Below are 144179 nucleotides of genomic sequence, written 5' to 3'. Positions count from 1 at the left end.
AAAAATTGTGAGAAACTAGGGAGGGGGAGGTTGCTTGTGGGCTGCAGAGATGGCACTGGCTGCTTTCCCAGAGGACCCATGTTCAATTCCCAGTATCCACATGGCAGCTCACAACTGTCTGTTCCAGAGATACAACACCCCCACACAGACATATTATGTAGGTAAAACACCAATGCACATAAAATTTTAAAAAATCATCATAAAAAAAAGGTTGCTTGTGCTCACATCAATCTTATTTGATGGAAACAAGAACCTTCGGGGCTAATCACAGCTTCACATAAGGGTACAAGCCACTTAAATAATATTCATTAAATAAAACGACCACAGGGAAAAGAGAAGCCACTAAATGTTAAGTTCTTATGCTCAATAAACAGGATTGAAAATGATCACACTCCTTCTAAATTCCCCATACTTATGTCCTTTCAGAACTAAACATGTCTCCAAATTAGAACTACACTTTTAAGAGAGAAGACGATAAACTATCTTTAAAGACTTAGTACTAAAAACTCCAAAGGCCAAGACGAAACCAAACTAGTCCAGCGAAACCAAGAGTCAGAAAGCCATCCAGAGCGCAGAGCACCGAAACGGACGCTTACCTTCAGACGTTTGATCATCTCGTCGGTGGTGATCTTGTCGGTGATTTCCTTTACTCCCGGAGGGTAAGCGATCTTCCCGTCTGCACTCACGACGCCACAGAGGGCAGCGGCAGGCTTCGGCTGCGTGAAGTCCATCCTGGGGGATAACTTTTCTTTCACAGTCCTCTACCGGCCTCTATCGGTCAGAAAATCAAAGTTCAGCGGGAAAGGGGAGACTTTGTAACCTCTTTTTCATTTCAAACATCTCTAATCTGGTAAGAGTCCTTTCTTCCCCCGAGGCCGGGGGTACCCCCGCCGCTCGCTCCTTCTCTGGGACTCGGATCCCGCTAGACGTCCGCCGCCCCCACCCGCTCCAGCCCCGGAACCACAGGGCTCTGAGCTGCAGCCGCGGCGGCCGCGGGAGGTGCCGAACGGCGCCCGGAGTTTCCTAGCCCTCTTTTCACAATGAAATGCAGCCCCGAGCACCTAGGTCGGAAGTTTGGTGGCCTCGGGGGACCAACGAGGAACCAAAAGGCCCCAGGCCGGCCCAGGAGAAGCGGCCGGGTCCCCGCCTGGCCGGTCCCCTCCGGGAAAGGAGACGCGAGGCCTAGAGGGTTCAGCTTAGGCCGCAAAACTAGGTCCCCAGGAGGACCCACGCGCGGCGCCGGCGCCCGGGAGCAGAATGCCGTGGCCGCGCCGAGCCCCGGGCCCCCGGCGTCCCCGCCGCGCGGCCGCCCCTCCCCAGCGAGCCCGCCACCCCCGCCAGCCGCCCGCGGCCCGAGCCCCGCGCCAGGAAGCGGAGGACGCGGCTCCGCACTTCACATTTTGTTCCGTAACTTCAGCAACCGAGCCCGGCGGCGTCTCCCACCCCTCGGCCGCCCGGCGCCACCCCGGCACCGCCGAGGCCTGAGCGGCCGCTCCGGACAACCCGCCGGGCCTCGGCGCGCGCCCTCCCCTGCGGTCTCCCCTTCCGTCCCTCCCTCGCCGCCGCCGCTGCCGCCGAGGGCGCGAGCCCGGCCGCCGCTTTACCTCCTCCTCATGCGGGCGGACGGTGCAGCGAGCGCCGGGCCTCTGTCAGGTGGTTGTGCCGCCGCCGCCGCCGCCCCTCGTCGGCCTGCACACAAAGCGGCTCCGCGGGTCCCGCCGCCGCCGCCCGCCCGCCCCGGAGCGGCGCTGGGGCTGGCGGTGCCGAGGAGCAGCCGCCGCGGGGGGAGACGCGGGCCGAGCGTGCGCCGGCCGGGGCGACACTGCCGCTCTCCGTCGGGCAGAGGAAGCGCAGCCTCGGCCGCGACTCCTCCGAGAGCCCGCGCGCGGGTGCACGCCCGCGCGCCCCCCGCGCCCGCCCGCTCGCTCTCCCTCCCGCCCGCACCTCGCGCCCACCCGCACCCGACGCCCTCTCGCCGCGGCGCGCTCCCGGCTGCCCGTGCCCCGCGGAGCCGGAGCCGGAGCCTCGCGCACACCCAGAGCCCGTCACGCGAGCGGTGCGAGAGCACGCGAGAGCAACGCGCGCCTCGCTCCCGCCCCTTCTTCCGCCGCCCGAGCCCCCGCCTCCCTCGGGCCCGACGCGGCCGCGCGCCGGGCTGGACAGCGCCGCCACCCGTTTGGCGCCAAGACCTGCCCGCGCGGGCACCTCCGTCCGGGAGGCCGGCAGCCGAGCGGGCGCGCGGAGGAGGAGGAGGAGAAGGAGGAGCCCCGGTGGCGGGAAGTGGAGCCCGGGAGGCGCTGGCCTGGGACGGGACGCTCGCCACCCGCGCGGAGTTCGGAAGCTTGGAGGCGTGTCTGGTGGGGACGTGGGAAGCGGACGGGTTGAAAAATGGTTAATCCCTCGGAGAGATTGTTGATTTCCCCTCCGAACGTAGCTCTGGAAGCCGAGGCAAAGTTTTGCAGCAGGGCACAACGTGGACTGATCATGCTTGTGTCTTCGCCAGAGGTGGCACCCTACGACCTTAGACTCCTAACACTAAGATTATTTTTTTTTTTTTTCAAAGCTGTAAAATGGGAAGTTAGCGTCGGGAGTGCTGGGATTCAAGGCATGCACCACCACTGCCAGGCTGGCTTGCTTACAGTTTCAGAGACTTAGTCCATTATCACAATGTCGAGAAACATGGAGGCAGAAGAGAGATAGTGGGCCTGGCATGGACTTTTGAAACCTAAAACCTGCCCCCGGAGATACTTATTCCAACAAGGCCCCATCTCCTAATCCTTCTAACCCTTTCTAATAGTGCCATTCCATCAAATATGTCAACCTATAGGGGCCATTCTCTGCCTCCCACCTTCACAACTCAGGGTTTCTCTGTATCCCTGCCTATACTGGAATTCACTCTGTTGACCAGGCTGAATTCAGAGATCTGCCTCTCAAGTGCTGGGATTAAAGGCATCATGGCTGAGCATAGGGGGCCATTCTCCATTCTTATTCAAACATCGTACTATTGTATAATTTTGTAAGAATTCAAAAGATCATAAACTCTGGAATTTATAAAAACAAACTTTGCTACTCTTTAGAATGTCTTTTGGCCCAGTAGGGGCAGGCCTGTTACCCTAGCTGCTCAGGAGCCCAAGGCAGATGGAACAATGACTTCGGAGATCCTGTCGAAAAAATGAAAACAGCAACCTCCCACTGAAAGTTGTTTTTTGTTTTGTTTTTGTTTGTTTGAGACAGGGTTTCTCTATAGCTTTGTAGCCTGTCCTGGAACTCGATCTATAGACCTGGCTGGCCTCAAACTGGAAAGATCTGCCTGCCTCTGCCTCTCAATGCTGAGTTCTGGGATTAAAGGTGTGTGCCACCACTGCGGGGGGTGGGGGTGAGGGGAGGCTTGTTTATTGTTTTGTTGTTGCTGCTGCTGTTGTTTTTTTGAGACACTGTCTCATTTATGTAGCCCAGGCCAACCTCCAGCTCTCCATCCTCTTCCCTCAGCCTCCCAACTTCTGGAATAACATACCCATGAACACCTGCCTAAAGTTTTTCTTTCTTCCTCTCTTTATTTTTCAACACAGGGTTTCTCTTTGTATCTTTGGCTGTCCTAGAATTCATTCTGTAGACAAGGCTAACCTCGAACTCACATTAGATCTGCCTGCCTCTTCCTCTGAGACTAAAAGCATACACTACCATGCCCGGCAATTTTTTGTGTCTTTTTACATTTTTTTTTAACATTTATTTATTTTGGGTAGTGGATTTAAGCACACCACAGCAATCAATCCTATGGATGTCAGAGGACAATTTGTAGAAATGAGTTCTTTCTACTATGTGGGCTATGAGGGATTAAACTCAGGTTGTCAGTCTTGGCACCGAGTGCTGTTTACCTACCAAGCTGTCTGACCATCCTGACAAATTTTGCTTGGTTAATTTGTGTTAGTTTTCTAGAGATAGGGTCTCACTATGTAGCCCTGGCTGACAGGAAATTTTAGGACAAGGTTGTCCTTTAACTCACAGATCCTCACCTCTCTTTGCCTCCTGAGTGCTGGGATTAAAGATGTAGCTTGCTTTTGATTTTTTGAGACAGGATCTCACTCTAGCTCAGACTGGTCTGAAATTCACTATGTATTCTGAGTTATTGTCAGACCCCCTGCAGCCTTGCCTCCATCCTGAGTGCTGGAATCAAAGGTGTGATTACCTCCTTCCCCCTGGAGATAATCTATGGTGATTAGGCTGGCCTGGAACCACTCGCTCAAATCATCCTGTTTCAGGGAGAGGTGTTCACAAAGTCCCACTTTTCCCTAAACTCTGTGTGGTAGCTAATATTCTCTAGGGGAAAGAGATATTTGCTGCAGTAGCAGAGCCACAAATAAACTGTGAGTTTGAGGCCAGCCTGATCTACAGAGCTAGTTCCAGGACAGCCAATGCTACATAAAGAGGCTCAAACTCACAGATATCTACATGCCTTTGCTTCCCTAGCACTGGGATTATAGGTGTGCACCAGCACCACCAGGCAAATTTTTTAAAATTAAACTAAAGGTCATTTTTTCACCTGGCAATGATGGTTCATGCTTTTAATGAGGTAGAAGAAGATGGATGTTGTGGAATATTGATTTACACAGTGTGAAGATGTGTCATTGTGATTGGTTTAAAACAGCCAATAGCTAGGTAGGAGGTATGGGTGGGACTTCTGGACAGAGAGAACTGTGGGAAGAAGGAAGGTGGATTCTCCAGTCAGACCTGGAAGAAGCAGGATGGGCAAAAGGGAGATGAGGTAATGGACACATGGAAGAACATAGATTAAAATATGGGTTAATTTAAGTTAGAAGAGTTAGTCAGAAACAAGCCTACGCTAAGGTTGTGCTTTCATAATCAATGCCTCTCTTTTCTGTTGTGTGTGTGCTGACTTCCCAAAGAAAAACTGTCTACACTTGGCACCCACAGTCCAGCCACATATATCCACAGACCTAAGTTCAAAACACAAACTCAAACACAGCTTCCTTCCTGGTGGCTAAGGTCTGTTGGGTAGGCTTGGTGTACAGAGATTATCTGTGGGCTGGAGGCAGCCACCAGCACCATGCACCAGTGCCACATGCTAAGCTGAGCTGTGCAGGTGGCCGATATAGATTTGTCCCACTCAATAAGAGAATATTGATGGGGGGGGGGGGACCTGAACAGGTTACAGTACGTTTAAACAAATATTTGTAGGCTTAAAAAAGAAAATAGATATAGACCATCATAGAAAAAGTAGTTTATAAATAATAAGTTCCTTAAAGGGAAAATAATATAAAAAAGATTAAGCCACATGAACATAGAAAATGGAGAGAGTCTGGATCCTGTATGATGTTGTGATAATTTAAATTTTTTTGAATGCTAACAAACAGAAAATAACGGCTGCTGAGAGACATTGGATTGTGGAAGGGACTGCTGAACTAAAACAGACTATATATTTTAGACATATCTTGGCTTCAGAAATACAGGTTAGTAGTCATCTATACTATCAAACTCATAGTCATGTTAGGTATGTTTTCAGGGATATATATTAGATAGTTGATCTTTAGACATTTCAAAGACCTACAGAATATGGCATTTTAGATGTTTTAATAATCCTAGGTTTTCAGGACAGTGAGATACGTCTACTGGTAATACCAATTAATTTCAAAAAAGGATAATGGGCATCAAAGAACCTCCATATGGAGTTTGCTTTCTTTGTGGCAAAAGTTATCCACTTGGGCAAGAAACTGTTGACAGTATGCTGTCCAAACTGAACAAACAGGACACAAAAGTAAATGGCTGCCAAATTTTGCCAAGACAAAATGGGGTAGTACTTCATGATTTCTGTTTCACAGAAAAGTCTGTCAGATATTCTAGGCCTGTAGGCTGAAGATGGATGCCCCGTTGTTGCAGAGGATTGTTGCAGAGGAACCTGGGGTGACTGTCCAGGCAGCTATCTCTGTCATTTTTATAGTTTTGGAAGTTGCTTGCTCTGCACTTCCTGTTTACTCAGGTCTCTGATGGAGATTAAAGAGTACATATTTTTTACAGTTTTCCTTGTTGTCAAAAAAGAAGCTTACATAAGAGATGTAAAGTTTATAAGGTTCGCTGGGCATCAGTGGCTAACACCTTTAGTCCCAGTACTTGGAAGACAGAGGCAGGCGGCCTCTGGTCAAGGCCAGCCTGGTCTGCAGAGCTAGTTTCAGGACAGGCTCCAAAGCAATACAGAGAAACCCTGTCTCAAAAACCAAAAAAAAAAGTTCATAAGGTTGAATAACATAAAAGCTTAAGCTGTTTATCTAAAAAGATGTTTTTAGATTTAAAAAGATTTAGGTATAAAACTTTGGACTGGGCTGGAGCATTGGCTCAGTGGTTAAGAGCACTGGATGCTCTTATAGAAGACCTGAGTTCAATTCCCAGCAAAACACATGGTGGCTCACAACTGTCTGTAATGAGATCTGGTGACCTCTTCTGGCCTGAAGACACACATGCAGACAGAACACTGTATATGTAATACATAAATAAATCTTAAAAAAAAAAAAAAAAACCCTTTGGACTATGATATGTAGTGAGATATTCACTCTGTCCGCACCTGTTGCACTGACCATTGGGGGTGAGAACAGGTGTAGATATGACCTGGGGAAACTAGGTTTGAGGTAGAGGACTCCAGATGCTGTCTCTCTCTGTCTCACCATCGAGAATGCACTCCTTCAGGAACCTGCTGGTGTTCATCTGTCTCTGTTGCTCTGTTGTAAGTTATTTCTCCCTGAATAAACATCCATTCAGCCTGTTTTTCCCAATACTTATCATTCCACGATAACAATATGATAGATAATGGAGTATTTTCTCTAACTGTTAAATGCAAATGGACTGGACATTGTAAATGTAATTCATACCTTTTAATTTTTTATTATATATAGTTTTACTTTGTTAGAGTTAAAACCTTTTTTTAGACAAAAAATGAGAAATGTGGAATGTGTTCCTTCACACTGTGTGAAAATGTGTCACTGTGATTGGCTTAATAAAAAGCTAAACGGCCAATAGCTAGGCAGGAGGTGGAACTTCTGGACAGAGAGCTCTGGGAAGAAGAAAAGCAGAGTTCCCAGCCAGACCTGGAGGAAGCAGGATGGGCAAAATGGAGATGAGGTAATGGACACATGGAAAAACATAGATTAAAATATGGGTTAATTTAAGTTATAAGAGCTAGTCAGAAACAAGCCTAACCTAAGGTGGAGCTTTAATAATATAAGTCTCCATGTCATTTTTGTGAGCTAGTGGCCCAAAGGAAAATAAGGATCAGGATAAACAAATAGGCCGAATAGATGTTTATTCAGGGAGAAATAACTTACAACCTAGACAGATGAACACCAGGAAATTCAACCCGATCCTCTCCTATCCGAGTGGCGCCAGCAAGAGAGCTTTTTCCAGCTCTCCCTCTCTTCCTTCCACAGGTCACTTCCGCCCATGGCTCCACCCCCAATGGGCGTGGTCAGTGCCACAGAAGGACTATCTCACTACAATTCCCCTTTTAGTCTAAAGAAAAGATTTAGGCTTAATACAAAACTATATACAAAACAGTGAATAACAAGTGTGCTCTAAGAAAAGGAAAATCGAGAACAAAATGACCTACATATCTAGTCCTAGGGTGAAGGCATAATGGAGTTTACAATAGAGTTGTCCTAAGCTGGAAAACGTACGTTTAGTACCTAATATATCTAACTAGGAAGAGAGAATAATAGTTGTGATAGTTTAATCTTCAACCTCATCAAGACCTGAGAAGGAAAATAACAATACTAGAGTAGACAGGAAGTGCGGATAGACAACTTCCAAAAGGTGCAGCAAGGACAGAAACAGCAAGCCACCTCAACAGTCACCCTAGGTCTTACAGCAATGTTGGTACACCCAGTTTTGGCTAAGGCCAAGAGAACTTGACAGACCACAGCAACAGCAGGGAGGTAGAAAGGCTGTCTTACCCTGACTTGGCAAGGTCAAGTAGTCTTTTATATTTGTCTCCTGCAAGCACATAGGACTGCATGTCCAAATCAATGATCAAGGTGGGGGCAATTCTTTGCCCAACAGGCCATTAGCTGAGGCGAGATTGAACTCCAGCAGGAGCAACAACAGTGTCCAACAAATTTTTGGGAAAGTGCACGGTGCTGTCAGGAGCAACAGTGTCTCATGTCAATGGAGTTTAAATGCCATGTTCTGCGTGTCTATGAAGTGATTGAAGATTAAGCATCTATATCTGACTAATCTCATAGGTACAGGAAATATGAGTGAAGATAATCTGTAATACTCAGGAACTTAGCTAAAAGACTGATTAAAACTTCCCTGAATAAAGCAGGAACAAATACTTAAACAATATAACTATATACATATACATACATATAAATCCCTAAAATAGAGGTAGAGTAGAAATGTCAAGACAAGAGGTAGAACTATAAAGGGCAGTAAGATAAATATCCAAAATTATATCAATATACAAATGTCTTGAATACAAGAAAAGTATACATACATAGAATATGGTAAAAATAATGTGCATAAAACATAAGTGGAAAGATTTAACACAATATAACAAAATATAAACTTAATTTTACATAGCTTACCACATAAGAATACATAACAATGTAAGCTGTAAAATACTATCTCATTCTTACTCAAATTCTCAAGAAAATAGGCTAATCTACCTATATCCCATCTAAACCATACCTTTCCCAACCATTCCCTATTCCTGTCTAAAAGATAAACCCGAGTGTAAGCATTGCCTTCCATACCCAACCCTAAATAACTAAAACCAACCCAAAGACGATGACTATTATCCCAAAATTCCAAGGGTAGGGAAAGGGGGCGTCGTTATCTTAAGGTTACTTCCTGCTGAAATGGGATGATGATTGTTCCAATGGATCCTGTAGGAAGAAAATTTTTAGCAACCAAATTTCTCAACAGAACTGGCTGTGACATATGTAGCTAGTCACTGTGTGGCAGAAAATTCTTGACTGCAGTTCTATTTGAAACTCTGGCTAGGGTGTAATAAAAAGGTGCACCATTACAGCTAGCTAGTCATGAGTTGTCTCGAGCAAAACAGTCTCAAACCAGTTTTAGGGTGATGTTTGTAGTTCAGATGCATCAGGTTGAGTCAAGTGGAAACGATGATGTGGGGCCCCATCTTCTTTCCGGAGAGTTCAAAGACTGCTGTTTGGAATCGTTATTATTCCTTGTGGAAAAGTTACACATCAATATTAAAGTAAAATTTCCAAGTTTTAAGGTATGCATTAGGGAAAGACAACAATAAACATTAAAAAGTATGTGAGAAAATTAGGATTTTAGAGAGAAAATTGTGTATAAGAAATGAGTCCCCAGATTTTGTTTTCTTCTGCCTTACACTAATTGGCTTCTTGATTTAAGGCAGAAACCATGAATTTAATATTAACAACATGCTTGAATGTAGAGAAGGAAAGCCAAATCCAACTCCAGTCTGTATATCTAGAAATCTTAACTAACTTAACTATAAGATTTGACTATCATAGGTACTATCTATAATCTGTATTTAAGTATACATTACATTTCTAAACAATACTTAAACAAGAGGAGAAATATACATATCACAAAATTGACCTTAAATTGTAGCAATGAATGAAAATCCATTCCAAAACAAAGTTGCCTGGGCAACTTTGTGAGATCCTGTCTCAAAAGTAAAAGGTAAATTTGGCACAGTACTTGAAAGGCTAATGCAGGAGTGTTGCTGCAAATTGGAAGGCCATCTTGGGCCACACAGTGAGTTCAAGGCTAACTGGAGTTTCATGAGACCTAGCCACAAAAAAAAAAAAAAAAAAAAAAAGCAGGAATGAGAGAGACATCTCAGCAGTTAGTAGTGTTTGTTGTTCTTACAGAAAGCCTGAGTTTGGTTCCCAGCACCCACGTGGTGGCTCACAACTGCCTGTATCTAATGCTCACTTAGGTCCCTGATAGCATTAGGCATGCATATGGTGCACATACATACATGCAGTCATTTAACACATACATAAATAAGAATCTTTAAAATAAAGCAACCCCCCAAGGAGGGGGCAAATAAACGAAGAGAGTGTAGAGGACAGAGAAAGAGAGGAAAGGAGAATGGGGAAAGGATACCAGAGCAATAAAGTCACACTGAGATAAGGACAACCTTGCTTAGAGCACAGTCAGACAACCAAGTAGGTTTGTAATGTGTGGGAATTAAGATTCACTGGATTCAGTATAGGGTGAGGTTTATTCAAGGAGTATTCACTTACACATAAAACAGATGACCACTGAAGGTTCCCACTCCATGGATGCCACCCTGGCACCTGGATGCTCTCCAAAACCTGACCAGAAAGCAAGCAAGCAAGCTGGGGTCAGAGCCCCCCAGACATAGCCTTCCCCCACCAGGTCCACACCTGTGATCACATCCAAACGGGTGTGGTCAGTGCAACAGGTGCAGGCCAGGTGGATATCTCACTACTGGTTTGGTTTGGTATTTTGGTATTTGGTCTCTCTGTGTAGTGCTGGCTGTCCTGGAATTCACTCTGTAGTTCAGGTTGGCCTCAAACTCACAGAGATCCATCTGCCTCTGCCTCTGCCTCTGCCTCTGCCTCTGCCTCTGCCTCTGCCTCTGCCTCTGCCTCTGCCAAGTGTTGGCATTAACAGCCTGTGCCATATCTAAGGTATTTAGAAGTTAATTTAACAGTTATGAGCTCCTGGAATGGGCAGGACATCTACTGGGCACCAGGGGAATTGATTTGTGTATTTGTTTTAAGACAGAGTCTCTATGTAGTCCTGATTCTGCATGTTGGCCTTAAACTAGGGAGATCTGCCTGCCTGTGCCTCTGCCTCTGCCTCCTAAGTATGGGACTTAAAAGCACACAACACCATACCCAGTACTTGTTCTTTAGCCTCTCAAGTACTATGTCCAATAATGGGAGATGTCATTCTTTATATATGTTTCTCTTATCGGTTAATGAATAAAGCCTTTTGGCCAATAGGGAAGCAAGATAGGTGGACCTAAGAGACAAGGAGGATTCTAGGATATGTAGTAGAGAGGAGTCAAGATGTAGAACTTGAGAGAAAAGGTCCATACCTTTCTCTGGTAAGATAAGACCATGTAGAAACACTTAGATTGATAGAAATGGGCAAATATTTAAGACAGAGCTAGCCAATAAAATGCTCTAGCCATTGGCCAACAGCTTTATAACTAACAGAGTCTCTCTGTGTGTTATTTTGTGACTCACAGGGCTCTGGCAACAGGCTGGCAAGAAAGTACTCATAACAAAATAGCACTTACAATGTGAGTACTAAGAACTTCCACTTAAAACTTGACAAAAGTTTAAAAAGGGATTTTAGAAACAAAAGAACAGAGACAAGCAAGTCTTCTTGGTAGCAGCATATTTTTCAGGTGGGCTCTATTTTGCTAGAGACAGAGACTTGAGAGTTTCCTTTAAGGAAGTCTTCCTGACTCGGGATAAGCAGCAAAAAAAAAAAAAAAAAAAAAAAAAAAACCAAAGGGCTCTTTTAAGAGGTCCCACTACCAAACAAGAATGGTGTGTACAAACAGCTGGCAGTGGCAGTGACCACATCTCCACGCCGGCAGCATACTGCTTGATAGCAGCATCGACCAAGACAGTAAGCAAAGCTCTCAGTGGTGGTAAATGTACCCCTACCATATTGGAAAGCAATGTTGTTTGTTTAGCATATGAAAGACCAGAGAAAGATAAAGACAGTAAATACAGATTAAGGTAAAGGGAAACCTCTATAGGTTTACAGTGTTTTTTAAATATCCATAAGCTAGGAGAGGAAAAAAAAACAGGATAAAGTTTTTTTGTGTGGTGGCACAGGCCTTTAATTCAAGCACTCAGGAGGCAGAGGCAAGCAAATCTCTGTGATTTCAAAGTGAATCTCGTATACAGAGTGAATTTCAGCACAGACAAAAATTCAGAGAAACCCTGTCTCAAAACATGAAAAAATAGGCTGGGTACTGGTGGCACATGCCTTTAGTCAATCCTAGCACTTAGGAGGCAGAGGCAGGAAGATCTTTGTGAGTTTGAGGCCAGCCTGGTCTATAAGAGCTAGGTCCAGGACAGCTTCCAAAGCCACAGAGAAACCCCATCTTGAAAAATTAGAAAAAGAAAAAGAAAAAGAAAAAAAGAAAGGAAAAAGAAAAAAGAAAAATAAATTAGAAGTAAAAGAGAGAAAGCAATAAAAAAGCCATCTAATGATGGGATACTGTATGCTATTGTGTTGTCTTTGAATTGCTCAATCGCTAAGGAAGGAACAACAACTGCTACAATACACTTGATTGTCAATGCTGCTGAATTAATCCAATTTGTATATTTTAAAAATGCTTTGACTTCAAAATTTAAGTCTAAGAACAGGTTATTGGGGAAAATAATTTCTATTTTTGTTTCCACAGAAAACGAACAGCTGTGGATTCCTTCCAGACTAACATGGCTTGATCAAGCAAGACCCCCTGAAATAGGGTCCCAGGTGATCTAACATTCAAAACACCTGGGACAAGGCAAGATTTCTGCGTCTTCTTAGGATTCCCAAGGTATTACAGCATCTCCAACCAGCAGGAAGCTTTTTGGAAAGAACAATATGCAAATTTCCAAATATTGTATACAAATGTTTGTTTTCATTTAAATGGGGTTGGTTATAAATGATTAATGATCACAACCAATTTCTTTTCAAAGGTAAAAAGGGGATTGTGGTATAGAAACTAATACTTTTTTTTGGAATGGATTTTTATTTATTGATACAAATTTAAGGTCAATGTTATGATATATATATTTCTCCTCTTAAATATGTAATGTATAATTTAGTATAGATTATAGATAGTTACCTATAATAGTCAAAACTTAAGTTAGTTAGGTTTTCTAGATATAAAGAGATATATTTCAAATGGATAGGCATTCTCCAAACCTTTCAAAGACCTACAGAATATGGCATTTAAAATGGTTTGGAGTTTTTCTTGACATTGAGACAAAACTGCTTCTGGCAATGCCACCTGCATCAGAGAGGAAGATGGACATTGAAGAAACTCATTATGGAGTTTGCTTCCAATATGACAAAACTATCCATTTGGGCAAGATACTGGTCTTGTCTAGACCATTTAACTATATGCTTTACAAAGTAGACATGCAGGCACCATAGGAAAGTGACTGCTAAAACAAGATGGACAGTGCTACAGGGTTCCTGCTTTATAGAAGAGTCTGCCAGACATTCTACAGGACACAGAGAAAAGTGACTGACAAACTTCTAGTACAGGTGGACAGTTTAAAGTTTCCTGCTTTGCTTAGGAATCTGCTTAGGGATATGGCCTATAGGCTGAAGATGGAACATTACAGAAGAACTTTGGGTGACTGACCAGGCAAGTTATCTCTGTCAATTTTAGAGTTTATATATTATCCTTCAGTGGTCTTTGATGGAGTTGAAGACAGTCATGGTTATAGCTTCCCTTAGTTAGGATTAAAGATGTTACATATAAGACTTTAGACTCACAAAGTAGAATAGATGATGGAATATTTTCTTTAAATCTTGCTAAATGTTAATGAACTAAATATTGTTAACTATAGTTCTTATTTGATAACTGTTTTGTTATATATTTTACTATGTTAAAGCTCTTCTTTTTATTTAAACAGAAAATAGGAAATTATAGGAGATGTCATTCTGTATATATGTTTCTCTTATTGGTTAATGAATAAAGCCCTGTTGGCCAATAGGGAAGCAAGATAGGTGGGACTAGCAGAAAAGGATGATTCTGGGAGATGTAGTAGAGAGGAGTGAAGATGTAGGACTTGAGAGAAGAGGTCCAGACCCTTTCTCTGGTAAGATAAGACCATGTGAAAACACTTTGATAGAAATGGGTTAATATTAAGACAGAGCTAGCCAATAAGAAGCTCTAGCCATTGGCCAACAGCTTTATAACTAATTGAGTCTCTTTGTGTTATTTTGTGACTGACAGCAGCTCTGGGAACAGGCTGGTGGAAAAATGCTCATAACAGTCCAATCTACCTTTTACTTTTTATTTCAAGACTGAGTCTCACAAAGTTGCCCAGGCTAGCTTTGAACTCACTCTGTAGTCTAGTATGTTCTTGAATTTTTCCTCTTTTCTTTTCTCCCTCTCCCTCTTTTATCTACCCCTCTCTCTCATGTTTGTGTGTATTCAGTATATGTATATGCACATGCTTATATGGGTGTGTGTAAATACACATGGGATTTGGTGGACACATGTGTAAGTCAGAGGTCAGCCTCTAACCTCTCTTCATTTACATTTCTGAGATAAGATCTCTCACTAAATCTAGATGTTCTTCTTTTTATTTTAGTTTTTGTTTTTCAAGACCGAGTTTCTCTGTGTAGCTCTGGCTGTCCTGGAACTTTCTATGTAGGCCAGGCTGGTTTTGAACTAAGAGAGATCCACCTACCTCTGCCTACCGAGTGCTGAGATCAAAGGCGTGCACCAACACCACCCAGAGTTTTACCTTTTTTTTCTTCCCCTTCACTCCTCTTCTCTCTTCTCTTTTTTTCCTTTTTTTCTCTTCTTTGCTTTTGGAGAGCTTGTTTTGTTTTAAAGGTTTATTTTCATTTTGCATGTATATGTGAATAACTGCATGTATGAATGTGTACCAGTTATATGTCTGATGCCTTCAGAAGCCAAAAGCAAGGCAGCCTACCACTGAAGCTGGCTAGCCAGCAAGCATAAAGAGGCAGCTGCATAGCTGCTCAAGGCTGATGCAACAGCAGAGTTGTCTTACAGCAGGACATCAGCTAACTACTCAAACATGCAAAACAAGCTCTTGCCAAAACCAGCTGGCACCAACATGGCAGTCAACTACTAACTGTTATTTCCTTCATTATAACAGTGTTCCTATATTTTGGTAGCATAACAGTTTTGGATGTGTCCATCACATATCTGACTCCATGAAACATCTGAAAACTATTAAGTTGACCTATGAAAAATGCTGCCCCAACCCAGGTGTGGTGACACAAGCCTGTGATTCTAGCACTCGCAGGACGCTGAGGCAGAAGGAACAACATAAGTTTGAAGCTAGCCTGGTCTACATAACAATTTCTTGGTGTGCCATTTCTTTAATCCCAGCACTTGTAACACAGAGGCAGGTGGATCTTTCTGGTCTATATAATGAGTTCCAGGCCAGCCAGAGCTATAAAGTAAGACCAAAAGGGAAAAAAATCAGAAACAAAAACAAAACCCAAATTTGCCTCAAACTCTGTAGAGTGTGACACACACAGAATGCCTACACTCACCTCTTGAATATGCATCTTTGCTTGGTAATAAACTTTACCAACTTATTATTTTGAATTGTATCTGAATTCTTTCTCTGACAAATTACAAGAACCTAGGAGTACTGGTTGGAGGTCTCTCCACCATTCCCCAATACTTTGCTACACACTATCACAATGAGAGGATAAGTTGAACCCAGAATGGAATAGTGCTGCCCAGCCTCAAGAAAATGTCTGGAAAACAGAACAAAAAAGCTAGGCATTGGTAGTGCATGTCTTTAATTCCAGCACTCCTGAGCCAAGGCTACTCAGAGAAACCCTGTCTCTGAAGACCAACACCAAAACAAGTGTGTTTAAAGGAGAGACGGTTCCAGGATATATATATATATATATGTATGTATGTATGTATGTATGTATGTATGTATGTAGGTAAAGAGAGAGAGAGAGAGAGAGAGAGAGAGAGAGAGAGAGAGAGAGAGAGAGATATGTTTCAATGGTTAAGAGACTGTCTGCTCTTATAGAAGACCTGGGTCAATTTCTACATGGTGGCTCACAATTGCAACACCCATTCCATGAACTATGATGCCCTCTTCTGGCCTTTGTAGGCACCACTCAGAGCATGGACATAGGTGCAGGCAAAACACCTAGACACATAAAATAAGTGTATGTCAGGGCCAGTGACGAATGCATTTCAATTGGTAGGGTGAGTGCTCACCTAGAATGCAAGAAACTCTGAGTTCGATCCCAGCACCATGTAAACCCAACATAGTGACATAGGCTTGTAATCCTAGCACTCTGGAGATAGGAGGAGAAGGATCAGAAGTTCAAGGGAAAGAGTACTTGCTTTTCTTCTGGAGGACTTAGATTTAGTTCCTAGCACATACTTTGGGCAATTAACAACCACGTCTAACTCCAGCACCAGATGATACAACTCCCTCTTCTGGCCCTGGAGGACACCCTCACACATATTGTGCACTCGTGCTCCTGTGTGTGCTTGTGTGTGCACACACACTCATACACACATGCACACATGAACACTTGTGTGTTAGGTTCTCTGGTCATGCAGCTTTTTCAGAGATTTTCATTCTGAGTATAGGCATTGAAAATTCTTTGTGTGCCCTATTCCTTAATGGACTCTATCCAATCTGAACTTAGTAGTAATCCTTACAGAAGCTACCTTGCTGTGGTGGCACACACCCTTAATCCCAGCACCCGGGAGGCAGAGGCATACAGAACTGTGTGAGTTTGAGGCCAGCCTGGTTTACAGAGTGAGTTCTAGGATAGCCAGGATCACTTTTGTTTTGTCCTGTCTTAAAAAATAAAAAGAAACAAGTCAAATTGGAAAGTCACATAGCTAACTAAATGAGTTTCCAAAATCTGTCATCATAGCTGGCCTCTTTAAATAGACTTTTGAATTGTTTCTGAAGCTATCCATTTTTACTTCCTTTGTAAAATTTGTAGTGATTTCTGCTGTCTTTGTGTTCATTTTGAACTCTGTCTTGTGGCTGGACTGACTGACACATAAATTGAAATTTCCTCCTACTGGAAACACTCCTAGAGTGTGGCTGTCATAATAGGAATAAGTCAGTGCAGGCTACCCCACAAAGGTGTAAACAGATGTCCTGTGAGAGGAGACTGGTTATGGGTTTAGGCTTTAGGCTGACCATATAGTAGTCATAAATGAAGAAGTGTTCTTCCAAAGACCATTATAAACATGTACGAAATTCTTGGATTTACATCAAGGCAGGGCTTGAGTTCAGAGCCCCTCCCCAGAGAGAAACTCAAGGAAATAAGGAAAAATCCCCCTATTCAGTTTGAGTGGAAATGGATGTTTTGTATACCAGATGATCTTTGAGCCACTTAGATGGAGGAGTTAGTGCCAACACCTGTGTCAAATTGACCTCTGGTAGCAGGTAAGGTGCCCTAGGTGCTTTAATAGAGAGGATAAGTTCCTTCTCTGGACCTCTGAGCTGTAGATGCTCCACCCCAGAGTCATCCCTTTGGAGGCACAAATTTAGACTTGTTTAACTAAGAATGCCTTAGGGAAATGAATGGCTGATTGGAAGGTTGATACTTGAAGGTGAAGAGAAACTACTTAGAAAGCAGTAAATGAAGAATCTTAACCAATGCTGTCAGAGCTATTTGTTTTGGTACGTCTACATATGTATTACATAGATGATATTTTTCTACCTTAATGATGAAAAACTGTATCTTATTGGATTTAAATTTAATGTACACAGGTTCAGTAAGTGGCTCAGTGGTAGAAGTCCTGCCTAGCATCCGGAGCCTCTGGGTTTGATCCTGGGTAATGCTAAACAAAATACCTCTTTAAAGAAGAAATAAAAGCATGGAGATCCCAGCACTTAGGAGGTAGAGTCTAGACTACATGAGCCCCTGTAATACTGCTTCTACTCCCACTACAAAAAAATTAAATGGGGGAATAGAGTTGAAGAAAAATAGTGATATAATTATCCCAGAACAATAGAAATGGACTGAATTATAAAATAATTTCTAGGACTTGGGTAAGTCTTTGATAAATAAACTATAATCACACGTCACTTGTTAATGAGGATAAATTCTGAGAAATACATTGTTAAATGTTTATCCAAACAGCATATATTTGCACAAACCCAGATGATATAAGTCACTCATTTGACATGGACTTTCTTTTTTTATTGTCTGACTGTGTATGTGTGAGAAGTCAGAGGACAACCTTTGGGAAAAAGTTCTTCCCTCACAGGTGTGGGTTCCAAGGATTAAACTCTGGTCCACAGGCTTGGCAGCAAACACCTTTACCTGCTAAGCCAACTCTACAGTTGACTTCTTTTAGTTACAACTCTGGGTAAATGTGAGATCTATGAGACTACAGCCAGTGTAACGTGATATACACTTCAAACTTTTGTTAATCAGAAGATGAGTGTAGGGGCTAGAGATATGGCTCAGAGGTTAAGTAAGAGCACTGGCTACTCTTCCAGAGGTCCTGAGTCCAATTACCAGCAACCACATGGTGGCTCACCACCTGTAACGAGAGATCTGGTGCCCTCTTCTGGTGTGCAGGCAGAACACAGTATACATAATAAATAAAAAGATGAGTGCAGATATGTGGGTGCACTCCTATAATCCTAGAACTTTGAGGTGGTAGCTGGAGTCCAAGAGCAGCCTAGATGAAATGAGACCCTGTCTCAAAAAACAAAACCCCAAAACAAACAAACAAAAAACCAAGAAAGTAAAATAAAATGGAATACATTGTAAGATAATGATAAAACCAATAACATGGTCACTAATTATCAAGTATTATGCACTGTACATAATTGTGTGTTCAAAATGTTGAGGTGAGTTAGTGCAGCAACTTTATATGAGCGAGTTTCACCACAAACATGAAATGTGATAGGCTGCAGTATCATGAGTGACAGCTTTGCTGTCACTGGGTGATAGAACATTTCAGTTCCATTGTTAATCTTTTTTGTCTTTTGGTTAGATTTCATTTTTTTTTTATGTATTTGAATGTTTTGTGTGCATGAATCTTATGCCATATGTGTGCACTGCACACAGAGGCCAGAAGCAGGTGGATCCTTTGGAGCTGGAGTTACAGATGCTTGTGAGCTGCCATGTGGGTGCAGGGAACTGAACCTGGGTCCTCTGAAAGAGCAACAACTGCTCACAATTGCTGAGCCATCTCCCCAGCCCCTTTGTCCTGTTTTCTGAGACAAGTTTTCTCTGTGTATCCCTGGCTGTCCTGGGCCACAGTATAGCCCTGGTGTGTCATTTGCAGTAGTCATCCTTGCACAGCTCCTCGCCCTGTCTGCACAGCCCTCTTTCTCAATGGTCCCTGAGCCTTGGATGGGAACTGCTTGTTGGTGTTTTGTTTTGGTTTTGGTTTTTTTCTTCAAGACATGGTTTCTCTGTAGCTTTTTTGGAGCCTGTCCTGGAACTCACTCTTTAGACCAGGGTGGCCTTGAACTCACAGAGATCCACCTGCCTCTGCCTCTCAAATGCTAGAATTAAAGGCATGTGCCACCACCACCTTTAATAAATTAGCTGGGCATGATGGCACATATCTGTAATCCTAGCACTTGGGAGGTAGAGGCAGAAGATTCAGGAATTCAGAGCCATCCTTGGCTACAAAAGGACTTATTTTATTTGTTTGTTTAGATTTGGTTTTTCAAAACAGGGTTACTCTATGTAACAGAGCCCAGGCTGTCCTGGAACTCAATTTGTAGACCAAGCTACCCTGAACTCACAGAGATCTACCTGCCTCTGCCTCCTGAATGCTGGTAGCAAAGGCACCGCCAGGACTGGCTACACAGTGATTTATAAACCAGCCTGGGTTACACAAGACCCTGTTTCAAAAGAAAGCAAGTAAATAAATAAGTGTATGATTAAAAGATATATTCCAAAGAAAATTAATTTTTAAAAAGTTTAATGAAATATTATCAGTAAATGTCTTATTTTAATACTTATTTTATAGTTAGATACTTCAGTCATTTCAAAACTTTTGGAATGAGCTGGGTATGGTGAGACACACCTTAATTCCAGCACTCAGGAGGCAGAGGCAGGTAGATCTCTAGGAGTTCACAGCTATCTGGTCTACCTAGCCAGGACAGTTAGGGCAACATAAAGAGACCCTACCTCAAAATTAATTAATTTATTCAATGAAAAAAGATCATGAGTGGAAAACGTTTAAGAAGCCACGCCTACCCCACACCCTCAAATCACCATGTAGCCCAGACTAGCCTCAAACTGTGATCTTCCTGCTTTAGCCTGATGAATGCTGAGGTGACACATGTGCCACTGCTCCTGGCTGCATACTTGGACTGCATCCCAAGACCCTGCCTCAAAAAATGGGCATTAGTTCATATGTTGTTGATATAAACAGGTCTCACAGAATGACTGATTTATAAAGAAAAAACCTGCTGGGTATGATGGTCCATGCTTGTAATCCAGCATCAGGAGACTGAGGTACTGAAGATTTAAGACTTGGGCCAGGCAGTGGAGGCTCACACCTTTAATCCCAGCACTCAGGAGGCAGAGGCAGAGGCAGGCAGATCTCTGTGAGTTTGAAGCCAGCCTGGTCTACAAAGTGAGTTCCAGGATAGCTAGGGCTACACAGATAATCCCTGTCTCAAAAAACCAAACCAAACCAAAAAAAAAAAAAAAAAAGGAATTGGAAACTACATCTGGTCTTTGCTTCTTTCTTTTCTTTTTTATTAATTTGTTTTTTTTTACATTCCAATCCCAGTTCCCCATCCCTCCTCTCCTCCCAGTCCCCCATTTGCCCTTCCTCCCATCTGCTTCCCAGAGAGGGTAATGCCTCTCCTAAGTCTTCTAAGTCTATCCCATCATCTTGTTGAGGCAGGACCAAGGCCCCCCCCCCCACCCTGTGCTTAGGCTGAACAAGGCATCTCTCCATATAGAATGGGCCCCACAAAGTCAGTTTGTGCATTAGAGTTAGACCTTGGACCCACTGCCAGTGGCCTCATATATTGTCCCAGCCGTACCATTGTCATCCGTATTTAGGGAATCTAGAGGCATGGTGGAACGAAAGTTTTTGAGGAAGCCCAGAGAGCCAGTGAATGCATGCCTGATGTTGGCCAACACTGGAAAGAAAAAGAGAAAGAGAAAATGTAGTTAATAAGCATAGCTGAGAAATAGCATACTAGTGAGATAAGCTTTGAATTAAGATTCCTCCACAATGGAACTTTTAGCCAGGCCTATTGGTGCCAACCTATACCTGCAGCTACTGAGAAACTGAGGCAGATAGATCAGAAGTTTAAGCACTGCCTGAGCTACCAAGTGAGTTCTAAGCCAGTTTAGGCAATTTAGTGAAACTCTACCTCAAAATAAACAGTGAAAAGAGTAAACCAGACCTTGTATTGTTATGCCTCCATCATAACAACCCCATAGACCACCAGGAGTCCAAGTTCATATGCAAAAGCAAAGAGCCTTTATTGCAAGCTCGAAATTCAGCCCTCTGTCTGCTCTGACACAGTGGTTGGATCAGGGAGAGCATTGAGCTCAGTTATGATAGAGTATTTAAGGAGTAAAGGCAGTGGGGTGGGGAAGAGGAGGGAAATTATGGATTCAGTTGGGGGCTGAACTCCTGATTGGGCAGGAATGGGATAACAGAAGTCTTGTCAAACAGGGATTGGTACTGGTATTGCTGAAAAGAAATTGGCAATCTATATACAAGTTAGGTAAGCTATTCTTTGTTTGTCCCAATTCTAATTGGTTCCCTGCAGGGTACAGTTTGTGGTTTTTCCTGGTAAGGGCCCAGTCTCAGTATTGTTAGTCTTCAGCCCGTCATGTCTGCACTAATGTTGTTAAGCCTCTTTAGTGTGGCACATGCCTACAATCCTAGAACCTGGGAGGTAAAGGTAAAAGGATCAGAGTTCAAGTTCAGTCTCAGCTCCATAGGAAGTTAGAAGCCAAGGGACTAAATGAGACACTGTCTCAAAAAATTGGTCACAGTAACAAGGAGAGTAACTTACACTAAGTAACTTACCATATGCCTGCTTGCCATGTGCCTTTCTGTTGGAAGTTTTCATCAGTATTATCACGCATCTGCCATCCAATGACAACATCTAAAATATAAGCCAAATACATTTTACATGACTAAAAACAATGGAGAAACAAAGTAAAAAGAATACAGGTGATGCAGCTCAGTAGTAGAGGTGTTGGCTGGCCTGGAAAGCACATGGCACTAGATTCAACCCCCAAGCAAAAAAAGGCAGAGGAGCTGAATCACAGCAGTCTCCCCAGCTCTCTTTGTATGTTTTCCAAGGAAGCCTGAGCTCCTTAATGTGTGTTTGTTCAGTTAGATTCAGTCCTCACATTGAGTAGGAGATGTTTCCTTTTATTTGCTTATTTAATTATTTAGATAAGGTTGCAATGTGTTGCCACAGGGGGCCTCAAACTCCTAATCTGGTGTTTTTTTCCTTTCAGCTCCTGAGTAGCAGGGACTGCAGTGAGCCCAACTTGAGCTAACTTATGTAGATTCTGATTTGTTTCTGTTCTCTTTCTTTTTGATCATTCGTGTATCTATAGTTCTCCCCCTTCCTTCCTTTTTTGAAGATTAATTTATTTACTTAAGATTTGTTTATTTTTTTGTGTATAAATGTTTTGTCTGCGCATGTGTATGTGCACAGCTCTCATATCTGGTACACACAGAAGCCTGAAGAATGCTCCCTGGAACTGGAATGTTGGTCAGTTGAAAGCCACACAGGCAGGAGAACAAGGAGATCAGAACTCACCTTCCTCAGCAAGAGCAGGAAGTGTTCCTAACCACCAAGTCATCTCTCTAGCCTCCTGTGGTTTTGTTGTTGTTTTTGTCTTTACAGAACAGTTTCTTTTGACTACTGAAAGTTTCTCACCCGCACTTAAATCACTGTTTCAAGGCCAGCCTGGTCTACAAAGCAAGTTCCAGGATAGCCAGAGTTGTTATACAGAGAAACCCTGTCTCGAAAACCAAGCCAAACAAAACAAAACAAAAAATCACTGTCTCAGGAAACAGAGCAATACAAAACAAAAAATTCAAAAAAGTGTACTCATAAACAATAGTTTACCATTAATGAATTGTACAAATAGCATAAAGACACTGCAGAAACAGAACTATTGGTTGATGGACAGTCTCCACCAATGCTTGGTTCAAAGGACTTGTTAACTGATGAACAAAAGTCCAAAGTAGGATTTTAAAGCATTTACAACATCCTGGGCTTTTTAAGAATCCATGTCCATTTAAGAACACCACCACTTGGCCAGACAGTGGTGGCACACGCCTTTAATCCCAGCACTCCAGAGGCAGGCAGAATCTCTATGAGTTCAAGGCCACTCTGATCTACAGAGTGAGTTCCTTGATAACCAGGGCTACACAGAGAAACCCTGTCTCAGAAAAAAAATAAAAAACAGAATACCACTATCAGTAGCAACAAAGTGGTTGAAATATATAGTATACTAACAGAGGTTAGATAAAATTGTGGAACATAATAAAGTAATAATTTACAAGCATTTATTTATTCATTTATTTGAGATAGTGGCAGCCTGGAATTTGCTGTGAAGCTGGGCAACCTCCAATTCCAGTGATTTTCTTGCCTTAAGTTCCTAAGTGTTGCCAGGTGGTGGTGGCGCACACCTTTAGTCCCAGCATTTGGGAAGCAGAGGCAGGCAGATCTCTGTGAGTTCGAGATCAGCCTGGTCTTCAAGAGCTAGTTCCAGGATATCCTCCAAAGCCACAGAGAAACCCTCCTTGGGAAAAAAAAAAATTAACTAGAGCAGGAAACCTAACAAGGATTATTGGGTCTGCTGGGGGTAGTTGGGGCTTGTAATTCTTTACTTTCCCCTTTTTATTTTGATATATTGGGTGCAGTGCTCTATAAATATTAACTAAAGCACGTTTGGATTTTTTTGTTTTGTTTTTTATTTTAAGACAGGATTTCTTTTCTTTTTATATTTTCTTTCTTCTTGAGACAGGGTTTCTCTGTGTAACCCTGGCTGCTCTGGAACTCAATCTGTGGACAAGACTGATCTCACACTTGGAGATCTGCTTGCCTCTGCCTCTGCCTCTGCCTTTCTGCCCTCTCTGCTCTGCCCCTTCCTCTGCAAGTGCTGGGATTAAACATGTTCACCACCACCTATCAGTATTACTTGCTTCTTTAACATTCTGTTTCTTGATTTTTTAAATTATATTTAGTGATTGGTTGATTGATCGGTCAGGGTGGGACTCTTACCACAGCAGGAATGTGAAGGACAGAGGATGACTTTTGGGAGCCAGTTCTATCTTTCCACAACATGGGTCCCACAGATCGAACTCAGGTGTCAGCCTTAACAGCAATGGCTTTTGCCTTCCAGTCTGTCTTGCTAGCTGTGCAATGAATTCTAGAATAAATAAAAGTTCTCTCTCATTCTCTCTGTCTCTGTCTCTCTCTGACAAATCTCCTGTATCATAGATGGCCTTGAATTCACTAAGTAGTGGAGGGTGGTCTTGAACTTCTGGCCCTTGAATCTCTACCTCTCATGTGCTTGCTGTACTGGAGATCAGACCCAGGGCTTATGCATACTAGCCAAGCAGTAGCACCCTGCCAGCTGAGCTACATCCCAACTCTTACTTTTTGTTTTTGGTAAAAGATTTTGCTATGCAGCTGTCGCTAGTCTGAAATGCACTATGTTGATCAGGCTGACTCCCAGCTTAAGACAGCCCCTTATCCACCTCAGCAGCAAAGGGCTTAGAGGTATGTATGTGCATGCTACCAGGGCCAAGAGTGGCAGACAAGCCAGGTGCACACCTTTGATCCCAGAACTCAGGAGGTAGATCTCAGGCAGATCTCTATGAATTTGAAGCCAGCCTGGTCTGGAGTTCTAGGACATCCAGTGGTAGAGAGACCCTGTCTCTAAAAAGAAAAAAGAAAGAAGAGAAAAGATTGACAGATAAGCTGGCTGTGGTTGATGAGGCTGGTGGTCCCAGTGTTAGGAAGGCCCAGGCAGCAGGACTGGTGCAAGTTCATGGCGACCCTGGTTTTCACAGAGTATTTTCAGTCCTGCCTGAAAAAAAGAGAGCCCGTCTTAATACAAATAAATTTAAAAAAAAAAAATAAAGTTAAAATAAGGGGCTGGAGAAATGGCTCAGCAATTAAGAGAACTAACAGGTTCTGCTCTTCTACAGGTTCAATTTCCAGCACCCACACATCAGCTCAAAACTGTCTGTAACTCCAGTTCCAGGAGATATGAAATCCTCACACAGGCACACATGCAGACAAAACACAAATGCATAAAAAAATTAAAAAAAATTATATAAAAATAAAAACAAACACAAAAACAGCTAAAAAATAAAATAATCAAAATAATATAATAGCTAGGTGTCACAAGTCATGTCTATAGAGGTAGGAGGATGGCAAATTTGAGGCCATCCTGGACTACATAGTGAAATAAAGACTAGCCTGAGCTACATAACAAAAGCCCTTAAAAAAAAAAAAAAAAAAAACAGGCTGAGTGGAGGTGGTTCAGGCCTCTAATCCCTACACTTGGGAGGCAGAGGCAGGTGGATCTCTGAGTTTGAGGCCAGCCTGGTCTACATATCAAGTTCCAGGACAGCCAGAGTTACACACAGAAACACTGTCTCAAAAAGAAAAAAAAAAAAAAAAAGTGACAAACAGTGGGCTGAGGATGTGGCTCTGTGGCAGACCATGTGGCAGGTCCTGAGTTAAATTCCAAGCACCACCACAACAAACCAAAGAGAATTGTTAGACATCTAGTGAGATAAAGTATCTAAAGTACTGAGACACAATGCCTGCACCTACTATGTGTTTAGTGTATATTAACCTTCTGTAAGTAGTACCACCATCACTGCTGTTAGTTCACTTCCTAAGAAACAAAGGAAAAGTACCTAGTGTGAGCTGGCAGCTGAGATAAGCAGGTGAACAGCAAAAGAGGGAGATAGTGACAGACCCCTCTGTTGCCTCAGAGACCCCCTGGGGTGTGAAATTACAGCTCTACAGTGAACGGAGGAAGAACTCAAAGACTAGCAGGAAGGCAGTCCAGCTCTTTTCAGAAGAAAATAGGGACAGGATCAGGCAGGAAGCCCGTGGTGCAGGTGGTGCAGATAAGGACTTTGGGTTTCTTGATACTGGTGAATCTTCTTTAGCAGGGAGAGATCTCCCCATTCCCAGTGGAATTGCCCCCACCATCACCACACATAGCCAGCACACACACACACACACACACACACACACACACACACACACACACACACAATCACCACACACACACAGCCACCCTCCTGGTTTGGGCTTTGAGTTTAACCCTGAGTTGCCTGAGGAAATGGTATCCCTAACCAGAAGCAATAGCCAGGCAAGGTCTCAAGACCTACCTCTACCACCACTGTTTGCTTCTAGAGCTGTAGCCAGATTCAAGTCCCAGCAGGCCCCTAAAAGTGAGGTACCAAGTGAAACCCATGAGGAGGTATACTGGGCTTGGAAAGAGTCACTAAAATAAACAGGGAACATGTGAGAGATGGCTGTTAAAGGTGTTGGATAATGGTGAAAAGAACACAAAACTGCACCCGGCTAGTTTACTGATGCAAACCCACTAAGAGATTCTACATTTAATGTTGTCACCATGGGAGTGCCTCTAATTCTAGTCCTCAGAAGAACTCTTCCTGAGAATTTGAGGCCAGACTGGGTACTGTGTATTTGCTCTGTCAGACATAGCTGTAGAAGAAATGCGTATGGTAGGAAGATTTAGGGATGACAAATTAGCAGGTCACTTTGCAGTGGAGACTGGAGCTACGATGGTGAGTGAGACCAGCCAGACCTTGAGCAGCACAGCTAAATCACTCTTCTTGCCCTCCATTAAAACCTAGACCTGGGCTAGAGAAAGAACTCAGTGGGTAAGGGCACTTGTGAAGTCTGACAACCTGAGACCATCATAAATGGTAGATGGGGTAAACCAACCCTCAAAAGTTGTACTCTGCTGTTGTACTCCACATGCATGCTGTGGCACATGTGCTCCTTCTCACAAATAAGCAAATTCATAATAATAATAATAATAAGCTTGTTATGATTGGATTAGGGATGTAACTAAGTAGGCAGATATCTTGCCTCGGGTTCCAATCCTAGCACTGCATTAATGTGTAAGATGGCACATGTCTCTAATCCAACACTGGGAAGGTAGAGGGTCAGAAGTTCAAGGTTATCTATGGCTATATATCCAGTTGAGAACAGCCTATGTGCTACATGAGACTCTGCCTCAAAAACAAATAGATGGAAATAAACAAAATAATAAACCTAAACCTCCTGTCAGGACCCCAAAGATGGACTTGTAGTGTTCTCTGAATAAATCCCCTTTCTCTGCTTTTCACTAATTTTTGTCCATTTAATTGGCCTATTCAGGATGGGTGGTTAGTCTAGGATTTCTATTGATATGGTAAAAACACAAGAGCCAAACCCAGGTGTGGCAGTGCGCACCTTTAATCCTAGCATATTGGAGGCAGAGACAGACGGATCTCTGTGAGTTTGATGACAGCCTGATCTATACAGAGTCCTAGCCAGAGCTACAAAAGACCCTGTCTTAAAAAACAAACAAACAGGGGGGTGGGGTGGAGAGATGGCTCAGAGGTTAAGAGCACTGGCTCTTCTTCCAGAGGTCCTGAGTTCAATTCCCAGCAACTACATGGTGGCTCACAACCATCTGTAATGAGATGTGGTGCCCCTTCTGGCCTGCAGGGATACATGTGGGTAGAACATAACAAATAAATATATTAAAAAACAAAAACAAAATAAAATAAAACAGCATGCCCAAAATCAACTTAGGAGGAAAGGGTTAATTTTGTTTTACATCTTGTAATCCACCATTCAGGAAAGTTAAGGCAGAAACTCAAGCCAGAAACTGAAACAGATCCATGGAGGAAGGCTACTTACAGGCTTTTCCTCAGGGCTTGCTTTGTTTGCCTTCTTATACACCCTAGTACAACCTGGCCAGGGGTGGCACCATCCACAATGGGCTGGGTCTTCCTACATCAATAACTTATTTTAAAAATGCACTACAGGCCAATTTTGTAGAGACATTTTGTTAACCCAGTTTCCCTCTTCCCAAATGAATCTAGCTATGTCAAGTGACCATAAAAGTAGCCAGCACAGTGGCCATGGCTTGCTAGCTCTGACATTAACTACAGTAACATTATTCCTTTTTTACTGGGAGAGTCAAGAAGCCATACTGAAAGGACCAGGCATATAGCTACAAGTTCAAAAATGGCTTTACCCTCAGCTTTTAAACTGCCTTTCTTTGAGTTTTAGCTGAGTGGAAAAGTACTGTGTTCACCCTGAGACATCTGTCTGTTAGCCAGATAAGAGACAAAGGAGGGAAATCCTACCACCCTGCAGGCAGCTTCTTGGAACCAGCCCAGCAACTGCACTGCAGATGACTACTAGAAGCAGCTGCTAGCTTTGTCCAGCTGTGTACAAACTCTAGCCTCTAGCAATAGAGGGCCAATATCCTTTGTGCCTTGGCCTCTCTGTTTGGGAGAGTGGACATATGTCTTTGCTTATGATATCTTGGTGCAAATCTTTGCTCCATGTGATCACAGCCTAAGTTTCCACCTAATACATACTTTTTTGAGAAACTAAATTCTTGGAAAATTACGTTTTTGTGGGAGGAGCCTCAGCATCTCTGAAGAGCTCTGTGATCACTCTTCTTGCAGGCCAGACCTTATTTCAGGAACTGTAATCACACAATTTAATTAGAAAAACTAAGTGCAGTGGGAATGATTAGCTATCAGAGTGTCAGGGGCCAAGCAGTGGTACTGGATCACCAAAGGAGAGGTATGTTGAGCCACTATATATAAACAGCAGACTCAAATCAGCAATGAAAACAACCTATTGCCAGCAGGAATGGCTATTATCAGACAGAAGACATTGACAACTGGTGAGGATGTGGATGTGTAAGAGCACCACTGGTGGGACTGTAAATTAAATCAGTACAGCCATGTGGAAAACAGTATGGGAGTTCTTCAAAACATTAAAAATAGAACTACCATTTAATCCAACAATCCCACTACTGGATGTTCATCCAAAGGAAATGAAGTCACTATGCTGAGCATCTACACCCCAGTGCTCAATGCAACACTACCCAGGACAGCAGAGAGCTGCAAGCAACTGAAGTGCCCACCAGCTAGCTGATGAATGGAGAGAGAGAAATGCAGTACACAGAATAGATTATTGTGTAGCTATAGAAAGGCTGCAGTCTAGTTATTTGCAACAAGGTAGGTATGTTACCAGCAGTTTTCTCACAAGCCTGGTCCCAGAGCCTCTTCAGCCAAAATAACACACAGAGACACTGTATTAGCTATAAAGCTGTTAACCTGTAACTATCGTTTCTTATAGGCTAGCTCTGTCTTAAATATTAACCCCTTTCTATTAATCTAAGTGTTTCCACGTGGTCTTATTTTACTGGAGAGAGGGTCCGAACCTCTTCTCTCAAGTCTCTACATCTTGACTCTCCCTACTATATCTCCCAGAATCCTCTTTGTCTCCTAGTCCTACCTATCTTTTCTTCCTATTTGCCAACAGTACTTTACTCATTAACCGATAAGAGAGACATATTTATAGAATGACATCTCCCATCATATATACTGTTCTTCATTTTTTTAATGTATAAAATTTTTGACATTTCCCATTTATTTTATTTTTTCAGTCAGGGTCTCATTGTGTAACTCAGTCTGCTCCCAAGTGTTGATCCTCCTGCTTCAGCCTTCCAAGGGATTACAGGTGTGTGCCACCGCTACTGATAACTTCATATTTTTACCAAAAGAAATGACAGCTGGGCCCATTTATTAAGTGGCTTAAACAGCTATAAACTTACAACAGCCTCCTCCAACCCCAAAGACTCTTAAGCATTGTCCTTGTGATGGGCAACACTACAAAGAAAGCCCTTAGATATTTGGGGATTTAGCTGTGGAATTTAGGATACATTTATTTGGGAGTTAACGGAATATATCTTTGTAGTGTTCCTTGTGGCACTATAATTTATCCCAGCATAGGAGGAGTGGTTTCCAGGAACTATACCATAGCAACTCACTAATGAACATTAATAGGACAGCACTAGCTTAGCATACAATACATAGTATTTAAGCTTTATTACTACCCAAGAGATTTTGAAACATACACATTTTCCTGTATTATTATTATTTTGAGACAGGGTCTCTTGTAGCCCTGCCTGTCCTGAAACTCTGTATGTAGACCAAGGTGGCCTCAAACTCACAGAGATCTACCTGTCTCTGCCTCTGAAGTGCTGGGGTTAAAGGTGTGTACCACTATGCCCGGCTGGCACTTTTATTTTAATTTTAAAAGTATTTTATCTTTGTGTGTGTGTGTGTGTGTGTGTGTGTGTGTGTGCGCGCGCGTCTACAGGTACACGCCCACAGAGGTCAGAACCTAGCATCAGAGCATTTATGAGCTTCCCAGTGTGAGTGCTCAGATCCGAACTTTGGTCCTCTGATAGAGCAGCAAGAGCTCTTAACTACTGAGCCATCTTTGTAGCCCCTGTGTAGCTGTGTAGGGCTTCTTTTCCTCAAGATAACATTTTCATGTTTCACTTACTGTTGTCAAAGCAAGCACTGAAAATTTGTATCTTATACATGAAGGAATCTTTTTCTTTTTCTTTTTTTTTTTTTTTTTTTTTTTTTTTTGGTTTTTTGAGACAAGGTTTCTCTGTGGTTTGGAGCCTGTCCTGGAAATAGCTCTGTAGACCAGGCTGGCCTCGAACTCACAGAGATCTGCCTGCCTCTGCCTCCCGAGTACTGGGACTAAAGGCGTGCACCACCACTGCCCGGCACATGAAAGAATCTTGATGGGGGAGGTCCCAACTTTGACAACTATCTAAAAGTTTATCTGATGTTATTAAAACAATTGAAGTGTCATTATACATTTTGAGAAGCTAGCAATAAGGGGAGAAAACCCACCAAAAACATAAAGACTAGAGACCAAAACTGGATGGCTGCAGCAAGTCTGAGACCAGCTTGGGTTACATAGCTAGACTCTGTCAAAACACAACACAGAAACAAAAACAGATGAAGAGGATTATGGATAGAGTGATATAAAGTAAAATGAATGTGGATAAGTTAGTGTAGTCATTTATGAACGATATGGGAAAATGAGGTTGATTCATATTTTTTGTTGTATTTGTTTTGTCTTTTAGAGACAAGGTTGTTAGTATTCAGGCATTTGCGCTGGTCTGCCCTTGGAGTTCTGACAGGATACACCCTCAGCTGGCCTGCCCTTGGAGTTCTGACAGGATACACCCTCAGCTGCAGCCACTAAGAGCACCACCTGTGCACATTCACTATATTCCCTTTTAAAGGGGCCCTGCCCACGTCCCATCCTCTTTCTCTCCCTCTTTCTGTCTGTTTCTCTCTCTCTCTCTCTCTCTCTCTCTCTCTCTCTCTCTCTCTGTCTCTCTCTGTCTCTCTCTCCTTCTTGTTTCCCGATGCTACTGTCCCTGGAGTCTGCCCCCCCTCCCTGTTTTATGATCCCTTTCCCACAATAACAACTCTCCTTGAACTCTGTTGAATGTGTTTTCTCTCTCTGGACATCTTTAACAATTTACAACAAAGTTCTTCCTATATAGCCACGACTGGCCTCTAATTTACAGAGAGCCTATCTGCTTCCCCCTCCTGTGTGCTGGGATTAAGGGCTTATGCTGCCGTGGTTGACAGTTGAAGTGCTAGCAGTAGAAATAGTAAGTAGATAGATTATAGATTTAGTTAGAAAATAGGATTTAGGTTAGGTGAGTTGGCACAGCAGTTAGTTATAGGCACTTGCTTCCCAACCCTAATGGCCTGAGTTTAATTCCCAGACGTACATAAAGGTGGGAGGAGAGATCTGACACCACAAAATTGTCTAATAACACACACACTACTAATAAGTTAAAAACAGAAAAGGAAGTTTAGGGCTAAAGATGTAGCTTAGTGGGATGTAGCACACATTAAAATCTGGGTGGGATCCTAGCACCGTATCAACCAAACATGATGGCATAAACCTATAATACCAGCATTTAAGAAGTACAGGCAGAAGGGTCAGAAGTTTGAAGTCATTGTCTGCCACATAGCCACTCTATGACCAAAGGTAGAACATAAAACTCCCATGTCATTAAAGTAAAAAGTGAATAACTAAATAAAGCAAGACTTAGAAGAAAGCATTATGAAGTAGAATCTCAGATTCTGGCATGAATAGTTGATGTTTTTGAGGTTGTTGGCCAAGGAATGGGACACAGAAGGCAACCTATGTTTGCAGGGCTTATCAGAACTACATGTTTCATGATATTAAGTTTTGAGAAGTCTAAGTGTGTGGCCTTGAAGTGGAGGTATTGAGATTAGAGTTAATGATAAAGGTCTGGAAAGCCGAAGATAAATCTTCTGTGTAGAGATAAAATTTGACATCGGAAGCTATGCAAATGAATAAAACTACCTGGGAGGAATATAAAACTAGGCATGTTGGCATACACCTGCAATTCAAGCCCAGCACTCAGGAGGCAGAAGCAGGACGATCAGGAGTTAAAGACCATTATTACTTCTATAGCAAGTTCAAGGCCAGCCTAGGTTGTATGAGACCCTGTTACAAAAACCTAAAATAAATAAACCATTGTGGAGTTCACAGCCATTCACTCTAGGAAAAGTTTGATGGTTTTTTTTTTTTTTTTTTTTTTTGTTAAAATTCAAGCACTTAGCCGGGCATGGTGGCTCACACCTTTAATCCCAGCATTTGGGAAGTAGAAACAAGCAAATCCCTGAGTCAAGGCCAGCCTGGTTTACAAAGCAAGTTCCAGGAACAGCAAGGCTACACAGAGAAACCCTGTCTCAAAAAAACAAAACAAAAAACAAAAATCCAAGCACTTAGAAGGTAGAGACAGTTGAATTAGTTCACATCATCCTTGGCTCCATAGAGAATCTGAAGCTAGTATGGGCTACATGAGGATCTGTCTAAAAAAAAGGAAGAAAGGAAGAAATGGAAGAAAGAAAATTTATGTGCACATACTAGCAACAAATAAATGTTTGTGATGATTTTATTTGAAATAGCTCTAATCAGGAAATCATCAAAAATGTGCCTAATAGGTGACAAAGAAGACCATGGATTCCCAGTATTAAAAAGAACTCTTTTCTTTTTCCAGGGTTAAGGCTGGCTGTGAGCTAACTGTAACCTAGGCTAACCTAAACTCACAGCAATCTTCCTCCTTCAGTTTCCTGGACATGAGCTACTACTCCTGGATGGGTCAATTATTATTACTTACTATTATTAGTATGTATGTCTATTAATGCACGTGTGTGTGGACACATGTGCCACAGTGCACATGTGGCAGTAGGAAAACAGATCTGTGGAGTGGGTTCTTCCACCTTTATTTGACTTCCAGGGATCAAGCTCAGGTCACCAGGGTTGCTCTGCAAATCCATCTTACCTGCAGAGCTGTTTTGCCTGCCCTGGACAGTTATAGACACAAGCAACAACTTGGGGAAAATCTCAAGATATTGTATGGAATAAAAGCCACATTCAAAAGGTATCCACTGAGTTTTTTAATTTCTAAAATTTTCTCAAAATGATAGGTTTTTAATTATATTTTGTGTGCTGAGGGAATGTGTGTGGGTTAGAGGACAGCACGCAGAGTTTGCTTCTCTCCTTTCGCAGTATTGGTCCTGGGGATGGAGCCCTTCTATTCAGGATTGGTGGCAAGTGCCTTTATAGGCTGAGTTGTCTCTGTGTCTCTTCAAATGACAAATTTTAGAGATGGAAAAATGAATGTATTGTTTAATGGCTATTATATTCACGTTAAATTGAACTAAATGAGCGTGTTTCTAATTCCAGGTACCTAAATAGTAAAACACTGTATAGCTAAATATACTGATAAGCTGAAATCCATTTGAGGATGGGATAGCATGTAGGCAGAGTTTTCCATCTAGACAGCTGATCAGCTCTGTACAGCCAGCCACTCCCCAAATAACCACACAGAAACTTAATATTATTATAAATGCTTGGTTGATAGCTCAGGCTTGTTTTTACCTAGCTCTTATAACTTAAACTAACCCATATGTATTAACCTATATGCTGCCCCTAGGCTCCTTTACCTCATCTCATCTCATCTCATCTCATCTCTGTACTTCCCATCCTACTTGCTCTGCATCTAAAGGTGTCTCCCCCAATTCTGCCCTTCTGCCAGCATTCTCTCTGCCCTGAAAATCCTGCCTAGCCATCGGCCAATCAGCTTTTTATTAACAGTGAGAGCAACACATCTTCACAGTGTACAGAAGAATTATTCCACAGCAGTAGCAGTTGCTTTTCCCCTGGCTGTGATCTAATACCTGACCAAAGGCAACTTGAGGGAGACAGGATTTGTTTTGACTCATGGTAGACTGACGCATAGTGGCAAGAACAAGAGGCGGCTGCTCACGTTGTATCCACAAACACAAAACAGAAACAAACGAAAGCTGGTACTCAGTTTGCTTGCTTTTCATACACACAGTGTAGGACCTCAGCTCATGAGATGGTACCATCCACACAGTAAAAGATAAATACATCAGTGTTTAGAATAGTGACTACCCCAAAGGAGAGAGAAGAAAGTAATTAGATTTCTGGTAGATCCACAACTGAAAACATGTATAGACAAAGTAAGATTTATGAGAAAGACTACAACCTATTTGCACACCGAGGAGGAAATCTAATAAAGAAAAAGGTGAGGCCAGGTATAGAAGATCTAATAACGAGAAGGTAAGGCTGGGCATGGAGAAGTAGGAAAATCATCAAAAGAGGCAGGGATTAGTCCAAAGGCAAGAAGTTATTCAGTGTGAGTAACTGCACAAGCAGCAAAAGTGCAAAAACTCACAATGGCCAATAAATAGTAAAACACTGAATATGCAAATAAGCATTAACCAAACCAAATACAACAATAGAACCACCAAATGACCTCTGCAGCAATTGGTCAAGAGGATTAAGATTTCTGTCAGTAATCTCTAGTCATACTCTCTCTTCATTCAAATTCAAGACAAGACCCACCACGTAGGATGTCTCACTTCTAGTCACCCCAACTCCATCTTCCTCATGTCCTCTGAATCTGATGTTTATTCTGACTACACCTGATGCCTTCTCTGTTCTCACTAGATAACTTCCTGTTCATCGCTCAGCCTCTGCCAAAAGCAAGTGGTGACAGCCAGCTCATGGCAGGTGCTGTGTGCAGTAAATGGCTTCTGTTCTCATTCAAACAAGCTTCATTTACTTCCATATGAGAATGGCTGAATTCATGGTTTGGAAGGTAGACCTAGGGATGATCCTCTGAGGAGATGCAGAGGTGGACTAGGCAGTCCATTTGAAGATGGATAGGTCAAGAACCTGGAATCAGAAGTGGTGGGGTAGGGGGTAAATAGAATCAGAAGATTATGAAGGAAAGTATCTTTAAAAAGATTTCTGGGTATTAATTTTGACAAGAGACTGTTGTGGGATATTTGGACACTGTGTGAAGGTGTATTGCTGTGATTGGTGTAATATAAAGCTGAATGGCCAATAGCTAGGCAGGAGATACAGGCAGGATTTCCAGGAAGAGAAAGGAAAAGGAGGAGGAATCTAGATGCACAGGAGACACCAGGAGACATGGAGAGGAAATAGGGGGTGCAAGGTGGAGAAAGATAATGCCAGATAATGTAGATTAATATAAATGGGTTAATTTAAGTTATAAGAGCTAGTTAGGAATAGGAACAAGCCTGAGATATAGGCCAAGCTTTCATAATTAATAAGAAGTATCTATGTCATTATTTGGGAGCTGGCTGGCAGGATAGAAAAAGACTCCTTAAAAGAGACTCCTAAAATCCCAGTGTGCATAAAGGCCACCACTCCAACCTTACACAGAGCGTACTTCTACAGGGACATCTGCCTAGCAACTGTTTGTTCTCCCTGGACTAACTACCACTCCTAAGAATCATTGTGAAGCTGGGTCTTTGTGGCACACACCTATTATCAAGTGCTCAGGAGGGTGAAGGGAAGGATTCCCTTTGTGAAGTCAGCCTTATATACATATTGAATTCCAGGTCAGCATGGGTACATGTGGATCCGATTTAAAAACAAAAGTAAAGGGGTGGGGAAGGATGGCTCAGCAGTTAAGCACACATTTTTACAGAGGACCCTAGTTTGGTTTCCATTATTCACATGGTGGCTCATGATAGTTTAACACCCTCTTCTGACCATGCACAAGGTGTACATACAAAGCATTCATGTACATGACATAAAAATGAATATACAAAACAAATAAAATGACCTCACTCAAATGAGGATTACATCAGGTATTTTAAATAATAGTTGGCTATTATAATTATTATATTTATACTTTATTTTACTTATATTGTTGGCAAATTTAAGTACTTGTCCCTTATAGCTTTCTTCCTCCCCACCCAGCTGTAGAACTTCAGTGAAAACAAGGTTGAACAAACAAGGTTGGTTTCAAAACTTTCCAGTGGGCAGTGCAGGTGCCTTGACCCCAAGTGTGGGTGGTGCATGAGTTCCTCCTATGCTTAGCCCATCCCCTGGCTTGGGTATATAAGCCCATTACTCTCTGTAATAAACAGTGGTGGTGGTAGCAGCTTCTTCTTAACTTCTCGTGGTGGTCTGTTCAGTGTTTCAATCCAACACCCTCCACCAAGCTCAGTACTCTGGCTGTGTGGGCGCAGGAAGTAGAGGTCCCACTGAAATTTGGAAAGTGAGGAATCCTGGACAGGTCGCTCTGTAGCTGGCAGGAGCGCATTGGGTAAACAAGGTACGTACAACAATATGGGAATTGCTTCAAATAAGAATGAAATGAAGGAACAAATAAGAAAGATTTTAAAACAACAAGGAACAGAAATTAAAAGTAAAGCTGCAAACACCATAGAGAAAGTTAGTCCTTGGTTTCTGAATAGGTGAGGACTTTATGTTCCGGAATGGGAACAAGTTAAATCAGACAAACAGAAGAAGCTACATAAAGAGGGTCTTGACTGCATTCAGATAGCCACTTTCTGTTTGTGGAGGTTAGTCAAAGATGCCTTACTAACAGACAACAACTAGAGACCATTAAGGAGGCATTTAGAGAGGTCCAAGAGGAGGAAACTAGATGAAAAGTAACAATTAGTCAGATCCCCAGTAAAGAGAATGATACAAAAAGGTTAACATCTGAGTCCCAGTCGCAGGAGGAAACTTTAATAAAGGAAATTGAAGAACTCTGCCATAAGCTGCTGCATTGTCATAACCCCCCCCAAAAAAAAAACAAAAACAAAAACAAAAAAAAAAAAAAACTCATAGGGGACATGGTCATGAGGGTCTTTCTTCAGATAAGGGAGATGAGGAAATAGCAACAACTGTTAAAAGAAACGCTGCTGGATTATTCCAATTTATAGATTTTAAGAATGCCTTGACTTCAAAATTTAGGTCTAAGGACAGGTTACTGGGGAAAAGTATTTCTATTTTTGTTTCCACAGAAAATGAAAAGCTGTGGATTCCTTCCAGTCTAACATGGTTTGATCAAGCAAGACCCTCTGAAGCAGTGTTCCAGGTGATCCAACATTCAAAACAGCTGGGACAAGCAGCCTTGCAGACCGCTATAGCCAGGATTTCTGTGTCTTCTTAGGATCCCCATGACAGCGCCCCCTACCAGCAGGAAGCAGTTTGGAAAGAACAACGCCCAAATTCCCAAATATTGTTTACAGAGAAAAGTGACTGAAAAGGGGGTTTTAGAAACAAAATTGGTAAAATTTCATGTCCCATGTGGGTGAATGGGTACAGCACTGGTTGGGGTCTATTGCGTTATCCCTACTTGGGGTCCTGGGTATCGGTGCCTGCATCTGGATTCCGCAACAAGTACAATAGACAGGCAAGTGTCACCTGACAGACACTCATGGCCTTGACAGTATAACCTGAATCAGCCCAAGTGTGGCTGCAGATGCTGGAGAAGAGATAACCAATGATGGGCAACTCCTAGAGGGATCAATGCCGCCTAAGACAGGGAACGATGAGAGCTTTTCCCATGACAGGTAAGGTATTTGTTCCCCAGGTGACCTAAGCCAGGTATCACTTCATTTAAAAAATAAAAAGGGAGGAACTATTGGGAAATTTAAGTACTTGTCCCTTACAGCTCTCTTCCTCCCCACCCAGCTGTAGAACTTCGGTGCAAACAAGGTTGAAACAACAAGGTTGTTTTCAAAACGTTCTGGTGTGCACTGCCCATACCTTGACCCCAGGTATGGGTGGTGCATGACTCTCTGTAATAAACAGTGGTGGTGGCAGCAGCTTCTTCTTAACTTCTCGTGGTGGTTTGTTCAGTGGTGGTCTGTTTGGTGTTTTAATCCAACACCCTCCACCAAGCTCAGTACTCTGGCTGCCTGGGCTCGGCATATATCTTATTTATTTCTGAGACAGGAGAGCCCAGGTGAGAATGTCTTGAACTTCTTATCCTCCTGCCTCCACTCTTATGTACAGGTTTCATGCATGCTGAGCAGGCACTTTACCCCCTGAACTACATCCCCAGGCCTTTTATTTATTTACTTATTTATTTGAGATTGTATGTCACGTAGCCCACCCTGGCCTCAAACTTGCCATGTAGCTGAGGCTGACCTTAAACTTCTGATCCTCTTTTCTTTGTCTCCTAACTGCTAGGATTACAGGTATGCATCTCCATGCCTAATTTAGATGGTCCTGGAAATTAAACCTGGGTCTTTGTACATGTCAGTCAAACCATTTTATTGATTAAGTTATGTCATCAGCTCCCTTAAAAAAATTTTTTTTTGCAGCTCCTTGATATATAGCCCTTTCTAGTTTATGATTTCCTAAGCAGTACCAGGATGGCATCAAATTTGTTGTGATCTTCTTGCCTCTGACTCCTGAATGTTGGGACAATAGGTATGTGCCACCATGCTTGACTTTCCTACCCTACTTTGCCTACCATTTCTTTCCTCTTGGTAGGTGAGAAGGCTCACATGGTGGAAGGAGAAAACTGACTTTTAAAAGCCATCCTCTGGTCAGGAGTTGGTGGTGCAAGCCTCTAATCCCAGCACTCGAGAGGTAGAGGCAGGCAGATCTCTGTGAGTTTGATGCCTCTGGCTTACATAGTAAACTCCGGGCCAGCCAGGGCTACAGAGGGAATCCCTGTCTCAAAACAAGCAAACAAAAACAAAAATAAATATAAAAAGATTAGAACAAGTACAACAGCAACAACAAACTGGTCCTGCCTGGATCAATTTGAATATGCTTACAGTTTACTGTGACTTGCCATAGTCATAGACATTTTAGTGCTATTCCAAAATAAGTCCCATATCTTTGGACACTCTTTCTCTCTTGGTTGACAGTTCTTTTAGTTATTTATTTCCCTTTATGTGTTCGGGTGTTTTGCCTGCATGTATGTATGTGCACTACATTGTGTGGTGCCCTCAGTTCTCCTGAAACTGGAGTTACAGGTTGTGAACCACCATGTGGATGTTGGGGATGGAACCCTGGTCCTCTGGGTGTCCTTAACGCTAGGCTATCTCTCCAGCCCCTGGCTGATATTGCTGTATGGGGAAAGCAGGAGTATATAGAAGCCCTGCAGGAAGAAAACCAGCAAGATCCTGAAGACTTGAGTGGTATTTTCCTGAGGTGGTAAGTACCCACTGTTTTAAGGTGACTTTTGGACTCAGAGCATAGTTGCTTGTGTGTCCATTGGAGAGAAAAGGGAGTGGGGGGTGGGGATGAATTTATTTTGATTTATGGTTTGAGAGCTGCAAGGTTGAAGGTGTGCATCTGGTGATGATCTTCTTGCTGGCAGAGTCTTAAGCACAGTGCACTGCATGACCAGAGACAGGAAGTGAACACGCTTATTTGTTATGAGAGTATTATCTAGTCCTGTGTTATAACTCAGGAGGCCTGGGTTTAATTCTCAACACCAACATTTTTACTATGATTTTTTAATAGGTCTTTCTTGTTAATGTTCTTTTTTTTCTCTCTCTCTCTCTCTCTCTCTTTCTGAAAGACATATTTTTGCTATGTAGCCCTAGCTGGCCTAAACTTCACAGAAGTTCCAATTGCCTTTGCTTCATGTCTATAATATCAGCACTGAGGAGGCTGAGGCAAGAGTTTGAAGCCAATCTGAGTTACACAGTGAGTTCCAGGTCATCCTGGGTACCCAGAGAGATTTTGCTCAGCAGAATTAGAGAAAAGTTTGCTTTAAAGAAAGGTCAGCTGAGTAGGAAACAGATTTATTGTCCCCTCTCCTTTGGTTTTGAAACAAAGTTTCTTTGTAGTTTTGGAGCCTGTCCTGGAAGGGATCTGTAGACCAGCCTGACCTTGAACTCACAGAAATCTGCTTGCCTCTGCCTTCCAAGTTCTGGGATTAAACGCATGTGATACCACCACCTGGCTTTTACTTTCTTCCTTCCTTCCTTCCCTCCTTCCTTCCTTCTTTCCTTTCTTCCTTTTTCTTTCTTTCTTTTTTTTTTAATATTTATTATATATGCAGTATTCTGCCTGCATGCATGCCTGAAGGCCAGAAGAGGGCACAAGATCTCATTATAGATGGTTGTGAGCCATTTTTGTGGTTGCTGAGTATTGGATTCAGGACCTTTGGAAGAGCAGGCAGTGCTCTTAACTGCTGAGTCATCTCTCCAGCCCACGGACTTATTCTTAGGGCTTACTAATAGCTAAGAGAAGAAAAATGATGATGTAGAAAAAAGTTGAGGAGGGGCACTGGGAACATGCAGAGGTTTACCTAGCATCATCAGGAATGAAAACAACAATGGAGACCCAAGGAAGCATAGAAAGGGAGATCTGTGAGAGACAAGGCAGGGAAAGGAAGGAGAAGGAAGAGTCACAGTAAGTGACTGAAGGTGGTTCGACAGCTGTCCTTTGCTGCTTCCGAGAAGTCCCCTTTTCCTTACAGTGATTTCCTATTGAGGCTGATGAGAATTGGATCTGTTTGTGTTTCTAATAACTGTAACTAAGAAAAGAAATTTGACATAGAGAGTGGGTGACTAGCATACAAAGCCTGGGTTCAGTTCCCAACATAGCATTAACCAGGTGAGATGATGCCTGCCTGGAATTCCAACACTCAGAGGAGCAAAAGTACAAGGCTGTTCTTATCTAGAGCAAATTTGAGGCTAGCCTGGGCTTAAAGAGACTCTGTCTCAGTTTATTTATTTCAGACAGGATTTCTCAATTTCTCTTTGTAGTTGCCCTAGCTGTTCTGGAACTTGCTCTGTAGGCCAGGCTGTCTCAGTGTTTAAAAAAAAAAAAAAAAAAAATCTGGGTGTGGTAGCACACACTTTTATTCCCAGCACTTGCAAATCTGTGAGTCAGAGGTCAGTCTGGTCTACATAGTGAGTGAGTTGCAGGACTACAAAGTGAGACCCTGTCCAAAAAAAGAAAAAGGAAGGAAAGGAGCGAGGGTGATGTTGTCTCCTATGTTTGCCTTGTGTTTGGTTTGCCTTGTTTGGGATGGGGTAAGATAGACCCAAAGCTGACCAGTTATGGAAACATTTGACAGCCAGGTTTAAAGTTCTGACTTATGGCTTTAGAGCCTCTGGGGCTTATGGCTGCTAACAGTTGTCCCCTGGCTTCTTGCCTCTTACCTCTGACCTAACAGAGATCTTCAGGACTTCATGCGTATAGCTGCTGGGAATAGCAAGGCACTGTCACTGACTGGCTGGCTGCCTAAGTGACAGCTGAATGTTTGCCCTATCCTACTCTTATCTTTGACAACAGGGTGCCTGTTGGCCAGAAGTTGCTGTTCTGGTAGATGAGTCAAAGATGGTAGGAGCTAAAAAGGCTGCCAGAGTATCTTCAAGATGATCTCGAGCTTTACAATTCCACCTTCATGCTAAATGACACACCCTCTAGTGCAGGCCAGTTGCCATGGTTACCACCAGACTCATAAAGACAATGGAAGAATTCAAAGTCCAAATTCCTAGAGAAATCTCCATTCATTCCCAGGGCAGGCATGACTAACCCTTCCAGTTACTGGCATATTCCTCCAAAAAATATTTTACTCTGCATTTATGACCATAAAGCATCAAGAGCTGGGAAGTTGTCTTTTTCTCTCCACCCTCACCCCACCCCACCAACCCCAGACTGGGCTTCTCTGTGTAACATTCCTGGCTGTCCTGGGCCTCTGTAGACCAGGATGGCCTCGAACTCACAGAGATCCACCTGCCTCTGCCTCCCAAGTGCTGAGATCAAAGGTGTGTGCCACTGCCGCTCAGCCCAGGAAGTTCATTTTTAAGTGTGTCTTTAGTTGTGTTCCTGGCCAAGTATGAAAGTCTCCTTCACTGCTCAGCTGTTACTGGTTCCACAATTCTGAGAGGGAAAAGGAATCGGGTCACTCTGGAGGTTTGTCACCATGTACTGCCCTAGTCACACCTTTCCAGGCTATACCAGGTCTCTGAGGAATCACAGGCTCAGTGGGCTTTAGATTACAGATCATTCTTGACTTTATTTGCCATCCTAGAGTAAGGCAACACTTCATTTCCCAAACACATAAGTGATGGGAGTCTGGTGCTGTGGGCTTGTGATCCAGAAGCCTAGGTAGAAGTGAAAGTTCAAGGCTTCCCAGAGTACAGAGTGGTATTTTGTCTCAAAATTAAAAAAAATAATAATAATAAATGAGAGGAGGGTTAGGGATATAGCTCAGTGATAGAGGATTTACCTAAGATGCCTGTGTCCCTGTGTTCAGACTCCAGTGCCCAATACAAAAGGAGGAAACAAGCATCCCCAGGGTATAACCAAAGGACACTGGTTTTATAGACAAAGAAAGACATGAAGAAAACAGAAACAAAGTGTGGGTTGTCAATTCAAAGTTAACAATAGTCCTTATCACGCCAGTGGTCTGTTTGAAAATTTGGCCATTATCTCTCCAATCCAGACTTCTCAGGAGGTCTGGTGAATGGCTGTTTCATTTAGTAATCCAGGTTTATGGGTCTTGTCTTTCTTTTATTCTTTTTCTTTTGTTCTTTTCTTTGAGCAGGGCAGGGATTACAAAACAGGGTTTCTCTGTGTAGCCCTGGTTGTCCTGGAATCAGCTCAGCAGAACAGGCTGGACTCAAACTTAGACAATCTACCTGCCTCTGCCTTCCAAATGCTGAGATTAACAGTGTGTGCCAGCACTGCCTGGTTCCCCCATCCCTTTTTTCTTTTCCTTGAGATAGGATCTTGCTATATAGCTCAGGTTGTCTTGAACTCACTGTTCAACTCTGGCTGGCCTGGAAATGAAGGCAGTCTTCCTGCCTTAGGCTCCCCAGAAATTGACATGAGTGACCCTGTTTTGGTTTTTCATTTGGTCTGTCAAGAAGCTTGCTCTAAAACAATAGCCTTCTGTGAGGCAGGGTCTTAGTACGGAGGGAGGCCATGAAGTCCTGACCCTCTTGTCTGCACCCTCCCCCCCACCCCAGTGCTGGGATAACAGATGCCAGTCACCACTCTTCCGACTTAAGACATTATTTCTGGCCTTGACTTGTTCTTCACAAAGCCATCAGACACTAACTTACCCAAACGCAGCCTCTCATGGACACCACTGAACTAATGAGGTAGAGTGCTGAGGTTGCCTTGTTCCAGGTTCTGGAGAGTTTAGCAGTTAAGAGTGCTTTGTGTGCATTTAGAGGATGAGAGTTCAGATCTGAGCCCTCACTTCAGGAGGCTCACCACCTGTACCTCCAGCTGTGCCCTCTGCTGGACTTGGTAATCACCTGTGCACAGGCATGCACACCCACCCACACACACACACACAGAGAAAAGTAAATTTAAAAAAAAAATTATCTCACAAAAATGGAGAGAATGTAGTTACTGTTGACCTGCCATTTTACTTCCAAGAATTTGTTCTAAATGAGTGCATATTCTAAATACCACACATATTCAAATAATTAAGAGAGGAAGCTAGGCATGGTAACCCCAGCACTTAGAAAGTAGTTCAAAGTCATCCACTACTACACAGTGAGTTGTAGGACATCCTAGGCTACATGAGACCATGATTTTATAGTTAATTACTGTGTAGGATATTTTTAATTATTTTATATGCATTGGTGTTTGGCCTGCATGTATGTCTACATAAGAGTGTTGGGATCCCCGGAACAGGAATTACAGTTGTGAACTGCCACATGGGTGCTGGGAATTGAACCCAGGTTCTCTGGAATCAGTGCTCTTAACTGCTGAGCCATCTTTCCATTCCATGTATAGGATATTTTTATTTGTATTGTATTTTTTTCTGAATTTGGAAAATGGGCTAACTCCTGATTTCAGGAGTATATACCATTAGTATAGAAATATGTTTGTTTCTGGGCCTCCTTGTTTACATTGATCCTCTAGGCAGATTCAGATATCTTCCTCATCTTGCAGTGACCATGAATTCCATTTCCACACTCTTCTGCATGCACATTTTTATAGAGCCCCACCTCTTGGAGGTCCCTGACCTGTTCAGACCTTTCCTGCTTGTTGAAAGTCTTGTATTACATTTATGTATCTTTTTTGGTGTGTAAGTATGGAGGCCAGAGCAGGTGGGAGTTGGAGCCCATAGGAGCCCATAGGAGCCTTTTGCCTCCTAAGCTGGCTGGCCCTTCCCTGGCTTTAGCTAGGACTCCTGCATCTCTACTCCACTTTCTGTCCTGGTTTGATGCCACTTTCCTTTTTGCTCTCCTACTTTGTTCAGATGTATTCTTCAGCATCATCCCAAAAAAGGACACAGAAGTGAAACCTTAGGCTATTTTGTATATCATATTCTAAGTTAAAATTATTCTTAATTCTGCTTTATGAGCAGTGAACTATTGTCTTCTGTCATGGAGAAGTTCAGTTTCTTCTAACTCACAAGGAGGCCTTTTTTCCCCCACTTTTAAAGATTTTCCCCCTTCACCAGTGTTTAGGAAGTTTGAACTGGGTGATTCCAGGAGGAGAGGCTCAGGAAGGCTGCCAAGAGTTCAAGACCAGCTTGGGCTACATAGTGAGTTTCAGGTCAGCCTGTCCCATAGAGTGAGATCCTGGGGGAAAAAAAAAAAAAAAAAAAAGTAACAACGAATGACCCCTCCTACTCAAATAAAATTTTAAGATAATCTCTCCCGTCCAAGACAATTTTGTTCCTGGGATAGAGTTTCATGTAGCCCAGGCTGGCCTCCAATTCTTTGTGTCCCTGAGGATGACTCAAGTATTTCTAATCCTCCTACCTCCACTTCCCAGAGTACTACATTGCAAGTATGTGTCTCCACATTCAATTTATGTGGTGCTGGGAGTGCTTGGTGAAGGCTAGACCTGCAATCTACCAATGAAGCTCCAACTCCACCCAGCCCATTCCCTCCCCCTTCTTTCTTCACCAGTTTCCTCTTTACCCTTCCATCCCCATTTTCCTCCTCACAGGATGTGAGTCTTCTGGTATAAAATTTTAATCTCCCAGAGGATAGTAACTTTTCAAAAATTTTCCTCTGCTACCTGGATTATCTCTGTTAGCTCTAAAATCTTTTTTTTCCTCTTCCAGCTTATTTGTTTTGGTATCTGTCTTTGTTGTTGGAAGCTTTCCTTTAAGCCTTAGAGGCCTGTTGATCCATGGATGTTTGTTCTGGCTTTTAGAGGACTTGTTGTAAATCTGATTGGAAGCTGAGTGTGAGGAGGCAGGTCTAGTTGCCTGTGAGGTTATTTTTAGATTGATGAGGTAGCTAACCAGCTTGGGTGGGGGTGTTCCTGTACGTGTCTGTTTCTGTAGGTATTTTCTCCGTAGCAAATTAGATTTAGGAGAGAGAGTCACTTATCTCCTGCCAGGAAGAATAACCGTGGCTTCTGGTGCTGTGGTCCAGGGAAAGGAAGGAAGGGAGGGAGGATTTAGGGATCTGGCCACCCTGCCTCAGGCCACACATTTGGTTCTCCTCAGAAATGGACTTGTGGGGAGGCCCTCTTCCCCTCCTCTTCTCCCCCTTCTCCCCCTTGTTCCCTCTCTCCTAGCTTCTTTTATTCACTCTCTCTCTTCCTTAGTGATCAGTACTTGAACTTACTAAGTATCCCATGCTATCCTCAAACTCTCAATCCAGGCTCCCCCCCCCCCCCCCCCCCCCCCCGTCTTGGGTTACATAGTGTACCCACCATGCCCAAGTTCACCCCTTGTTTGCAGTGTCTCATTCCTAATACAGTCTTCCAGCTTTCAGTTGTTAAGGTTTTCTGTGATGTGTGGCTTTCCTCTACTCTCCTAGTAGTTACCATTCCTCTGTTTTTGTGTTCTTGTCGTATAGACTTGTGGGTACAGATGTCTCTAGTTTTATGGAAAGGAGGTTTGTTTCCATTTGTTTTGGGGAAGTTTTTGAAAGAAAAGGTTAGGGCCATTGAGATGGCTCTGTGGGTAAAGGTACTTGCCATGAAGCCTGTGACTCAGTTTGATCCCTGGGACCTCATGGTAGAAGAAGAAAACCATCTCCCTCAAGTTGTTCTGTGGCCTCTACGTGTGCACCATCACAGGTATGTGCATGCAGCGCATGCCATGATTTTTTAAATGGTCAAAAACTATGCATAGGCATTTCTAAAAGGAGACATATAAATTACAAAGAGCTATATGAAAAATTCTCCACGTCACTAATCATCAGAGAAATTTGAATTCAACTACAATGAGGTATCACCTCACTTCTATCAAAAGATGAGAGATTCTGTTAGAGAAGACAGAGGAAAGGGAGCCCTAGTATACTGCTGGATGAACAGTTGTTATAAACAACACTACTGAGCCATCTCACCAATACCAGTATTATGTTTTGAGACATCGTCTCTCACTGAACCTGGAGCTGAGTGACTGGCCAGACATGCTGCCCAGCAAGTGCAGGGGTTCACTTGGCTCCATCTGGAGCACCAGATTATGGTGCTCCTGGGTTTGCATGTGGGTGCTAGAGATCCTAATTCAGTCCTCATGCTTACCCAGCAAGCACTTTACCCACTGGCCATCTCCTCAGCCTCTGAATTAACTTTTGTGCAGAGGGAAAGATAGGAATTTGATTTCATTCTTCTGAAGGTGAATATCCCGTTTTGCTAGTGCCATTCATTTAAAAAGCTGTTGTCCTGGTTAGTTTTATGTCAACTTGACACAAGCTAGAGTCATTCGAAAGGAGGGAACTCAACTAAGAAAATGCTTCCATAAGATCCAACTGTAGGACATTTTCTTAATTGGTGATTGATGGGAGATGGTCCAGCCCCCTGGGGATACACTCCACTGCCAGGCTTAAGCAGCCTAAAATGAAGCCAGGCACGGTAGCACATACCTTTATTTCCCAGCACTTGGGACTCAGAGGCAGGTAGATATCTGAGTTCAAGGCCAGCCTGGTCTACAAAGCAAGTTCTAGGACAGCCATGGCTACATAGACAAACCCTGTTTCAAAAAAATAGCCTAAAATGACCTTATACTAGCCCCTGATCTTGCTTCTACATGCCAAGGGACAGAGTTACAGGTATGTAAAGGTTGCTCAATGCCATTTGTTTGTGATTATTTTGTTGACAAATTTTGTGTCTGTTCATCAGTGAAATTATTCTACATTTTCTCTTGTTGTGTTAACTGATTTTTGTACTAGAGTAATACTAGCTTGATTGTCTTATTTCCCTTTCTATTTTGTGGAACAGTTTGAGAAATATTGGTGTTATCTCTTCTTTAAAGTCTGGTAGGCTGTTCTGGAACTCACTGTTGTAGGTCAAGCTGGCCTTGAGCCTGTCTTGTCTCAGCCTATTCAGTGTGAGTCACAATATGCAACATGACTGAAATATAAATGTGAGTATAGGTGTGTGTTAATATACATACCTATATAATTCATTATTTCTGTTCACTAAGAAGGACTAAGAATAGCGAGACCTTGTAGCAATAAGCACACCTCCTGCCCAGATCTTGGTTCCTCAGTACTGCTCTTTAATTAAAAGGACCAGGAGTGCCTTGGAGAAGTACTTGACTCTAGGACTGGGACATATTGAACCTGGAACATCTCGAGGTACCAGGAAATAAAGAAGTGCCTGAAAAGAGAAGTAGAAATATCAAAAGGACTCATGAACTAATGAACTTTTAAGTTTCAACTGCCAAACCTGGAAGGATTTGTGAAACAAAATAAATAATTATAATGCACAGAATAAAATCAATGTCCATGAATCCATACTGACATCAATATAATTAAATGAATAAATGAGAGTAAGGAAAGAGTATTTGTCACTGAAGATTCCAATTAATAGATGCAAAATGAATGAGGGACATAGAGGTTAGTAGTGTTCTTCCTTAGGCAAGCACAGCAGGGGTAATGGCTGCCTGCAAGCGTTAGGGCTGCAACACTAAAGAGAAATAACATGTTTGCATACTAACATATCACATATGTATGAACCTGCCACCAGGAAACTTACTGTTTTGTTCAACTAATGTATGTTAATAAAAGAAACAAAATGTTTTACCCAAGCTAGATGCTATCAGTGCAAAAGAGGAAACAGTAACTTTACTGTCTGGCTTATACCTGCTTAATGCTTCTATCAAGACCAATGTTACCAGTAGTAAGATATTGATATCATGCACTTAGAAAATAAGCTCTCTTCAATAGTATTTTTACCAAAAATACATGATTTCAATCAAATGATGAGGAAAAATACAAGAGCAACTAAATTCAGAGACAATCTATATAATGACTGTAGATGATCCTGAATTTATAAGGGGGTTACATTTGGATTAAAGCCGTCTATGATGGTTCATTTAGGGTGTCAACCTGACTAGATTGTAGGCTGTCTAGAGAGTTTCTAAAGTATATGTTTCCAAAGAACATTGGTGTGTGGATTAGCAGCCATCTGTGGTTAGACCCTCAATGTGATGAACATGATCCAGTCAGTGCATGGAAGAGGAAGGGTCAAGAAATGGATACACTGGGGCTGCAGAGATGGCTCAGTGGTTAAGAGCACTGGCTATTCTTCCAGAGGAGTGGGTTCAATTCCTAGCACCCATGTGGCAGCTCACAACTATCTGTAACTCCTGTTCCAGGGGATCTGGCACCCTAACACAGACATACATGTGGACAAAACACCAATGTAAACAAAATACAAATAAAAAAAAAAGAAAAAGAAAAAAGAAATGGATATATGGTCTCTGACTCTTCTTGGTGAAGTTGCCCATGCCTTCTGGGCATCAGACTACAGCTCCTTCAGCTTCAAACTGTAGCTTGTACTAGCAGTCTCCTTTAAACCTTTTTGGCCTTTGGGCTCAGACTGGGGGCTGCATGCCCAGCCTTACTGGTTCTGAGGTTTTTGTTCTTGGGTTAATCAATTTCTCTGGGACTCTGGCTTGCAGGTGGCCACTGGAAATTTTCAGCTTCTCTGTATGAGCTTGTCTCCCAACAAACAACAATACCACACACACACACACACACACACACACACACACACACACACACACACAGTGCTTATACTTACTTGGTGTGTATGATGTATGTTTGTGATAAGGAGATCAGAGTACAACTTGTGGGAGTTGGTTCTCTGGTTCTCTTCTTCCACCATCCTTTAGGGATTGGGCTCAGAGTATCAGGTGTGGTAACAAGCACCTTTACCTGCTGAGCCACCCTGCATGCTCTGAGAAATATTTAACATATCTAAGCTAAAAAAAAACATCTTCATTGACAAGACAGTACACTGTCAGGCTTTGTAATCCATGGCTGATTAGGAGCTTCAGTTTTCTGATGCTGCTTAGTGTCACAGAAGAGTTTCCTACTACATACCACCAGCTCCAAATTCAAAACTCCAAGTAAAATTTCTTCTGAAAATTTGTTGTTTTTACATCTTCTTCAAGTTAAAGACTGTAAACTGAGCTCTTGTAAATTGCAGACTGTTCAAGTCTTGATCAAATGTGCCAAGATCATGAGAGACCAAAGGAACCATCACAGATGGAAGGAAACTAAGGACACATGACTAAGTGCAGTGTGGGATTCTGGAATGGATTCTAGAACAGAAAAAAAGAACATTAGGGAAAAGGTGGCTAAATATGCATAAAGTGTACTTGTTATGCTAAATATGAGATTTCTCCCTTAAGCGCATGTGTGAAAGATGTGGTCACCAGCTAGTGGCACTATTTTGAGAAACCTTTAGGAGTTAGGTAGGCCTAGTTGAGGGAAGTCAGCCACCTGGGACATGTCCTTGGAGGCTATTTCTCCTCCCAGACCTCTCTCTGTGCCTCTTCTCAACTTCTTGGCTGCCATGAGGTAAGTAGCCTCTTCCACGGACTCCCCATGCCCTGTTGTTTTATCTCAGACACTAAGTGAAGGAGCCAGTGTACCTTGAACTGAAACTTGTGAAAGAAGGCTAGAGAGATGGCTCAGATAAATGTTAGAGCACCGGCCGCTTTCAAAGGGGACCTGGGTTTGATCTTCAGCATCCACACAGTGGCTCACAACTGTGTGTAACTCTAGTCTCATGGGATCTAAAACCCTCTCCTGGTGTATAGACATGCATGCAGACAAAACACCCAAACACATAAAATAAATAAATACATTTTAAAAAGGAATTTGTGAAAGAAAGAGTGAGGCAAAATAAACCTTCAGTTCTTCAAACTTTTCCTCTTAGGCTTTTATCACGATGCTGAAAGGCCCAGAGCAATAGTTTCTTTTGTAGTAGTATTACCCCATTAACAAGCTGGCTCTGAGGACTGTGCTTATGCTAGTTGAAAATATGGGAAGCTGGGTGGAGAGTGTATATTAACTCTATTTTATAACCTTTCTGTTTGTGTGAAATTATCTCAAAAAGGGAAGTTTGTGGCTGTGGCTCAGGTTACAGAGTGTTTGCTTAGCATGAACAAACCTCCAGTGCTGTGTAAAGTGTGTGTGGTGGTATGTCAGAACATGGCCTAAGAATGGAGTAATATAAGCAGATTTCTGAGTGATTGTGAGAAAACTCCAAGAAACCAAGAGTCTTGTGACCTCAGTTTCTTCCAAAACACAGAATTGTTCTCGGATTATGTTTTCACGCCCCTCCCAAGTGTACTGAATATGAATGAGTTCACTTCAGCTTTTTCGTTACAATTGGCTATTGTTATTTGTTTATATACCTTAATGGAAGAATATGTTTTTTTTTGCCGTGTGTGGCTTTTAGCTGCATGTGGCTTGCCCTTATGATTGTATACTTTACTCATGTTACTCCTCTTAACCCTGAGTATAAATTGTCTGATGCTCTGAATAAAGTTGACTATTGCGTGAGACTTTAGTCCACCTCCCAGGTATGACTGCCTCTAGATTGGTAAACAGTGGTACAAACTCAGGAGAGGAAGGTAGGAGGATCAGAAGTTCAAGGGCATCCCCAATTTGAGGCAATTGTTCATACTGAGCAAAATGAGACCATCTCAAAGGAAAAGCAGGGCAGGTGGAGAAGAGGCATGATCCAGATGACCATCTGGATACAAAGGAAAGAGGAGCTTTTAGAGGAATGATGCTCCTTCCTCAGAAAGGTTGTTGGAAAGTATGAGTGGTTGTGGGGGGCAACTTACTGACTTGGTGGTAGGGAGCAGGTAAAGTTCAAGGACAAACTATAGCTGTACCCTTAATGCAGACTCAAAGACTCAAGTGATGTTATTTGACCATGCTAGCATGTGAGTTATTACTACAATATGATGCAATCATTAGATAGCTGTGTGGCCTCAGGAAAGTTACTTACTCTGAACTTCAATTTCCTCTGAAAATGGAGATAATTATCTCTATTGTCAAGGAAGAGATTTAATTTTTTAAAAAAATCTGTTTCTATTTCTTATGGTCACCTAACTAGATATGTTTGCCAGCTTCTAAGTAGAGTTGTCACATAAATGACTACCTCAAGTTGCTGTTTGTCTATGCTTGATGATTATTGAAAGAATAGAACCATTAACGTTCATGCACCAAAATTAACTTTGATTGGTAATTAACCCTTCTTGTTGTTTTGTGCAGATTCTCACACTGTAGCCCAAGGCTGTCCTGGAACACACTATGTAGCCAGGCTGACCTCAAACCTACCTTGGTCTGCCTGTGTTAGACTTCTAAGTGCTGGATTGTATAGACTGGCTTTGAACTCACTCTATCTCAGGCATGCCTAAACTTGTGTTCATTTTGTCTCAACCTCCCATGTAGCTTGGATTTACGTGCCTTTGCCATTAGGCCTGGTCCCTCCCTCCCTTCCTACATTCCTTCCTTCTTTTTTTCCTGGAAAAAAGAAATGTCTAAATTAGCCTAGTTTGGCCTCTAATTTGCAATCCTGCCTCAGCCTGCCAAGTGCTGGCATTGCAAGTGTGTACCAGTATCCCTGGAATTAGGTTTTTCTACTCTCTCTCTCTCTCTCTCTCTCTCTCTCTCTCTCTCTCTCTCTCTCTCTTTTTAGGTTTTTCTACTCTTTATCAAGCTAAACTCTTATTAAGCCACACAGGTAGTTATAACCCATCAGCCAGCTTGTCAGGGATGATTTGAGAAGTTGACCTGTGAGGCTTGCCCTGGCTTTGTTTGTTCTTTGGCCAAGGATAAAGGACATGACTTGTTTTACATAGACCTAACTGCTAATGACTAATCCTTTCTCAGTTAGGAGCCATAAAGAAAAAAAAATGCATTCTTAATTCCCTCTCATTGGATAGAACTGTAGGAAAAATAATAGCTGTGGAAAAAATTTTGCAGGGTATGTTTCTTTCTCCACTCCCTTGACTGGTCTGAAGGCAGGAAACTATGAGAAGCAGTGTAAGGATAGTGGGGTAAGATGGCAAGACTAGGTGAGCAAATTATGCCCCTACAACTGGCACGCCAATGTCTTAGTCAAAATGACAGGATACATGTAGTCAAACTCTCACAAGATGCCCTCAGTTCCTAAGTATAATGGGACCACACAAAACTGAATGCAAGTATCTTTGTAATAAGGATAGAATTTCTAAGAAATGCTTTGTTTTTCTTCTCTCTCTCTCTCTCTCTCTCCCTCCCTCTCTCTCTCCCTCTCCCTCTCTCTCTGAGGCATAGTGTGATCTCAAATTTGATGTGTAACCAAAGTCACAAGGCTAGTCTTGATCTCTTGATCCTTCTGCCTCCACTTTTTAAGTGCTGGGTTATACACGGTGAACTGATTCTTCTGTGCTGATAATTATCTTTCTTGGGAGTTGAGCTGAAGTGGTGTAAATTCTAGTTTTTTGCTACTTCTTCATTGATTCCAGGTGAGGGGAAAGATGCTTACAAAATGGACAGACTCTGGAAGCGCAGCCTACACCTGCTGGTCTCAGCTCTTTTCCTTTCTTTCTTTCTTTCTTCCTTCCTTCCTTCCTTCCTTTCTTTCTTTCTTTCTTTCTTTCTTTCTTTCTTTCTTTCTTTCTTTCTCTTTTTGATATTTTGAGACAGGGTTTCTCTGTATTGCTTTGGAGCCTGTCCTGGAACTAGTTCTGTAGACCAGGCTGGCCTCGAACTCACAGAGATCTGCCTGCCTCTGCCTCGAGTACTGGGATTAAAGGCGTGTGCCACCACTGCCTGGCCCATAATAATTTTTATATTTCCTTTGAAATCAGGAGGAAAAAACCATGTGTGCTGGCACAACCTGTAATCCCAGTGTTTGGAAGCCTGAGGCAAGAGTTTAGCTGGGACTCCCCAGTCAGCCTGGATTGCACATTGAGTACCTTATGGCCAGGGTTGCGTAGTAAGACCTTGTCTTGAAGAGACAAAAAGCAAAACAAAACAAAACAAAAAAGCTAATGGGCTGGGGAAGAGGCTCAGCAGTTAAGAGTACTTACTGATCTTGCAGAGGACCTGGGTTCGACTACCTGCACTGGTGCCCCACCACCATTTGCATGTGACTCTAATTTCAGGGAATCCAATAGCCTTTTCTGACATCCCTGGGTACCAGATACACATGTGGTATACATACATATTTTCAGACAAAAATGCAACTCAGTACTGAAGAGGCAGAGGCAGACAAGTCTCTGTGAGTTCAAGGCCAGCCTGGTCCACATAGAGAATTCCAGACAGGCAGAGCTATGTAGAGAGACCCAGTCTATAAACAAACAAACAAACAAACAAAAGAATGAATTAAAAAAATAGAGCCAAGAAGACAGAATGCTTCCTTAGATATTCATAAAGTCTTGTGTTCTGTATTAAGCAGGACATATGACAGACTTGGTCATGCATGCTTATAATCCCAGAATTTAGGATGTGGAGACTGGAAGTCCAGAAACTCAAGGATAGTCTTGGCTACATAGAGAGCTAGTATACGTGAGGCACTATCTAAGACATGACAAGCATGACAAGCAGCTGGGTGTTGGTGGTGCATGCCTTTAATCCCAGCACTCAGGAGGTAGAGGTAGGCAGAGCTCTGTGAGTTTGAGGTCAGCCTGGTCTCAGAACTAGTTCCAGGACAGCCTCCAAAGCAATACAGAGAAACCCTGTCTTGAAAAACCAAACCAAACCAAAATAAAGAAGACATGACAAACAAGAGAAGGGCAGATGTGACAGTTCAGTGGTTTTCTGCACAAACATCAAGACCTAAATTTAATCCCTGGAGCCTACACGGTGGAAGAATGGATGCCCAGTTCTCCTGACTGCCACACATTCACCATGCACACATGCATCCATGCTTACACACATCACACACAGTCCTCACACAAATACAAACACAACAAGCCTTTTAAAAAGTAATCCTTAATGCAAAAATTAAAAGCATGTGGAAGTAGCAGACTTTTGTAAGCCTAAAGGAGAGGTAGCTGGCATGTTGGCATACGGCAGCACTTGGAGGGCAAGAGTGGCTGCAAGCTTGAGGCTAACCAGGGTTACAAAGTGAGACCCTGACTTACCACTTCCCAAACTGTTTTTTTTTTTTTAAAGACATAAGTTTTAAAAAACTTATGTGCGTGGGTGTTTTGCCTGCAGAAGTGAGAAGGGAGTGTCAGATCCTGTAGAACTGGAAGAGCAATAGGTGCTCTTAACCTCTGAGCCATCTCTCCAGCCCCACCTCCCAAAGTTAACATGTAATATCAATATATTTCCTTAATGCCATTATAGCTTTACACTTTTAAATTATACTTATTTATTTATATGTGGATGTATATGGGTATATGCTTGCCGAATGGATGTGGAGGTCAGAGAACTCGTGGGAATAGGATCTTTTCTTCTACTGTGTGACTCTTGGGTTTAAACTCAAGTCATTAAGCTTGGCTTCACTGGTCCTGTTCCAGAATAGGTGTTTTTTTTTTTCCTTAGTTTTTCCAAGACAGACTTTCTCTGTGTAGCCTTGGCTGTCCTAGAACTTACTATGTATACAAGGCTAGCCTCAACTCACAGAGATCCACCTGCCTCTGCCTCTGGAGTTCTGGGATAAAGGGCATGGGCCACCACTACCCATTGGGATGAAACATCTTTTAGTTATTGTGGGTGTATCTTTTAACTAGAGGAAAATAACTCACAGTTTTAGTAAATATATATATATATGTGTGTGTGTGTGTGTGTGTGTGTGTGTGTGTGTTCCACCCCTCCCCCTTATCCAATAAAAAGCTACCATTGCAGTGGAGAGACAGGAGAGGAGGGAATATGGACATAAAGGAGAAAGAAGCAATTGGTTGGGACATCCGGGAAAATTTTATTGGAAGATCATTTGAATTGGATTGTAAACTTATAGATAAGTGAAAGTGAATGATTAAATAGGCAAATGGTTGATTGTTGGAAACAGAGAAAAAGATGTCAGATGTCAATAGGCCTTGGGTTTACTTCTTAGCACCAGAGGGAAAAAAGAGCCTGACTCACCTGTAATTCCATGTCAATAGAGGTTGAGGCAGGAAGGTAGGGCCTAAAACAACCACTTTGTTTTTAATGTGTGTGTGTGTGTGTGTGTGTGTGTGTGTGTGTGTCTATGTAGGTATTTGCACATGTGTAGACACCTAAGGAACACAGAGGACTAGAATTCCCTGGAGCTGGTTACAGGCTGTTAGAGCTGCTCAGTGTGCTGGGAATTAACTCAGGTCCTCTGTGAGAGCACTATGTGTTTCTACCCACTGAAGATCTCCAGTCCCAGAAGATCAGGATTTTGAGATACCACTCTCAGCAATGCAGTGATACTCCCTTGGACAGATAAAAAGAAAACCAAAAACACACAGATAAAGTTATAGGATGCAGAAAACAGGATACGGTGTAGTGAGTCTTTTTCTGTCTCACCAGACAGCTCTCAAATAATGATGTGGAGACTTCTTATTAATTACGAAAGCTTGGCCTTTAGCTTAGGCTTGTTCCTAACTAGCTCTTAAAACTTAAATTTGTCCATTTATATTAATTCACGTTCTATCACCTGGCATTATCTCTCTTTCATCTTGCACCTCCTGTTTACTCTCTGTGTCTCCTGGCATTTCCTGCCTGCCTAGATTCCTCCTCCTCTTGCTTTTTCTCTCTACCCAGAAGTCCTGCCTCTACCTCCTGCCTAGTTATTGGCTATTTGGCTTTTTATTACATCACAGCAATATATTTTCACACAGTGAACAAATATCCCACAATATTTCCTCTTGTCTAAATAAAAAGGAAAGGTTTTGATGCTAATACAGTGAAATTATATACAATAAAAATAATTATCAAGTAAGAATTACATTCACAATGTCTAATCCATTTATATTTGTCAAATTTGGAGGAATTACTCTATTATCTATCTAATCTTGATTAGTTCAACATTTTATTTTATTTTATTTTATGGTGAAAAAGTGTGTATTTGGAATTAGCCTGCTGGACAGGGTTCCTCTGTGGCTTTGGAGGCTGTCCTGGAACTTGCTCTGTAGACCAGGTTGGTCTTGAACTCACAGAGGTCCGCCTGCCTCTACCTTCTGGGTGCTGGGATTAAAGGCATGAGCCACCAACGCCTGGCTCATAACTAGCTCTTCTAACTTAAATTTATCCATTGATATTAATCTATGTTCTATCTTGTGACGTTACCTTTCATCTTGCACCTTCTGTTCTGTGTCTCCTGATGCCCCTGCCCACCTAGATTCCTTTTTCCACCCAGAAGTCCTGCCCATACCTCCTACCTGTCTATTGGCCATTTATTTGTATTTTTATACTAATCACAGCAATCTATTTACACAGTGTACAGATATCTTACAACAAAACAGTTTCTGGTTAAAGGATATACATATTATTACTGTTATTGCTGGTAGTGGTGGACATGTTAAGCTCTGAGCTATATAGTCTCTGCTAAGACATAGTGATGTAAAGCAGGTGATATAATCATAGTATGTCTCCAGCCTGAGATATGGCTTGTCGTAAAGTTCTCACAAAAATATGAGGATACTATCCTTGGCATTTCCTAGCTGGTTTTTTTTGAATAATCTTTGCTCATCCCATTTCTGTCCTTTTAAGTTTAGAGTTTGCTTCATGCTTGTCTATTCATGTGGAGAGATTGGGTAAAACAAATGTCTGCGTCTCAAGAGTGCCTGTTTCAGGTCCACTTCTGCAGGAGTGTCTGGATCATCACTGTTGTAATATTTCTGGGGATTGGCCCCATGATCTCATGCATTGTAGGCAAATGCTCTACCACTAACCTGCATCCCCAGTCCTCTTCATTGCTTTTTATATTGTGAGACAGAGCCCATGAAGTTGCCTGGGCTGGCCTTGAACTTAAGATTCTTCTGAACCAAGGTGTGGTGGTGCATGCCTTTAGGCAGAGGCAGGTGGATCTCTGTGAGTTCGAGGCTAGGCTGGTCTACTGAGTAAGTTCCAGGACAGCCAGAGTTGTTACACAGCGAATCCCTGTCTAAAAAAACCAAACTAAACCAAACCAAAATCCTTCTGTCTCAGCTTTCAAAATAGCTGGGTTTTCAGGCCTATGCTAACAGGCCTGACCTGAGTAGCAGGATCTGGAAGCATGGACTGTCAAATGAATAGATAAATGTTTCCTTCTGAATACAATCTGAATACATCCTGAGACACTTGCCATTAATTTGACTACTTACTTGTAGTCAAATAACTTTGGACGTATTTATTACTACAGCTCTCTCTTAAAGTTCATTGTTACATGAGTATCTTAAAGGCTCTGTGAATAAGAGGAAAAGCAGAGAGGACTAAGAGAGCTCTCCAGTTCAGTAGACATGTATGCTATTTACTCTGTTTTTTCATAACTTTCAGAAAGCCTATTTTTTAATCACCCTGTTTTAATTTCCTTATCCTTTGTGTATTTTCTCACAGCTTTGAGAAAAGCAAGCATAATGATGAATGCTGTTTCTGAGAAGAGAGAGAATACCAAGTTTTATCTTTTTCATGAGGTTTCACTCCGTGTCAGAGTGGGCAAGTCTATGCCTGTGTCCCCAGCACTCAGTGGGCAGAGATAGAAGACCATGATTCCAGGCCTTCTTGGCCTAATTATTGAGAACCTATCTTAGAGTGAAGACAGAGCTGGGTGGTGGTGGAGCACTCCTTTAATCCCAGGCAGAGGCAGGCAGATCTCAGGGAGCTCAAGGCCATCCTGGGCCATCCTGGTCTACAGAATGAGTTCCAGGATAGCCCAGGTAACACAGAGAAACACTGTCTCAAAAAACAAAACCAACTAACCAAACAGACAGACAAAAACAGGGGGCTAGAGAGATGGCTCATTGGTTGAAGAGGGCTTATTGCTTTCCAAAGGCCTCAAATTTGCCCTCTAGGATCATGTTGGATGGCTCACAACTCTAGTGCCTGGGAATCCAACACCTGTGTCTGGCCTCAGAGGGTACTTGCATGAACCTGACATGTACAATACACAGAAAAGCATATCTTAAAAATAGGAAACAAAATTGTTGATTTTGTGCTTTTTATTTTTTGGCCTTTTTGAGGGGCCCACCACCCAGCTCCCAAATAAATCACACATGGAGTCTTGGAGTCCTTTTTTTTTTTTTTTTTTTTTTTTTGGTGTTTTGAGACAAGAGTTTCTGTTTGCTTTGGAGACTGTTCTGGAACTAGCTCTGTAGATCAGGCTGGCTTCAAATTCACAGAGATCTGCCTGCCTCTGCCTCCCAAGTGTTGGGATTTTAAAGGCGTGCACCACCAACGCCCTGCCACATGGAGTCTTATTACTTATGAATGTTTGGCCTTAGCTTGGCTTGTTTCTAGCCAGATTTTCTGATCTTAAATTATCCTTTTGCCTTTGGGCTTTTCCTGTTTCTTCTTCAATTCTTACTCTTGCTTTATGGATTGCTGTGCGGTTGGCCCCTGATATCCTCCCTCCTCTCTTTGTTCTTTTGCTCTCTTTCCTCCTTCTGGTTATAGCCTGCCAGCCCCGCCTATCCTTGCTCCTCCTGCCTTGCTATTGGCTGGTCAGCTCTTTATTAGACAAGTGTTTTATTAGTCAGGTGTTTTAGACAAGCAAAGACCCATAGTTTCATTGAGTTAAATGCAGCATAAACAAAAGTTACATCCTTAAAATAATATTCTACCATACAAAGTTTCTTTTGGTAGATGCTCATAGGGTTCAGTCTTCACTCAGGTCATTTTTTCTTTTTTTGCCGTGTGTGTGTGTGTGTGTGTGTGTGTGTGTGTGTGTGTGTGTGTTGGAAATGTGTATGTGCAGGACCAAAATTGGCCTTGATTACTCTCTATTGTCTCTTGAACCCAGAATTCCAATTGGGCTAGTCTGGCCCGCTGAGTACTGGGATCACAGAGGGATGCCACATTTACCCAGCTTTTATGTAGGTTTTGGAAACCTGAATTCTATTCTTTATGCTGGAACAGCAAGCACTTTATCCACTTAACCATCTTTAGCCCTGTTTACTGAATTTTCAAAGTTGATTTTGTAGGTTAGGATATAAGGTAATGTGTTCCATCATAGTCTTTTGTGATTTACATGTATGCTTGCATGCTTGTTTGTTCACATTTGTGGGGGTGCATGCATGTTTGTTGTTAGAAGCCAGCATGAGGTATCTTCATTCCTTTCCACTATATGTATTAAGGCAGATCACTCATGTGGCTATTTACAGGAGGGATCATATCTCCACCTTCCAAGTGTTCTGATTATAGGGAGGTTGCTGTTTATCTATGTTCTGGGAATCTGAATCTGGCCCTCACACTTTCATGGCAAACACTTCACCCACTGAGCCGTATCTATACCCAACCCCTGACACCTTAAGTGATCCTATCTGCATTTTATAAATAATTGCAGAAAATTGTATTTTCTTTATGACTGAGCCCAATCAGATCTACAATAATTTATTGAGCTTCTAACATGTGTTCATTATTTAATTAATCAAAGACTAGATACTATGAGGTTCATATGAAAGTTGAGGAAATGGGTGTTTGGATTACTGAATTCTCCAAGGCTGCAGAACTACCATTTTCTGAGTGTGGTAAGGAAGTCTAATACAAATCCACTAAAAATTCTTTACTTTAGATAACAGCAGTGGTATCTACTATTGTGTTTCCACAGGCCTTGTTTCATTTTTGTAGTGGCAAGGCTTCACACACTAAGCCACAGCAGGGGCTATTATTGAGCTACAACACAGCCCTTATAAGGCCTTAAATAAGACACAGGATTTCAGTGTATGTTGTTTTACTTTCTTTTAATCACATTCTAGCAACAATTCAAAGTGTAATTGGGAATGAAAACAATTGATCAACTATTATGCAAGTAAGGAAAAAAAGAAACATATTTCTTTTAATTTGCCATCTGCTGTCATAGGACATGCTTACTCCAGCTTTCACTTAGCCCATTGCTTGTGTTGTACAAGTATCTGAGTTGGCAGTGAGGAATACAGGCTGATCATGAGACAACCTATCTTCAAGGAACTGATAACCCAGTGTGGGAGATCACACATATGTAAATAACTAGAATTAACTAGAATGCTGTAAATCAAAGGTAGGGGAAATACAAAAGTGCCACAGGTTACTTTGGTTGGAATGAAATCATACTTAGGTTTTAAATGAAAATATAAACAAGCAGTTTTAGAATTTATCCATTACATATGTCCAAAGTGGCTCTAGAGAAATAGAGTAATTTGTGATGCCTTGGCAATTTTATTCACAAAAGTTGATGTCATTTTCTAAAACATTTACAAATTTCACTATGTCTTTAGAGGTTAGCCTCAACTAAAATTTGAGGACTACCTCATTATTAAAAGCGTTAGTGGGCATTTTGCCATTCTTCACATTCACCTGGTACTTTAAAGAAATATTACTTTCACATAATTAATTATAGCCAATTAAAGAGTCAACTGGAAGTCTGCAGAGGGTGGATGATGAGGAGTAGCACCCATCAGTAATTCAAAGATCCTTACATTCTTTCTTTGGAATTACAGGACACATGCGCTTGAAAGAGAATGAATGTGATAAACAATCCATTTATTCCAATGCTCTCTCCCTTTGAAAGATGTGTTGTACTTTTCCTATTGGCTTAGAATGTGAACCAATAAGGAACCAGGATCCTTGTAACTATTCATAAAGCAAGCCTGGCATTGTGAATGCCGGTAAAGATTGCTTTGTTCTTTGCGTCTGACTTTCAGGATTTTATGGGGTTGACATTTTTCTTTTGAAATAGTAAGCAAAAATAATTCAGCTTGTGTGATTTTTGCCTTGAAATATATTCTCTAATGTTAATTCCTTTTTTATTATACACTTAAGATGTGACAAATCCTTAACAGATGTTCAAGAACTTAAATATAAGTTTTTATTATCATGTTGAACATACTTCAGGCGAACAAAATTAATATACATTTTTTATATTTGTTTGAAGTTTATAATTACTAAGGTTCTTTCATTTCAAAAGTGGCATATATTAGCTATTAGCCTCCTAATAGCTGTCTGGAAGCAGAGTTAATGTTAGGTTCTCAGCAACAGATATTTATGTTTGGGATCCTGGGTTATTAACATTTTTTAAATGATATTTAGAAAAAGCCTTAATAAAGGTGATTGCATAGTAATTTTTTTTTTCAACGCTGAAACTCAGGATGTCTAAAAAAGACAAAAAGAAAATGAAAAAAAAAATCCTTTTTTGGCTGGAGAGATGGTTCAGCCGTTAAAGGCTAGGCTCACAACCAAAAAATTCCTTTTCCTTTTGTATTCTTCTCTGTGTAATTTTTCAGAAAATTTACCATCCTAAGGTCTGTGCTTAAATGTACTAGTTTCTAGAAAAAACCCAGTAGACTATCTTTTCATTGAGTGTTCAAATCAGACTTAAATGGGAAATTTTCAATTCTTTTCTATCCAAATTTACATTCAGTTTAAGTAATTGCCGTAACAGCATTGACAGATAATCTGTCTCTTTGATATAGATGAATACTTTATCAGGAGGTTATTTTTACTGCGGCGGGGGGTGGGGCAGTGAAAGAATACAAAATAATTGCAAAGAAAGAATAAACTCCTGAAGAAAACAGAAAAGAAAAAAAAATCGAAAGGCCAGTATCATCATTAATTACAAGGTTAGTGTGAGACACTTTTGTACTCTGAAAGCACGGATCGTTTCATGTCAGGACAGAACAAAACAGGGAAGTCAGAGTCCAGCAAGGAAAACATGGAGCGGGCTTAGGGGACGGGCTAATAATCCTGGATCGTAAGAGGGAAGGGAACACTGTTGCTTTTTCTTGGCACCTGAAAACTCCAGCCCCACAGGGGCAAAGGCCGCGGCTCTTTTGGGCTCCGGCCAGCGTGTTCCGACCGCACGTTGGCGGCGCGGGCCGAGTGCCGCCAACCTCCGTCCGGGTCGCTGCGGCCGCGGGGCCCTTTGTTCCCGCGGGGCGCAGCCGCCGCCTGTCTGCCCCGAGCGAGCGGCCCCCGTGGGGGCAGCACGGGCCCCATCGCCTCGCCCCGCCGACCTCGCAGCTGCAGCCCGGCCCGCCCCAGCTCCCAGTTCCTCCCTCGCTGCCCGGGCCAAAAAAACGACCTTGTTTTGCTTTTCGGATTCGGGAGAGCGGAGAGGGCTTGCCCGGGCTGCGGCTACCCCGGGGCGCTGAGGCGGGCCCCGCGTCACCGCGAAGGGACCCGCGCCCGCCCTCTTCCCCGGAGCCCGAGGGGACGAGGGAAGCGCCGCAAGCTTCCGGGAGAGCCCGAGGGGCTGCGGGTCCCAGGCTGCGCCGCCCGCCAGGCCGGGGACTCACTTCTCTTAAGGGAGCCGGTGACGTGCCAGCTCCGGTGGGCTCGGGTCGCCGGGCCCGCACTTCGGCGTGGGCCGACGCACCCTGCGGGAGCCCGGGGGGGGGGCTGTGTGGCAGAGGTCACGGCCCTGAGCCGGGGCGGGGGCGGAGAGCGGCGGTCCACCTGGCTACGTGGCAGCCATTGCGGCGGCCGCGAGACCCCTCCCCACGCGGCCGCCCACCCGCCCTCTCGCGGCGGGCTCCTGCGCGCGGCGGGCTCCGGCGAGGCTGCTCTTCCCCGGTCGGACGGAGAGCGGCAGTGTGTGCCCGCTCCGCACGCTCCGCTGCTGCGTCTTCCCCCCCCTCCTACCCCACCGCGGCCACAGCTGCTCGCCAGCCCCGCGCCGCGCCGGAGAGCGCAGTGGCGGCGGCGGGAAAGGGTTGCGGGCCTTCGGCGCTCACTCGACGACACGGCCCGGGCCTCGACGTCCCGCTCCTTCCTGCAGCAGGTAAAGACGGAGAGCGGGGCGGGATGGGGGGGGGAGGCAGGCGACGGGACCCGGGGGGGGGGTGAAGGGGACAAGGAGGAAAAGAGGAGTGTGTGTGGGATCCCGGGAGCGCGGGGCCCCAGAGGAGGGCCCGAGGCCGGCGGCGAGCGACGCGGAGCCCCGGGCAGGCGCGGGCCGGGCGCCGGGCGGAAGGGGAGTGAGGCGTCGCGGGAGGCGGGCCCTGGCGCGCGGCCCGAGGCCGAGAGAAGGCGGGCGCCGCGGCCGCTTCCCGGGCCTTCAGCGCCTGGCGGGCCTCCAGGCCGCGACACACCCCTCCCGCCCCCGGGGCTCTCCCGGTGCCTTCTCGCCCCGACTTGACCCGGCGCCCTCGCCAACCTTCCGCCGTTTCCCAGGCCGAGCCTTCTGGGAACTTGGGCCGCCTGCCCGGGCGCGTAGTGCTAGTAGAGGTGTTTATTTACTCCGAAAGCACACACGCACGCTCGCTCGCTGGCTCTCACCGGCCCGCCGGGAGTGTGCGCCTGCTATCCCGGCCCCCTCCCAGCCCTAACTTTCCCTCCCGCTCTCCCTGACCCAGTGCGAGCTCTCTGGAAACCATGCTTTGAGAGAATGAGTCATCCCGAGGGAAGAGTCTATCCCGTGTGCGCGCTTTTTGGTTAAGACACTTTGATTCCCCCGGAAAAGAGAGCCACAGGGATTTTTTTTAATTAAAAAAAAAAAAAAAAAAAACTCGATGCCACATCAGAGTTAGGGCGGGCTGGCTTTAGGAAATACTTCCGCAACTGTCTTTAGGAGTAGGAGCTGGAATTTGCTGCACCGACAGGTTTGTACACATTCTTGCCATGCAGTGGTTGTAATGTCTCCATAGCACAGTTCTGACTCGGGAAGGATTGGCTGCTTTTTCTACTCGATGCCTCCGAGCCAATCAGGAAGCGCGGCTTGCCTAGAGACTGGTTAACTCAGAAAAGGTGGAGATTGGTTGAGCTCCGAGAAGAAAATCCCGGAGATAACCTGGCCTTTTAGAAAACAATGACTGATTTGGCGCTGCCTTTCTGCTCCCACTTATTTGTTTTAATACGTTATCCTTTGATAACAATATTCTTTTTCAGGCCTTTAAAGATATTATGTCCACTGTTGTCTTTCAAATTAGCTCTTTGATAGCAACTCATTTGAACTTCTATGGTTTAGTTTTCCCTGAGATAATCCTTTCGTATGTTAAAGGGTTATACATATGCATTTTGTGCTTTGATAAGTGTGGTTCACTTTTCTTTCAGTCGATTTTTTGTTGTTGTTAAAGGTCAGAAATGAAGTAAATTATCAGTTACTATGCCAACGTATTATTTAAATGTTCATCGAGGATGGGGGCTACAGTGGTGGAGATGGTGGGAAGAATTAGAAAGAAATGGCTGCTGCTTCTCTGCAGAGACAGCGATTTAGTTAACAAGGAAAAAAACAAAACACCAACCTGGAAAGCAGTAGCAGACCTACCTCCCCAGCATATCAGCATATACAGTACTTAGCGGGTCTGTGCACCTGTTGGTGTTAGTCGCTGTGAAGGGGAGACAGTGACAGTAATGCACTTCACAGAAAAACTTCATAAAAAACTGGTAAAGGCTTGTATCTTGTACACAATTAGAGGCTAACTACTACCATTGTAGATGTGTTTAAAAGATTCTTTTAAAACCTCCGTTATTGATCCTGATTGTCCTTGCCTTCTGAAATGCAAAGGAAGCTTTATTTATTTATTTATTTATTTTTGAGGTAGGATGGGTCTCCATGGGTATCCTTGGCTGACCTGGAATATATACATATAAATAATATTAGTCTAGGTGGCCTCCAACTCAAAGATCACCTGCCTCTGCTACTCAGGTCCTTTAAGGCCTGGGAAACATACTCAGCAGAGCAGCTCACTAGGCAGCTTAAAGAGTTTTAGAACTCTTCAGCCTTTCATATGCTAAGGTAAGTTAGGGGAGGAGCCACCTGTCAAGTTAACCGTGAATCTATTAAATTCTGTTGAAAATAGTTTGTGTAGGAATTGAAATTGAAGCTTTTGATACTCCCTATGCTAGGCTAATGGCTCATTCCCTTTATCATCTTCATCGTCACGGGAATAAAATCACACAAGTACTGATGGCAGGTACTGTGATAAGGATTCACTCTGAAAAATTTGCATGCATTATTTTGTTTTGCAGATTAGGAGAGACTGAGAACTATTCAAATTACTAAAAGTCACCCATTTTTGTGATTCTAATCTTTTAACAATGTTTCCATGGACCTTTCAAACTAGAGCTTCAGGCCAGGCATTGGGGAGGCAGAGGCAGAGGCAGGTGGATCTCTGTGAGTTCAAGGACAGGCTCCAAAGCAATACAGAGAAAGACTGTCTCAAAAAACCAAATATAAATAAATAAACTAGAACTTTATTTGCTTTTTATCTGATAGGGTCTCACTATGTAGCTAGCCTTGGTTGGCCTCAAACTCATAGAGATCCACCTTCTTCTATCTCCTAAGATAGTATTAAAGATGAACACCACCATGCCTAGCCTAAATCTTTGATACCCAGAAAATAACTACATTTTCAAAAATCTATTCAATATGTCAATAAGATATTCTTACTATTTTATGTGCCAGCATAAAAAACTATTCCAAGTCAACTGACATGTTACTGTTGGGTCAGCTACCAACATGTACAAATATGTCTTACATGGCTGAAATTAAGCTATATTGGATTCTTACCTGGACATTTTCCCTTCTGTCAACTTTAGTTTCCTTCTGTATAAGGATAATATATTTTTTAAATGATTAATGGTTTTGGTTATTTATTTACTTGTATCCCCCTGCCTCAGGGGTCTTCAGCTGAGGGTAGGTTTTGTGTTGGTTAGAAGAGAGGCCTTCCCGAAGCTGAAGGCCTTTCCTTATCCCAGAGCTCAGGGCCCATTGCTGTCCACAAATTATTAGTACATCTAGACTACAGTTAATCGATTCTATTCAGAACTTAACAAATTAAAAGAATACTTCATTGATTTTGGTGGGACATTAAATTGATGAGTTAGCTGGATTTTTATGAATACTGATCAATGGAATAACCAGTCAAATCCCACATTGCTGCTCCTACTGAAGCTGGTTAGTGTGTGCCAGGCTCACTAAAAACACCTAGACTGTTGGTTGACAGTTCATTGTTTTAATGTGGATTGTTCCTACCTTTTTTTTTTTTTTTTGACAGTGCCATGTAGTCCAGACTTATCTTGAATTCGGTATGTATGTGACTGAGGATGGGATCTTGGGTCTTGCTCCTGATAAAAGCTGTATCATATTAAATGTCCCAGTAGATGATGAGAGGACTGCAAGAGAAATGTAATCTAGAAATAATTCTGTTTCAGAATTTAAATATAATTAAAATAGGGTTTCTAAACCTAGAAACAAGCCAAGAGTGGTGGTTCCCACCTATTATCCTAGTACTTGGGAAGCTGAGGCAGGAAGACTACCACAAATAAGTTCAGGGTTAGCCTGGGCTACATAATGAGTTCCAGGTCAGTCTGAACTAGAAATCCTACCTCAAAAAGCCAAAAACAGGGAAGGGCTGGAGAGATAGTTCAGATAGTTCAGAGACTTTGGGTTTGATTCCCAGCACCCATATGCCTCTCAGCAGTCTGTAACTCAGGAGATCCAACATCCTGTTTTCCCTTCCATAGGTACCAAGTATACATGTGGTGTACAAACATACGTACAGGTAAAATATCCATATACATGTAAAAGAGAAAAAAAAAAATGAGTAGAGGGCCAGGTAGAGGGAGAAAGGCAATAAACTGATTATCAGTTTTTCCTTTCTTTTTTTGAGAGTGTCTCTTTACATAATCCTGGCTGTCCTAGAACTCAGCTGGCCATGTGGCCTCAGGCTCACAAAGATTCTCCATGCCTCTGCCTCCCAAGTGTTGTGCACCACCTTTTAAATAGGATGTTTAATAAGTGCTTTCTGTAAATTAAATTTAAGAATTAGTTTGGGAGACTGATATGTATAATTTTTTTGCAGTTGTTTCAAAGCAGGCACTAAAACTCCTTTTCTAGATGGGCATGGTGTCTCAGTCCTGTATTCATAGTACTAGGGAGGCAGAGGCAGGGGATCACTGCAAGTCCAAGACCATCCTGGTCTTCATAGTGATTTCAAGGCCAACTAGGGCCCTGTACTAAGATCCTGTCTCAAAAACACAAACAAGCTTTTCATTTGCTGTTTTCTTTCCCTGTATGCTCTGCTGACACAGTTTTGAGATGTAGATGGTATTTGCTGTAGTCACCTTCATTCATTCCCATACTACTGTATTGAGTAACATCCTCCATAGACTAGGAATTTCTGGAAGGCTGGTATTAAAACTTAATATGGTATTAAAGCTTAATACCATTCCCAATACCCTAAATCAATGGTTTTCAACCTTCCTAATGCTGTGACCCTTTAATACAGTTACTTATGTTATGGTGACCCCTCAACCATAAATTATTTCATTTCTACTTCATAACTGTAATTTTGCTACTGTTATGAAATGTTAATGTAAATGTCTTAATATACAGGGTATCTGATATTCAACCCACAGGTTGAGAACCACTGTCCTAGAAGAATGTGGGAATTAAATAATTTTTAGTATGAATGACAGATACTTGATTTTTTTTCTCCATAGATAAAGTTTCTCTGTGTAGCAGCCCTGGCTGTCCTGGAATTCACTTTGTAAGACCAGGCTGTCCTCAAATTCACAGTCTCTTGAGTGTTGGGATTAAAAACATGTGCCACCATCCCTGGCCAGGATTTTCTGCTGTTACCATGTATGTACTGATAATTGTATAACTTTAGCCCAAAGCTCTTTTCTGGAACTGGACATCTGTCTTAATGACATGTCAATTGGATATTCTTTCAGGTGATTCATACTCTGCCTATCCTAAGGCTGTAGTCATCATCAACTATCCCATCCCCAAACCACAAAAGTAAATGGGACTGTCTCTTTTTCATCTCCTGTCTCTGGGAGGATTAAACTAGGTAGTGCATTTGTGTATACACCACTTGGCAGAACTATAAGCTATTCATTTTCATTTTACTTGTGATCAGTCACTGAGCCTCATTGGATTGTTTCTCAGAAAATCTCTTGGATATGTTTCCTTATCCTTAATGTTGTTATTGTATTCCATAGTTAGCATTATCTCAACTTGTTTGCTATAATAACTTCTTCACTGGTCACCAGTCAGTTTTTGTGTGTTTTCACTGTAGCCAGAATAATCATTCTAACACATTTGAGTTGAGCAAGTAACTTGATTGTGGGACTTTTTTGTTTGTTTTTGTTTGAGACAGGCTGGCCTTGAACTCAGAGATCTACCTGCCTCTGCCTTCCAAGTGCTGGGACTAAAGGTGTGTGCTACCACTGCCTTGATGGTTGTGGGACTTTTTTTTTTTTTTTAATTTTTCTCTTCATTGCTTCATGAGCTAGCTGTGGCTTTCAGTATCCTCATAATTGGACTTTAAATGAATTTTACCCTTCCTTGTCTTTCCCCTTTCCCCTCAGTGAGCTTGTCTTACTTAGTTGTCACTTGCATTTTTCCTTTAAAATGCTGAGTTCTTTAAATCTAGGCATCATTACAGAAGCCTCTTCTGTCTTGAATGCCTCCTTACTTTCCTGGTTACCTCCACTTTTGTTTGTTAGTCATACTTGTCTGCCATGTCTCAGTGTGGGCGATATTCTACTAAAGATCTCTTTGACACAAGACTGGGAAACACAAGCCTCATGTTTCCTTAGTACTTTGTGTTCTCTTAATCACACTGTAATTGCTTGCTTATTTGTCATTTTGCCATGTACTAGTTTAAGTTATAACAAAATGTCTAAAAAATATGATCTGAGTTGCATTGAAATAAAATAAAAAAGCAATTAAATAGTAATTTGTGAGCTTACTTAGTAGAGAAAGAACAGAGACATTGGTTCTAATAGATGAAAATTATCTATGTTTGAATGTAAAATATTCTTTGACATCTAATTTCTATCTATTAAGTTTTCTTGTTATTAGGTAGAACATTTGGAGTTCAGGTTCTGGAAGTGGCTCATGAGGGTGGGTGTTATTGGCTCATATGACAATATAATAGAGCTTGTATGATGAAGGTGGCCATGAGGGTGGGAACTTGACTATAGCTGGGCTTTTCCTGTATATAAAATGCATACGGGCCTCATTTCTCCTGCTGAGGATGTGACCTGATTCCTATCAGCAGCACAGGCTTGTTTACTTAGAGTCTCATGTTAGTGGCTCTCTTTTGTTTGATGACACTTACATAACCTGTGTTCTTTTAGTAGAAAGCTGACCTCTGGTGGAGGAAGGAATGGGGAAGGAGTTCTGGGCAGGTATAGAGAATGTCCATTGCCATTCTTAGTTACTTGTCTCATCATGAATTGGTTATTTGTGGGAAGGAGGTGTTGTGTATTATAGACCTGAGTATTCCAGGTGCTGAAATGGTAGGTAAGTCTACTTACCTACCATCCATCCATCCATCCATCCATCCATTCATCCATCCATCCATCCATCCATCATTTTTGTTTTTTTGAGACAGGGTTTCTCTGTGTAACAGTTCTGGCTGTCTTGGAACTCTCTCTGTAGTCCAGGCTGGTCTCAAACTCACAGAAATCTGCCTGCCTCTGCCTCCCAAGAGCTGGGACTAAAGGTGTGTGCCATCACTGCCCGACTAAGCCTACTGTCTTAAAGAACTAGCAGTATGCAAGATATTTATTCAGTTTTTGTTTTCTAAATAATACACATATATGCTTTCATAAAGTGGAGATGGAGAGATGGCTCAGTGGTTAAGAATACTGACTGCTCTTTCATAGGACCCAGGTTCAATTCCCAGCACCCACATGCAGCTCAAAACGGTAACTCCAGTTTCAGGGGACCTGACACCTTTACACAGACATACACGTAGGCAGAACACCAATGCACATAGCATAAAAATAAAGGTGTCAGGATAAATGTGTGGCTGGGATGCAGTGGGAATTGAGTTGAAATCAGACTTTGGGAGATAGGATGACTTTTATGAAGGAATTAATTGAGCTAGAAAGTATTGCTTTGGAGGGACTGGCTTACCACCTGAAGCAGGTGTGCAGATACAGATGGAATAGAGTATATGTAACTATGGGAAGAGGATGCATCTATGAAGGTGAGGGACCAGGTCATAAGAGTCCTTGAATGCATTACCAGGGAAGTAGAACTTGTTGTTGAAAGCCATAGAGTCATTAAAAGTTTTTAAGTTCAAGTACCCGTGGAATATTCATGTGGCAGTTAACTATAGAATTTGGAAGAGAATCCCTTAATAGAATCAGTCATAGCTGTTGAAGCTATGAGCTTGGGTGAACTTAGACAAAGTGAGTAGAACAAAAGACAGGTGATGTGACACAACCCAGGAGGAATAATGATGTGAAACAGGTGAGCAGAAGAGAAGCCTACGAATGAGAGAGACTGAGAGTGGTTGCTAAAGAAAACCAATAGAGGGGTCCCCATGATGCACTGGGGATATATTCTAAGACTAAATGGGAGCCTGAAACTGCAGATAGTACTAAACTGTGTATGTACTATATTTATCTTTTTTCTTTACTCCGTATTTATTAAAGATTCCCATATAAAAAAACACTCTGCTGATGTTTTGTTGTATATAAAACATGCTTTGTTTTCTTGATATCAAAGTCTAATTAGGAAATGAATAATGAATGAATAAGAAGGGGCCAGCAAGATGGTTTAGGGGTTAAAGGAATGCTGTCAAAGCTGATTACTTGAGTTTAATACCCAGACCTTACATGGTAGAAAAAGAGACTAGGTAGCTATAAGTTGTCTTCAGACCTCACGTGTACTTCATGGAATGCATATGTCCACATACATACACATGAAATAAATAAATAGAAAAAAATCTTAAAAGAAGGACAAGAAAAAGCAAGAAGTTGGAGATGTAGATTGACAGCGACAGTGGAGGTAGAGGTGGAGGAAATAAGGTTACATCTTCATGAGAGGATAAGGTTAAATGATGGCTTCAAAGACTTATCACAGTAAATGAAAGTAAGGAATCTCAGGGTGGTGATTCATCGTTTTAATCCCAGCGTCTGGAGGCAGAGGCCAGCCTGGTCTTTAGAGCTTGTTGCAGGACAGCCATGGCTACAGAAAACAAAAGAAAACAAAAACAAAAACAAAAGAAAAAAAAAAAAAAAAGAAAGGGAAAGAATCAAGGATTATTTTTGCTAAATTTATGGTTGAGCCATTGGGGAAGTAGTTTAGGAGACTGAGAATATTATTGAGGGCAGAGGTGTAAAATGTACATTGTGAGACATAAACTCTGAGATGGCTTTAGATATGTAGTACATTAGGATTCTAGCTGGAGGCAGGACATTGTGACATGCACATGGGAGGTAGAGGCCGGAAGATGTTCTCTGCTACATAGCTAGTCTGAACTACATGAAACATTGTCAGAGTGGGAGAAGGAAAGGGAATCAGAGTACATATCTAAGTTCAGTCCTCAGTACCGCTACAAATAAAAACAAATAAACAAAAACCTAAGTTGAAGTATAAATACAGATACCCATGTAGAATAATACGTAGTTTTAAAGAAAAAGGACTTGGGTTGGGCTGTGGTAGTGAATGCCTTTAGTCCCAGCACTTGGGAGGCAGAGGCTGTCCTGGTAATTTATGACTTAAGCACAACAGGAGATGAACGACAACAGTGAATAATAAAATAGAAAGTGGTAGAATCATTCTAACAATATATTGGTATATGAGGCCAGCCTGGTCTACAGGGCGAATTCTAGGATGTCCAGGATTACACAGAGAAACCCTGTGTAATCAAACAAAACAAAACAAAAGGCTTTATGAATGTGATCTTTCAATACTGTCGGGGCTGGAGAAATGGCTCAGTGGTTAAGAGGATTGGCTACTCTTCCAGAGGACCTAGGTTTAATTCCCAGCATCCACATAGCTGCTCACAATCACTTGTGACTCCAGTTCCAGGAGATCCAGTGTCTGATTTGGGCCTCTGTGGGCATCACACATTCTTGTGGTGTGCAGACATACATATAGGGAAAACACTCATAAAAGAAAAGATTAGGGGGCTGAAGAGATGGCTCAGAGGTTAAGAGCACAAGTTGCTCTTCCAGACATCCTGAGTTCAATTCCCAGCAACCACTTGGTGTCTCACAACCATCTATAATGAGATCTGGTGCCCTCTTCTAGCATGCAGGCATACATGCAGATTGTACACATAGTAAATAAATAAGTAATAAATAAAAAAGAAAAAAGATTGAAGGATCACACTCCTACTTCTTGTGATAGGTTAGTCACAGAGTGCCTTATGTGATGAGATGAAGTGAGGTGAATGGAGTCTGCACTCTTCTTGATTAAGTATTAGGCTACTGCTTCCCTCCATTCAATGTTGAAGAGCTGGTCTTTAATACATTTTTTTCCCTCTTTTTTGAGACAGGGCCTTGCTCTGTAGCCCTGATTTGTCTGGGACTGTTTTGAGCATTTTGGCTTCAAACTTGGAGTGATTCTCTTGCCTGTCCCTGAGTACCAGGTTTACAGATGTACAGTGTCATACCTAGCTTCTAGAGAACCACTGTGAGTAGAGAGGAAGGATTTATTGTCTTTGGCTCATGGTTTCCAAGGTTTCAGGCATGGCATCATGGTAGCTCGAGTATGGGGCAGAACATGGTTGCTCACTTCATGTCAATGGTGAGGCAGAAGGAGACTGAGAGGGACCTAGAAACAAACCCTTCATTTGACATGTGACCTGCATCCTTCAGCCAGACACTGCCTCCTAAAGTATCTACTGCCTCCCAAAACGGCACCAGTTGGGGACCAACCCTTCAACGTACAAACACCTATGGGGAATATTTTCTATTCAAGAGTCAAACTTAGGCCTTGTGCATGCTAGGTAAACATTACAGTAAGCCATTTGAAATAATGTTAAGGTAAATAGTACCTAAAATAAAATGTATTGTTCTGTTATTTTAATGCCTTTCCTCCCTTTTTATGGTTGAAGATTTGAGATGCAGTCTAACCATTGTAGCTCAGTCTGGTGTCAAACTTGTTATAACGTTCAGACTGTTCTCAGACATTGATGCTGCATTAGCCTCCTGTGTGCTTGGATTACAGGCATAGACTTCCACACCTGGTTGTACCAGGTCAATTTCTACCAACCTTTCTAACAATGGTTTCTTAGTATTGATTAGTGATTTATTTTTCATCATTTATTTGTGAAACAAACAATATTAAAAAGTAAAAATAGGCCAGGCGGTGATGGCACAAGCCTTGAATCCCAGCACTTGGGAGGCAGAAGCAGGCAGATCTCTTGAGTTTGAGGCCATCCTGGTCTACAGAATGATTTCCAGGACAGCCAGAACTGCTACACAGAGAAACCCTGTCTGGAGAAACAAAAACAAACAAAAGAAACAAACAACAACAAAATAACAACAACAACAAAAAGGTGTGTTCTTATTTTGGATTTTTATTCATTTAAGATTAGATTATAATGTGAATGCTGGGTATGGCACACTTTTAATACCAGCACTTGGAAGACTGAGGCAGATGATGGATCTCTGAGTTTCAGGCTAGCCGAGAGTAAGTTTTGAGCCTACATAGTGAGACTACCATGTCCCTCCCAAGTTGTAATTGATATGGGTGTGCCTTATATGTATATTGTATTTCATTATTTTCTAGTAAGAAGACAGCTTTAGAGTTGCAGATGTCAACTGTGGCCTTTCTAAGCACCCTGATATCGCCAGTGCCAGCCATCCAGACAAGACAGTAAGGACTGCTAAAATCATAGGGGATGAATATTTTACATGTAAGTTTTCAAGCTTTCATTTACATACTTGATTGATTAAAAGAAAAATCATGAGAAAGCAGGTATCAGAAATGTTGGTTACTGGAGTGTGTGGAAGAGCTGGTGTTAGTCTTGTGAAATGGTGTTGACTTTGACAGTTTCACTGTATTATGGTCCCAGTCTTTTCATTTAATGGGTGTTTTAGTCTCTCTTTTCCTAAAATTTAACTTCTTGATCTTTCCTATTTTACATATCTTTAGCCATGTATCTTTTATGTGTCTGTTTTATGTATGGAACCATATTAAGAACATGATTCATGTCAGAAAACATGCTCATCAGGGAGATGAAACTTCGTGGATATCCTGGTCCATCACTTTTCCAGGTTCTGTCCAGGTTCAGTGGTGTAGGCAGCGCAGTGCTCTGTGTGACGTATTTCAGTCCCTTCCCAGTATTCAGGATGAAAATGAGCTTTGTGTTGGTTAGCACTGTGGATTCTTCCAGCCTCTCTGGGTTCTGAGGGATAATGATGGAGAAGACGGATCAGGTATATACAAAACATGTCTAAAAATAATACAGAAAATACAAGTTAGTGAATTAACATCGGAAAGCCCTAAAACAAGCAAGATGACTATTGCAGTGAGTAGGAAAGGATTGCAGAATGTGTTGGAGGATTGAAGAGAGATATACCTTCTGTCTGTTCTAAGAGCTAGAGTCACATGCTGCCCAGCACCTGGCTTTATCTTAACAGGGTATCTATCTCCCAGCTTTCAGTCCTCCAGATACTGTATTCTTTTACTTAAAGAGTATTATTTCCATAATTTAACTATATTCTGTTTTCTACTGATATTCAGGATGTCTTCAGTTATCAATTACTGTAGTTTTTATGATCTGTAGGTGCATGTAAAAGACAATTGGTTCTTTTCTTTTCTTTTTTTTTTTTGAGATAGGGTTTCCCTTTAAAACAGTCCTAGCTGTCCTGGAACTCACTTTGTAAACTAGCCTGATCTTAAACTCACAGAGATCTTTCTGCCTCTATCTCCTGAGTACTAGGATTAAAGGCGTGCACTGCCACTCCTTGATTTAACATTGTATCTTAAAAAAAAAAAAAAATCAAAACCAACAAAATCCTGGACTCCAGCAGGTTGGGAGGCCAAAGCAGAGAATTGGAAGTTCAACACTTGAGTGACCTTAAGACAAGCTTAGGAAACTTAACTCATTAAATGAGAAGAGGCCTGAGAATGTAGTTTAACAGTAGAGCACTCTAGCATGTGTGAGGTCCTAGGTTCAACTCCTAGTACTACAAAATAACCAAAATTTAGCCCTGATTGTCCTGAAACTGTAGACCGGGCTGTCCTTGACTTCAGAGATCTGCCTGCCTCTGCCTCCCCAGTGCTGGGATTAAAGGTGTGCGCTGCCACGCCTGGCTTATTCTTTAAATTAATTTTTTTTTTTTTTTTTACTTTCCATAATTTCTTGCTGTTCTTAAATACCTATACTTGAGCACTCCTTGTGCTTTGTGTCCACAGTAATCTGGACTACACTCTCTTATTTTTAGTCACTGTCCTATTGTTATGAACAAATACCATGACCAAGGCAACTCTTATAAAAGAAACTATTTAATTGGGAACTTTACAGCTTCAGAGCTTAGTTCATTATCATGGTTGGGGGCACGGCTTTGGGCAGGGGTGGTGAGGGAGAAGTAGCTGAGAGTTACTACATCCTTATATGCAAGCAGAGAGGGATTATGGCTGGGCCAGGGATAGAAACCGACTGCAGGGCCTGGTCCACACCTCTTAATCCTTCTAACCCTTCTCAGATAGGGCCACTCCCTTGTTACTAGACCACCACACTGCCTAAAATTCTGTCTTACTGAGTAGAGTAGCCTTGTTTCTACTTAGCAATAAAACAACTTACTTTTAAAAGGAACAAGTAATGCAAGTAGACATTTCTTCAAAGAAGATACACAAATGGTAATGTACATACAACATTGGTCACATTAAGCTTTAGGGCAATGCAAATTTAGATAAATATAAGTAAAATTGCCATAATTAAAAAGAACAGGTATTGGTGAGAGGGTTGTAGTGAAATTGGAGCCCTTGTATATTGATTGCTACTGGGAATTGCAATGATGCACCTCAAGGAAAAATAGGCTAGTGGTTCCTCAAAAGGCTGAACAGTTACCATATGACTTAGAATTCCATTTTAAGAAATATGAAAACATGTATCTATATAAAGCTCATTCAGGAATTTTAGAATGGGACTGGAGAGATGACTCAATGGTGAAGAGCACTGGCTGCTCTTCCAGAGGACTCAAATTCACTTCCAAGTACCCACATGTTGGCTCATAGCAGTCTCTAACTCCAATTCCAGGGGATCCAGTGTTCTCTTTTGGCCTCCTTAGGCGCTGTACACATGGGGTGCACTTACACACATGCAGCAAAATACCCATGCGCATAAAATAAATATTAAAAAAGAATGCTTAGAAAGATTATGTATCATAATCAAAAGTAGATATTCAAATTTCCATCTTCTGGAAGGTTATTAAATAAGGTATGATGTGTTCTTACCACAGCCTGTTGCTCAGCAACAAGGTGAGTGAAGTGTTGCTGTCATAGGCTACAACTTAGGTGAAGTTTGAAAATGTTAAGCAAGTGAAATAGAACAAAAACACAATAAAAAAAAAAAAGCCATATTGCTGGTTCCATTTATAGTTTCTTGAGTAGGCAGTCTACATAAACAGGAATGAGACGGGGGTGGGGTTGGGGGTGGGATTAAATGCTTGTAGGAATGTCCTGGGATTAGATTGTGATAGTTTTACAGTTCTGTAAATAAACCAAAAAGCCTCTGAGTGTGTGCTTCAAAATGATGAATTTTAGACTAGGGGAGTGTTGGCTCAGTGGTAGATACACCTGCCTTTGTCTCCTGAGTACTGGGTAACTGGGTTTAAAGGCGTTAGCCACAGGCCTGGACCTAGCAGGTTTTACAGAGTGCTTAAGGTATGAGTTGTAAGGGAAAAGAGAGTCAAGAGCTGCTCATGTGTACCAGCTTCTGATGGGAGATGTCTCTTAACAAGCTTCCAGTCCCAGCACTCTGCTAGGTGGAAGTCAGCTGGGCCTGTAGTGGAACACGATAAATAAATGACCCAGAGACTGATATTGGGGTTCAAACTTAAAGCTGAAGGTCAAAAAAGAAAGTACCAGTTCTCTTATCTTTTTACCTCTACCTTAGGCTGAATGGGCTGATCTTGTCTCTACGAGCCTCAGACTGTAACCTCCACTCAGCATGGCTGGAGAATGAATGCCTGATACTGAGATCTTGCTCCTGTCTTATATACCACTCTAGTGGTGGGATTAAATGAGGGAACTCTGTTACTTTTTTAGACCGATTCATTTTCATGTATCCTTGGATGGCCTAGGATTTACAGAGATGTCTATCGCTTCATCCTGAGTCCTAGGATTAAAGGTGTATATCATCACCTCCTAACTTTCTGGCTGCTGGAATTAAAAGTGTGTGCCTGGCTTCTATGTCTTGTGGTTGACTTTGCTTTCTGAGTCCTCAGGCAAGTTTTAATAAATCATAAATATCACTACACTACCGAGTGAGACATTGTCTCAAAACAACAACAAAACAATTGGTTTGAGCAATTGGCAATTGCCCTTAGCTGAGATGACTTGGATGTTTATTGATCACTGTGATCTCTGAACAAGCATTGGAGGAAAGAGTTTAAGGAAGGGTTTATGCAGCGTCTTTTTCCCAAGGTTTCTATCAGCACACTGGCTCCTTTGATCTGGGCCTGCAGTGTGGCAGAACCCCATGGCTGGAGCATGTGGAGAACAGCAGAGGAGTTTCCTCCTTGGAGTGGAGGAGTCAGATAGGGAGACAGGAAGAACTAGGGCTAGACAGATTCTTCATGTCACACTCCAATGGCAGTGACTTACTTCTGCTTCCTCTAAACAAGTTTTACCTTCAGGTTTCTACTACTACCCAATTGTTAATCCATCCACATATTAATCTTGATTAGGTCAGAGCTTTCATGAGCTAGTCACATCTCAATCATCAGATCTATCGGTTGAGAATCAAGCCTAGTGGGGAGTGTGACATCAGGACCAGGAAGAATTACTTGTTAAATTAGAACATGTTAATTTGTTAGCATGTTGCTTGGGTTTTAAGCTATTAGTTTGAATGAAACCACCAAAAAGTAGAGGAGACAGACAAAAAGAGGATTTAAGACTAAAAAAAGCCCTAGACACTCCATTGTTTGAAGGCAAAAGATGAGAAGACCTCAAGAGTGGTAGTGTCTTTAAGAGGTTAAGATCTCAGGATGAATTGAGCAACTATAGAAAAGTAAGGATGGAGAAAGGAAGTTGAGATTCAGATTTTCCTGACTTTTCCTCTCCCTTTGCTCACTGCCTCTCTCCCCTCCTCTGATACATGAGCTAGATCCCAGAGCAGCCTCATGTTTACTGGATAAGTGTATACCACTGAGCTATATCCCTGGCTAAATTCCCTTACTACTGGTTGCTAATATACAGGAATATAGATGGGGCCAGGGTAGAGCATTATCACAAAAGCCTGAAGGCCTGAATGCCTTCTGTAGAGCTCATGCAAAGGTGGAGGGAGATAAACAGCTGTAACTCCAATCTTCCCACCCCTACATGCGTCTCAGTTGCATGCAGTAGTAACAGCAACAGTAAATTTATTAAAATAATGCCATTACTTGATGAATTCAGTTCTCTAGAATGATAGTTCTGTATATATGTATTTCTTTATTAGAACATTTTCATTTTTCCTTGCTTTTGGAGCCATAGCCTGGCTGTCCTGGACTCAGTATGTAGACCATACTGGCCTGGAACTCACAGAGATCTGGCCTGTCACACCTGACTTTTTTCCCCTAGAATTTTTATTTCTTTTTCTTCTACCCTTACATGCTGCCTTTGACCTCTGGTACAGTGTAGTAGGAAAGTGATTGTGGCAAGAATCTGCTTTTCAGTTTGCAGTAGTTGGGGCATTTAAAAGCGCCTTCATCAGTTCCTTCTGTTTCCAGTTTGTTTGAGTTAGCATGAGCACCTATGGATATTTTTTCAGATTAGTGTAGTTTCCTGTGCACACAGTGAGTTGTCATTTTTCCTTTGTTTTGTTTAACACGAGGAGTTGTGTTGATTTTTCAGCCATTAAAAAAGTCAGTCTTAATAAACTGATGCATTGCATTTTTATGTCCCTAATGTAACTTAAGTGGTTAAAGTTTACATATGAAGTTTCTAGAGTGCTCTGTGTTAAAGGCTTGGCCCTTAGCTGGTGGACATGGACTTTGCGAGGTGATGGGGGCATAAGGGCTTTGATGTAATCATTGGATTAGTTCACTGCTCAATTCATAATTTGGCATTAATTAAACAGGGTGAAAACTAGGAAGTGGGTCCGTGCTTGGAGGAAGTAGGTGCAGAGTAGGGAGGCAGCATCACTATAAAAGGTGTCCTAGCACTTCTCAGGTCTTCCTCAAGGAGCTGGCAGGAAGCAGCCTCCCTACCACTGTTGCTGCTGTCTGATCTGCCTCATTATAGGGGCCATAGCAATGGAGCTACCAGACCAGAAGCTAAAACACGAAACTGTGACCGAAAATAAATAATTCCTCTTTTAGTTTATTACAAGTATTTTGTCACAGTGATAAAAAACTGTAGCTTATCTGTTATTGTTTTAATATTTGTTTGCATTAGTGAGATATTACTATAATTTACAAATGTAATGTCTTTATGGGTTTCGTTTTTATGGCTTGGCTGGCTGGCTGGCCAGGGAGCTCTTTCCTGGGGCCTGAAGTCAGGTCCTTATGCGGTGCCCCAGGCTTTTTTATAGGTTGACCTATCTCCCCAATTTGACATATCTCTCCAGCCCAATGACTTGGTCTTTTTGATAAGTTAAAAGTATGTTGCTCAGGTTCCAATTGTTTGAAGATTTTCCTGTTGTCTTTCTGTTACCAACATTTAGTTTGTCTCTGTGGTTATAGAGCATATCCTTGAAGTTTGTTGAAACTTGTTATGTCATGTAGATTATGGTTTATCATTGTCTAGTTGTTCTACTGCTGATAGTGCAGTATTGAGATGTTGACTAAAGTGAGATTTGTTTACTTTTCCTTTTAGTTCTATCAGCTTTTCCTCCCTTGCTTGTAGTTATGTTTTTGATGTACAGAATTTAGTTTTATATTTTTTTCTGGTGGATTGGTCCTTATTATTACACAATGACCCCCCCCTTAATCTTTGCTCTAAATTCTACTTATATCTGATATAATACATAAAAAGTAATTTTCTTTAATTTTAATTAATTTAAATTTAGGCACATGTGGCTGGTGGCTGTCATGTTACTGGAAGGTGGAGGGAGCTATGACACAAATTTAATTAAAAGGTAAATTTTATAGTATGCTAAAAGATGTTAAGGGCAATGAGTGATTAGCTAGAAAGGGAAGATTGAGAGAGGGAGTGGGATATTTGACTTTGAATTGGATAATCAGGGAAGAAATTCTTGAATATGACACTTGAAAAGAGAACAAAATTATAGAGTGAGAATTATTAATGCTAATAACTTGTGGGAAGAACGGCTGGCAGGGAGGCAGACCATTGCATGAACTTGAGCTTTTACTCGGACTGACCTGGGAAACTACTTGAGAGCTTAGAGCAGACCCTGATCCTAGCTGACTTGGGTTGTGTCAGGATTACTATGGCTGGTATGTCGGAAGTAGATGCTAGAGGAATTTGGTGCAGTGGAGACAAGCTGGGGTAGGAATGTGGGAGCAAGGTGAAGTTTGCCAGACCCAGTGCTTAAGGTAGATTTTGGGAAAACTATCAAGGCATTTAATTTCAGAGATTGTCATCTCTTAAAACCTCTGTAATTAAAGATGATTAATTTTAGAGATGCTAAGTTGGAGGTATTTTTTAGACATATCCAAGCAGAGAAAACAAGTAGACGGTGGAACTTACATTCTACTGGATATGGATAGTAGCCAGTGCTCAGAAGTTTAAAGTCATTCTTGGATACATAGGGAGTCCAAGGTCACCTGGGCTACAAGAAAAGATCTTGTACTGAATTAACAATATGTTCACATTTGAGTAATAATAGGTGGTGAGAAAATCCATCTTCTAGATAGATACCTGGTAGAAAAGTAGGTGGTGGAGTCAAAGGGTAAAGGTACCAGGTGGGAGCATGGCTGAACTGTTTGAAGAAGGAAGAACAGAGGAGCCAGGAGGCCTAGTGTGCTTCAGGTGGCAAGAGCAAAGGAGCGGTTAGGGGAGGGTGCTGCCACGATGGCAAGTGTCTGGATGCCAGGCTATTTTAATGGTGCTCTGTCTGAGTGAGATGGGAAATTAGGGACAGTTTAGCAGAAGGAAGGTGGCATCCAACCTATGGATTAGCTGTTACTGCCCGTGTTAAGTAAGTGGATAGAAAAGGGACGGAAGTGGGGTGATTGGTTAGTTTGTTAGTGCAAGGAACCTAGTAGAAAGGCTGTGGTAATCAAGTCTGGGGTGAGGGGATAAGGAACACACTTTAGGAATTATATTGCCAGGTTGTCTTTCCACTTGGATGAGAGGCAAGGATTATTTCAGGATTTTAACCTGAGCATCTAGAAGGATAGAGTTACATTAACTAAGGTGGGAATGCCAGGAGAGCAGGTTTAAGGGGGTGGGGGTAGGGGCTCAGTATTAGAGATGTTAAGTTTAGGATGCCTATTAGATATCTGAATATATATGTTCAATAGGCATTCTGGTAATGTTTATAGGCCCCTTTATGCTTAAAAGATTAACTGATGATATTAAAATAGTACATTTATTATTTAGAAACATATTATGCTGTTATTGTTACTTTAAATTTTTAACATGTTCAATACTGCCAAAACTGGAGTGTTTTGGAGATCAATTGACTTGTTTTTGGCTTTGCTGCCAGAGTTGGTGGGACTTTCTTATAGTTACACAGAAATGTCATTCCATCTTAGAGGTGGAAATACAATTATGTAGTCTGAGTATTTTTACTTGCTTTCTATTTTAGGTCCTATTACTACTGGATTTGCAAGATTTTAAATACAATTTTTTCTTTGAGTTATGATTTAAATGTCAAAAATCTTTAAATTTTTTTTAAAAAGGGAACTATTTTAGTTTTGGAAGTCAGAATGCCAAGGAAAAGGAAAAGTCTTGGGGGAACTCCTTTGCGGAAGACTGCAAACTCTCGGGAAATTGTCGTGTCCCGTGTTGCTGGTCATGAGGAGCCAGCCACTACTCTTCCTTCCATGTGTGAGACAAAAATTGATCAGGAGGAACTCTTCACCAGTATCTCAGAGATGTTTTCTGCTCTGGATCCTGATGTAGTGTATTTGATGCTTTCTGAATGTGATTTTAAAGGTGAGAAAAGTTTAGTTTGAATCCTTTGCATCTTATAAGAAGACTGAATAGCAATGCAGAAAAATGATGTTCTCATTTTGTTTATTATATGTTATCCCCCATGAACAAAGGTATCACTAAAGATGTGACAAATATAAAGATGCTTTCTACTGTAAAGTAATGGATAGTTGTAGCTGTAAGATGCATGAATACAGATACAGTCTATATTTTATTTTCTCTTGTCTGCTTTAGATAGGTTGGTGTTGCTGACATCTTTGACTTTGTTTTACTAATTTGTTAATAAAAAATAATAGTATGTTTCTTATAGGGTAGGACTTTTTTGGTGAGGGTTGAAGGTTTATTTTGTTGTTTGGTTTTGGTTCAGACTTCAGTATAGTATACTATAAAAAAACTGTAATAAATTGGTTAGAAGTATGTTTGCAGGCAAAAAGAACTCTTAAGTAGGCCGTGTGGATAAAAGTTAATATTGTTTTTGGGTATGGTTTTTATAAGATAAAATCATTTAGACTTGAAGGTTTTGTTAATGTTTGGTATAAATTTGCATTCTAAGTCATTGTATGAGCTGTGATGTGAGCATTTCTCTCCTGTTATGATATATACCAAAACCCAGGTTTCATTCAGTGCTCAGAAGGAATAGCAGGTAACATGCCATAAATGACTAGTGCACTTACTTCCTAATTTTGTTGTCTTTACATTTTATTTGTTGAACATACATGTACGAAGCAGCGTAGAATTGCAACCATGTTATCCTACGTCCTAACAAACTCATTTCTCTTTTTCAGGATCTCCTGTAGACCTTGTTTATAAATACTTGATGTTATGAGTACCTTAAATAATAGCATTGATGATATTTTATATTCTGCTTTTTAAAACTTCATATAATGAAAAAGTTTTTAGTGCTCTTACAGATTTCTTTTTATAACAAGCTTTCTGTGTTTCTCTTTGGTGGTTTCCCAATGCTCCAGTGAGTTGTATTCTGATTTAGTTATTTCTCTTTAATTTTGTCATGAATCATCATTATTACAAAGAACATTTTAGTGAAGTGGCTCATTGTTTCTTTTGGCTTTTCTTCTTAGCCCCAAAGCCTTACTTCTTGCAGCACAGGTTAAGAATAGTTTTTTGGGACTGGAGCGATGGCTCAGCAGTTATGAGCATTGGCTTGTCTTCCAGAGGACCTGGGTTCAATTTCCAGCACCCACATGGCAGCTTACAACTATCTGTAACTCCAGTTCCAGGAGACCTGATACCCATAGCAAAACATGAATACACATAAAATAACAAGAATAAAAATAAAAAAAAGAATAGTTTTATGGTCTTGGGAATATACTGTTAAATTACCTACCAGTGAGGTATACCAGTGTGTAATATCACCACAGCCTTCTCAGCCTTACGAATAATTATCTTAAGATTTTAGTAGGAATAAAATTGTGCCTTTTCTTAACTTTTCAAAATAAAGAATAATGTTGAATATTTTTTGTATTTGTTTTTCATATTCTATAAACTATTCATTTAGTTTTTAAGGTCTTTTTGTATCATAGTTTTAAATTTCTAGCAATTTGTTTAAGACTTCTATTTAATGATAATTAACTTTGTATCATGATAATTTACTTTATACTGCATTTCATTATAAATATGTTCTCTAGTTGATCATTTTTGGTTCATTTACCTTGTAGGTTTTTTTTTTCCTTCTTCTGTTTGCTTTTTTCCCTACACTTTGTTTCAGTGTTCAGGGCTTCTTGCCTTTGTAAGTTTTGCTCTGTTCTCCTAACTGATGTCTCTGCCAGGACTGCCCCTCCAACCCCTCTTTGTTTTTCTCTTAAGGGAACATTAATTGGGTGCTTACTAGGTGCCAGTCCTTGTGCACAGCACTTTTCATGGATTATCTCATTTAACCCCCACATCAACCTATGAGGTAGGTACTTTTATTACCCCCTATTACAAACAAGAGAGTCGGCTTAGGGAAGTTAGCTAGTTGTTTCAGGTATCCTGTCAAGCACGTAGAGATTTAAATGGTGGTGTTCTGACTCCAGAACAGAGCTGTGATCTATGTGCTGTGTTTTCCCGTGTTTGTCTTCCTTAAGACAAAACAGCACTAAACAGAAACATAAAATAAAAAAGACCTCCAAATTTCAGTAGCTTAAAATCACTTTCTTTTCTTGAGGTGCCTATTATCAAACCCAGGGCCTCAAGCATTCTAACCAGACACTCTGCCACTGAGCAGCATCCCTAGCTCTTACATAGTTAAAACCTGATGGCTCTCTGATACTGTTGGAACAAGAGCTCAGCATTGCAGTCAGACACACAGGCCCTGGCTCTGTTACTGTGTGACTTGGCTGTAGTTCTAGTACTTTTTTGAGCTTCAGTTTCTTTATGTTTTCTAGGACAATATAGCTTACAGTATTAATTGAAAATTCATTGAGGTGATCTGTGTAATGCTCCTAAGCCCAAATGTTGTGGCTAGAAGTTTTCCTTCATTACATTCCCTTAGAAAACAAAGTGTGACATATAGGACCTCTCAGTTTTACCCAGTCTCCTCCAGTTTTGTTTTGTTTTTAATCTTCCTCCTTTATCCATTCTCCAACCAACTTCTTTGAATACTTGAAACAGGTTTTATATTTTCTTTTCTTTGAGATAGGGTCTCACTATGTAGTCCTGGCTGTTGTTCTTTAGTTACAATTATAAGAATAAAAGGTGGAGAAGGAGTGGTCCTGGGTGAGGGTCCCAAGTGAGTGGGGTCCCAAGGTAAGGAACCACGTGGGAGAGCATAGCAGGTTCCGTACAGGTGAGGGTGACCAATGCGGAGGGAATAACTTGCCAGGCAGATAGAGCTTGAATGAGGAGTTTAGAAAGGGGAGTGAGGGAGAAGGGAAGAGACATAGAGGCACCAGGAACAGAAGAGGAGAGAGAGAGAGAGAGAGAGAGAGAGAGAGAGAGAGAGAGAGAGAGAGAGAAAGAAGCAAAAGTAGGCAGGGATCTGACTTTTAAAGGGGTTCTTTACACCTGCCTGCAGACTAGTATTCATGGAACCCTGAGCTGAACAGAGTACTGCCTGAGTGCATTCTGCCAGGTGACAGGGTTAGGCCAGCATAATGCCTGAATCCTTATACTGGCTGTCCTGAATTTCACTCTGTAGATCAGGCTGGCTTTGAACTCAGAGATCCTCTTGCCTCTGCCTTCCAAGTGCTGGGACCAAAGGCAGTTTTGTATTTTCAGGCTTGGCTTTAACTTTTGCCTTGTTTGGCAATTTGATTTTTAAGTGCCAGATCATATATTACTTTATGTGAAATCTTTCCTTATTCTCCTTTCTATCACTATAGTATTTCCACATTATTAAAAGTTCACATTGTTTAATTTATACTATGATGTAGTTATATTTTTATGTGTATGTCTTCATAGTCCACTTAAACTTTATAAAATCCTTTGTATTAAAAATGTCTTCATTTCTGTACAAACTATTTCTGATGCATATAATTTTTATGTTGTGAAAAACATAGTGTGGACAATATACACAAAAAAGTTAACTAAGAGAATACATACTTAAAATACTTTATCCTCAATAGGACATCCAGTAAGTAAATAACTGTTGAATGAGTAAGCTGGCTCTATGACCTTTATAAATGACTCATATATATATAATAATATGGTCTATTCTTATTAAACTTGTCAGGAATTTGTAATTGACAGTCATTTATTACAGTTTAAAAGAACACCATTCCATGGCTCTGTCATTGACACTTCTCTAATGTAGATTTTGATTTATTAGTGTTGATTTTTAAAAGATGACCTGGATATTGATACATTTCAGTATATATATATATATATGTAGTTTTGTTGTTACTGTTATTGTTCTCATGCAGTTGAAAATGCCATGGACTGTCTATTAGAATTATCTGCTGCTGATGCCAAGATGGAAGAGTCACCTTCACAAACTTGTGTTGCTTGTGAGGACAGGCCAGGTGTGTCAGGAAATGCAGCAGTGGAGATGCGTCCTCCTGAAGACGACGGCGAGGATTCAAAACTGGATTCATTTTTGGATATGCAGCTAACTGAAGACTTGGATTCTTTAATACAGAATGCTTTTGAGAAATTGAACTCGTCTCCTGATGACCAAGTATATTCATTTTTGCCTTTGCAGGATGCTAAGAATTTTAATGACCCTTCTACCTTTATGAGTTCAGATTCAAATGGTATGACCCCTGTTCTTTCTGTACAGAATACAGGGTCAAATAGTGAAATTCTTCACAATTCTGCTGCTTCACCAGGTTCAAACCCACTGACTTCACAAAATTCAGTTTTGAGTGAGCCTGAAAGTTTCACAAAGGGTAGCACACTGCCATTAGAAGGTAGTTTCCCAGAAGGTCCACCTCTCAGTAACTCTTTAAATCCAACAAATGACTCTGCTCTAGGTTGTGGCAATTTTAGCCCAAGACAGAAAGATCTTTTAGAACCGGGGTGTCCTAGTGTACAACATTCTCAAACCCCTGTAGATCTGGGTACCAGTGAACCTCAGGTTCCTTCAAATCTTCCTCTGCAAAGTGCAGGTCGTGATTTACCAGGTACCACTGGGGATCAGAAATCTGCTTCTATGCCTGATGTTTTTGTACCCTCTGAAGGGTTCAGCTTCAAGCCACACAAACATCCTGAACTGCCACCAAAGGGGAAGGATATGAATTACTGCCCAGTTCTTACCCCTCTCCCTTTACTCCTTCCTCCTCCGCCACCTCCACCAATTTGGAACCCCATGATTCCTGCTTTTGACCTCTTTCAAGGAAATCATGGCTTTGTAGCACCTGTTGTAACCACAGCTGCACACTGGAGACCTGTCAACTACACATTTCCACCCTCCATGATCTCCCATACTTCCCCAACAAAAGTATGGAGAAACAGCGAGGGAACAAGTCCTTATCAAGTGCAAGAGGGCCCAGTGTCCCAGCCTGTGAGGAAGAAAACCACATCTTACGTTGGCTTAGTTCTCGTGCTTCTCAGAGGGCTGCCAGGCTCGGGGAAGTCCTTTCTGGCAAGGTATGAGGTTTTATTGACATTTAAAAAAAAAGTATTAATGCATGAATTTTTATAGCTAATGTGAATATACAGAACACTTTGCTTAACAGGTGGTTAATAACTCAAGTATTCTTTACTTTTTTTAAGATACATTTGCTTTTTCCTCCTGAATTTAAATTTATTTTTTGGTAGCCATAGGCTTTTCTCATTGATTTAATGTGTGTGTCTCTATTGAGATAGAGGGTCTTGTATCCCAGTCTGTTCTCAAGCTCACAGGTACTGTAGTCAAGCTCATGCCTCTAAACCCTTTGGGGCTGGGATTACAGGTGTGTGCCTTCATAGCTGATAGTGATAACAGGGATCAAACCCAGAACCCTGTGCATGGTAGGAAAGCATTCTACCAATTGAGCTACATCTCTAGCCTAAGTAATAGCAATATAAAGTAATTTAATGTTACTTGATATTTTATAATTATTACAATTTTATAAGTATTAATAGAAAGTTACAGCAGTTGTTTATGAAATTAATGGAATGAAGGTAATACTTTAAAAGGTGATAGATTGTAGACCTAGGTTTCAGAGTGAGGACAGAAGTTTTTGCCACAAAATAGGAGCTATATTGTTCATAGAAACAAGTGGGAGTACGGTCCATATCATTAAATTAGCATTAGCCTGTGACATGAGAAAAAAATTGGATGGAACAGCAAGGTTTTAGGATTTATTGGAAAGGTCATGGATAGATTTTTTAAAAATGTAATTTTATTATACTATAAGGGTAGAAGACAGAGGCTAAGAATTGATCCTGAAAGACAGAGAAGTTGAGAAAAGCTGAAGGGGATCCCACAGTGTGGTTTCACTTTTTTTCTCTTATATATGTATGTGTTTGTATAAGTTTGGGTCCATGTGTATTTGCAGGTACATGTGTGGAGGCACAGATTGATTTTGGGTGTCTTCCTCATTCCATTCTACCTTTTCCATTGAGTCAGGGTCTCTCAGTAGAACCCAGAGCTTGCTATAGCAAGTCTGGCTAGTGTCCTTGCTCCAGGTGTCTCTTGTCTCCATCTTCCAAGCACTGGAATTACTGGGAGGCTGCCATACCCACGAAACATTTGCCATAGGTCCTGGGCATCTGAACACACTTCCTACTTACATGACAAGTAGTTTATGCTTGTGCATTAACCATCATCTCTGCAGCCTGTGGTTACAGTTTTATTTATTTAGATAGCTCAGATGTGTGCATTTTTAAAAGAAAAAAAGCACCAGGTCATGCCTGCATCTCAGCACTTGAGATGTAAAGACTGCAAGACTAAGGGTTAAAAGTCACCCTTGGTTAGATAGTAAGTTTGAGGCTAGCCTGGACTGCACAGGTTCTGTTTCATAAAACAAAACCAAGTTGTATTTCTGAATAATTTGTATAAAACAAAGTAAGACCTGTCTTAGCTTAGTTTGATTTTGAAGTGTTGAACTTTTTGCTTAATTTCCAGTGTAATTTATTTGAATTTTATTGCTCCTTTAAATGTTATTACTTGGATTTTTATTTCAATTATCACTATTAAAGAAGAGAGAATGTTGGAAATAAAATTAATGAAACTAATCCCCTTTGTCATTCATAGGACTTTGCAAGAGGATAACCCAAGTGGAGTCATTCTTAGTACTGATGATTATTTTTATATAAACGGACAGTACCAGTTTGATGTAAAGTACTTAGGAGAAGCCCATGAATGGAACCAGAATCGAGGTAAGTGCAGGTCTACCTGTGTATAAAGAGAAAACTTTCTTTAGTACTGTTTTTTTTTTGAGAGATGTAGTTCTTTAAAGAACTTTGTTTACTTATGTTTTGTGGTACTTACACATGCCACACAAATGTGCTACCACTGAGCTATGGCCAATCAGAAGAGCCCTGAAGAATTTGTAGTTAGCCAGGTATAGTGGTGAATGCCTGCCTTTAATCCCAGCACTTCAGAGGCAGGGCCAGGTTTGAAACCAGCCTGGTCTACTCTACAGAGTGAATTCCAGGACAACTAGAGCTACACAGAGAAACCTTGTCTCTAAAAACAAACAAACAAAGAGTAATTCTCATGTTATACAATAAGAGGTGAATGAGAATTAAAAGTTAGGTTTTAGGGTACAAGGACATGTGTTCAATTCCCAGCTCCCACATAAAAGTCAGAGGTGATGTGTGCTTGTAATCTTAGTGCTAGGGAGGTAGGGACAAGGAGGGTCCTGGGGCTTGCTGGCCAGCCAGTCTATCCAGATTGGTGAGTTCCAGGTTTATTGAGAGACCCTGCCTCTAAAGTAAGGTGGAGAACCACCAAAGACAATACCTAAGTTGGGCAAGGTGGCACATGCTATTAATCTCAGCACCCAGCACAGGGAGGCAGAAGCAGGTGGTCTACATAGAGAGTTCCAGGATAGTCAGAGCTACATAGTCAGAGTTTGCAGAGTCTGGTCTACAGAGTGAGTTCCAAATCAGACTACAAAACTACACAGAAACCTTGTCTCAAATAACAAAAACAAACGACAACAAACGTATTTGGTCTTTTGAGACAGGGTCTCTATTATGTAGCTCTCAGTGTTCTGGAACTTGCCACTGATACAGTCTAGGGGTCTTGGTTGGATTTGTTTTGTCTGTCAAAGAATTAAAAAGGAGGAAAATCTGCAGTGCCACAGGCAGCAGCAGAGCACCTCAGGCACGCAACAGTTTAAGAAAGGCATTTTTTTTGGGCACACATATAACAACTGGCATTGTTAGTATTCAGGCATCTGCACTGGCTAGCCAGTGGGGTCCTCACAGGATAGGCCCTCAGCTGTTGCCACTAAGAGCCTATTCACTATGTTCCCTTTTAAAAGGACTTTGCCCACTTCCCATCCTCCTCCTCTGCCTTTCTCTCCCTCTTGTCTGTTTCTTCCTCTCTGTCTCTCTGCCTCTCTCCCTCCCTCTCCCTCTTTCCTCTCTCCTGCTACTGTCTCATGAGGCTGGTCTCTCCCTTCCACTTCTATTTTATGATCCCTTTTCCTAATAAAGCACCCCTCTGCTTGAACCCTGTTGCATGGCATTTTTCTCTCATGGGCTGTTTTTCTTAAATTACAGCAGGCATACATAGAAAAATACCCTCTGCAAAGCAGAGGGGGCACTGGAAGGAGAAAAACCCAGTCTCTTCTCCAGGGCTGGGATTTTCAAAGCCTCTGAAGAGTTTCCCTCTCCTAAGTTATGGTTGGCCAGTTTGAAGAAAGCTAGGATGGTTGGTTGGTTCAGAATTGTTGTGTGACCCAGGCATTGAACTGGTTGAGTCAGTTGTCAGTGGAGATCTATTGGTGGCAGACAAAAGGCTGTGTAGCCAGCCTTTGTTTTAAGCTGCTAGCTTTTGTCTCAACTCAGGAGGGTGAGGAAGAAGTTGGCCATCTTGGAAACTATTACCTAGCCATGGCCCTTCTCTCTGTTGTCTGCCTACCAGGGAACCTGACTCCTAGTCTGTTACCACCATGCTCACCCTGTATTTAATGTTATTAAAACAATGTCATTTTTTTGTATTGTATTTTTCAGCAAAAGAAGCATTTGAGAAGAAGGTATCTCCAGTAATCATAGATAATACAAACCTCCAGGCATGGGAAATGAAGCCATATGTTGCTTTGGTTTGTACCATAAGTTTGTAATATTGGGTTTGGAGTCATTGAGGGGATGTTAATCTCACAAGTGGGATCTCAAGCACTTGAGAATATCCTGGTTTGCCTTGAACTGAGTTTTCTTTGGTCTTCAGAGAAGAGAGACAGAGTTTCTCTGTAGCTTTGGAGCCTGTCCTGGAACTCACTCTGTAGACCAGACTGGTCTTGAACTCACAGAGATCCGCCTGCCTCTGCCTCCCGAGCACCAGGATTAAAGGTGTGTGCCACCAATGCCTGGTCTAAGGAAAAACTTTTAAAACTTTAAAAAAAATCTTGTGGTCACCCCCCTCCCCCAATAATTAGGAGAAATCAGGGAGTGTCTGGGTGGGTTAGACTATTCTTGAAAACAAATCAAGGTCATAGGTTGGGTAAGGTCAAGTTCCAGGAAACAGTCGCTAAAGTACTTTTTTTTTTTTTTTTTTTCTCGAGACAGGGTCTCTCTGTGTAGCCTTGGCTGTCCTGGAACTCATTCTGTAGACCAGGGTGGCCTCGTACTCATAGAGATTCACCTGCCTCTGCCTTCAGAGTGCTGGGATTAAAGGCCTTTTTTTTCCCCCCAAACAAAAGAGATCTGTTAAATAGCTGGTGCATGGAAAGTAGAATATGATGAGAGAAATAAGTGGATGGTATTTATAAATTATGGAATTAATTTAAAGGAAGAGAAAGATGAGCAATGTCTGAGAGAGGGAATTGCCCAAGTCTCTTCTTCCTGAGGAAGGTCTAGGTGCAGTGTAAAAGTGCTGTGGTTGATGGGTGTACTACAGCCATACTAGAGCTCTGAAACATGGAATAAGCAGCTGTTGGCAACAGGTTTTAATTATAACAATATTGAATGGAAATGAGGTTATTATTGCTCCATGGTATGGTTGAGGAGAAGGTTTCAGTGTAGATGATGAGGAAGAGAACAGTCAGAGGCGTCTGGAGGAGGAGTTCAGATTGAACATGGTCTCAAGACCAGAGCTATGAGGGAAGAGAGAGAAGAGGGGCCTGTAGTGGGATATTCACTTTGTCTCCTTCTGTGGCACTGACCACGCCCATGGGCGGAAAAACCATACACATTACAGGGGCCAAGAGAGTACATGGGAACCAAGAGTTCACCCAACCAAAATGGCTGAGTTAGATAGGAATTAGAAGCAAAGCCCAGCCTCTGGGTGGGAGAGGTTCAAGGTAGGGGTAGGGTGAGAAGTGCTGGGAGGAGCCACAGGTACTGAGTGAGACCTTTTCTAGTTTCTTTGGAACCTGACACGTGTGCATGTTTGATAAATACCCAAACTTCAAAACAATGCCTAAAGTTCCCTTTCCTAGAGAGAAGTATTTTTCAAAGTAATTTTTAAAGAATCTTCCCAGGTGTTTTCTGTGCATGTACAAATGTGTGAATAATTCTTTTTTTTCCCCAAGTAAAAATTGTCTTACTTTCTCATCAGTTTATTTTAAGGGATGTTTCTCATTTTCTCATTTAATAAAGAATTTTAAAAACGATGTTTTTGGGGGTTGGAGAGAGATGGCTCAGTGGTTAAGAGCACTTGACTGCTCTTCCAGATGGTAGCTTACAATCATCTGTAATGAGATCTGCTTCCCTCGTGAAATACATGAATAAGATAGTCTGTAAACCGCCACTTAGGAGCCAGAGACAGGTGGAGCTCTAAGTTCCAGGCCAGCCTGGTCTACAAAGTGAATTACAGGGCAGCCAGGACTACACAGAGAAACCCTGTCTTCAAAAAACAAAAGTTATTTTATGTTTATATCCTCATTTATTTATAAATACATATTAATAGTCTGACTTTTTTTGTTCTTTTGCTATTATAAATAATAGTGAACTAAAATATCTTGGTATACAAATACAAATATATCTATCCATGTTTGATCTACCTACCTCTATCAATAACAAAGTTTTGGAAATAAATTGCTGGCTCAAAGAGGTTGGATAAAATCCCATTTCTTCCTTATTCCAATTTATTTCAATTTTTAAATTTTGACCCACTTTAGTCTTCTAGGGTAGTCTCATAATTAGGTTTCCACTGCTGTGAAAAGACCATGGTAACTCTTTTAGAGGAAAACATTTAATTGAGGTGGTGGCTTATAATTCAGAAGTCCAGTCCCTTATCATGGCAGGGAGCATGGCTTTGTGCAGGCAGATGTGGTGAAAAAGCAGCTGAGAGTCCTACCTCTTGCAGGTAACAGGAAGTGAACCAAGACACTTGGTGGTATCTTAAGCATATATGAGACCTCAAAGCCTACCTTCACAGTGACATATTTCCTCCAAAGAGACCACACCTACTCCAACAAGGCCACACCTCCTAATAGTGCCTAACACTCTCTTTGGGGGCAATTTTCTTTCAACCACTAGGGCTGTAGAGTGAGCCAGGAGGCCTAGGAAGAGGATGAAAGTTTAGATATGACTCCTAGATTGAGTTTTCCATTTTTTGCCCTTCTTTTTGTGTTCTCTGATGTTTGCTAAGGAAAAAGTATTATGAATAAAATAGAAGATAGAAAGTAGTTCCAGCCTCAAGTGCTCCTGCTTCTTGCTCTTTCTTTGACTAGAATCTTCTACCTTGCAAAATGATTGTGTCCCCTTTCTCAGCTTGTAGTGATTCTTACAAGAGACAGAAACATTCAGTAAGAGCCAGATGTGGTGGTTAACAGTAATTCCAGCTTTTCTACAAAGCAAGTTCAAGGCCAGTCTAGGATACTTGAGACTTTATCTTAAAACAAACACCCCCAGAACAGTAGTAGCAGCAGCAGTGCAAACCCTCCCAATAATCTTTACCATTTCTCTGAGAGCACATAGATCCTTTTTTTAAAGATATATTTATGTGCACTGAGGTTTTGCCTGCATGTATGTCTGTGCAAGGATGCCAGATTCCCTGACAGCTGTTAGCTGCCACATGGGTGCTGAGAATTGAATCTGGGTCCTTTAGAAGAACAGCCAGTGCTCTCAATCACTGAGTCCCCCGCCCCCCCAACACCAGCAGATAGATTCTTGATCTGCTGATTGGGTCACCTGTGAAGGGCTTTCATTTTTAATGTGATAAAATTTGCAAACATTGCATTTATTGAAAAAATTATTTGCATTCCTTTTTGTCTTTTCTGTGTGTAGTCTCAGAAGCATAAATATAAGGTCCTTTTCCGGGAACCAGACACATGGTGGAAGTTCAAACCAAAAGAACTTGCAAGGTAAAACTTGGAGGTTTTCTGACATGGTTTTTTATTCCACAACAGTGATTGAAATTTTATCTAGATTTTTTTTTCTTGATAAATGATGAGTGAAACAACTGATTAGATTTTTGACTTGCCCATTTAAAAATTGGTAACATTTTATATTGTTGTATATTTTATCTCATTTAAAAATAATTATTTTAAAAATGCTTATGTGTATGTGTACATGTGTATAAATGAGTGCAGGCTCACATGTCATGTCACTTGTGTGAAGGTCAGAGGAGAGAACTTTTTGGGGTCACTTCTCTTCTGCCCAAGGGATTAGACTCATATCATCAGGCAAGTGCCTGTGCCCACTGAGCCACCTTGCTGGCCTTATCCCTAGTTTTATGAAAAGTTGGGGGATTTATAATACATGGCCAAGAAATTTCCAGTTGTTTTATATGTTAGTTATACGCTAATATTTAAAACTAGAACAGACCCTGGTGCTTGGTACACTTGAGCCATGTACTTGGAGCTTCTAGAATACCGGAAACTGGGAGGGAAAGATAGCAGGTACTTCTGTTTCCTACCTTTACTTTTTATTTGATTGCTTGTCTTGAATTAAAAAAATGTTGTTTAAGAGAAGACCATTTGTTGGTCTTGGTGGTGTATATCTTTAATTCCAGCACTGGGGATACCGAGATAGATGGGTCTCTGTGAATTCAGGCAAATTCCAGGCCAGCCTGGTTTACATAGCGAGCCCCAGGACAGCTAGGGCTATCTACTCAGAGAAACCCTGTCTCAAAAAACAAATGTTTCCTCTTAGTTGGAATTTCCACTATTCTATCAGTACCTGGTGGCTCTGCAAATGCATACATACATCTGCTTACCCCTGGACCTCCTGAGTTCTGGGGTTTTGAGACCTGTGTCACCACAACCAGTCCCAATGATCACTTATTAAATGTTCCATACTTGCTTAATGAGCATATGTATTGGAGCTTGTGAAAGGGTTCAGTAAGCAAAGGCACCTGCTACCAAGCTGGAGGACTTGAGTTTGATCCTCAGGGTTCACATGGTGAAAGGAGAGAACCAACTCCTGTGAATTGTCCTCTGACCTCCACATGCATGCTGTGGCATGTCCACACTCATACACATACAACACACACATGCATATAAAACCCCACCATGTACTGGTTATGTTGTGTTAATATGGTCTCTAGTCATACTTAGCAATTCTACTGTCTAGTGTGTTCTATAGCTTTCTGTGTTTGCTTTTCTTTTGGTTATTCTTGTGGGGTAGTTTCTGTTGATGGATGGTGAACTCTTCCAGTGTGAGATAGTATGTTGAAAATTACCTCTGTTAAATTGCCCATCAGTTTCTCTCTGTTGACCCACCTGTGTTTGCTTTATATATTTGGAGGGTGGTAGTTGAAATTCCCAAGAGCTTATAATTTTTGACGGTACTCTAATTAAGTGGACTTTATCCCTTTCCAATGATTTTTCTTTTGTCTTTAAGAATAATTTTTGCTGTGAAGTCTGGTTTGTCAAATTAATAGAATTGTACCAGCATCCTTTTAGTTAATATTTGAGAATTTTTCTCTTTTCATACTTTTACTTTCAATGTTTTAATATCCTTAATGCTTATGTATTTATGTACCTACTGTGGCTGGTTTTTAAATTTTTTTCCTGTCTACTTTGGCTTTTTCTTATGTGTGTGTGGCGGGGGCGGTGCAGGGGTTTGGAGGTGGTCTTTTGTAGCCCAGGCTAGCCTTGAACTCATGATCCTCCTGCCTCCACCTGTCAAGTGTTAGAATTTCAGGCAAACACCATAGTGCTCAGTCCCATCTTCGCTTCAAATGATGAAGCAGCTCTTTTATGGGTGTTTGTTAGTCATGCATTTAGCCACCTTCTGTTTATCTTTTCTATGATTGTTGTTTGTTTTGTTTTGTTTTGTTTTTTGAGACAAGGCCTCACTGTGTAGCCTTGGCTGTCCTGGAACTGACTCTGTAGACCATGCTGTCCTCAAACTCACAGAGATCTGTCTGCCAAGTGATGGGATTAAAGCATGTGCAACACCATGCCTGGCTTCTATGAAAATAAATTATATATATATATATATATATATATATATATATATATATATAGTTTCTCTCATCATGTTTTTGAAATTTAAGTTCGTTTTCTTCTATAGTAGTTTCTAAATTATATATGCTTTGTTGATTTTTTTTTAGTGACTACTTTACATGTTCACTATGCAGAACTCAAGTCTAAGTTAAATCATTCTTGGCTGTGCTGCTCACAAACACAAGGGCTTTAAAACAGCTTCCCTGTGATAGGCCCCGTCAACTTCCATGAGTGTTTGTTTTTGTTCAAGTGTTCCCTTTGTGCTCCATTTTCTCAGTGCAGCAAAGATCTTTCTTCAGTCTGAGAGTTTGTCTGCCTGGTGTTTACCTTTAAACTTTTCTTTACAGTAAGGGTCTGTTTGTGTGAAACTATTGCTTTTTAAATTTTCATTTGAAAAACTTTTTGTCATCTTCCTTCCTCTAAGACACTTACTGTACGTATTCTGGGATGTTAGCTAGTGTCTGTTATTGAAGGTAATAATATGTTTTATTTCTATTACTGTTGTTAAGTCTTCTCATTCTATTCATATGACTGGCCTTTTTTTTTTTTTAACTTTTAGCTTAATGTCATCTCTTTCTTTGGTGTTTGACAATTTCTGCATATGTTTCTAGTTATGGATTTCTTATACTGTTATCTTGTTTGACTTCTGAAATCAGGACATTGTATCATTCATCAGTTCTAGAAAAATCTCAGCATTTATCTTTAAATTGCTTTTGTTCATCCCACTCCTCTCTTCTTCAGACTTGAATCAGTAGTATACGAGACCAGTTTTTTGCTCTGGCCTCTATGTCTATGTTTCTTAACCTCTCTCATATTTTCTATCTCTTTGCTTCTCTGTGATATGAAACCAGACAAGATCGAGGTAGGTAAATATGAAAGCCAGAATTACTCAAGAGGCAAACACTAATATTAGTCTTAAGTCTTGACCATGTTAAGAGAGTTAACAACTGAGGTGTTTTCATTAAGAAACCAACCCAAGAGGGACTAAAGCATAACACCCAACCTCCTGGCAGTGCAAGTTCAGAAAGATCCTTAGTCTGAGACCTAAGGACTCCCGTGTTAGGGTTAACTAACTGCAAGTTCATTAACAAAACCACACAAGGAAGTGAGTAAGACTGGAAACACAAATAATAAACTTTATATTTGGGCATCCAGAGATAATATCTTAGAAATTTAAAAATATTGTTTGAACTGAAAATGTAATAAAATGTGTTTGTTTTGATTTAGCTAGGATCTGGTTTTATTATAAGAAGAAGGCACTTTGGGACATTTACTCAGTCACTAAAGTAGGATACTTATTGCTCATAGTTAATTAAAACCTTTGAAATGACAGTCATTGTTTTATGAGCTTCTTCAAACATTTATTTATTAGTTATTGCAGAACTTTAGAACAACTTCTTTTAAGGTTATTGAAGTCTTTCTTTTTTTGTCCTGAATTAGTAAAGGACATCTGGGAAAAATTGTGTAGGATGATTGATAAAATGGCAATTCAAGAGAGCTTGACCATGCTGGGTGTGGTGGTGGGATCCCAACATCCAAAAATCTGAGGCAGGAGGATCCCAAGTTTCAGGTCAGCAGCCCAGGCTTCATAGCAAGACCACATCTTAAAACAAATGCAAACAAACCTCTGGAAACAAAATGAGACAAAAATGAAATTAGCACTAGAGAATATGTATTATGTAAAAACCAGTTCTGCAGTCCTTACATAATCACACATTAGAATATGTTATTAATGGTGCTAGGGATATAGCTCAGTGGTCAAGTGTTTACCTTGAATGCCCTGGACCCTGAGTTCAATCCCCAGTGCCGAATACAAAGATAAGAACGTACTATTCTTCTGGACTTTGTTTTGTCCCCCCCCCCCCTTGGTTGCCTGTAACATTCTTCCCACTTTTCTGTTCCCTGGCATTTTCAGGCGTAACATTCATGGAGTAAGCAAAGAGAAAATAGCCAGAATGCTGGAGCACTACCAACGTTTTGTGTCGGTGCCGATAATAATGAGTTCCTCAGATCCTGAGAGAATGGAGCGGATTGAGTTGTGTGCGTACTCTTGTGAGGACAGAAGTGCTAGGTAGGTTAAAGTATGTTATGTACAAAACATTGAGTTTGAAGCTATGTTTTGTTTTTAATGATAATTTCGAAGACTTTTGAAATTACTTCTATTTGCATGTATCATCTAGAGTCAGCTGAGGATGTTAGCAAGAGAAGTAAAAATTCATGTGAAAGATGAGAGTATTTTCTCTCTGAGCTTGTGAGTCTGTGGTTATATGAATACACCTCTTTTTTATTTTAGTATTTCCCTTTTTCTCTTCGTTGCTATTTCATAGCTCTAATTTTGCTATTATTATGAATTGCAATGTAAGAAAATTGTGTTTTCTGATGGTCTTAGGTGACCTGTAGGAAAGGGTATTTGATTCCCCCAAAGGGGTCATGACCCACAGGTTGAGAAACAATTCTGTAAATAAAGGTTCCTTTGTAATAAATGACAGATGGACCTAGAGGTAGGTCTTTATGCTGTAGCCTGTGCTAAGCTATGAATGTGAAAGAAGCCAGCATGGTAATATCCTCTTAGGTGAGCACATTTAGAACCTTCGTTGGGATAGTCAACACATAGCACTGTGACTGACAACTTGAGGGTCCTGTTCCACTCAGTTTGCATTGTGTGTGCTGCACAGAATGCCATGTGTTGGTCTTAGAAGGAAAGGTTGTGGTTTTGGTATTTTAGGGAAAGGTAAGATTAGCTCCTGAACATTTCTTCCATTAGTCTGGGGATTGAACTCCAGGACTGGCCCCACACTTGTGGGGCTGGTACCCTGCCTCTGAACTATACTACTCACTTACATCCCCATCCCAGGCTTTATAACTTTCATGTAATTTATTTTTGAATAATTAGAATAAATGCTAAATGTTTCTTTAGTTTAAATCACAGTATTAATGGTACTGTGAAAAGACTTCTTACCACACTTCAAAAAATGTCTTGTAGCCCAAGAGACAACGAAGTTGTTACCTCTGAAAAAGAAGAAAATGTGTTACCCACATCTTCGAAGCACTTAGAGTTAATTGAGGAGAAGACACTTGACATGGCCAAAGAAGCAGTGTTCCCAGAGAGTGCTACTCCTATCCCTCGTGCAGGTTTAGACAGAGGAAGAAAGGAAATGAGTGCTGTGGGTCACAGTGTACACAGCCCCTTCTTGCGGGAAGCCCCAAACACCTGTTTTCCTCACTCTGAATGCAGAGGTCAAGCCACAGACAAGAGTGAGAAAGAGCAAGACACACTAGTGTCTAAAGAGCATGCTGAAGCAGATGCTTGGAGTCGAACAGATGGAGCATCATCAGGTAGTTACTGTGCTGAGAATAATCAAGAAGCCAGTGAGCTTGCAAGTGCTGGGACAGGGACACTTCAAAGTGGAAATCCCTCACCTCCTGAAATACTGGAAGAAAGAACAACAGGAAAGAAAAAGACCATTGGAAAACAAAAAAGCAAATCATCTTTGGAAAAGTTTCCAAAACATGAGCCATCAAATTTTGTTGGTGACTGGCCAGTTGATAAGACAATTAGCCAGAGGACCAAAAGGAACCGGAAAACTGAAAAAGGTTTATCTGTACAAAATGACAAAAAATGTAATCGCCCTCAGTCGCACAAAGTGTTAGATACTAGGGTGTCTGTGAATACAGATCATATCCAGCAGCGAGGATCTCCACATGGGAATGATGGTCTTTCAGAAGTGTCCAGTAGCTGTCAGTATGATACTTTTGAAAGTACTGAGCAAACCTCATTCAGCCTTGTGGGTGACTGGCCCTCATCTGCTTCTTTAGCTCAGAGAGAGCACAGATCAAGAATACAAAAAGCTGGCTTAAATGAACCCAACTTAGAATTTGGAACTAATGACAACATGGGTGAAATACCTTTGTATCCCACACATGAGGCCTATTGGGGCACAAGCCCCGAAGAATTGAAATCTCTGGGTTCTACCCTTCGAAGATCTGAGATGCTGCCTCATAAAACAACTCATGAGAATCAGACTTCCCTGAGTAAAATGGTTCCAAGCCAGCACACACTGCCTCTTCCCTTTTCCAGTAGTGCAGCAGCTCTTCCTGGAGTTGTGGGACCTCAGTCTCTAGCAGTGGGAGTGTGTGGGGTTGTCTCTGGGGTAGACACAAGTACATGTGCCCAGACTGAGCCCCAAGATTTTGCTCTCTTGTGGAAACTAGAAAAGAATAAAATCAGTGTTTCAGATTCTGTCAGAGTGCTAACAGGAAAGTTAGATGGGTTTAAGCCAAAAGATTTTCCTGTTGATACCAAATTAAATGTTCAAGAAGCAATTCCATACAGAGTAATGCATGATAAAAGTACATATGTGGAAGAGAGTGAGCTTACCAGTGCCGACGAGTCTGAGAATCTTAACATCCTTTGTAAACTATTTGGATCATTTTCCCTAGAAGCCCTGAAAGACTTATATGAGAGATGTAATAAAGATATTATTTGGGCCACAAGCCTTTTGTTGGATTCTGAGACAAAATTATGTGAGGATACTGAGGTTGAGAATCCCCCCAAATCCTATGATGAGTCACAAGTTGGGCCATTTTCTATGGGGTTAGATTTGAAGGAAATTATTAGCCACAAAGGAACCTCAGAAAATTCTAACTCTTGTGTGTCAGAGTTTAATACTGGCGTTGGTGTCAGGAACACTAATGCACAGTCTGGTGGTGGTGCAGAAAAGGGGAGAGCAAAGCAGGAAGAGATAAGAGCTGTAAATCCTGGAAACCCCGAATTAATAACCAGAATATTTCCCAATGCTGCTGTCAATGCAAAGAATAGTAATGAAATATTTCCTAACAGTCGTGCTGAATTGTCAGGTGCGTACAGCTGTAAGCGGTCTCTTCCACCTACTCCAAAATCTAATGTTCTTAAAGATGTCAGTGAAGTAGAAAAGAATCTAGTAGCCACAGAGACTAGAGGCAGTATTCATTCTTTTTTAAATTTATCTGATATTATAAACTCTGCAAGGAGCACTTCAAATCCTGAATTAAATGAAGGAGTTTATCTTACTGGCTCTTTGGAAGCAAAGAAAAATGAAAATCTTCCTGCGGATTTTGTGAAATTTGGAGACTTGGAAGAATTTATCAGTGATGATAAACGGGAAATGGAGAAAATTCTGATGCCAGGAACTAGTTTGTCAGCTGGAGTTAGTGAAGAGGATAAAACTGAGGTAGTGAATCCCACACCAGTGATGGCCAAATCTCTGACCATAGACTGTCTGGAGTTGGCATTACCCCCTGAGCTGGCTTTCCAACTTAATGAATTATTTGGCCCAGTTGGTATTGATTCAGGTAAGGAAAAAGTAAATTATTTGTGTGTGTGTTTGTGTGTAAATAAACAGTATATAGAAGTTTGTTTCAGTTGAAACTATTTCATTGGCTGAATTTGTCAGTAATTTATGTCACATAATTTTACACAGTAACTTATTTTTGACATGACATGTTTTAAAGGATTTAAAACAATTTGAAGTGGAGAATATTTATATAGAATTTTATATCTATGAATATGTTGAAAGTTTTCTCTAGTATTTGCCTCACATTTATTTGCAAAAGTGAACTTTGTGTCTTTTGGCGTTATTTCAGATATATTTAAAGGCAGGAAGTAATTTCCTAGAACACAGTTATTGAAAGTCTTAAAGGATTGTACTGTTGTTGAGGCATGGAAATGTGAGCAACTTAAATAAATTGGTATGAAGCTTTGCATGTTGACCCAACTTGTACAAAAAACAATGACATAGAACATGAAAACATTTCAAGTAAATAGAACTGTGTTAGGGATTAATGACAACATTGAATATTATGCATTTTCTGCAAATGTTTGATGAGTAATGATTATATTTTTCTTCTTTTTCTTCCCTTCACAAGGGTCTTTAACAGTTGAGGATTGTGTGGTTCATATAGATCTGAATCTGGCTAAAGTGATTCATGAGAAATGGAGAGACTCTGTAATGGTTGGTAACTTCCTTGTATGAAGAACTCCCTGAATTTGTTTTACACGTATCCACATGCAGACGTACATACATGCACGAAATTTTAAAAAAATGGTGAAAATAAATCCTAAAAAATAGAGCTTTGTAAGTGGACACACACACACACACACACACACACACACACACACACACACACACACACACACACGTAGCTATTCTTGGTAATTTCATTTATATAGTTTCATTGTTTTAATTTTCATAATGATTTAGAGTTCACAAGAAGAACTGATTTCTAGAGAAAGCTGCTTTGTTTCCCACTGCACTGTTCTTTGCTAACCTTTGCTCTGCCTTTGTGTTTAGGAGCGACAGAGACAGGAGGAGGTGTCTTGTGGCAAGTGTGTGCAAGGTAAATAAAGTACATATTCTGACTTTGTCTTGATATTGAAACCTGTGCAGTGTGCTCTTTGTTTTGTTTTGTTTTTTTGAGAAAGGGCTTCTCTGTGCAGCTCTCGCTGTCCTGAAACTCACTCTATAGACCAGGCTGGCCTTGAACTCATAGATCCACCTGCCTCTGCCTCCTGAGTGCTGGGTTTAAAAGTGTGTGCCACTACCTCTGGCTGGAGTGAGCCTGTCTTAATACATTTCAAATATGAGTTTTTCTGTTTTGATTTGCAAATGAAAAAAATACTCCCCCTTTTAAAAAAAAAAACTTGTCTTTTATGTGTTTATTTATTGAGACAGTCTTATTCTATAGCTAGGGCTGGTCTGAATTCACAATGCTTCCTTCTTAGCCTTTTGATTTCTGGGATCATACCATGCCCAGCTACAAATAAAGTTTCTCTCAAAAAATTTTTCACATTGAATCTTGATGCAGAGTAGAAATATAGAGAAACTAAGGCTGTGCACTGTATTTTGTCATGACTGGGGTGAAGTGTCTCAAGTGAACAAAGCTATACATGCTGTCAAAGTGCTCTGTATCGAGAAAAACTAATTGGGTTCATTTTCTTGATAGTATTGTAGAATTATTTCTTGGCTATTCAAATCCTTATTGATACCAGAGTACAAAGGTAAACCTGTTCTTTTAGTAAATCCTGCCAACTTGGAGGTCCTTGATTCCAGATGACTTCTTAAACAGTACTGTCACACTGGTTTCTGTCATGGCAGACCTATGGAGAAAGAGCACTGTTAGTACTTCTTTGTCTATTCCACACTGTAACCAAGGCAAAGAAGTTCAGGGTGAGGGTTCCTGGGCTCGTGTAGGTTCAAGAGAGAAAACTGGCCACTCACCTAGAAGTATGCTGGCAGCACTTGTAAATATTGATGGACTTTAAAAAGTGAAAGAAAGACTTAAGGTTTGGTCCATTGGGGTGGGGAGTGGGTCTGGGAGGAGATGGGGAAGGGGATGAATATGATCAAAACAATGGGTGAAATTTTCAAAGAATTAATACAAATAATTAAAAAGAGAGATAAAGCTGGCTGAGGGTAGAAGTGACTGGACTATATTATGGGTATATAAATGCAAGTAGCTATAGTGTCTGCCATTTCTTCACTCCCCACTGAGACAGGACTAGGTCAGAAATGTGTCTGTACCACTTAGAGATGTTGAAGTGTTGCAAGTTAACTCCTATCAATGTGAACTCTGTGGTTTGGTCTTTGTTTTCAATATAATTTGCTCAGTATTTATAGTATGCTTCTGGTCTGTTACTATTTGTCAGTATGCTAATCTTCTCAGTTCGAGGAACAGTAGAGCAGGGCTAAGCAGGGCTCTCCCAGTTGCTCACTACCCAGCATTGATTGACTAGCTTTTGTTGGAGGAGAAGAGGGGAAGGAGGGAAGGAGGGAGTCAAAGAGATAGGGGAAAGAGTGGGAAGCATTGAACTGATTTATAGTTACACCTAGGTCACTGCCCATTTGAAATATTCCTGTATTATTTCTTGCTTGTAGTTATGTGAAGGTTTATTTTGAAACTTTAAAGTCATACTATATTTACAAGCTGAAAAGGATTTTAAAATCCCACGTTTTCTTTCCTCTCTTAAGAATTTGTACATCAGTTGCTGAATATGTGACATTACTGTTTCATTCTTGTAGATCCTTCGCTGGCTGGACCTGCTGTTCTTGATAATTCTGAACAAAAATCATCTCAGAAAGCAGGCAAAAAATTATTGAAGACTTTAGTGGCACCTGAGACATTGGATCCTTGGAACACTCAAACAAAAAAAGTTTCACTGAGAGAAATAATGTCAGAAGAAATCGCCTTACAGGAAAAACATGATTTGGTATGGGTTGACACAGCTACTAATCTGTGGTCTCTGACTGCAGGTTGTTTAGTGTGATTTTCATTTAATTTTGTCTCCTGATCTGGACTTCATGTTTAACCTGTCTGAAGTTGATATTAAAACTGAAAATGTTTTAAATATAATGTGGTTGAGGCTTTGCTTATAGCTGTGTGGTATTCTGACATACATAGGTCATGTGTGTCTTTTGGTTCAGTGTACTTATTTGAAGCCATTGGTAAATTTGATTTCTTTCAATTTCTTTTCACATTTTGAAAGTGACCACTAAAGCATTTAAAAATTAAGTGACTTCCTCTAGTTACTGGAAAAGAGATCCTTAAGTGGCCACCAAGGTGCTTTATACTTGACTGTGTATGACTCACAGTCACCTTTTTTATTTGGCTACAGCGCACAGAATTAGGTGTAGGAGGAGCGAGGGTTCTTCAAACTTACTTTCCCCTTGTTATTTTCATGATTAAGTTTCTGTACCCCTATATAAAATAGCTTCAAGTAGTATCTTAGAATTTTGCTTCAGTTTCAGTGATCCTTCTTAATTCAAATGTAGTAACCTGGAGAAATGGAGTCTCCTGAAAGAAATAGGAAAATCTGACTTTAGGCTTGAATAGTGTAATAGTTTTGCTGTTTCTATCACTGAAACTTATCTTTTATCTTTTGTTTCTGACCTGCCTTATAATCTCAGTAGTAGTTAATAAATGTCTTTTGACTTTACAATTTAATGCCTTTGCTTTTTTTTTTTTTTTTTTTTTTTTTTTTTTGGAAACAAATTGGGTAATAGAAAGTAGACAAGAGCTTGGTGGCCCTGGCACACACCTTTAATCCCAGTGCTCAGGAGGCAGAGACAAGCGTATTTCTGTGAATTTGAGGCTAGCATGATCTACAAAGCTAGTTCCAGGACAGCCAGGGCAACACAGGAAAACCATTTTGAAAAACAACAACAACAACAAAAGTAAAGAAAAAGAAAGTAGGCAACTTGGTTCAAAGAATACTCTTTTTAAAAAAAAAAAAAAAAAGAAATAATTCTGTTGGCCTGTTACTAGCATTTTTTATTGGCTTGCTTTGTCTTAAATATTAACCCATTTCTATTAATCTAAGTATTTCCACGTGGTCTTATCGGAGAGAGAGCCTGGACCTCTGTTCTCTCAAGTCTCGATATTGTGACTCCCAAAGAATACTCTTTAAGAATCCTCATATTAAATGACGCCTCCTCAGTAAGAGAATTTGGTGTTTCCTTTTCACTGTTCCTGAAGGAGAAAATACACTTCGGTATGTCCCTGGAAGAAAGAAATAGGAAGCAAACTTCACATATACTAATGTCTAAAGCAGGAGCATTAATTGTATGATGATAAGAACTTATAGAGTTCATCAATGTTAGAAATCTTAGTTTAGAAACACGATGGCTATTATAAGTTCACCAGGAACTTAATAACCTTGAGGACATTTTTGGGTGGGAAGGGGTATGTGTAAATTCATGCTATAGAGCATATGTGAAATATTTTAATTCTTTGGTTTTTTTTTTTTTTTATCATTTTTATTACTACTTTTTGGTTTTTTGAGACAGGGTTTCTCTGTGTAGCTCTGGCTATCCTGGTGCTTGATCTGTAGACCAGGCTGACCTCAAACTCAAGAGATCCACCTGCCTCTGCCTTCAGAGTGCTGGGATTAAAGGTGTGTGCTGCTATTGCCTGGCTACTTTAAGAATCTTTGTCATGATCTTAATTTAGAATATGAAAAGACTCGGGGACTAGGGAGATGGCTCAGTGAGTAAGAAAGCTTGCTGCTAAGCATGAATGCTTGAGTTCAAATTCCCCAACACCATCATAAAAAGTTTTTTAAAAACTGGGTGTACCAGGACCTGAGCTGTTGGTGGTGGAGACAGGAAGATGATGTGGAGAGCCTGTCTTAACAGAAGTAGGTAGGATGTGCAGGGAGCGTGCAGTGCACTGCACAGATGGGCTGGGTAGACAGACAAAGGATGGATTTTCAGAAAAATCATTTAGGCTGACAGTTTTACTTTATTTACTTTTTACTTAAATTTCACTTTTTGTGCTAGAACCTCAACATATAGCCCAGGGTGTCGTTGAACTCCCACCTTTCTTTCTTAAACGCCCAGCATTATAGGTGTATGCACTCTGCCTGGCTGGAGTAGTAGTTCTGAATAGGCAGCTTTATGGATTGTGAAAGTTATTAATACTCACATAGTTATTTTTGAGTAAGTGTATTTGTGAAAACATTTGAAGTAATTTTGAGTTATAAGGTTTTCTGTCAACCTGAATTTATAATGTTTATACATTGTAGTTCCTGCCCATTGAGGGGATTCACAGCATCACACACTGTCCTGTAATGAGGACTTAGGAGAGACATTTCCCTCAGTTTCAGTACCAGAAAAACTGTACTTCTGAGCAATTGGCTTGTTTTAAATTTATGGACACTGAGAGTACTTCTTTCCCTTTGCTTTGGCCACTAAGGGGGCTCATCTAAACTTGTAGCAACTGTTCAGAATTTTGTGGCATAGATTTACATTCTAATTTTACTTGCTAGCTTTATCTTATATTCTTTCCTTTATTTTCTCTAATCTTTGACTTCATTTATTTGTATCTTGTTTTTTAATGTATAGTTGCATTGATAACGATGAATAATGTCTCAAATAAAGCTTCATTAGTTGAAAGTTGTATGAATATCATAGTGTATTTACACCAGCCTTGTAATGGCTTGCTGCACACTCAGGCTGTATGATGCAGTATATACCAGTATGTGTGTAGGTCCTCATTTACTGAGGCATTATTATGTGGTTCGTGACTGTGAAGCTTCATCCTTGTTATACAGTATATTAGACTTCATTGGGTTTGTGTGTGTGTGTGTATGTTTATATATTCACATACATAATATATGTGTGTGTGTATATATGTGGTTATAAGTATTTATGAACACCTTCAAATGCTTGGCAAAAATGTGTTATAAATATATAGTATAAGAATACTTATATTACTAACCTCAGCCTTGATCAGTGAGGAAAGTCTATGATTTCTTATAAATCATTGGTCTTTTTGCAACAAAAAAATTAGGCTTTGGTTTAGTATTGTCTGGCTTACGAATTTCATTTTAAGGGTGATTTTTTTTTTCTTTTCTGTTTTTTAGAAAAGGGAGACACTTATGTTTGAAAAAGACTGTGCCACTAAACTAAAGGAGAAGCAGCTCTTTAAAATATTCCCAGCCATTAACCAAAATTTCCTGGTGGACATTTTTAAAGATCACAAGTGAGTGCTAGAAGAACTGGTTGTGATTTTTACTCTACTACTGGAAGTATGTCCCAAACAGTCTCTGATTGAATACACTATAAATAATTAAGTTTAAATTTAATGTACATAATACAGAAAGCATAAATTTCTAGCCATTTGTATTCCTTGTTATTTTTTTCTTTTTGTTACCTTTTCACCATGAGAGTCCTGCCCAGGTAACGTGGGGTTGAGGGGCAGGCAGTGCTTTGCTTCCATTTTAAACTAGAACCTCAAGCTGTTAAGTGTAGTTTGTTACAATGTTGGCATGGAGGTGTTTTATCTGTGTTTGATTTTGGTAGGAGATAATTTATATATAGATCCCAAAAAGATTTATGGAAGATGATGCAATTAAAAGAAACCATGCAGCTAATGTTCCTCAAATAAGACCAGGATCTCATCATATAGACTACAGGCATGCTACAGGTTCTAAATTTTGATTTTTATTTTGTTCTGTTTTTTTTTTTTTTTTGTTTGTTTGTTTGTTTTTTTGAGTCAGGGTTTCTCTGTGTTGTCCTGGCTGTCCTGGAACTCGTTCTGTAGATCAGGCTGGCCTCTAACAGAGATTCACCTGCCTCTGCCTCCCAAGGGCTGGGATTAAAGGCCTGGCAATGCCACAAGTTCTAGACCAACAAGGGCTATGTAGCCTGACTCCAAAATAAATAATAAAAGAAATTAGGAATTGGGTTATCTGTGTTATCTCTTATTACTTTGGTATCTCATTTTTTTTTTTTTTTTTTTAAATCAACTAATAGCCTCATGTGTCCCAGGCTGCCTTAAACTTGTTGTGTTGCTAAGGTACCTTTTTGCCTCGAGCTAGGATTACAGGCATCTGCCATCAAGGCCAGTTCTATACAGTTCTGGGAATCAAACCCAGATGTATGTTAGACAAGTGTTCTACCAACTGGGCCACATCCCCTGCCCTGTTAATTTTGACTGGCATATGAACACAGAAGTGCATATTAACAAGTCACACAATGCTGTGCTGTATGTACACATTGTGTTTTATTAGGTTAAACATACTTTTTCCAAACCCCTGAATTTTTTTTACTCACTCACTCATTCATTCATTCATTCATTCATTCATTCAGTGTGTAAGTAGTAAGGTGGAAGTGTGGAGGTCAGAAGACAAGTGTGAGACTTGGCTCTTCCTTTACAGCATGTGGAACCTGAGGATCAAACTCAGGGCCTCAAGTGTGGCAGCAAGAATCTTCATCTGTTGAGCTGTTGTACCTGCCCATCATCATCATTATTACCAATTATTAAAATCTTTCAAAGTCTTAGACTAGAGAGATGCTAGAGTGGTGAAGGGCAATGGCTGCATGTTGAAGGACCAATGGCTTACAGTTGTCAGTAACTCCAGTTCCAGGAGACCTGATGCCTTTTTCTGGCCTCCTCAGGTTCCAGGCATGCATGGGGTACATAGACACACATGCAGGTGAAACATACAGACACATAAAATAAAATAGATCCTTAGTATTATTCTTTTTTAAAAAACAGTTGTCTGTGTTTGTTTGTTTTTTGACAGCATTAGGGAGGCAGAGGCAGGCAGATCTCTTGTGAATTCAGTCTAGCTTGGTCTTTTTTGAAGTAAATTCAAAAGCAGCCAGGGCTATATTGTGAGACCTATCTTAAAAAGAAAAGAAAACAAAAAACAAAACCAGAAAACCAGAAAACCAGAAAAACAAATGGGACCCAATTTCCTACTATTTTTCCTGAGATTTCCCAGAGGTCGTTCTTGAAGCTTCAGGTACATTGTTTCAATATTAAAAACTTAAAATAAATTGGGCAGTGGTGGCCCAGCACTTTAGTCCCAGCACTCAGGAGGCAGAGGCAGGTGGATATCCGTGAGTTCAAGGCCAGCTTGGTCTATAGAGTGAGTTCCAGCACAGCCCGAGCTGTTAGGCAGAGAAACCCTGTCTTGAAAAGACAAACAAAACAAAACAAACAAAAACACCCAAAAACTTAAAATAAGCCAATTTATTACACTTGAAAGAATTTTTTTTATGAATTTGCCTGTTTGCCCACATGTATGTATGTTTGCCCTATGCATGCCTAGTGCTCACAGAAGGCGGAAGGGGGCATTAGATCTGGAACATCGGTTACACACTGTTGGCAAAACCTGGGTTCTCTGCATAAGCAACAACTGCTCTTAATCACTGAGCCATCTCTCCAGCCCGTTTTTCATAGTCTTAGGAATTGCTTGGATTTATGCTACAGAACTTTCATTTTCTGTTATAAACGTTGTATTTAAACAGCTATTCCCTGGAACACACGGTACAGTTTCTAAACTGTGTTCTTGAAGGAGACCCTGTGAAAACAGTTGTAGCTCAAGAATGTGTTCATCAAAATGAGAATATCACTTCTCATGCTGCTCTGAAATCGAAAGAGAAAAAGGTATGGAGTGATTTGAACTTTTACTCTGTTGGCAAATAAATGTTTTTAATAGTATAATAGTATAATATTTTGGTGATTATTTTTCACCATGATCTATGTACTCCAAAGAATGAATTATGTTTTTGTGTAATATTTATTGATGTACATGATAAGCACTTAAATTCTGTAGATACTGTGTAGACTTTCTTAGGTAGACACACAGAGTATGAGGCATAATTGAGTATCAATGATTTTTATTGTATCATAGATCTTAGAATCTAAATATGTGGTCATAAATATTTAACCTTGAATGCCAGTCTATTTCCTAAGTGGTTCTCTATTTTACCTTGAAATTGTTTTATTTTATGTTTGGATTATTCATTATAAATACATAGAAATATAATGGATTTTTACATACTAGTCTTGTATCAGCATTAGAATTTTTTGTTGTTGCTTTTTTATTTTATGTATTTGGGTGTTCTACCTGCATGCATGTATATATGTGTACCATGTGTGTGTAGGACCTATGGAGGCAGAAAAGGGTATCAGATCCCTTAGAACTCCAGTTAGAAGAAGTTGTGAGCCTCAGTAGGTGGGTGCTAGGAACCAAACCCCAGGTACTCTGCAATAACAGCAAGTGCTTTTAACCATTGAACTATCTCTACAGGTCATTTTGTTTGTTTTTGAGACAGGGTGTCTCTGTGTAGCCCTGGCTAGCCTGGAACTCTATGTAGACCAGGCTGGCCTCAAACTCAGAGATCTGATTGTCTCTGTCTCCCAAGTGCTGGGATTAAAGGAGTGTGCCACAATGCCTGACTCATAATAATAAAGTTTTTTGAAGAGTATGGTGATGTTTGTTATTACAAGCCTCTATAGTCCCAGGGTCTAAGAAAAATGCTAGTCAGGAAATTATATAACCAACGGTTATATTAGGTCAGTTTTTGCAAATCTTCCCTTATTTTTATTAGAGATATGTATTACATAATACATAATATTTTTATAGTATTACTATAAATTAAATGATAGGCTATAAGATTTTAAACCTATGTCTTGTTGAAGATTGTTTTATATAGTACATTATAAATATAATTTTTGGTAATATTTCTAAGCAAAATGGTAATTTCCAGCTTGTTAAATTTTAGTAAGTAACCTCAATCAAATTATATCAATAAAAGCATGTTTTTTGAAAGTATTAAAAACTATGATTTTGTTGGCTTTGGTTTTGAATACACATGAAATATTTATTAAATTATATAGTAGGGCATGTATGACTTACAGTACTTTTAAGTTTTCAAAGAAGTGAATTGAAACCATACATTTTTTAAGGTAAGCTAAGATTCTAGTCTAGTGGTGGTGCACACCTTTAATCCCAGCAAGCCATAGTTTGGATTTCTGTGGTGGGTATATTCATACTGCTCTCTGACTATCTTACCTTCTGCCTTTGGGCCTGTTTTATGAATTGATTTTAATGATTTCAGTGTCTCCTAAAAGTGGTTAAAGGAAGGGTAATGTTACTGACATGCAAAAGCTAATGGTAGTACATGCTTGACTTACAGTGTAGATACTGAGGTGATCTCTTTTGAAAATAAAAGATGAATCTAGTTTGTTTGGTTTCTCTTCTCTCTCTCGGGTTTTTGAGAAAGTACTTCTCTGTGTAGTCCTGGCTATCTAGGCTGGATTCTGTTAGTCTTAAACTCAGATTTGAATGTCTATGCCTCCTGAGTGCTAGGATTAAAGGTGTACACCACCATGTCTGGCTGTTTTTTTCCTTTTGTTCAGTCTCATTGCAGGCTGGCCTCCAATTACTTTGTAGCCAATGCTGTCCTGATAGTCCTGCCTGTTTAGAACTATACCACCCTCCAGACATCTGATGGTCTGATCTTCCTGCTTTTGCTTCCCAGCTAAGTACTAGGATTACAGGCATGTGCCAACATGCCTGGCTTATAGCCTAGTTTGTATATGCATTTTCTGGTGATAAGACATTGATTTTTCAACTTTTATTTGTATACCACGTATTGTGTTCTTCTAGGCAAAGAAACTAAGAGATACTGACGATATCCCAGGTGAGCCCTCTTTCCAGGATTTTGAGTACCCTGAGTATGATGACTACAGGGCAGAGGCTTTCCTGCACCAGCAGAAGAGGATGGAGTGCTACAGCAAGGCCAAGGAGGCCTACCGCATGGGGAAGAAGAATGTGGCCACCTTTTATGCCCAGCAGGTGTGGTGGGAAACTGGTCACAGTTTATTAATTCAAGTAGCCTGAAGTACATGATACTTACACTGTTTTAGCTTAACAGTTGTTGGGGGAGGAATTTAGTGGTACTAAGTGACATATAAAGTGGCCTAATATTAAAGAGCCCAGTGATTGAGAGGATTCTGCTTGCTTTGCTAGTCCTGTCATTGCTTTTGTATGTGGAGCTTCATGGGTCACGGTTGCTCATCCCTCATCATCATGGGTCACAGTTGCTCCTCCCTCATCATTGTGACTTGCTCTCAAACATGCCAGGACAAGTGCTCTGGCCACTGAGCTGCGTTTCTAGCCCTCTTTATTTTGCTTTCTCTTTTTCTTTTCCTTTATTTTTTATTTTGAGACTGAGTCTCATAAAATTACCTAGGCTGGCCTTGAACTTGTGATTCTGGTGGCTTAGCTTTCCAAGTTGCTGGGAGTATGGCTGTGTACCACTAGGCCTGGGGAATTGTGGTTTGTTCTCTTCTTTAGATGAAATCAAATGATCTCGTGGTCTCCTAAGCAGTGTATTATTTAGTAGCACATCTGAACAGATAGAGGTTTCTTGGAGGAAAGAAAGCAGAAAAGTTTGTCTTAGACTGGAATCACATGTGTCTTACATTGTCTATAGTGTTCTCGGTTTTAATAAGGCATCTTATATTTGTGTGTGTGTGTGTGTGTGTGTGTGTGTGTGTGTGTGTGTGTGTGATATATCTGTATATATATTTGGTATATGTACAGGATTGTGTGAGTGCATGTTCCTGTACTTACAGAGGCCAGAGGACTTGTATCTTCCAATTTTACTTTCCATTTATTGCTGTAAGGCAGGCAGTATGGAAGTACTGAACTGGAAGCTCACCCTTTGAGTTTCCTGATCTGTCTCTTCCCCTAATGCTGGGCTTAAGGCACATGCAGGTTTGTCCAGCTTTTTTTATTGATGTGACCTCAGGTCTTGAAGCTTGCACAACAGTGGTTTTTAACCATGGGGCATTCTCCTAGCCTCTGAGCATCATTTTTATGTTCACAAAGAGGAAAAGGATATTAATATTTTTCAAGAGAATAAAATTTCTTGCTGGGCTCACTTTGCATGGTAATGTAAGAAATAAATACCCTTCTCATTGTTGTGGTTCTACATGCTTACTCTTTTGTTATTGAGCAGAAGATATCAAACTAGTTTAGCCCTTTGAGGCCTAACAACAGACCTTGAGGGGAGGGTACCCAGAAGATATTTGAAGGGATCGTCAAGCTGAGGTCCCGGACTATCAAAGAATACACTTCATTAATCAAGCATTAAACCAATTGGTTCTTTCTTGAGCTAAATATTGTTTCCTTTTATGATTTTTAAGAATTTTTTAATTTATACTTTGCAAACTATGATTGAGTAGTTTAAGAACCATATTTTTTTTGTTTTTAAATTTTTAAATTTTTTTTTTATGCATATAGAGTATTTTTATTTAATTTTATATAACAAAGTCCAATTAAATGAAAACAAACATTTATCACAATATTTGGGAATTTGGGCGCCGTTCTTTCCACTACTTCCTGCTGGTAAGGGCGCTGTCTTGGGGGATCGAAGAAGATTCAGATATCCTAGCTGTAGTCTGTAGGGCTGTTTTGTCCGCTGTTTGGAATGTAGGATCAGCTTGTACTCTTTTTCAGGCGGTCTGGTGTGATCAAACCACATTAGTCTGGAGGATCCACATCTTTTCATTTTCTGTGGAAACAAAATAGAAATACTTTTCCCCAGTAACTTGTTCTTCAACTTAAATTTTGGAGTCAAGCGTTTTTTTTTTTTTTTTAAGAACCATATTATTTAGTTACTGAATTTTTCCTTGTTTTTTAGCTTGTTATATCAAGATGTTAGATTTAGTGTTCTGGTTTTTAGTTAGGGCACTTTTGCTTCTTGATTGTCTAAGTCAGAAGTTATCAACTTGTGGTTCTCAAATTGAACATGTATATCAGACATTTATATTATGATTCATAACAGTAGCAAAATTATAGTTAGGAAGTAGCAAAGAAATAATTTCATGGTTGAGGGTTACCACAACTGAGAAATTATAAAAGGGTCATAGCATTAGGAAGGTGGAGAACCACTGGACTAAATGGTAATTACCAAAGTGGTGTGTTATGATTAAAGGGCAGTCTTCATGAGCAGAAGATGAAAGAAGCCAACCACCTTGCTGCTGTGGAGATCTTCGAGAAAGTCAATGCCTCTCTGCTGCCACAGAATGTCCTAGACCTCCATGGGCTGCATGTGGATGAAGCGATAGAGCATTTGACGGCAGTTTTACAGCGGAAAACTGAAGGTAGGAATGTGCTAATGACCTTGGTATTGATTGACCTTGACAAATACAGAGAATCTGCATGTGCAGACTGAGGTGTGATATTAAGATTTCCTTCTTGGGATTATTTCTATCCCTTTGTTACATCTGTTAAAGAAAGATACGGTGTAATGTGGGAATCCCCTATGACTTATAAATGGGACTTGCTTTGAATATTGTTTGTAGTGGGTGTTTGCTCAGATACAAAAGTAAGTAAGGTGTTAGGATTTTGTAGAACTGCCTCCAAGGGCAGTTTTTCTAAATGCCTTCGGCGTGCTGCTTCACCTTCCTTCTATTGGTATGTAGTCACACAGGTCAGTAGGAAAGGTCACACCTGCTGTTCCTGACATTAAGATCTTTTTCCAGACTTTATTCAGTGTCATGCATTTCACATACATTGAAGTGTCATCTTGCTTTGTTTTCATCAGTGGGTAGTATTCCATAGAAAGTTTAGTCTGTTTTTGTTATGTCAGACACTAATACTGGAAGTCATCTGTTTGTCATTACTGGAGAAGTTTTGAATTATAAAGATTCCCTGCATTGTCATTCTGTATATATACATATATCAATGCATATCACTTGTTATGAAGTAGGATTGATATGTAAGATTGAAACATATGCATTGAAACATATGAAGAGGTTGCAGAGTCATATAAAAAAATGCTCATGTACCAGTGACTCCAGTAACAAAAGTGTAGACATTTTACTGTTTTCTCATTTTAAAATACTTTGTATTACACTTCTCACCAATCTTTCTCTTCCTTTCTTTTCTAATTGAAATAAATATCTTAAAATTTATTCCTCCTGCCCATTGAAAACCTCTTTGCTATATATGCACACACCTCTGTTCAGTACACACAGTTCCTTTTTGTTTTCTCTTATTTTTTTGAGGTGGGGGTCACTTATTGAGCTGGGACCTTGTTGATTTGACTGAGTAGGCAGTAAATCCAGGGTTCTCTGTCCCCGTCTTGCCAGTATTGATAATACAGTTAGGTGCCATTCTCCGATCTTTTATGTGGGTGATGAATTCATTTCTTCGTGTTTTTTATTTATTTTATGTGCATTTGTGTTTTGCCTGTATGTATATCTGTGTAAGGATAGCAGATACCATGGGACTGGAATTACAGTGTGAGCTGACATGTAGGTGCTGGAAATTGAATCTGGATCCTCTGGAAAGGCAGCCAGTGCTCTTAACTGCTGAGCCATCCATTAATCCATCTCTCCAGCCCCTAAACTTTCTTTTTAGACAGGGTTTCTCTGTCTAACCCTCTCTGTCCAGGACTCTATATAGACCACACTGTCCTTGAACTCACTGAGATCCACCTGCCTCTGCCTCTGAGTGCAATGCTAGGGTTAAAATATGTGCACAACACATCCACTGTACCAGTACTTTAAAGCAGCTATCTCCTCAGCCCCTGAAAAGTGGCTTTTTTCTGAACCATTTGAAAATAAGTTGTAGATGTTGTGGTGATTTAACTCTAAAGCCCTTAGCAGCTATATCTCTTGAGGACAGATTTATTCTCCTGTCTAACCATTATACTCTATTTTTAAGACAGTGAACATCACTAGTTACATTGTCTAACACACATGCCATATTCTTGTTTTCCACCTTTTGTGCATACTGTCCTACATAGTTGTGCCTTTCCTCTTTCTCTCTGGGATCTAGTCAGTTATAGTGTGTTTTAATTCATTGTCCTAAATACTTTGCTGTAGTATGAAATAGTTTGTTTTATCTTTTTCTTTTTTTTCTTTAATGCTAATGACATTTATGTGGGCTCCAAGCTTATGCCCTACATTTCAAATGTGTATAATTATTTCCTTTTTTTTAAACAACTCAGGTTGAATTTAATTTTTTAATATACTTCATGGGTGACTGGAGAGGCCACACTAGGTTACATTGCAAGATATCTTTAAAAACTATACTGGTTACATTGGTAATGTTTCAACTGTTCTTGGTGAGTAGATTAGGAGACATTCATGGCTAGTTTGTCCTAGTATTGAAGGGGTTATTGGATGCCTAGTTAAGTGAGGATTTCTATCAGATTTCTCTGTGGATGAAAATAGACCTGTTGAAATAATTAGTAGTCTTCTGTGGTTGATACTCTGTCTCTTAACCACTGTTCTTAGAATATTTTATGTAATTGTTTTAGCATCTGTTGATGGCCCTTGGCTAAGTAAATTACTGCATTGGTGGTTGCATGGTGGAGTTACAATTTTTTGTTTGTTTGCTTATTTTGTTTTTTCCTCTCTTCAAAAAGAAACATTTGTCTGTGTGGCCCTGTTGTCCTGGAACTCTCTCTCTAGACCATGCTTTCTACAAACTTAGAGGCCTGCCTGCCTCTACTTCCCAAGTGCTAGGATTAAAGTCATATGTCACCATTGCCTATCAGGTTATAATTTTAAAAAAATTTATATTATTAGCTGAAGTTGTTTTATAGATCTTCCTACTCCAGTACTTAAATTTTGAAAGTTTATTTTATGTATATAACTGTTTTGCTTGCATGAATATCTGTTCACTATTTGTTTGCCTGGTCAGAAGAGGACATTGAGTTAAGAGTATGGTTGGGTGTGAGTCTGTGTGTGTGTGTGTGTGTGTGTTCTTCCTTCTTTTCTCCTCCCTTCTTCCCTCCTCCCTACCTCCCTCCCTTCTGTCCGCCCTTCTATTCCGTGTGTGTGTGTGTGTGTGTGTGCATAATGTAGATGTATTTAATGGAGTTTTACTTGTCTATGAAGTTCTCATACATGGATGGACTTGTAAGAATGCTGTGTAAAAGCAGTACAGAACAAAAAAGTGACATTTATATGAAATGTCCTTAGAGGCAGAAAGTAGATTAGTGGTTGCTTGGGCTGCAGCTAGTAGTATAAAATAGCTGCTGACAGGGACATGGTTTCTGTGTTGATTGTGTAGCTGTAGCATTGTAGATATGCTAAAAAGACCAAAATAACAAACACTACTGAGTAATAAGGGGTTTTGTTTTGTTTTGAGACAAGATGTACCTAAGTTACCCATAGGTTATATAGCCCAGGTCGACCTTGTACTTGTACTCAGCCTCCCAAGTAGCTACAACTAAGGCTTTCATCACCAGGCTCAGCTGAATTGCAAATTTTTAAAATAGAGAGTATTATGTTATGTGAATTTTATATCAATAAAAAGTTAGGGGGAAAAATATTCAGTAACTTGCCTGGGGTAGTAGTTGTTCACATCCAAGGGGCAAATAGTTTTCTGAAGCCAAAGCCATCTTGTGTATGCTTGTGGTAGTGTGTCTACCACTTACCACCAGATGGCAGGATTGTTGAATAGAAGTGTTTGGGGTGGGGAGAGGAATCTGGGGAGGGTATCCTTGCATTGGTTTTAGTCATCATATAAAAGCACTTTCAAAGCCAAGGATGAATAGAGATACCTGGATCCTGTGTGCCATGTGAGTGAAGTACACACCCACTTGTGAAGTATTTCTGCCCCCAGATAACGGGAAATTTAAGAGTTTGAATCAGCAAATAAAGACTGGAGAGCTAGGATAAATAACCATTTTTAAAAAGTAAAAGTAAAGAAAAATAAAGGGAAGAAAAATCTTTGGATTTATAGTCACCTAAAATATAAAACATCAGACTGGCACAACTTTAATTCCAGCACTCAGAAGGCAGAGGCAGGTGGATCTCTGAGTTTGAGGATACCTGGTCTACAGAGTGAGTTCTAGGTCAGTCAGAGCTATATGCTAAGACCCTGTGTCAAATAGAACAAGCAAACGTATCAAGTGGGACATGGTGGCTCATATCTGTAATCTCAGCACTTGGTAGGGTGAGACAGGAGTATGAGTTCAAGGCCAGCCAGGGCTACAGAGTAAGACCCTATATTTATAATAATAATAAAAAAAGGTCTGGGCGACGGTATATGCCTTTAATCCCAGTATTCAGAAGGCAGAGGTAGGCGGATCTCTGGGAGTTCAAGGTCAGCCTAGTCTACAGAGCGAGTTCAGGGACAGGCTCTAAGGTTACAGAGAACCCCCAGAAAACAAACAAAAAAAAAATCCCAAGTAAATCCACTGAATGAAATATTATTTCAACCCCAATTTAAAAAAATAAATCACTCCATAAACACATTTTAGGTAATTGGGGAACTTCGATTAATAAGATGACAGTCAAGGGTTTTTTGTTTTTTATTTTTTTCGTTCTTGAGACAGAGTCTCTCTATGTACCTCTGATGGCCTAGACCTCACTAGGTAGATCAGGCTGGCCTCAAATTCACAGAGATCTGTTTACTTCTGCCTTCCAGATGGGGAGATTAGAGGCATGCATCACTGTTTGGCTTGTTATAATTCTTTAGAGTCCTTTTGGGGAACCATTCGAGCATTTGTAGTTCAAAATGTTAGCAATCTACGATGTGCTCAAGACTCAGACAGTTGTTTCAGAGGTGGTGTCAGGAGCAGTCTGTAATTTTAGACAGTGAATCTGTGCAGTAATAAGACAACTCCTTAGATCTGCTCTGTTTGGAGGTGTGTGAATCAACTGAAGAACATTTTCTGAGCAGCAGTGAACTATTAGACAGGTGATGGCTGCCTGACCTGCTTGCTGAGGAGGCAGAAATGAAGGTGCATGAGAATGGGTTCAAGGAAACTAAGATGGAAGATTTCAGCTGGTTTCAAGACAGGCCCTTGTCGTGTAGGTAGCCCAGGCTAACCTCAGACTCATAACCTTCCTGTCCTAACAACATACCCTTTTAAAATTCCAAGCTAGTTGGGCATGGTGGCCCATATAGATAGATCACTGTACGTTACCAGACAGCCTGGTATCCATAGTGATTTCCATGCCAGCCAGGGCACTATGGTGAGATCCAGTTTCAAATCAGTAAGTAAATAAGTAAGTAACCAAGCAAGCAAGTAAATAAATAAAAGTACAAGCCAAGTATTGCCCTGTATATAATGAGATTTGAAAAACAATATTTTGATTCTATTTGATTAAGGTAATGTAATAAGCAGAGTGTGAAATGTTTAATGATATATATATAATACTAAACATAAAAACAGGCTATTTATGAATGAGAAGCAAGTCTGTTACATTAACTACATTATTATTAATAGAATTTTAATTTGTTGTTATTCTATTAGAGCTTTTCTGTATCTAATTTCAGAATTTATATATTTACCTTTCCAAGATCAAATAATAAAGTAGCAACTGCATTCTTTAAAGAGATCAGTGTCCCTGGGAGGTGGTGGTACACGCCTTTAATCCCATTACTCAGGAGACAGAAGCAGGTGGATCACTGAGAGTTCCAGGCCACAGCCTGGTCTACAGAGTGAATTCCAGGACAGCCAGAGCTATGAAGAGATACCCTGTCTCGAAAAATCAAAAATGGGGGGAGGGAGAGGGGAATAGAGGGGATGAATCAAATGTTGTTCAATATTTAAAAAAGTAATCTCTCCTGGGAAGAATTTTAACAATGGATTATCTTCGACACTAGGACTATGTTAAAATTAGATTTGCTAATAGCTAGCTGTTCTTGGAAGACAACCTTCAAAGCAGTGGCTGTTATTATCTACTTTTCCTAGTGTGAAGAAAAAACAGGCATCAAGAAACCAAATAATTTGCCTATGGTCACACATAGTTAATTTGTAGCAGAACTGTGATTCATACAAAATCTGGTTTGGTTGACTTTAAAATATTTCATTAATAAAATTGTTACAAAGATTCTAATTCACAAAAATATGTAAAGCAGTCCGTGTGTACAATAATTTTTAGATATAATTAATATCGCTGTCATATTATTTAGTAAGACTTGTAGAGAATGGAAATTGTTCTCCTAACTTGAGCCTTATTAATCATTTTCTTTCCTGGTCCAGTGTTTCACTATGTACTGATTTCAAACTCACCTTGTAATCCTGGCTGCCTCAAAGCCAACACCTTTTGTCTCTCAGACTGTGCTAGCTATCAAGCATGTACTGCTCGGCCTAGTCCTTAAGTCTTTCAATGGATAGATTTCTCTGAGGTCTATGTGCTTTAAAAACAAATTCCCCATTAGGTTTTAAGTCTCTAAAACACCATGAAAATAATTTTCTATGCTTTTGAGTATATTTTGTGTTGAGAATGTAGGAAATGATTTTAACTGTTCCAATTCCCATTTTAATAGAATTTAAGCAGAATGGTGGTAAACCCTATCTTTCTGTGATTACGGGGAGAGGAAACCACAGCCAGGGAGGAGTTGCTCGCATCAAGCCAGCTGTCATTAAATACCTCACAAGCCACTGCTTCAGGTGAGTGCAGACTTCTTCTGTAGTACGTTCAAAGCTAGTAAGATAGCTACTTCAGCCCAGCTCTCTGATTTCAGGCACAAATTGATGGTTAAAGGATAGCTTTTCTTGACAGATTTATATGGTCTGGTAAAGGAGAATTCATTCAAAGGAAAATATAGCTTTTGTTAGTGGCTAAGACTTTCAATCATAAATTTAAAATTATAAAAAATGAAATCTCCTTGGATTCCTTCTTAGTGTGCTACCCTGCAGAACTAGATACATGGTGGTCTTAAGACTTGCTCATTTTGAAAGACAGTGTATCTGTGGGGCTTTGGCTGAAACAATGTCACATACCATCTTATCTTTCATACAACAGACTGGTCATGAAGGTCAAATTGAGAAGTTTTGAAAAATCATAAGTTATATTGACTAGTGATCTAGCAATAGCCCAAAGTTTTGGGATTATATTTGCTTTGACAATAAATCAGGGGGATTGCAAACATAGATATTGGTCCTGGACATTAATAAAGACTGCAGTGTTAGTAATAAATATGAAGTATAGGTCATTTAAATTGATTACAAGATACGTTTCTTAAGTAGTTTGAAATATTTACATTTTAAATAACTCTTTTCTCATTTCCACAGGTTTTCTGAAATTAAGCCTGGGTGCTTGAAAGTCATGCTGAAGTGAACTTTACAGGCCCTTTAGAGGCAGGAAGGTTTACAGACTGGGATTGGTTTATGTGCAGTGATTCAGTCAATTCTGCTCTCACGTGTTCATTAGGAATATAAAACAAGAAAAATGTCTTTCTGAATCCAAGGAAAGCTTTTTTTCTGGATCAAATGCCAATCTATTGCTTATTAAAACATTAAAAAGAATTTTTATTGATTACAAAATCTCTAAAAAAATTATCACCTGCAGGTTAAAAGTCTTAAGTGGTCTAGTTCATTCTTAGGAAGAACCCCAAAACAAAAACTGCTGCTGCTGTTGACGACTGTTTCACGTTTAGAAAGTCCTGTAGACGTGTGTGAGGGGCAGTGTGCTTTGAAACCGGGTTCCTGGCTCTGGATAGACTGTTAAAAGTAGTAAAGGAGGAAGGTGATTGGCAGAACATGGGATTCTTACTGCTTTCGAAGCCTATCACAGAGTCTTGGACGTTGCTGTAGTGTAGAGGGGTTGGTCTTTCTCTGTGACTCTGATCTTGATCCCTTCCCTTCTGGACTGTTCTGAGCCATGCATTTTCTGGGAGGAAAGCTGGGTCTGAGACTGACTTGCAGTCTCATAGCTTCCACAGATAGTAGACATTTCAGAGAAGGAGAAATCCTTACAGGACTGCTTATGGAGCTGTCTGTGAGTGGTTCCATACAGTGCTAAATGGCTGTTTTATACTTGAGACATCATTTCTAAGCTATTCTAAGTCAAAAACCTTATTGACTTAAGTGTGAAAACATTTTTTTGGTATAACTGTAAAAGAAACCCTTGTAATTAGGAAAATTTTTTACCTTTATTTTGAAAAGGAGCCAACTTTCTGAAAGAAAAGTCTCATTGACTTCTGTTGGACTAGTGTTCTATTAGTATGTTAATTCTCATTTCCTTTATACAGACTTGTATGGTGAACTGTAATTTTTCTATGAGACAGTAGTTAAAATAAATTTAACTTTGGATATACAGAGTATTTTCAACATATACAGTGTTTGCAAACAATTATGTTGTTTTTTATTTAGCTTACAAAATCACCTTCATCAGGAATGTGGCATTGCCCTGACAGAATGAACTCCCAAAGAACAGACATGGTAATGGGAATAAAACTCAGAACCACGTTCTTACATCTTGTGAATCATGCTTTTTTAAAGAAGAGCCTTACCATTGAATTTTATTTCCATAAAAACAAAAATATATGTTTATTACCTACAAATGGTTAGTGATTATTGATATTCAAGTATTTATATTTTTAGACTTGTAATAATTTGTTTTAAAAATTGCAGTAGTGTATCACACTGTTTTTGGTAATGCTCAGAAGTGTTATATATATATATATATATATTAAAAATAAGATCCCTTTTACAAGTTAGTACAAAAACCATAATCAGTAGTTAATGAAGTAAACTTATTTCTGTTCTCAAAATAATATGATTTAAACAATAAGGAACAGTATTAAACCTGGAATAATTGGAGTGTGTGCATACTCATTTTCTGTGTTTTATATTTTTCCACCCTTTTTAAAAAAGTCACATTTGAGTACTCCAGATAGACTTATTCTATTACTGTGATTATAATTAATAAGGGAACAATGAGAAGAAGTACACGTGTGGCTCACTGTGGTTGGAGGCCAAGAGAAAGCAGCTGTTCTGATGCTGTGCCTAACCTGAGTCTGAGACATCTCATAGAAACCTAGTACAGACCTCGAAGTCAGTCACAAATTCAAAATCCTTCTGCCTTACACTCCTTAATGTTGAGATTATAGATGTGCTTTGCCATGTTCGGCTTCATATTCCCCAATAAATATACAGAGTTTGAACATTATATATATTTATAGTCCCCAGATTTCTCCCCACCTCCTGTCTGATATTGTTTAAGCAGGTACAATTATGAAAGAACATCCTCTGACCTTTCTTTTGCCAATCTCCAAACCTCACGTCCCAGCCTTTGGGGATTATCAGATAGTTTTCTTCTGCCCACTTCTAAGTTTTGTATCTCAGAGGTGAAGATGGTTTAAAAGTGACTCAGGTTAGAACTCTGTGAACCTACTATTTTAAAGCATTTTAAAAGTGTAGCATTTCTTCAAAGAAAAGGAAGTAAGATCTCAGTAGCAGTTATATACAGTTAATAGTCTATCATTGATATCAACCCAGTGAAGAAAGAGTCGATAGGGGACACCATGGTGAGAGTACAGTGGGGCCAGGGCCCTCATGGCCATTTCCAGTCCATTTCCTGGTTCCTGTGAGGCAATTTGAGCATGTTTTCTGACATTCATTAGCTGTTCACATATTGCTGTTATTTACGAGTAGAGGTTTTCTTCTGTTTATTAGTTGTTTTCAGTATCATCCATATTATAGAGTGGAAACTGGGGCTGATATCATTTCTGTTCTAACATATTTGGGAAAGAAAAGCTTCCAGTACCTCTGGGTGGTTTCCTGTCCTTTGTTTTGGTCTTTTTCTCTTTCAAGTGGTCTGTTGGCTTTAGAAGGACATGTGTAATGACAAAGTTATTTCTGAACTGGTAATTAGAAACTTTTGAAATTCAAGAAATTGCTCTGACAATGTTTTAACTGCTCTCAAGAAAATATATGAAATGGACAAAAATAATGTGTGCTGTTTTTTACGAGTGCTTTTCCATTGTGCAATGAGGTGACATTTTGATAATGCTCTGTGCTGTGCTAAATGTTGCTTATTCTTAATTACTTGTAAAGAAAACAGATTTAAATGTCTGTGTGGCCAAAACCAAGTGCCATATAAAAGGAAAAGTAAGTTGATGTAGAATGTATGTTAATGGTGCTTATTTGTAAGGTGTAATTTAAGTTTACAGTATTACTTGATGCCTCTTTACAGAAGGGAATAGAGAAGCAAGGCTAGAACATCAGTGTCCTAACACCTCATGACCTCAGTTAGGTGATGACGAAGTTCCTTCATTGTCCTCACAGTCAAGTAGTTGACTTCCATGATGAACCTGTTGTTATTGTTGTGTTTACCCCAGACATCTCATTAATGTGCCACATTGCAGCTAGAAGTTGAAGAATAAACTATAAGCTGCTCAGACAGTATAGTAGAAGCAACTGTTTTTATTTGTACTATAAAAATGTGATTTTTGCTGTCAACTCTGTACTTTTTTATTGAAAATGTTTATAACTTTGCTTTTAAAATTTCTAATGAAACCATTTGCAAATTACACATTTAATTTAATAAAATGCTTTAGTCACAGTCCAGTGTGAGGAAATCCTTCGTTTGATGTGGTAGCTTTAGTGGCTTAAATATTCAAGACTATTTTTACATGTATCTTTGTGATTCTCTGGGAACGGTGTCATAAAGTTTCCATTTCTGTACAACTGTGCCAGCCTGTGTTGCTTTTGTACATGGGTTCCTGTTTGGCTCAGAGAAGGAGCTCAGCCTTCTCTTGTCACACCCTTGCATTGTCTGATTGACATCAAAATTAGGAGTAATTATTTATGCCTGTTAGGAACACAGATAATACTCCAACACCAGCTTTATTCAGCTCAAAAAAGCAGAATCTAATTTACCAATTATCAAAGGTGTTAAAATATTTATTCAACAGGTATTTATTGAGTACTGGTTACTGAAGATACAATCAGTGTAAGATAGCTTCTACCCATAGGCATCTTATGTTCTCACCAGTTGGTATGTGTATAGTGATTTATGTTGCCTAATTTCTTTCACATATATTTATTGTGGATTTCTAGGGGATCTTCTTACATAGAAGGTGCTACCCCAATTCAATGACTAGAAAAGTTAACTGACTTGCCAGTTAGTGGCAGAGGTACAACTCCAACCTAGATATCTGATCCTTAGTATGTAACAGCTGCATATGTCCTTAAAAAGGGAGAAGGGAGCTGGGGGTGGGGGTGGTTGCACACCTTTAATCCCAACACTCAGGAAGCAGCACAGGCTGGCTGATCTCCATGAGTTCAAGGTTAGCCTGGTCTACACAGCTTGTTCCAGAACACACAGAGCTGTGGTGAGACCCTGTCTCAAATAAGAATATTTAAAACAAACGAGTTGGTTGTGGTGGCTAGTTAGCAGGTCTAAAAATGTCCCATTTATGAAGTTGCCTTTGTCCTTTATCCAAAGAAAGCCAGTATTTAGGGGGCACCAAGTACTATGGACAAAACACAATGGCTTATTTCTCTCTCGCTATTAGGTACCAGAGAGAGAGAGAGAGAGAGAGAGAGAGAGAGAGAGAGAGAGAGAGAGAGAGAGAGAGGAGAGAGAGAGAGAGAGAGATCTAGGACTGATGAAGCTTTTTGGAGGATTTAATTAAGATCCTTTTAGTTTTCTGCCACACCCAGGCCTCTGTCCTCTTCATTTTGGTAGAAGGAGGACAGGAAGATAGCAGTAGGCAGCGCCAGCCCACGAAAGGTCCTGTTTGGAAGCTGCTGTAGGACATTTCTGTTTGTTAATCTTATTAGCTAGAACGTAGTCATGTACCTACAAGAAAGACTGGGAAGTTAGGTATTTCAGACGGGCCTATACTCAACTAAGTTTTGAGCATTGTCTTGAAAGAAAGTAGAGGTGAGGGGAATGAATAGCAGTTTCTGCCTTATTGTTTTTACTGTGATACATAAAAATGTAGAAATTAGTTGTCAATGTATCCCTCTAACAGGAATACTAAAGAGTACTAAGAAGGAAAGCCATAATATACATGTTTTGATTTTAAACACAAGTGATTTTAGTAATCAGTATGGCTGAGGAAAATGGATTTGGGGTTCATAATTTTAAGTTTTTAAGGATCACTTTTGATTAGTTGTAGCAATTAGATAAGACCTGTAGGTTAATTCTTATGATAATAATGCTTAGTTAATCCATTTGCATATTACCTTATGCCTCCCCTGTTAATTATATCCATGTTCAAAAGCTCAATATTTAGTGCATGTGATTTGCAACAAGTAGAACAGACTAGGAGACAGTACTCTTTGTCTGAGGGCTCAGAGGCTGCTTATAAAATTATAAAGAAGGGACTGTGGAAGTCTTAAGGTCACTGCTTGGCAGATGATAGGTGAACTTAACAAATGCTTAAAATGTCTAAATGCCTTCTATAAGAAAAGTTGAAGCATGTGAAAATCCATATCTTAGTCTTTATGTGAGTTCACAGACTTTGTACCTTGTCTTTGCTGAGGTTCTAGAGGTTCTCCTGGTGACCTCAGCTTCATTTGTTAGAATTTATTTAGTTTTAATAGCTAAAGAAACACTAGTTGTTTAATATTACTGAAATTTCCCAGTGTGAGCATATTCATTATAGAAGGGATGGAGCAATGCATGTGATCCATCAGTGGAGTGTCTCCTGTCAGCTGCAGGCTGTGGAGTGGCCACTTATTTATAAGCCAGTGTAAGATAGTACTGAATACACTTCCTTTTCCATGGCATCAGATAAATATTCTTGTAAATAAGTTGTGAGCTGGGCATTGGTGGTGTATGTCTTTAATCCCAGCACTCAGGAGGCAGAGGCATGTGGATATCTGTGAGTTTGAGACCAGCCTGGTCTACAGAGCTAGTTCCAGGATAGGCTCAAAGCAATACAGAGAAACCCTGTCTTGAAAAACCAAAAACAACAAAAAACAAGAAGCTGTGAAGACATGTCTAAGAAACCCACTTACTTTTGAACAGCTTGTCTTTAGGTATGTCTATTAGTGGTCTAACTAGTGAAATTCTATTAGGGACTTCATGTTTTAAAAAATATCTGAGAAATTTAAGATGTCCTTTAAAGAAAATGGAAAGTATTAATAGCCTTTAACTATGGGGACAAGGCTTGCTGGCAGCACAAGGGGACCTTTGAGGCCTGCAGGCTAGTGGTCTTCATTAGAAGAGGAATTAAGTGACATAGCTTTCAGTATGTGCTCCTTGTAGGGCACTTAAGGCCAATGTTTCTGGGATTGCTGCACTAACCTGACCCTCTAATATGAGATATATGCATGTTTTGTACATACTTGGGCTGCTGCATTGGGAGAATTTGGAGTGAAAGTATTAACACTGAAAACATCAGTTAGTTGGCAGTTGTTAGGGTCATGCCAAAGCCAGGTGAAGGCATCTTTTGCAAACTGTGCCTGTGATCATAACTCAGTTTGAGCTTGGGGCACAAGACCAAAGACAAGGCCCAGAGCACTGGGGACTAATAAGAGACACCCTGTAAAACTAGCATCCTGAAGGACTTCACTTTGAATGGATGAGAATAAATGAAAATACTTTTGTCTTCCCACCCCACAAGGCTGCAGGGAATATTGGCTGTGAGTAGAAGTTTTAGTCTTTGGTTTTCTCAGATTAACAGCCTAAAGTCACACAACCCATGGTAGTCAAAAACAAAACAAAACAAAAACAAAAACAAAACAAAACAAAACAACAACAAAAAAAACCCCAAAACCCACAACCACTCCCTCCTCCCATCTTTCAAACTCTGAACTGAGTTTAAGTGTTCCCAGATTTTTGTGCTGCCACTGGCAGTGGGATTAGGATCTATCCCTAGAGCATGAACTGGTGTTTTGGAAGCCATTTCCTGTGGAGAGACACCTTGCTCAGCCTAGACACAGTGGGAAGGGACCATGAGATCCTGCCTCATGGGTTGATGGGACAGACTACATTGACTCCCCATGGGAGGCCTTAGCCTTGCTGAGGAGCAAAAGATGGGCTGGGAGGGGGCCCGGGAGGTGGGGAGAGGAGAGGGGAATTGGGATTAGTATATAAAATTAAATAAAAAAAAAATGTTCCCAGACTGCTAATGCCATTGTTAACTACCCAACAGAAGCTAATGCAGCTCTCAGGAAACTCACCTTCATCTTGGAGGATAAAGCCTAATGAAGCTTTTGTACCCAGGATTTATAGGAGTTATGGAAGACTGAAGTATGAATTAACAAACCATCAGTCACAGCCACCAAAATACAGAGTGGGAGCAAACAAGATGATCCCTTCAAGTCCAATCCCAGAAAGAATCTACACAGATGAAGGGAGGACTTAGAGATCAAGGCTTGAAGCTTGTCAACCAGTTGCAATCTCTGGAGTTTATTTGGTTACTGGCTCTGCAAAACAAAGCAGTCTGTACTACAATAAAAGACAACTGACAATGCAAACACTGAGTGGATACATAATTACACTGGACTTTTAAAGAGCACGCTAAAAGTGATACAGCTGGGATTTACTTCAAAGGTGGTGGGTGGAGAAGTAGCGCTGCAACCCGGTGGTATATCACTTGCCTAACATGCATTGGGTTTGGTCCCCAGGCAGAGGTGAGGGCATGGAGAAGGGGGGTAGGCCAGTGTACACCGTAATTCTAGCTCCTGAGAAACAGAGGCAGGAGGATCACAAATTTGGAGTTACCCTGGGCTGTATAGGGAGATCCTGTCTCAAAACCAAATCAGTTTGGGCATAAGTTAGTAACTGATGAGGATGACGTGGGTATGGATTATGCAATGATGTCTACTTTTGAATACACTTAGTATATAGACCTTTTTTTTTTTTTGGTTGTGGTGGGAGTTTTGTTGTTTTTGATTTGTCCTGTCTTATGAGACAGGCTTGTCCTCCCATTTCAGCCTTCCAGTGTATGGGAACTGCAGATATGTCCCACTATGTCCAACTGAAAGTTATTACTGGTTTTTAAGTTAGTGGATTTATCTTGAACATGGCAGAGTTGACCTACCCGGAGTAACTACCACCTCCGCCAAATTAAAGATGGGACAACAGGAAGAAAGCTGTTCCTCAGTCTACTTAGAGTAGGCACCAGAAAAGCTTAGTGGAAAATGCAGGTAGCTCTACTACATGACCTCTCAGCTGAGTAAATAATAGCAAAAGATAGGTGCTCTGCACCTTACTTCCAGACCCGTTCTGCATGGAGAGTTGCATCTGCAAGCGTGGTCTGGGAGACAAACTTTCCAGCCCTACAGTACAGAAAGTGCATTAGAAGTAGAGCAGGAGATGGACAATGTCTGTGTTTGCCACACTGGTAAGACTTGTCAAGCCATGCACTGGAAATAAGAGGGACTGGGGACTTTAGTCCCAGCTACTTGGGGATCTTGGGGGAAGTACTTGAGTCCACAGGTTGAAGATCAGCATGGCGCAGAAAAACCAATAAAAGCTGGGTGGTGGTGCACATGCCTTTAGTCCCAGCACTCGGAAGGCAGAGACAGGTGGATCTCTGTGAGCTCGAGACCAGCCTGGCCTACAAGAGCTAGTTCCAGGACAGCCTCCAGAACCACAGAGAAACCCTGTCTCGAAAAACCAAAAACAAAACAAAACAACAACAACAACAACAACAAAAAACAAAAACAAAAACAAAAAAACCAAAAAACCAACAAAAGCAAGGGTGGGTGTATTTGGCTCCCAGTTTGAAGGAACAGTTCACCATCACAGGGAAGGTGTGGCAGTGGGGGACACTAGTCACTGCATCTACAGTGAAGAGGCAGAGGGAGGGGAAGGCTGGTGTTCAATACATTCCTTTTTATTCAGACACGACCCCAGCCCATGGGAGGGGCTCTCCACAGTTAAGGTGACTCTAGCCCTGTGGAACTTTAGCACCCTCACAGACATTCCCAGATGTGGTTTCTCCATGGTAATTGCCATCAGGTTGACAATGAAGAGAAATCATGGGAACGGGGAAATACACAAGTATGCCAGGGAGCTGGATGAGTGCATACTGGCAATCCCGGTATTTGGGGGAGGGGTGAGGCGGGAGAATCAGGAATTCAAGCCCATCTTACCCTGAGGAGTTTAAGGTCTCAAGCAAAAATATTCAAGAAAGCAGCCTAGCTCCCGGATATATTTAACATTCCTTCCAGTAGTGCCATTTTATCCAGCAGCAAATGATGTATATTATTATTTGATGTACCTTCCCCACTTCTGGTGTTTTAAGACAGGGTTTCTCAGCTAGGAGCCAGTCCTGGAATTCTATACCACTTTTTAAAGTTTACATGCAGTAACTTGCTTAGTCCTCAGACAATTCAGGGTGGGAAGAAACTGAGGTACAAAGGTTAGCACCTTGTCTAAGAAGTAGTGGAACCAGGATTCAGGTTGAGTCAGTCAGGTTCAAAGCCTGCTTGGGGCATCTCAGTGTTGGTCTAAAGTTGTTGGGACTTGTAATTAACTAAGGGGAAACCCGGGCTCACCTACGTGCTGTTAACTAGGCTTACTGGCCTCAAGGGTTTTCCCAACAAGTTATATTTCCACTTGTTTCTTAACATTTTTCAGCTCTGTCCACTTCCAAGTTCAAATCTCCTATCTATGTGCATGTACACACACACACACACACACACACACACAAACACACACACACACACACACACACACACACACACACACACACGTGTCTTGTTGACCATGAAGCTCACTGTCTTAAGCCGGCTGGCCAGAAAATTCCCAAGATGTCCCGTCTCTGCCCCTAGTGCTTGGGTTATAGGTAGTGTTAGCTCAGGATGGATAGCGATGTGGAGATTAAAGAAGAGACCAATCTCTTTAGAGACACTTTGTCCTTTAGCCAGGACAATGAAAGGCAAAGGGGGCTTCAGGGGCTTATAGTGCAGAAAAGGGAACTCTAGGGCTGGAAGATTGCTCCTGCTGGTCTGTTCCCATGCAGTCTCAAGGTGCAGCAGAGGTTGGCATGCTGATCTTACCAGAAGCATCCTGGATCCTAACAGCCTGAAGGTGTTAGCAATCAAGTCAACTTTGTCAGTTCAGCTGAGCTTTTATGAGCTTTTAGGTCACTAACCCTTCAGGCATGCGCACCCATGTTTGGCTGACAGGGGTCCTGGGAATGCAAACTTAGTCCTTCATGCTTGCACAACAAGCATTCTTACCCATTGATCCATCTCTCCAGCTTATCTCACATTTTTAAGTCTCTAGTTTTAGTAAGGTAATGACAAAAATGTGCCTAAGGCATAAATTTCGTGTTTTTATGTACACATGTGTTAAATGTGTACATTATATACACATTTGTGTACTCACCACCACAACCAAGCTTATTAGCATATCCACCATTCTTCATGGTTACCTCCTGACCTGAGGGGAAAAAACCTGGTAGCTTAAAATAAAGGTCTAGCAAACCTTTGTTCCTATCATTAGCCTTCTCAATCCCTTTAAATAAACCTCAAAGCCAAAGTTCAAAGCCAGCCCTAATATTGTGGGCTATTAGCTTCCCTGTCTTGTGAAACTGACCAACCCTAACTTAGGGGAGAAAGACCCCTCAGATGGTTTTATATGCCTTGCTGTACTGTGTTTTCCCCACCCCTAAAGCCTTTCTTTACTGGCTGACTCTGCTCTGTCTGAAGATTTCCCTTGCCATTGCCCTTAAGATTTTCCTGCCCTTTGGTTCTTTAATTGGTAGAGCAAACAAACCCAATCAAGACCTATGGATGTAACAGCTTTTTAAGTCAGCTGGCTTTTCTGAATTGCCCAGAAAAGCCCAACTTTCCATTCTATCTGTTCATTGCCCAGAAAAGCCCAACTTTTCCTTATATCTGTTCAGAGCATGATTTCCCTGATGCTTTGGGCTTCCTTACTCTCCCTCTGTACTGCTGCTGGTCCACCGTGCAGCTGACCTCCATGCTGGCTTAAAATGGCATGACTTTGACTCCCTCCTCTACTCTCTGGGAAGCTGCTGAGATTTACAAGTTACTGCTGCTCTGGGAGTTTCCCCCTAAATGCTAAAAGTGTCCTCAAGCTTTGGCTTCCATTTGAGTCCATTCTTAAATTATTTTATGAATGAGACAAAACCCCAGGAAGGAACTCTATTCCATGATATCATCTGCTAACATGAAGGGTCCCCCCAAATTTCCAATAATAGGAGCAATCCAGGGTGCAGTATGTAGCTGGTTGAAATATGGGTTGGGTAAGGAACCAGGGAATGCAAGTTGAGTCTTGAAGACAAAGGACAGCTTCAGAAAGTCTGAATCCAAAGGCAAGTGGAAGGAGGTGGGAAGGAAGAGAATTTCTGAATTTGAAATATTAGCAACAAGGACACTTCTGTTCCCTACACTTTGATTTGTGGCAAAGCCCAGGGATGGCTGTCATCAGAATGGAGAAAGTCAGAGAACTAATAGCAGATTTCTGGGTCATCTACTTTATACACATTATCCAGGAAGGTGACTGGCAGTGTGGTCGAGTGCGAGATTGAAAGCGTGCTGGGAGGATGGGTGAATTAAAAAATGTTTTCTTTGTTTGTATGGACCCCATCTTTCACGCTGATTGGATCTGACTCAATGCAGTGACACTTGAAGGAAGGCTTTGTTAGGATCATTCTATACTCTGCAGTTTTGTATTCATTGCAGAGAGGAGATGGATAGAGTGACCAGAGAAGCTGAAAGGATCGTGGGAAATGGGTGTGATCCAGGTCTTTCTGAATCATTTTTTCAGTGGGTCTTCACTGTTTGATATTCCTTCTTTTCTGTTTGTTTTCCCATCTGAATTTATGAAAAAATCAATATAACTAGTTCTGTGGGGTGGCTCAGTGCATAAAGACACTTGCTGCTCTGTAATGCAAACCTGGTGACCCAAGTTTGATTTCCGGAACCCACTTAGAGGTGGAAGGAAAGCACCAACTCCACAGTGTCCTCTGATCTTCACACATGAGCCACTCTCTCTGCCACATCACACATACATGCACACACACATGCGTGCGCGCGCGCGCTTCCCATCTCAAGTCCCTACTTCTGGGATTACAGGTGTCTGCCACCACAAATGACTTTTTGTGGGTCCCAGGGACTGAACTCGGGTCACCAAACTTGGGCAGCAAGCATTTTTACCCACTCAGCCCTGATCTGTTTTCTTTCTTGGGAAAAATCAATTTCTTTCCCTTAAGAATAATTTCTAGCAGTTGTCAGCACTCAGGAATCCATTTTTAAAAGTGCCTTGTTAATTTTGTACTATACTCATGGAATTATTAGCTAGAATTTCTGAATATGCTTTCTCCCTTGGCTCTTTTATGTCTTGGTTTCTGTCCTTGGAGTCTGAAGTCACAAGACTTTGATTTTATTTAAGCTAACTCAGATTATTTGTGTGTGTGGGGGGGTAGTAGGCAGCTCAAAAACCTGTGTTTTTGAAGGAAACAGAAGCCAGGCTGGGGAGATGTCTCAGTGTATAAGCCCTTGCCATGTAACCATGAAGACCAAAATTCAGATCTCCAGAACTCACATAAAAGCTGGGCAGCCAGGACAGCTACCTATAATTTCAATAATTGGGAGGCAGAAACAGTGGATCTCTAAGGCAAACCCCAGGCTCAGCAAGAGACCTCATTTCAATAAATAATGTGCAAGGCAATCAGAAGGCACCAGATGCCAACTTCGGGTCTCCATGTGTGTAAGTGCACACAAGTGCACACACATATGCCAACATATATACACAAAAGACTACTCACAATGTGACTCCACTTTAAAAACAGGAAATATGGGAGCAGGGGTCTGGAGAGATGGCTCAGTGGTTAAGAAAAATCTGCTATTCTTCCTGAGAACTGGAGCTCAAGTTCCAGCATTCACATCAGGCACTCACACAGCTGTTTGTAACTCCAGTTCCAGGAAATACAATGCCTCTGGCTTCTACAGGCACCTATATTCATGCACATACATCTACACATTTAAAACTAATAAATCATAAAAAATTGCTTCATCTGCAAAGGGAGTTCCAGGACAGCCAAGGCTACCCAGAGAAACCCTGTCTCGAAAAACCAAAAACCAAAAACCAAAACAAACAAAAATGCCCAAAGAATGTAGGTAGGTCACTTTGTATACTTATATGAATACATTGTGTGTGTGTGTGTGTGTGTGTGTGTGTGTGTGTGTGTGTGTGTGTGTACAGTGTGAACACATACACAAAGTAAATAGATTCTGGTCCCTAATGATTCAGCTTCAGAAGTGTCATGTTAAGAAGAAAGTTAAAAACAGTAACTTGGGCTGGGTTGTGGTGTCTCACACCTTTCATCCTAGCATTCAGGAGGAAGAGGCAAGTGGATTGCTGTTAGTTCAAGGACAACCTGTTCTACAGAGTGAATTCCAGGATAGCCAGGACTATACAGACAAACCCTGTCTCAAAAAAAGCAAAGGGTGTGTGTGTGTGGTGTAATTTGGCTGGAGAGATAGCTGAGCTGTAAGAGCATACTGCTTTGAGAGGACCTCAGTTTGGTTCCCAGCAACCAAGTCAAGCTGCTCACAATTTCTGTTAACTCTAGCTTCTGCGGGATCTGGAGCTCTGGCTTCTGCAGCTTCCTACACTCACATGCCATGCACAGGCAGATACGGACACGACACAGATACATAATTACGGCAACCCATTAGAGTCCCTCTGATCTGTGTTTGTGCTCTTGGTGGCCCTTACACGAAGTGCTTGTGTTCTGGGTGTGAACTGAGTGCTTTGTTCAGTCTGCCCTCCCCACAGCCTGCCTTTTTTACACTCTCTCGTCTCTTGTAGATACCCAACGTTTCTCTTTCCATATTTCTTACTTTGTCCCTCTCACCACCTCTTTCTGCCTTTTCCTTTGCATTTTTCTCTCTGTAGAGCATAATCCCAGGTCTTTTGGTTCAAACCTTCTATATTTCCTTCTGACTCCATTTGTGTTTACCCTGGTCTGGTAATAAATCAACAGGGAGGTGGCGCTATAGATAGGAAGCAATCAGGGTACCAAAGTCAGAGGAGGAAGGAAATTGAACATATCCATGGTGATAATTTTTGTTTTAGTGAAAACAAAATGAAAAAATTCTGAAGACTTTAAGAAACAACCGTGGGGGGCTGCTGAGTGGGTCTGAGGTAGGAGGTTATTCTAATTTCATTGCCCAAACAGTTATTTTGTAAATGGTGTATATAGTTTTAAAGCTATATACATTCTAAAATATAGGTACAATTAATAGATGTATATTTATTTGCATCTATATAGAAAAATATACTAGAATTGTCTAGTATGCAAATCATGTATATTTTTTTAGTAAAAGTTATTTTTTTTAATTTTTTTTTGACTGGGTTTCTCTGTATAATCCTGGATGTCCTGGAATTTACTCTGTAGACCAGGCTGGCCTCTAACTCAGAGATCTGCCTGCCTCTGCCACTTGAGTGCTGTGATTAAAGCTGTGCAGTACCACCACCAGGCTAAATACATTTTATTTTAATGAGTACATGGTGAGTATACATATTTATAGAGTGCAAAGTGAGACATTTCAATATGCACATACTAGGATCAAGGTAAATTGTTTTTTATTTCACTCCAGGCTGCTTTATAATATCAAATGCCAGCTAATTGGGCTAGTGTCTGAGAAGAGGCAGAATTTTTAGGCAAGGAATCACCTCCCTTTCAGTCTTCCTTTGAGGCTGTAGCTGCTGCTAGCCGAGAGAAGACATGCAGGCCCTGAGGTCTCCTGCAGTTCCAGCGGGAGTGAGGAAAAAGCCAGACTTGATGGAAGCATGTTTTCTGACTTGAAGAAAGCCTTGTCTTCACAGGTTGTAAGTGTTCATTCGATTCTAGCCAGGACTGATGGGAGAAAAGTAGATACCTAAACATTTTGGCAAAATTCTTTCATGTCAGAGAAAAATCTTACATTCCTAGATAGAAGGAAAAAAGGGCATCAGCGGTATAATGGGAAACTTTGTCTATCTCAGGCCCACTGGACCTGTTTTCCTCTGCTCACTGGTTCCACAGCCAGTGGAATAACCACACAGAGACTTAATATATATTTGTAGCTGTTTGACCATTGGCTTAGGCTTCTTACTGGCTAGCTCTCTCTTAAATTATTAACCCATTATGTATATCTCCAAGTGGCTATGGTTTACCTAGGTGATGTCCTAGAATCCTGCCACCCTGGTGACTACATGGCATCTATTCTTTGTCTTTCTTTTCCCTGCCTTTTTGTTCAGAATTCCTGCCTAGCTAAATTCTGCCTGCCCATTGGCCAAAACACCTTTATTCATCAACCAGTAAGAGAAACACATAGTCACAACATACAGAGGACACCCTCCATCAGAATAGTGGTATCATAGCTGTATAGCTAAGAGACCCATGAAGTTCTCAAAAGGTCTTTCCCAGTGTCTTACGGTTTCTATTACAGTGAAAAGACACCATGACCATGGCAACTCTTATAAAGGAAAACATTTAATTGTGGTGACTTGCATTTTCAGAAGTTTAGTCCATTATCATCATGGTGTGACATGGCACTAGAGAAATAGCTAAGTGTCTCCATCTTGACTTGCAAGCAACAGGAAGTGGTCTGAGACAATGGATGAGGCTTAAGCATATATGAGACCTAAAAGCCCACCCTCAGAGTGACATATTTCCTTCAACAAGGCCACACCTATTCCAACCTATTCCAACAAAGCCACACCTTCTAATAATGCCACTCTCTTTGGGGGCCATTTTCTTTCAAAGCACCATACATGCATACATACATATAAACATACACATAAAATACATCATATGCAATGTATTATATACAGATAATGATGATGCAATGACTGGAAATATGTAGTATATATGTTAAATAAAAACTCTTAAGATAATTGAAATTTATGGAAAACCTAGAAGTAAAGGTTACAGAATTTTTCAGCAAAATTCAAGAGATAGAATTAATAGAAAGGATTTAAGAAAAAACATTCTAAGGGGCCAACTAGGAGAGCTTTCTGTGTCTAGCCAAGAGCAGCCTTGAACTTTTGGCCCTCCTGCCTTCACCTCCAGAGGGCTAGATTATAGGCAAGCATCACCACATCTAGTTTATGGGGTACTGGGGATCAAACCCAGGCCTTCATGCATGCTATGTAAGCACCCTGACAGCTACACCCCTAATCCCCAGGCTTTAGCTCTCTCTTCTTAGGCTGTCTTGGACCCTTTGGCAAATTTCTCCAAGCCACAGGGCATGTTATCATAGTGATGGGGACAGTCTACATGTAACCTAGTCAGAAAAGCAGTTTAGTGTTACCTGATTAAACCTGGGCTTAGCTTCAGATTATCTCTTAAATATAGATGGAGATTTGGAGCAGGACTCTGTGTCTCCCCAGATCCATCTGTGGATATCCTAACAGCATTTTAGAATGTGATCTGAACTGAGGGTAAGCTTAGTCCAGGGCCCTGTGTGCTCACTGGGGGAGCATGGACAGCATACTAAATATCTTGCCCATCACCCGATGCTTTTCTCAGCATTAACTGTCTCTCTCCCATTATTTTCCTTCCCTTTCATCTTTTCTCATTCCTCCTTTCCCTTCTCCAGAAATAAGAACAGGAAATGCAAAGCACAGATTTGTAGTTTTGGACCATGGGCTTCTTCACTTATTTATGATTACAGAAGTAGTAAATAATTGTGAGGGAAAACGTTGAATAATACAAACATACCAGGAAACTGGGTGCTGAGGCAGGAGGATCTGGAGTTCCAGCAGCCTGAGGTACATAGTGAGAACTTGTCCCCCAAACCACATCCAATAATGCCTCTCCTACTGCTTCAAAAGAACAAGGAGAAACAAGTGTTGGAGAGGGTGAGGGAAAAGGAAGACCTTGTACGCCACTGGTGGGACTGTAGATCTGGCCAGTCATTATGGAAAACAGTTGTAGGCATCTAAAGAAGATTAAAATATCATTCCCATAGGACCCAGCTCTCCCCCTCTTTTCTGGGCATATTCCCAAAGTTAATGAGATCACCACTTTGTGAAGACATCCACATTCCCATCTCACTGCAGCACTGCCAACATATGGAAATGATATAAGTGTCCATCAGCAAATGGAAATGGAGAAATGGAAAAATGGATTGTAAATATGCAACGGAATATTGCGCAGTGTTCTAAAAAGAGGAGACCTTTGCCATAACATGGGTGAACCCAGAGGCCATTAGTCTAAATGAAACAGACCAGACATGGAAAGAAAAACACTGTACCATCTCAGTAACATGTAGAATTAAAATAAAGGGGAAAAATGAGATTTATAGAGACAGAGAATAAAAGAGTGTTGTCATTGATGGAGTAGTGGGAGGAAAAGGAGAAATACAGGCCAAAGGACACAAATCACAGAAATACAGGATGAACCTCCAAAGCAAATGTATATACACCACCCAGAACCCCTCCTCCCAACCAGGCTGGTCTTGAAGAAAAGTTCTGTGAGGCAGAGGAAGAGAGCCAGCCTTTCCTGTGGCCTGGTGAGTCTGTGGTTAATAGCAGTGCGCTGTGATCAGAGTGAAACAAACCCCCAAAACAGTGATTAATATTTTGCTTCATAATATTTTTTTGCCTATGAAATGTTTGATTTCTAATAGTAAATAATTGAAATTGTTAATATGAACTTATTAGATGCAATTGTCTTTGCAATGAGGACTAAATAGTGTGTGTGTGTGTGTGTGTGTATTTGTGTGTGTGATGTATATGTGGGTGGGTGTACTCAAAAGTCAGAGGACAACTTTGTGGGTTCAGTTCTCTCTTTCCATCTTTACATGGATTCCAGGGACCAAACTCAGGTCATCGGGATTGTGTGGCAAGTGCTTTACCTGCTGAGCAGTCTCACTGGCCTTAAATGTGCTTTTCTGATGTTTGTAAAAGTGATTATAATGGTTCAAATATCCTCTTTAATATGTACCATAATGGTACTAGCTGGTTTTGTGTGTCTACTTGACACAAGCTAGGGTCGTCAGAAATGCCTCCATGAGATCTAGCTGTGATCGATAAAGGAGGGCCCAGCCCAAGTGGGTGATGCCATCCCTGGGCTGGTAGTCCTGGGTTCTACACAGGTGGGAAAGTCATAAATTCCTGAGTAATTAAGACTTTTGCTTTTTCCTCATGGAGTGGAGTTTTTTATTTCTTTGTGGTGGGCTTGCATGTAAAATCCTCAGTCAATGCAGACACTACATTGTGTTTCTGCACCAGGACACAGGAAAGGCTGGCTCTCTTCCTCTGCCTCACAGAACTTTTCTTCAAGACCAGCCTGGTTGGGAGGAGGGATTCTGGGTGGTGTCTAGCTAGTGCCCAGTATTGAGAGCAGTACTTCTTAGGCAGGTTGGTCATGGGAGGAAGCAGACTAGAGGTGACTTAAGGGAGATGTAGTAGTAGGCTGTGCAGAGCGAGGCAAGGGAAGGAAGGGGCAGGCATTCTTTTGTTGCTTTGTTTTTTTAAGACTTCTTGCTCAATGAGAGCAAGGCTCAATGTGGGGATTTATTCTCTCTCTCTCTTTCTCTCTCTCTGTGTGTGTGCGCATGTGCGTGCGTGTGTGTGTGTGTGTGTGTGTGTGTGTGTGTGTGCATGTGTGCACCAGAGAACAGACTTCGGAATCATCCTTGAGATGCTGTCCACTTTGTTTTGTTTTGTTTTTGTGAGACAGGGTTTCTCACTGGCTTGGAATTTGCCAAGTAGGCTAGGCTGGCTGGCCAGTGAGCCCCTAGGAAAATACCCAGCACTGGGATTAGGAGCACACAGCACAATGCCTGGATGTTGTTGTTTGTTTGTTTGTTTGTTGAGACAGGGTCTCCTTGTGTCTCCCTGGCTGTTCTGAAACTCACTGTGTAGACCAGGCTAGCCTCAAGCTTGCAGAGATTCGCCTGTCTCTACCTTCTGAGCACAGACAGGAATTAAAGCTGTGTGCCACTGTGCCAGGCAATGGTTGGCTATTTTATATAGGTTCTGGGTATCAAATTCAGGTCTTCATGCGGTTTACTGGAGGAGCCACCTCTCCAGCTTTATATGCTGGGTAAATGCTTGTACTTTCTAGTCTTGAGTTCTCATTGCGAAGGCTAGGCCAGGGTTCTCTTTAAGGATGTCCTCGGCATTATCTCTGGTTTCCTCCAACATCTCATGCAGAGGCTTTGGGTTAGAGAGAAGCTCCCCTTCAAAAGCCTTACATGGCATTGATGTTTGCTAGGATACATTTGTCCTTTGGAATTCAAATCAAATGGCCTCAATAAATGCTTTTACAGTGAAATGAGAGGAAGGGAAAAGAAAATGATTAAGCATTTATAAACTCATAACTTATAATAAAATAACACAAAGTATTGCCGAATGAATTACTTGTTCAGAAATATGTATAACCGTTGGACCTTGTATAGTCCTGTAATCCCAGTTATTCAGGAAACTGAGGCAGGAGGATCACAACTTTGAGGCATGGGCTGTGTAATGAATTTATGCCCAGCCTTGGTAACTTGGCAAAACTCTCATCAAGAAAATCCAAGTGGGGTGTTGGTGGCACACACCTTTAGTCCCAGCGCTTGGGAGGCAGAAGCAGGTGGATCTCTGTGAGTTTGAGGCCACCCTGGTTTACAGAGCAAGTTCCAGGACAGCCTCCAAAGCAATACAGAGAAATCCTATCTTGAAAAACCCAAAAAAAAAAAAAAAAAAAAAAAAAAGTAAAAGAAAACCCCAAAACCAAACATGCAAACAAACTAAACTGAAAAAAAGCCTATCTCAAAACAAAATAAAACAAAACAAGCCCAAAGCTAAAACCTCCTGGCCTTTGTACAAGAAAGGTCCAACACTCTGGAAGAATTTGACAAACTAAGAGGAACTCATGGTTCTGAGGGTAACGTGCTTTTCTGATGAGTTTCAATGATTGTTACCATGACATGAACACATTTCCTCACCTCGAAGACAATGAGCAATCTTCCTGTGCTACTGTTGCTCTACAAGGACCAAGCTCTTGGGGTAACAATAAAGTCACTTGAGACTAATGTCAGATTTGCAGAGGTCAGCAAGGGCTACCCAAGGTTGGCTCCAGGGGTGAGAATCCACTGACTTCTGACAAGAACAGCAGATTTGTGTGATGGGATCAGTTGGGTTTGCTCTGTTGCAGCTCGGGAGCTGTAGTATACCAAGGCTCATGAAGACCCAGAATCCTTTGCTGTGGTCTTTTACTTGCTTCAGGCTGTTGAGTGTCTTGTCTACAGCTGGCACTTTGGTTTGATTTCCTGGGTGACACTCTTCCCTTCTTGTTTGCAACCTTCAGTTTCTGTGGTCAGATGGGGAGTTTCATATTTATCCAGATGGGCAGGTGATGGGAAGCGCAAACCCATTTATAAGGACTGTGTATGTGAGTGAGGGACTCCTGTAGAGAGCCACCGGTGCCATTCCTGAAGATGGCGCCGGTTTCCTGTCCATAAGCCAGCAAGGAACGATGCGCGATCCACATCATGGGGTGACCGTTATGAGCGTTGCGGGCTGCAACTGTCAGTAATGGACACGACTCCACTGAGCATATATAAGCAGAGCCCTTTCTCCTCCTTGGGGTCTTCCCTCAACTTGCCGTAATGAGCCACGCAATAAACATAGCTGCAGAAGTATCCTGTTGTTGAGCGTTGTTCTTGCAGGCAAGGCGATAGAGCTCGACAGACTCCTTAATGGGTTATTTAAATAAAAAGCATTTTGGAAAACTGTCATTAAAATGACAAAAATATTCGGATGTTGGTGGCACATGCCTTCAATCCCAGCATGTGGGAAGCAGATGCAGGCTGGATCTCTGTGAGTTCGAGGCCAGCCTGGTCTACAGAGTTCCAGAACAGTTTCCAAATCAACACAGAGAAAGTCTGCCTCAAAAATAAATAAATAAATAAATAAATAAACAAATAAATAAATAAATAAAATAAATAAATAACCAAAATAGTAGCTTACTATTTATTGAAATTTTGAATTGTAATGGGGGTGGCTGGTATGCATTTATTTGTTACTCCTCTCAATAATATGTCAGGTACCCCATTTACTAGTTGAGGAAACCATGATATGCAAACAAAACCAACTTTCTTGAGATTTCTACAGGAATGCTTCTCATGCACAATTCCATTCAAGTGTTACACTGTTTGGTACAAGTATAATGCCTCATAATAGCTCCAAATGGAATTGGCATCAAGGTAGACCAGGTATATGAATTCAACTTTCCCACTGTGGGATACCATGCAGCTCAAAGGATATGCCAACTCTGTTTTCCAGAACTAGAGAGATATTTGGCTCTGTTCCAACTGGTTAAAATAAAATAAAACCAAACTGCAAAATGTGTGTGGTGTATGCTTCTCTTTCTAGTCTAAGGAAACCTCTGTGTGCAAAAACAGACATGGCATGGGCTGGAGGGACTCTGGATTTGTTCTCAATATGCTTAAATATAATTGTGGTTTTCACTTCAAGGTAGTTGCTTAAACTTGACCTCTAAAGGAGGGTGGTAGGAAGGGGAGAAAATTATTCTCATTGGAGACACTCCTGGCAGTTGCTTGGGGTGGGGGTGGGGGTTTTGGGAGGAGGAGTGGGGGAGGCTGCTAGGGGTGGAGGAAGTGGATGGGGCGGGGGTGGGGTGGGGTGTGTTCTTTACTTACAGTTATAATTCCAGACATGTGCCATGTGACAGCTTCATCCTGAGCTCTGTGCACTTGTTTAAAAATATTGTCCTATGGTTAAGGAAAGGGAGTTAAACATGTATATGAGAGGATGGATATTTTCCTCTTAAATTGCACATTTGATGAGGCAGTGCTTTGCTAATTTGATTATTATTATTATTTTGCTCATCTGTCCACTGTGTATCTAATATTCACAATCTAAAATATCCACAGAGCAGTTGGTACTTGGAACAGTCCTTATGATGTCCCAATGTCAGGAACAGTTTTCACTGGGGACGCAAAGCCTTCTTTGCTGTCCCATAAGGCCACTTTAATGTTTTTGCCAGAGTGCTCAAGAGTCTCCTCCCTCATGTTATCACTCACAGTCTTGCATGGTGCGTCAAATCAACCTTTGGTGTCTTAAGTAGTTTGCAGACAGAATAAATTCAAAAGCATCCCTTGCTCAGCTTTCAGGAATTCTTGTTCCTACAGGGGATGCTGATGTCGTCAGCTCACTTTCCTGTGAAGAGCAGGTCATGCTTGTGGTGAGTGCTCTTCCGAACTGTCTTTCCTTAATATTGCTGCATTAATATTTGGTAGAGAAACTAGGTCATCATCTCCTTCATCCCTGCTCTGAGTCTTCCAATATGATCTGTGTGGTCACAGTGTGTTTGGTCGTATCATTAACTGTCTCTCCATCAGGACTCTGCAACTTAGTCAAAGGCATGGCTCTTGGTCTCAGAAGATGAGCAGCTGGAAACTGATGGAAGCAGGGCAGCATACATACAAGAGGACAAAGGCAAAGGATAGGTTGCTGTTAAATTGATTTTAAATTGATACATGAAATATTTAAAATGCACATATTAACGAGATCCCATGCAGTACTTCAACACGTGCACAGATTTGCATTAAATATATGAATTAAGCATGTATCATTTCTTTACGATGGAAATGTTCAGGCCCTTGTAGCTTCTGAATCTTGATGAGAAGGTGAGGCTTTTTTTTTTTTCTTCTTTTTCTCTTGAGGCAGGGTTTCTCTGTGGCTTTGGAACCTGTCCTGGAACTAGCTATTGTAGACCAGGCTGGTCTTGAACTCACAGAGATCCATCTGCCTCTGCCTTCCAAGTGCTGGGACCAAAGTCATGTGCCACCACCGCCCAGCTGAAGGCGACACCTTTTAAGCTGTGCTGTAAACCTGCACAGAGGCAAGAAAAAGTGTTTGAAGTGGCTGTCATGGGACATGACGTGGAGGA

General features: G+C 41.0%; 3 protein-coding genes across 8 annotated transcripts in view; 2 read left to right on the top strand and 1 right to left on the bottom strand.

Annotated features, from left to right (window-relative positions):
* Pds5a (PDS5 cohesin associated factor A) overlaps positions 1-1532 on the bottom strand; it is a 94175-nt gene extending 92643 nt beyond the window's left edge. Inside the window, exons 1-2 of the mRNA XM_051198426.1 lie at positions 1393-1532; positions 597-771 (exon numbers count right to left, since the gene is read on the bottom strand). Coding sequence (XP_051054383.1) covers positions 597-731 — 135 coding nt within the window. The 5' untranslated portion in view covers positions 732-771; positions 1393-1532. The remainder of the gene's footprint in view (positions 1-596; positions 772-1392) is intronic.
* On the top strand, positions 1041-2396 carry LOC127232140 (basic proline-rich protein-like). The gene has a single exon (XM_051198107.1). The coding sequence runs from the start codon at positions 1041-1043 to the stop codon at positions 2394-2396; it is 1356 nt and encodes a 451-aa protein (XP_051054064.1).
* A 67205-nt stretch (positions 2397-69601) lies between these two features.
* N4bp2 (NEDD4 binding protein 2) lies at positions 69602-123020 on the top strand. 6 transcript variants are annotated; one of them, XM_051198509.1, is made up of 18 exons: positions 69602-69661; positions 73896-74022; positions 82124-82379; positions 86237-87401; positions 88993-89117; positions 90924-91012; positions 94140-94216; positions 98220-98375; positions 99288-101635; positions 102209-102294; positions 102634-102679; positions 104362-104549; positions 107703-107821; positions 110098-110236; positions 112245-112433; positions 114580-114748; positions 120885-121008; positions 121633-123020. In XM_051198509.1, the coding sequence occupies exons 2-18, from the start codon at positions 74008-74010 to the stop codon at positions 121676-121678; spliced, it is 5337 nt and encodes a 1778-aa protein (XP_051054466.1). In that variant the 5' UTR covers positions 69602-69661; positions 73896-74007; the 3' UTR covers positions 121679-123020. The 6 variants fall into 6 exon arrangements, with proteins under 6 accessions (XP_051054466.1, XP_051054471.1, XP_051054468.1 ...); XM_051198510.1 differs by lacking the exon at positions 69602-69661 and adding an exon at positions 80326-80394 and having other exon boundaries at positions 73900-74022; XM_051198512.1 differs by lacking the exons at positions 69602-69661; positions 82124-82379 and adding an exon at positions 84201-84291 and having other exon boundaries at positions 73900-74022; positions 121633-121982.
* The last annotated feature ends 21159 nt before the right edge of the window (positions 123021-144179 follow it).

The sequence above is a fragment of the Phodopus roborovskii genome, unplaced genomic scaffold (genome assembly GCF_943737965.1).
Source record: "Phodopus roborovskii unplaced genomic scaffold, PHOROB, whole genome shotgun sequence".
NCBI lineage: Eukaryota > Metazoa > Chordata > Mammalia > Rodentia > Cricetidae > Phodopus > Phodopus roborovskii.
Note: the sequence above shows the minus strand (reverse complement) of the source record. Positions and strands in the feature narration are given on the sequence as shown.

Coding starts and splice junctions, on each gene's coding strand:
- LOC127232140 (XM_051198107.1), top strand. CDS start 1,041: ATGAAATGCAGCCCCGAGCACCTAGGTCGGAAGTTTGGTGGCCTCGGG.
- N4bp2 (XM_051198509.1), top strand. Junction 107,822..110,097: donor GACATTTTTAAAGATCACAA/GTGAGTGCTAGA, acceptor GTATTTAAACAG/CTATTCCCTGGAACACACGG. Junction 110,237..112,244: donor TGAAATCGAAAGAGAAAAAG/GTATGGAGTGAT, acceptor GTGTTCTTCTAG/GCAAAGAAACTAAGAGATAC.